The 121,896-nt window shown below is 42.9% G+C and overlaps 1 protein-coding gene across 1 annotated transcript; it reads right to left on the reverse strand.

Moving 5' to 3' along the window:
- Positions 1 to 7,769: 7,769 nt before the first annotated feature.
- On the reverse strand, positions 7,770 to 120,989 carry LOC141105835 (ephrin type-B receptor 5-like). The gene is made up of 16 exons (XM_073595966.1): positions 120,635 to 120,989; positions 93,918 to 93,982; positions 90,834 to 91,542; positions 62,414 to 62,572; positions 60,058 to 60,390; positions 52,341 to 52,465; positions 40,132 to 40,291; positions 38,077 to 38,194; positions 36,292 to 36,347; positions 33,554 to 33,673; positions 23,809 to 24,056; positions 22,138 to 22,314; positions 20,733 to 20,882; positions 19,022 to 19,215; positions 15,673 to 15,828; positions 7,770 to 9,123 (listed from the first exon to the last, which is right to left on the reverse strand). The coding sequence occupies exons 1-16, from the start codon at positions 120,693 to 120,695 to the stop codon at positions 9,015 to 9,017; spliced, it is 2,940 nt and encodes a 979-aa protein (XP_073452067.1). The 5' UTR covers positions 120,696 to 120,989; the 3' UTR covers positions 7,770 to 9,014.
- Positions 120,990 to 121,896: the final 907 nt, after the last annotated feature.

Consider the following 121,896-nt stretch of genomic DNA (forward strand, 5'->3'; position numbering starts at 1 on the left):
CAATTCCTTTAGGTCAGCAAACTCACACAGCACCCCGTTCCTAAATATATGTTTAATGTGTTTAACTCCGAACTTCTTCCATCGAGCCCCACACTGTAATTTGGCCAGTTCTCCGTAAGTATTATTATGCCAGATGGGGCTATACTCTGTATAGCCATCCACATTCTGGAGGTATTTAGACTTATTCCATACTTTTTGCACCAAACTGAAAGTAGGGTATTTTTTTGTGGTTTAGTGAAGGCTAAGGCCTCCAGAGCCATGTGAATCGGACCCCTTCCTACCGTGTGAATCATTAGTTTATGGGACGAGTCTTGTGATGGTACAAATGTACCGATCAAGTGTTGCAATTGGGCAGCCAGGTAATATAACCATTGATTGGGCAGCGCCAGTCCACTGCTGTCTTTGGGCCTCTGTAAGTGTTCTAATTTGATCCGGGCAGGTTTATTCTTCCAAATAAGGGTTCGGAAGATGGCATTAGCTATAAGGAATATCTTTAAGGGAATAACCATAGGAGTATTATGTAGGAAGTAAAGTAACTGTGGCATGAGAATCATTTTTATTAGGTTCACTCTACCCGCTACTGACAGAAAGAGAGAGTTCCAAGTTTTAATTTTGTCCCGGAAAATGTTCAAGTGAATGAAATCCCTAGGCTGGGAAGTAATTTGAATCCCTAAATATTTAAAGGACGTAGCAATCGGTATAGGGCAAGAAGCGTTCACCGTTTGTGAGTCATCTCCGTCCAGCAAGAGAAGGGCAGACTTTGACCAATTTATAAGTAAACCCAAAAACCTCCCAAATTTAAGCACATACATCTCTAACCCAGCTAGTGGCTCCTATACCCCCAGAAACCCAGCTTTATATCCTAAACCTGAGCTAATGACTGCCCTTCACACACACATATACCTGAAATCTAGCTTATGCACCTCAACACCACCATCCCCACTAAACACACAACTGAAACCCTATTGACTCCGATGCATTTTGGTGAAATTGTGATTTTCTCCAAATTGTCTTGATCCTAATTTCTTTAATTTCACTCATCCTTTGTCAGGAAGGATCTCCCAGATCACTGACAAAGGAACACATGGCAGCCAACGTGGGAATCTTCGAAGGATGTCCTGATGCCATCTTTATGCAAATCTGCCCTGTGTGACACCATAATTAGGTTCTACTCAGCCTTTGAGGCTAAGTTTACACTTATGCGGGTTTCCCTGCATCCAATTCGCATGACAGTAGAGTGTGGAGCTCTCAATGGAGCCGGTTCATACAATCCGTTTCAGGTCCGAATTCAGGTAAAAATTCAGACCTAATTCGTACCTGAAATGGTGAACAGGGATGCACCGGACCCCCTGCTGTGCCCCATGCCTCACATAGTGTGAACCCAGCCTCAAGAAAGCACTTGGCCAGCCACTAGCATTGTTGTGCTATAAAGATTCATAGCAGGCACATTTGCCCTTCCATGAAGTTGGCCTTTCTTAAAAATAATAGCAACCGATATAGCCAGTGAGAGAAACATACAACTTACAAAACCGTTTTTAGGTTTTGCATAAGTTGGGAAAAAGGAGTGTTTTACTTTAGGAATATAATCTAGAGGAGTGGTCTCCAAACTGTGGCCAGAGACGGACCTTTGTTTGCTTTTATCTGGCCCTTGGGGCAATATTTTCATTCACTGATTCCAACAATGGGACATAATTCCCGCCACTGACACCAATGAAGGGACACACTTCCTCCCAATGACACCAATGATGGGGCGCAATTGCTCCCACTTACACCAATGATGGGGCGCAATTGCTCCCACTTACACCAAAGATGGGGCATTGTTTATTTCCACTGCCATTGGGACCTTTTCTACTCCCAAAGGCCACAGCCCAGCCCCCCTTAAGTCTGAAAAACAGTAAACCGGCCCTTTGTTTAGAAAGTTTGGTGACCACTGATCTAGAGGATAATTTAACAAAGTCTAAAATTTGGTAATAAAAAGTGATGGAGTAACTTTGCATTTTAAAATGACTCAAAATATAATCTTTAGCTTTAATTTAAATTCTTTGGTGGTTACCTATATGTTCTCCTAAAAGGAGGCCAGAGCCCTGTATGGCAAGTAAAATACCAGCTTGAGTATTCATTCTCTCAGAACATTTTTGCACATTACTATCATAACGCACATGGTGACTAGACCTCCTTACAGGTGTGTGTAACTGGTGGGTCCAGGAGGACACAGAAATCCATCTGCAGTGGCCTATCACACCTTACCCAAATGCCCTGTTGATTGCCATCACATTGGCAATCATTCAGCTAAATCGCTCCTCCTGGAGGTGGGAGACAAACTGTATAAGGTGCAAGAATAGGAGTTAGGGAATTATGAAGGTTGAATGTTTAGGTGTAGTAAGCACTGGGTTGCAGGAGAAGTTAAGGCGTTGGAGATGCCTGGTGGAGTCATTAGCTCATATTTTGCAGCCAGGTTCAGGTAAATCACAACGTCACTGTCCATCCAAAGGAGTGATTGGTAGCCAGGGGCTCATCAAAGAAGTTTGGGGTTATGTGTAGGGCTGAAAGGCAAGAGGAAAAGGAAGTCATGTATCTTGTGCTGAGAGAGTGAGTACTTGTGTGGTCAGCCATAGAAGGCAAGATAAAGTCCCGTTGGGCAAGTTTTCAATGCTCCTGGGACTAATGAATCATGGCAGGGTGCATTAATGGACTCTTCCATTCTCTAGGTATGTAAGTATAGAGGTACCTTCATTACCTCCCTAAAACATGCAGTGATGTTATTAAAATGTAAATTGTGACTTTTTGTCAAAAGCTAGGCCCTCATCCCCATCTCTAACCCATCTCCCTGGTTGCTGGCATGTACAGATGTAATACATGACTGTTGCAGGAAGGGCAGGTGTGTTTTTGATGTGCAGGCTGTGATCAACAGCCTGGATTCACCTTCCCTGAGCAGTCTTAGGCTGGGTTCACATATGCTGCAGCCGCAGTTCACAGCATGGGGTCCGGTGCGTCCCTGTTCACCAGCTCTGGTGCGAATCACGTCAGAATTTTTGCCTGAACTGGCACCTGAATCGGAACCAAATATGCACAGGACCCTTTTCAAATGCAGACCGCGGCCGCCCCAGTGTTGTGTGAACCGGCTCCATTGAGACGCACTCCCCGTCATGCGAATTGGATACGGAGAAACCCACATCCAATTCCCATATGTGTAAACCCAACCTCAGAGGCAAGATGGCAGTGTTCAATGGATGAATAATTTGGGCACTGGAGACAGACTGGATTAGAGATTCTGTTGATACTGTACTGGAAAGTTATTTCTATTAAATCTCTAGCTTGGGGGATGTTGGACCACTGTAGAGAAACTGCTGCTTCCTTCTTTGCAGCCCACTGCGCTGTTGCAGGATGTAAATTATTGGAGGTTCACTCCCCAAAGTGTAAGAAGTAGTCTCATGGCAATCATTTGGTGACATTGCTTAAGCCTTGGGATATCCTGAAAATCAGGGAAAGGTCAGTGCAAACTGGTGAGTGTCCAACTGTGATGCTCTCTTATATCACAAAGGACTTTTAAATTTTTTCCACTTATGAACCGTTTAGCTGTTTACGACCATCTATAAGGGAGTTCCTCTGTGAAGACAGAAATAGTGCAGTTAATATACCAAAGGAGTAGAAGCTATTCTCATAGCAAATTGAATGTTAGTAAATAAAGTGAATCTGTGTCCACCAAATTATGCCCTAGCAAATATCCTGTATTATTTAATGTTCTTTGTACATGATTGGGTATTCAAAGTGAACATCGGTTTACCTTATTTACCAACATTTACTTTGCTAAAAAAACAGCCTCTTCTTTAGTAACTCAACCCCAATGCGTCAACAATGGCTCATTGTAAATAGATACTTTGTCTTTGTGAAGAATGTTTCTGGTCAGTCTGGATGCTGTATCCCCTTTTCAAGTCTGCAAAAAATACCTTTCAGCAAACTCTTAAAGTGGAGTTCCACCAAAAAGTGGACCTTCTGCTTTAGGGCCTCATCCCTGGCTCCTGTTTGTGAAACTGAGCTTTTGGGGAGGTGGGGGGAGCAGGTACCCGAATTTGACAGCTACCTATTCCCACTTCTGTTCCGGTCGCCTTAGGTGATTGGAAGCGGAAGTTCTTCCTTACCAAAGTCTTGTGGGACATATGACAGATCCTAGAAGACTTTGGAGCCAGTCACAGAGAGCAACACCGCTCGCGTATGAGCAGTGGGCACCTGGTTGTGAAGTCACAAGCTGTCACAGCCGGGTTCGTTCCCATAATAGAGATGCCGGCACCAATAAGGGAGGACACAGCTTTGGTGAGTACACCGCTGGATCATGGGACAGGTGAGTGGCTGTTTAATAAAGATCATCAGCTACACTTTTTGTAGCTGCTGACTTTTAATAAACAAACAAATGACTGGAGCGCTGCTTTGAGTGAATGTCTCCAAATCCAATCAAAGACATCTAGCAGGTCTTGTATTAAAAGAGAAGTGTGGGTTTTGAAAAAAAAAAAACAAACATACATACTCACCTATATGGCTGCAACATGGATCCAATGCCGCAGCTGTACCCCACTGTCTCTACACCGAGAACTTAGAGATCAAAACTCATTGATCACAAAGTTATCAGTCTTTAATGAGCAAAGGGCGGCGACTGTCAGACACAGACTCTCTGCTGTGCCCCTCCAGTGCTCACTGGAGCGCTGGGCTGTGTAGGGGGCGGGAGTGGCTGGCTTAAACTTTCAACGGCATGAGGAGAGGCTGAGCCAGCTGCCAGTCAGGCATCTGGTGGATCCTGACATTAAAATGGGGATCCCTTCAGAGTCCGGACTGGCTGAGCGACGTCAGCTGACATCTGGCTTCAGAAACTGGGCTGGCTTAGCCCGCTGTCAGCTGAATACAGGTTTATAGGAGTGCGGAACAAATTGAACTCCTGTGATCTACAGGAGAAGTAGGACCAAAAGAATTTTGGCCCTACCTCTCCCTTAAGCAAGATATAGGGGGAGACAACAGTGAACAGAAGTGTATAATAGGCTAATGGAAACTTATCAGCTGGGAGCATCTTCTACCTTCTGGTTGACAGAATTAGCACCACAGACAATGAACACATCATTGTTTAAAGTGTAAGTTCACCTTCATAGAAAATCTATAAGGTGACCTTACAGTGGACCCCCTCCCCACACCCCACACCCCTGGTCCTGCTGTACCATACTGCTGAGATCCCCTGCTGTCAGACACAGAAAAGCCGCATCACCAGTCTGGGGATTTGAAATCCCGGTGGCTTTCTCTCCTCTCCTTGTAGTGCTGACAGTATGGGCTGAACAGCTTCTGATTGGTCAGAGCCATCCATGTGATGGTGCTCGCCAATTAGAATCCCTGCATCGCGTATTGCCTAAGCGATACAAACACAAGGTTAAGCCACGAGGGTTTCAAATCCTCAGACCGGTGAAGCAGCTTTTTCGTGTCTGACAGGGGGGGTGGCGGCAGTTTGGTATAGCAGATCCGAAGGGGATGGGGGTCCAGTGTAAGGTCACCTTACAGATTTTCTGTAAAGGTGAACTTACACTTTAGGGAAACCAGTACTGAGTAAAATGGCAGGCTGCTGTTTTCTTCTTCCAAAAAGCTATTTAACTAGTGGTCATGATAATTCAGTGGTTTCAATTGTTTCCCATTTACTGACCCAGAACAAGGATGTAGTTTAGGCAGCTGGTATTTTCATATAGAAGACAGCAATATCAGTCTACATATGCTATGTGGCTAAAGAGAATATGGACACCTTTTCAAATGATTGAATTCAGATATATCCACTAAATGGTACTGTAAATACTACCATATAGAAAGACAATTTAGAAAACTGTGAACGTTCAACCTTGTGGCAAGTTTGAAGAAGGCCCTTTTCTGTTCCAGCATGAATGTGCCTGTGTGTACAAAGCCAGCTCCATAAAACATGGTTTGGTATGGAGGAACTTGTGTGTCCTGCATAGAGCTCTGTCCTCAACCCTACTGAACATCTCTGGGATGAGCCGGAACACTGATTGTGAGTCGGATCTTCTCAACCAGCATAACCTCACAAATGTTCTTTTGGCTGAAAGGGCACACATTCCCATAGGCACATTTTAATGCCTGTGGTTTTGGAAAGGCATGTTCAACAAGCTCCTATCAGTGTGGTGGTCAGGTGTCCACAACCTTTTGGCCAAATAGCGTGTTTCTCCCAGTACAGGTTTCCTTTAGGCTCCATGCACACAGAAAGCCAGTAATGATAGGAGGAGAACACTGTTCTGTTAGTAAAGACATAAAAACACTTTGGATATTTCTAAAGATTAACACTATGGCTAGAGATGTGTGCTTTATTTACTAGCTTCCCTATTATCAATGTTTGCAGAGCCGGTATATTCTCCAAGCCTTGCCCCAGCAATGGCATATTGTGATACAATCACAGGGGAGGCTGCAAAAGACATTGCAGTGTATTGGGAGAAGTAAGTCCCATGGTGTAGCAGCCAACAGTGTGTGAGTTAGATCAAGCTGCTTTTGGATCAGATTTACATGTGTAGGCAGGTACAGTCTGTACTCCCCACTGCAGGTGGTGCACGACCAAAGCGGCAAGCAGGAGGGGAAGGAAATTCTGAGGAACTTGGCTCCTCTATGACTTCCTGCAGTCACAAGAAGGCAGCTGTCTGATTGAATGCTGGCGCCCATGTGACTTCAGTGGCCATCTTGGGTCAGGCAAAGTCTATTTAAGACTCCGGCTCCTGGGTTTGGTGCGCTTTGTGCAAGTGGCTAGTGTAGGGACAGGTTCCCTGTCTGGCAGGGACAGTGCTTAGAGGTAGGGAAAGGTTCTGGAGGAGTAGGGACAGTGCAGGAACTATGTCTACCTCACTTCAAAGAACCCTTCCCTTTGGTTGTGAAGCGGCCAGGTCACATTCCGCTCCTCATGACAGATGCCATCGGCAGTCCGCTGTTAAAGTTCATAAGTGGCTCCGGATGGTCCTGCCTACTCGCCTGGCCTAGTTGTATTGTGTTGGACTTTTCTATAATATATTGCTATTGCCTAACTTGGACTCTGGGGTTGATTTACTAAAGGCAAATAGACTGTGCACTTTGGAAAGTGCAGTTGCATTCTGCAAGAGCAGTTGCTCCAGAGCCTAGTAAATGAGCAGAAGCTCTGCTGGCTTCCATCATCCAATCGTGTGCAAGTAAAAATGCTTTTCTTTCCTTGCATGTGATTGGGTATCTTTTGAAAAGTGAAGCGTAACCTCCTTACTAAGCTCTGGAGCAACTGCACTTTGCAAAGTGCACAGTCTGTTTGCCTTGCTCACACATGGGGCTGGTTCATTAAAGTATTACTAAACCCACAGCAGTAAAATCAGTCTGTATATACAGTAAAGCATGCTTGTTATACTCAATGTGGAACCTAAGGGGTTAATCATCTTCATTGTGTAAAAAGGCTGTTTGATCTTGTATGCACAGATTCTCCTCTTCCTCCACTGACTCCAGAACATGTCCAGATAAGACAGAGTCTTTGGAGTCAGACTGCACATGCTCAGTTTGGTGTGTATTGCTACAGAGTTTTTTCTTTCTTGGGAGGGTGCATATGATCAGCACAGGGCCAAGCAGCACTGTCCAGACAGAGGGTCAGGGGCCCTGGATCCTGATAGACCAGCTCAGTGCAGTATGAAAACTCCTCCTACACACTTTACCAGAAACTGATAGAAGTCACAAGGCTGCTATAAACTGCTAATAAGAAAAGGTATTTAGCAGGTTATATTTACTAAAATAATTGCATTTCCATGTACTGTGTACTGTGGGAGACCAGATATAGTGAATGCAGGGTCCTGGGTTTAGTAACACTTTAAGGATTTCGTCTTTTCAAATACAGTATAATGTTAAATCTGCACATTTGTGTTTTTTTTCAGGGCTCTTAATACTCCCTATTCACTTCTAGCATTATAACGATAATAATTTTCAGATAATTCTAAACAATATGTACCATTTGTGTCCGTGAAGATTTATCCAGGTCATGGCATATCTGGTAACAGTCACTTCCAACTAAATTTGTTCTATAATGCTGAAGATGTTTCACCACTTATCCAAGTTGTTTCTCCAGTTGCCCCAGAATTCATATCCACACGTAACTCGATCACCTTAATCCAATCTCAATGGATTGTGTCAAGGTGATATTGATTATCCAAGAACAAGATGTTCTCATTTAAAACCCATTCACTATGGTTCCATATTGTCTAGGGCAGGTATTTATTGTTTAAGTCACATAGCTGAAGATATACATTTTGAAGTCCAGTAACCCCTGTGGCTATAAATGCTGGGGCACGTTCCTGACACTCATTAGATCCAAGGAAGCCATTAGGCTAAGCAGTGAAACATCTTCAACATTACAGAACAAGTCCATTTCAATGTGACTACCTACTACTATGCGCATACCAACCCATCACAGCACCTTAAACATGAAAAAGATGCATAATCAATGATCTTTATCTTGCAAACCTAAGCAAAAAGTGACCCTGTTTTTGTATTGTAGGAATCCAGATCACATGATAGTTCAAGGGTTGAAAAAATAAAGTAAATTTGAGAATACAATGATAACTACGTTGTATTTGTGCTAAATAGATGACTGTCTTTATTAGTTTCCACCACTGTCCATCAGTAACTGGTTTCTAGATGCTCAATTGCCAATTAATAATCTTGTCTTGGCTGTCTTTTTTCCACCAACGTCCATCAGTAATGTTTTTTAAAATGCCAATAAATATTCTTGTCTTGTGCCCAAGAATCTTGGGGCATCTGGTACATTGAATTGTCTTTGTGTCCCTTGGAGTCGTGCTGGCCGGTAGAGACACTGAGATCTTGACGTCAGTCAGTGTTCCTCTTGGTTATTATCTTGTCTCTGTGAATTTGTGAGTCTTGCCTGATATTTCTGCATAAGTCTGTCTCGTATCCTTAAGTCACCCTGCCTCTCGCAGCCGCTAACGTCTCCCGAATCTCAACGAATGCCTGTCTCTGCCAAGGCCTCAGACTTCCACAGGTTCCAGTGGCTGCAGATGAGCTTTCAGGAGCTGAATACTGCTGAGTATCTTCTTCTGGTGGCCAGAAAGTGTCACACCAATTAGCTGGATGTCTCTGGAAGTGAGGAAAAGGGAGAAGATGCTTAAACAGACATTGTGCCACAAAAGCATAAAAATGTGCTTCACATGTAAATTATTTAGAAAAATATGAAAGACACTTTATATTTGCAGTAATACAAGACAATTTGATGGAAATATTCATTTTCACAGCCGGTTTGTGAAAGATTACAATTTTTTTCCAGATGAATGCTAAATGAAGAAGGGTATTTTAAGGATAGCACTACTAAAAACTAAAACTAAAATGAGTCAAAAACTTTCCATGTGCTAATAAGGAATCACTGCCTTTTTCGAAACCCCATTAGGGGCATTAGTGATACTATACTGATATAGTGCTATAGTATGACTGCTCATTTTAAATATGGTGTGGAAGGTGCAGTAGATTTATACAGGTGCATTTCAAAAAATTAGAATATCATCAAAAAGTTCATGTGTTTCAGTAATTCAATTCAAAATTGAAACTCATATATTATATAGATTCATTACACACTCATTATACACAGAGTGATATGTTTCAAGCATTTTTTTAATACACTGAGCAAAATTATAAAACACAACACTTTTGTGTTTGCCCCTATTTATTATGAGCTGATTATTGTTCACAAATCTGTTTAAATCTGTGTTAGTGAGCACTTCTCCTTTGCCGAGATTATACATCCATCTCACAGGTGTGGCATATCAAGATGCTGATTAGACAGCATGATTATTGCACAGGTGTGCCTTAGGCTGGCCACAATAAAAGCCCACAATAAAATGTGCAGTTTTATCACACAGCACAATGCCACAGATGTCGCAAGTTTTGAGGGAGCGTACAATTAGCATGCTGACTGTAGGAATGTCCACCAGAGCGGTTGCTATTGAATTGAATGTTCATTTCTCTACCATAAGCCGTCTCCAAAGCGTTTCAGAGAATTTGGCAGTACATCCAACTGGCCTCACAACCGCAGACCACGTGTAACCACACCAGCCCAGGATCTCCATAACCAGCATCTTCACCTCCAAGATCGTCTGAGACCAGCCACCTGGACAGCTGCTGCAACAACCGGTTTGATTAACCAAATTTCTGCACAAACTGCCAGAAAGCATCTCAGGGAAGCTCATCTGCATGCTCGTCGTCCTCATCGGGGTCTTGATCTGACTGCAGTTCGTCGTCGTAACCAAATTGAGTGGACAAATGCTCAGATTAGATGGCGTCTGGCACTTTGGAGAGGTGTTCTCTTCACGGATGAATCCCGGTTTTCACTGTACAGGGCAGATGGCAGACAGCATGTATGGCGTCGTGTGGGTGAGCGGTTTGCTGATGTCAACGTTGTGGATTGAGTGGCCCATGGTGGCGGTGGGGTTATGGTATGGGCAGGCATATGCTATGGACAACGAACACAGGTGCATTTTATTGATGGCATTTTGAATGCACAGAGATTCTGTGACAAGATACTGAGACTCATTGTTCTGCCATTCATCCATGACCATCACTTCATTTTGCAGAATGATAATGCACGGCCCCATGGTGCAAGGATCTGTACACAATTCCTGGAAGCTGAAAATATCCCAGTTCTTGCATGGCCAGCACACTCACCAGATATGTCACCCATTGAGCATATTTGGGATGCTCTGGATCGGCTTATATGACAGCGTGTTCCAGTTCCTGCCAATATCCAGCAACTTCGCACAGCCATTGAAGAGGAATGGACCAACATTCCACAGGCCACAATCAACAACCTGATCAACTCTATGCGAAAGAGATGTGCTGCACTGCGTGAGGCAAATGGTGGTCACACCAGATACTGACTGGTTTTTGGAGTCCCCCCAAATACAGTAAAACTGCACATTTTAGAGTGGCCTTTTATTGTGTCCAGCCTAAGGCACACCTGTGCAATAATCATGCTGTCTAATCAGCATCTTGATATGCCACACCTGTGAGGTGAATGGATTATCTCAGCAAAGGAGAAGTGCTCACCAACACAAATTTAGTCAGATTTGTGAACAATATTTGAGAGAAATAGGCCTTTTGTGTACATAGAAAAAGTTGTAGATCTTTAGGTTCAGCTCATGATAAATAGGGGCAAACGCAAAAGTGTTGCGTTTATAACTTTGCTCAGTGTAATTTAAGGGGGCATGGTAGGGGGTGTGTCCTATGCCTACATACTTTTGCTATAGGTGTCCCTCGTTCACATCTCAAAAAGTTGGAAGTATGGTGATAAATGACTGCCCACCCCTCCACCATGCCCACTAACCAGCTAAACAAAATGGGGATGGGATATTACATGTAGACTGATGGCATCTTCATCTCCCTGTTATTTTAAGAGACAGGCTGGAGGGGTGTGACACAGCCCGTGACTGGCAGAAATATACCCACACCATGTTATTGCCAAAAATAAAATATATTTTATTTCAAATATATATATATATATTTGTATAAACGGTTTATTGTTATCAATTATTTCTTTTTACTCTGTACCCCAAAGGCTGTTTTTTTTATTGTGAACATGTGACCAGCAGCAAAGGACTAGAAGCTCCCCCTGCTTATGTTTCCCTGCAGACAGGCTGGGAAAGAGCTGGGTCGTGTGACAGCTGTATATCAATTAGGAAAAAGGGACTTAGAAGTTTTTTGTTTTTTTTTTAAATTAAATTGCAGTGCCTTCATCCACATACAAAAATAGAAGGGACATTGTAAATTAAACAGTGTGTGCTTAGTATCACTTCAACAGTACCCCCCAATGGAAACACCTGGAGGGGTGTACACATTTTGCTCATACAGTGTATATTATTTATACTTCATTGTTTCTGGCACCTAAATGATATACTCACACTATACTAACAAATTGTATTCATACACTTCATACATTCATATACAGTATAGTATATATTTATTTTTTAAATATTCAAGCATTTATATACAGCTGATCTATTCTGCAATGCTTTAACGGCATAGTCCAGCTTGGGGGATATATTGCATGTTACACCCATATTTAGCATGTAACATAAAATATACAGTATCTCATAAAAGTGAGTACACCCCTTTTTATTTCTGGAAATATTTTATTATATCTTTTCATGTGGCAACACTGAAGAAATTACACTTTGCTACAATGTAAAGTAGTGAGTGTACAGTTTGTATAACAGTGTAAAGTTGCTGTCCCCTCAAAATAACTCAACATGCAGCCATTAATGTCTAAACTGCTGGCAAGAAAAGTGAGTACACCCCTAAGTGAAAATCTCCAAATTTGGCCCAATTAGGCATTTTCCTTCCCCAGTGTCATGTGACTTGTTAGTGTTACAAGGTCTCAGGTGTGAATGGGGAGCAGGTGTGTTAAATTTGGTGTTATCGTTCTCACTCTCTCATACTGGTCACTGAAAGTTCAATATGGCACCTCATGGCAAAGAACTCTCTGAGGATCTGAAAAAAAGAATTGTTGCTCTACATAAAGATGGCTTAGGCTATAAGAAGATTGCCAAGACCCTGACACTGAGCTGCAGCACAGTGGCCAAGACCATTCAGCGGTTTAACAGGATAGGTTCCACTCAGAACAGGCCTTGCCATTGTCAACCAAAGAACTTGAGTGCACATGCCCAGCGTCATATCCAGAGGTTGTCTTTGGGAAACTATATATATGAGTGCTGTCAGCATTGCTGCAGAGGTTGAAGGGGGGGGGGGGGGTCAGCCTGTCAGTGCTCAGACCATACGCCGCACACTGCATCAAATTGGTCTGCATGGCTGTTATCCCAGAAGGAAGTCTCTTCTAAAGATGATGCACAAGAAAACCCGCAAACAGTTTGCTGAAGACAAGCAGACTAAGGACATGGATGACCAGGTGAGCAGTCTGTCTTGTCTACAGTCAAACATGGTGGGGGGAGTGTCATTGTCTGGGGCTGCATGTGTGCTGCTGGCACTGGGGAGCTACGGTTCATTGAGGGAACCATGAATGCCAACATGTACTGTGACATACTGAAGCAGAGCATGATCCCCTCCCTTTTAAGACTGGGCCTCAGGGCAGTATTCCAACATAACAACCCCAAACACACCTCCAAGATGACCACTGCCTTGCTAAAGAATCTGAGGGTAAAGGTGATGGACTGGCCAAGCATGTCTCCAGACCTAAACCCTATTGAGCATCTGTGGGGCATCCTCAAACAGAAAGTGGAGGAGCACAAGGTCTCTAACATCCACCAGCTCCGTGATGTCATCATGGAGTGGAAGAGGACTCCAGTGGCAACCTGTGAAGCTCTGGTGAACTCCATGCCCAAGAGGGTTAAGGCAGTGCTGGATAATAATGGTGGCCACACAAAATAATGTCACTTTGGGCCCAATTTGGACATTTTTGCTTAGAGGTGTACTCACTTTTGTTGCCAGCAGTTTAGACATTAATAGCTGTGTGTTGAGTTGAGGGGCAGCAAATTTACGCTGTTATACAACTGTACACTCACTACTGAAGTGTCATTTCTTCAGTGTTGTCACATGAAAAGATCTAATAAAATACTTACAAAAACTTGAGGGGTGTACTCACTTTTGTAAGATACTGAAGTTGCTCCCCCCCCCCCCCAACTTACCACCTCTTGACACCGGTCGCACGCATAAATGCGTTCCCCTTACTAGAACTCTTAAAGGGCTGGACAAAGGGGTTAAGTTACGGGGTGCGGTTATCGTTTGAATTTTGCATAGCTGTGTGTGGCTCTGCATTATCCATTCACAGGGTTCCATGTCATTCATTCATATATGTATTCACAGGGGTCTATAGATGGGAAGACTACAAACTCCCATCTGACACCGCCGCAGAGGGGCTCACAGATCAAGCTGGCCACATGTGCAGTGACTTCACCACATTTGTAGTCCAATTTTGTCTTGCTCTAGTCCACTAGCAGAAGGCCCGTACCTCTGTACAGATCTAGGGCTAGGATGTAAACAACACAGAAGCACCCACGGCACACTGATCACATTGCAGTGTTCTGCAGGCTTCAATACAAAAAATGTAAAATATATATAAAGTTTACTTTATTGTATTAATGTGGGTGCGTTTATTAACCTCTCCCAGCACACTGTCATTGACAGCCTTCATTTTCTGTTTATGATCAGGTGTCCTTCAGAAGGGCATCCGATCCTATGACAACCAAAGATTGCTTTTCAAATCTTGCAAGTCTATTTAAAAGCACCTGCTCTTAATAAGTAAATATGGAGATTTAGTCACACCATATGGCCATACTGTGCTTAAAGAGGAAGTAAACCCTGATGGGGTTTACTTCTTCTTTGTTTCCCTGCAAAGGTAAAGCATAATGGGCTACTATGCATCACATAGTAGCCCATTATGTGTCACTTACCTGACACAGGAGCCTGCGATATCACCGCTGTCCCCTCTGGTACATCTTCTTCCGGGTATCGTGGCTCTGGCACTGTGATTGGCCGGAGCCACGATGATGTCACTCCCGTGCATGCGCGCAGGAGCCGCCACTAACGGCCTATCGCCGTTAGCAGCGGCGCGTTCAGTGCGCCGCTGTCTACGGCGCATGCGCCGTAGACAGCGGTGCCTGTCTTTTAGCAAATATCTCCTAAACCGTGTAAGTTTAGGAGACATTTCTTGGACCTACAGGTAAGCCTTAATCTAGGCTTACCTGTAGGTCAAAGTGGTCTGTAAGGGTTTACAACCACTTTAAGCCCACCACTGCATCAAAGTACCCCATTTTCAGTGGATCCTACACTATTCATAGAATAAAAGATAAATCCCACTTCTCAAAACCATGGGGCATACTCACTTCTTACACTGGAGAAATGTGCTAGTTACAGATTCCTCTGCTTAAACTGCACTATACAGGGACATATTCCTACTTACTGGTGGACATTACTAAAGTAGTACTGGTGTGGGAGAGTGGGGTGCTCCGCCCAGAGAGTCTGGTCAGGACTCAATATGTAAAAAACAAACAAAAGATTGGGGGGCACACCCTAAACTTACATTTCTAAGGTTGGTGCTGCTATAAAGACCAATATACAACTTGAACCATATAAATAGCACACACACATACAAAAAAAAGTTTGCTTTTCAAATCTCGCAAGGCTACTTAAAAACACCTGCTCTTAATAAGTAAATATGGGGATGGTTTATATGGTTCAAATTGTATATTGGATGTGTTTTAGAACAGAAATATATATATTTCTTTTCCCCCCAAATTGTCGGTCGTTCTTTGTTTCTAGTGCAAAAAATAAAAAGACGCTGAGGGGATCAAATACCACCAAAAGAAAGCTCTATTTGTGGGAAAAAAAAAGGACATAAATTTTATTTAAGTGTCAGTTAAAGTAAGGCAGTGCCATATCGCAAAAAATGGCCTGGTCAGGAATGGGGGTAAACCTTCCGGAGGTGAAATGGTTAAAGAATACACAGATCAGTTCATACCCCTCCCTTGTTTTTTCATGAGGGTTTTCCTCAAATCATACTCATATTATGTGCAACAATTATTCCAACAAATAACACATGCACATCCGTGGAAAATGGCGCAAACTGATTTTTTTAAACCCGCAAGACATAAGCAGCTGCAAAACAGAATGATCAATTTTTCTTACTCAGCTGTCAGACGAGAAATGACATCTAGGCTTGTGTATCCGGCTTTATCGAAGTTCTCCTTGTATCTTTCCATCTTGATGGCCTCCAGCCACTCATGGGGTGAGGAGAGGGAGGGGAGATCTGGAGGACAGTTGCTCAGAAGCGGCTGAGAGGGTCTGATGGAGATGAGAACGTTAAACATGGCAGCTTTCCGCACTAGTAATAATCAGTCAGCCGTGCTCTAGTTTTCACAGCTCTTAACTTACGTTAAATAGGCTTTTAGGTTAAATAATTTACAGCAGAGTTGGAAGAACCCACTAAATAAAACAAAATCTTACCATTCTGGCTTTTAGCTCGAAACAATCGCGTGTTTGTGTTTACTCAAAGAGATTAATTGACTTCTGAAAATCTATTCTGTTGACAATTTTCCTCATTTGGCCTCCATGTTTCCAATCACATGAATATCTGCAATGCTCTGTACTGCGGGACTTGGGGTTAAATGGCCACAGCAGCCTTTTATTTAACCACAAAACGTTTCACAATAAGAAAAAAATTCACAATAATCAAATGAAAAACAGACCAATAAATAACACAACTGTTGGTTACAAGACATTGGTGTCTGCAAGCCAAGAACGCTTCAGTGAAATCCACCCTTGTCCCCGGCCACAACCTACTAGCTTAAGGTCAGCTCCAGAATTAACTATTTCTGCCTTCCCAATGGACCAACTGGCACCAACAGGGAGCACCTTACCATCAGATGGACCCCTGATTTGTAACCATCTCACCTTTTCAAAGACCCCCAAACCCGCCCCAAAATAAAATCAAGGAAGGCCTGGGTATTACAATTTTCTTTCCTTGACAACCTTTCAAAATGAATTTTAAGCAGATCCTACCCCTGCAGCTCCTCCGTCCTACCTGACCCTCAGCCACCAATCTGGTAAGGCCTTTTGCGTCTACATAAATGTAACTATTTCCTGCAGAATATCCCTCACCCCATCGTGTAGCTCCTCCATTAATCTTTTCCTGTGTGTCGGAAGTAAGCTTTCAGAGCATAGGAGAAAATTGAAGCTATATCTAAACATACTGTAGATCTTTTGATTTATGATGATTTTTTATTTTTTTGGGACAGGGGTGGTATGTTATGCTTCACTGATGCACTTGGCCAACAACAACATCAAAGAACAAGACCTGGGTTTAGGGAAAGAAGACTAAATGAACGATCTAGTACAGCCTTTATCAACTAGGGTTCCTCCAGAGGTTGCTAGGGGTTTCCTTGAGAAATTAGCAATTTCTGCCCCTCAGATTAGTATCCACTGACGCCAATTATATTTTTTATTTGAAGGTCATATTTTTTTTTATTTTGCGGGAGTGGTGTGTTAGCTTCTCTATTGCACTTGGCCAGCAACAACAGTCAAGAACATAACCTGGGTATAGGAATAAAAGGCACAAATTGAACCATGTAGTGAGTCTTTCTCAAACAGGGTTCAGTGGAGCTCTAGGGTTCCTCCAGAGTTTGCTGGGGTTTCCTTCAGTAATGAGTAATTACTGCCTTCTAGATTAGTAATGTGATGGGAGGGGGGTATGTGATGGAGGTGGGGGGGGGGTCTAGGAAGGATGTAAAGGAGAGTATGTGATGTGAAGAAGGGACTGAGGACTCATTTACACTTGTGCAGAGACCTACACTCACCGGCCACTTTATTAGGTACACCTGTTCACTTGCTTGGTAACACAAATTTCTAATCAGCCAATCCTATGGCAGCAACTTAATGCATTTAGGCATCTAGACATGGTGAAAAAGACTTGCTGAAGCTCAAACTGAGTATCAGAACGGGGAAGAAAGAGTATTTACGTGACTTTAAACATGGCATTATTGTTGTTGGTGCCAGACGGGCTGTTCTGAGTATTGTGCTGATCTCCGGGGATTTTCATGCACAACCATCTCTCGGGTTTACAGAGAATGGTCCAAAAAAGAGAAAATATCCAGTGAGCGGCAGTTGTGTGGAGGAAAATGCCTTGTTGATGTCAGAGGTCAGAAGAGAATGGGTTTGAGATGATAGAAAGGCAACAGTAACTCAAATACCCACTTGTTACAACCAAGGTATGCAGAATATCATCTCTGAACACACAACACAACAAACCTTGAAGCAGATGGGCTACAGAAGCAGAAGACCACACCGGGTGCCACTCCTGTCAGCTAAGAACAGGAAACTGAGGCTACAATTCGCACAGGATCAAAACTAGACAATAGAAGATTGGAAAAACATTGCCTGGTCTGATGAGTCTCGATTTCAGCTGCGACATTCAGATGGTAGGGTCAGAATTTGGCGTAAACAACATGAAAGATGGATTGGTTCAGGCTGGTGGTGGTCATGTAATGGTGTGGGGGATATTTTCTTGGCACACTTTGGGCCCCTTATTACCAATTGAGCATCGTTTAAATGCCACGGCCTACCTGAGTATTGTTGATGACCATGTCCATCCCTTTATGACTACAGTGTCCTCATCTTCTGATGGCTCCTTCCAGCAGGATAATGCACCATGTCACAAAGCTCCAATCATCTCACCACTGGTTTCTTGAACATGACTATGAGGTCACTGTACTCCAATGGCCTCCACAGTCACCAGATCTCAATCCAATAGAGCATCTTTGGGATGTGGTGGAATGCGAGATTGGCATCATGGATGTGCAGCCGACAAATCTGCAGCAACTGCGTGATTCTATCATGTCAATATGGACCAAAATCTCAGAGGAATGTGTCTAACAACTTTTTGAATCTATGCCACGAAGAATGAAGGCAGTTCTGAAAATAAAAGGGGGTCCAACCCGGTATTAGCAAGGTGTCCCTAATAAAGTGGCTGGTGAGTATATGTTTTTCTGCACTAGAAGCTTGCAGGTCTCCTCTATGTGCCCTGTTCTTGGCTTCTGAATGGTGTGAAATGCATACTGTGCGCATTTTTCTGGAGCTCACCTGAAGGCTCTGTATAGTCTGTTTCTATACACTGCAACCGAGCTGTGGTGCATAAAACTGAATGATGTGTACGGGAGGTCGTGATGTGAAGAACCTGAGTCATAGCACAAGCATGAAACTCTGACCTCCGCTGGAGGAAAATTTTACTGACTGGACCTCCATGAATTTTAATTCAGTACTCTTGATCTATACAAACATTTGTAGATAAGCTGATCATCCAGGTGAAGTTTGACCTCAAGGAAATGTCTCCATTTGAGCAGGGAAAATGTGTTTTAAAAAATAAAGACTAAATAATTGTAGCCATGCCATGATGTTCTGCCAATAGAACATACCATAGAAGAAAACTTGCATTTGGACTTTACTTGCATCATATGTCATTTCAACATACGTCATAATTCACCTGCTACTTGATACTCCTACGGTTCTTAAACAATTGGGGTTTCTAATCATCCGATCCAAAGAGCTGACAATCTGTTCAAAACGCAGCCTCTGAGAACGGTCCCGCTGCCAGCAGTCTAACATTAGGAGGTGCAGGGCGCTGGGGCAGTCAGGGGGCGGAGGAAGACGGTATTCCTGCTCAATGGCATCCAGCACCTGAGGAGAGTAGAGAGAATTAAATTACATGAAGACCCAACCGCTAAAACATCAGATAAGCTTTAACATTTTAATGGTGAGTGGATCTTGCTCAAAGTATGCAATGTTCTGTAATGTTCCGAAAGGGTGTAATTTTAAATCTTTTGTAATAAGGCTTGCATGTTTACTCATTAAATGCTAAATATTCAGATTCTTGGACAAGATCAGTAACGACTGGTTCACATTCAACAGACTGCTTGTACTGAGCAGTCCACTAAGACCTGGTGTGGCCATCACCTCTAAAGCCTTTACTGTACAAACAAGATCAGTCTTTCTCAATCGGGGTTCCTTCAGAGATTAGAGGTGCTAGGAGTTCCTTGAGTAATGACTTATGCACCTCTCAACTGATGGTGCCTGCTTTCTGTGGTTCCAGGGCTGGTGCCACTCAGCAGACACAGCAACATGGGACCGGCGGAGCCTCTGCTCTCGACACTTAAGCCATCTGTAAGGAGGGGGTGGCATTCCTCTCATTGACTCCAACATACGGAGCATTCCTCCCATACCCAAAGTGTAAAGGGCATTCTCCTCACTGGCCCCCAATGTTGGGGGGAGTTCTTCTCATTGACCACCAATGTAAGGGGCATTCTTCCCGCTGACCCCCCAATGAAGGGGTAGTTCTTCCAACTGACCCCCAATGTAAGTGGCATTCTTCCTACTGACCCCCAATGTAGGGGGCATTCTTCCCACTGACCCCCAATGGAAGGGCATTCTTCCCACTGATCCCCAATGGAGGGGGAATTCTTCCCACTGATCCCCAATGGAGGGGGCATTCTTCCCACTGTTCCCCAATGGAGGGGGCATTCTTCCCACTGACCCCCAAAGGAGGGGGCATTCTTCCCACTGACCCCCAATGGAGGGGGCATTCTTCCCACTGATCTCCAATGTCATGGGCATTCTTCCCACTGACCAGCAATGTAAGGAGCCTTCTTCCCTTTGACCCCAAATTTAAGGAGCATTATTACCACTGGCCCCCAATGTAAGCATCATTCTTCTCACTGACCACATATACAAGCAGCAATCCTTCTATTGATCTTCAATGTAAGGAGCATTATTCCTACTGACCACCAAGGTAAGTGGCATTGTTCTCACTGACTCCCCCAAATATAAGGGGCATTCTTCCCCGACTACACTGTACCCAGGCACATCTCCATCTGACCACCGAAGTAAGTCAAAACAACCTCCTACTGATTGTCAGTCTTCTTGCACTAAACAAAAATTTGTGGATCGCATTTGCCAATGACCACCATAAACGGAGTTGGAGATATAATTTTCAGCAGTGGTTCTCTGAGGCCTGAAAAATATGGAAATAGTTCCTCCAGGGATAAAAGGTTAAAAAAGACTGACATAGAGGATTTGTCCTGTGTATAAAACATCCTCTGCAAACAGTAATTTAGTGGGATATAATTGATTCACTAATGTAAGTGGCATTGAGGTGGGTGATGTAACAGAAAACTCTTAACCAATCAGTGCTCAGTCACCTCCTGGTTGCTCATGTCCCAGTATGGCCTTTCTCCATAGGATGTCACTTCCCACATGACAATCCCGTAGCTCCATACATCACTAGAGCTGGAGAATTTCCTTTGCTGATGAGCTTCAGGCGCCATCCAACGCAATGACTGTCTGCCAACCTGAAACAAAGTAGCAGATGACTTCCATTACCAGGACAGAGAACTCAACCTTCAATCATTTTTCAAAGAAATGGTTAGATTTGATATAACAAAATTATAAGAACACAAAGGAAATGGGATGAATCTCTCCTATGGGGACACAGCAATAGATGATTAGTAGAGTGTGGACAGTTTAGAACCTCTGACAGGTGTTTAACCACTTAGCGACTGTCCATAGATATACTGCGGCAGGGCGGATGCACTGTGCCAGATCACGTACCTGATACGTGAGCTGACTCTTCCGGGTCTGGGGCGCGTGAGTGCGCCACTGGAGACCCACTCCCGCTGTGATTGGACCTACCAGAACTCGTCGATCGTTCAGGAGAAAGACAAAACGGCGGTCTGCCTATGTACACAAGGCAGATCGCCGTTCTGTTAGAGGGGAATGTGCTGTTCCTGCGTTCCTGCTTACATTCCCCCAGTCAAAGCACCTCCCCCACACAGTTAGTAATCACCCCAGAGAACACAGTTAACCCTTTGGTCGTCCCTGATGTTAAACCCTTCCCTGCCAGTGTCATTAGTACAGTGGTAGTGCATATTTTCTTTAGCACTGATTACTGTATTAGTGTCACTGGTCCCCAAAAAGTGTCAGTTAGGTGTCTGATTTGTCCGCCGCAATATTGCAGTCCAGCTATAAGTCACTGATTGCCGCCATTACTAGTAAAAAAATAATAAAAAATAAATAAAAATATACCATAGTTTGTAGACGCTATAACTTTTGCGCAACCAATCAATATACACTTATTGGGATTTTCATTACCAAAAATATGTAGCAGAATACATATTAGTCAAAATTGATGAAGAAATTGGAAATTGTTTTTATTGGTAATGTTTTATAGCAGAAAGTAAATAATATATTGTTTTTTATTTCAAAATTTTCGGTCTTTTTTTGTTTATAGCGCAACAAATAAAAACTGCAGAGGTGATCAAATACCACCAAAAGAAAGCTCTATTTGTGGGAAAAAAAGGACACACATTTTGTTTGGGTACAGCGTTGCACAATTGTTAGTTAAAGTAACGCGGTGCCGTATCGCAAAAAATGGCCTGGTCATGAAGGGGGGGGGGGTAAACCTTCCAAAGCAGAAGTGGTTAATGATGTCTGTGCACCCTCTTGGTAGATTTCCCTTCTCTTCCTGTGTGGTCACAAAAAGGGAAGGACAATCCCACCAGTGAGGACACTGACATCCATTAAAACCTGACAAAGTAAGTAGCTTACCACATCTCCAGGCCCACGTAAGCCGGACACTTTACACACCAGCTGGCCGTTCACCAAGATGCTGCGAGCAGCCAGATTCCTGTGAACGTAACTTCTCTCTGAAAGGTAACGCATACCGGACGCCACTCCGCGCAGCATAGAGACCATCTGCAGGGCCGACAGACCACCTTCACATTGCTAGGAGAGAAGAGAGGATGGAAGTCACATCAGATTTACTATAATGTTCCAAATCTCTCTCTCTGACTATCTCTCTCTCACCATCTGTGTATGTTTATATAATCTATCTATCTATCTATCTATCTATCTATCTATCTATCTATCTATCTATCTATCTATCTATCTATCTATCTATCTATCTATCTATCTATCTATCTATCTATCTATCTATCTTGCTGTCATGCTTTCTTGCTCTCTTGCTCTCTGTCTATCTTTATCTTTCTCTCTCCTCTCTCGATCTTCCCCTCTCTATCTGTTTTTCTGTCTATATTTATCTCTTTCTCTCTTCTAATCCATCCAGGGCCAGTATGGTCTATTTAATGTTCTCTGGGTTGGAAAAAAAACTGTGTTAGACCCCTTTCACACTGAGGCCGTTTTCAGGTGTTTTAGCGCTAGAAAAAGCGCCTGAAAACTGCCTCCCATTCATTACAATGGGTGCTTTCACACCCGGGTGGTGCGCTTGCGGGACGTTCGGAAAAGTCCTGCAAGGAGCATCTTTTGGGCAGTTTGGGAGCGTTGTATACAGTGTTCCCAAAATGTCCCTGCCCATTGCAATGAATAGGCAGCGCTTCCAAAGTGCTTGGGAAGCGATTCGGAAGCGCCCTTTTAGGGAGTTAAAAGTGCCCTGCTAGCGGCTGAAAAGCGGCGCAAAAGTGCCGCCAAAACGAGCGGCGCTTTACTGCTAACACCCGGCGTGTTCCATGTGAAAGCAGCCTTAGGCATATAGACATTTGGTCACATGATCTTTGCTGAATAGGATGATCAGCAATCTGACATAACATCTTCCCTTTCAGCAGAATACATGTGATCAGATCAACAGCAATTGTGGGGTACCAGTACTATTCCACTGCACACATGGATAATCTCTTGAAGCCTTGCGGCCCTCTAGGATTGGAGATGGCCTATGGTCACTGAAAAAACAAACAAATAAAAAGAGAGCGCACAGGTCTAGTGTATTATCCCACAAATTTAATAAAAAAATATGATTAAAAAGAAAACTACTCACAAACATATGAGTTAAAAGCGCTCATCTATCCACACATCCGTGGCTAAGTGTTCCCAGAATGAGCAGTCACAGGAAAGCCTTCGAAACGCGTTAGCCTGCAGGGATCCCAGTGAGGTCCCCCCTATGCTTTGGTCTGGGAACACTTAGCCACGGATGTGTGAATTGATGAGCGCTTTTAACTCATATGTTTGTGAGTAGTTTTCTTTTTAATCATATTTTTTATTAAGTTTGTGGGATAAGGCACATTTTTACATGTGATCAGATGTCTGGACATTTGGTCACCCAACCAGCCACTATGGTGCCCCAAGGCAGATGTTTCTCTAGCCAAGGTAAGTATTTTAGGGTTTATGTTACCCTGTATGTGTTTATAGAGCTGTGTAGGTAGGAGAGGGAAGGTTGTAAGAGGTCCCCTATGCAGGCACAGTAGAAACCTCCTCCAGCACACTTACTCGAAGATATGCATCCAGTGCCCCATTCTCCATGTATTCTGTAAGGATCATTATGGGGCGACTGCGGGTCACAGCCCCTTCAAGGCGCACGACATTGGGGTGGTCAAACTGTCCCATGATGCTTGCTTCACTGAGAAACTCTGCGCGTTCCTTGTCTCCACTCCCTGAGCGCAGTGTGCGGATACACACGGCTATCTCTCGTTTTCCGGGTAGACAAAGGCGGCCACGGCACACATCACCGTACTCTCCTGGAGGAGAAAGTAAAAAAAAATATATAATAAAGTTGACGTTTTCTGCAGCATTTTCCTTTTACACTGTCACATAGCACTTCTCCGCAATCAAACCCAACATCCATGGTTGACATTAAAGCATATGAAAGAACCAATTTCTGGCTCTAGGGATGAATTTCTACTACATACTGTATATTGTGGGGCATTGATTGTTAATGGTGTCACCTAGGTTTCCCACATACATATAGGGATCTATTTAAAAATGATTTGTTGGATGAATGTCACACGTGTGTAGGCTGGGCAAATTTTCCCCGTATTTTCTGTAATAGATGACTTTATTATGATCATCAGCACCATCTAGTGGCCAAATAACTGTATATTTTCTCATTGAGGTATTGCAGAGAACTATATCACCTTTTGGCAACTAAACGCAGCTGACGACCAGAGGAAATATTATATTACAGAAAATACCAGAAAAATGTGGTATATTTTCTCATTGAGGTGTTTCAGAAAACTATACACCATTTTGGCCACTAGATGGAGCTGACAATCAGTGGAATTATTCTATTACAGAGAATAAGGAGGGGGGGAGGGGGGGGATTGTCCAGCAGCCCGCTGGAGAAGATAGTACATTTTGCTAACTAGCGATAACCACAACTGAATCCGGCAGGCTGGTTGTACCCAAGGTGATCCCAAGTTCCTGCCGGCCGAGATTCAAACCGTCTATGGCTGGCCTAACAATGGTCCAACAAACAGACTAGATCACAATCACATAAGTACAGTACCTTGAAAAGTATTCATACCTCTTGAAATTTTCCACATTTTATCATGTTACAACCAAAAATGTAACTGTATTTTATTGGGATTTTTTGTGATAGACCAACACAAAGTGACACATAATTGTGAAGTGGAAGGAAAATGATAAATGGTTTTCAAATGTCTTTACAAATAAATATGTGAAAAGTGTGGCATGCATTTGTATTCAGCCCCCTTTACTCTGATACCCCTAACTAAAATCTAGTGGAACCAATTGCCTTCAGAAGTCACCTAATTAGTAAATAGAGTCCACCTGTGTGTAATTTAATCTCAGTATAAATACAGCTGTTCTGTGAAGCCCTCTGAGGTTTGTTAGAGAACCTTAGTGAACAAACAGCATCCTAAAGGCCAAAGAACACACCAGACAGGTCAGGGATAAAGTTGTGGAGAAGTTTAAAGCAGGGTTAGGTTCTAAAAAAATATCCCAAGCTTTGAACATCGCACGGAGCACTGTTCAATCCATCATCCGAAAATGGAAAGAGTATGGCACAACTGAAAACCTACCAAGACATGGCCGACCACCTAAACTGATAGGTCAGGCAAGGAGAGCATTAATCAGAGAAGCAGCCAAGAGGCCCATGGTAACTCTGGCGGTGCTGCAGAGATCCACAGCTCAGGTGGGAGAATCTGTCCACAGGACAACTATTAGTCAGACACTCCACAAATCTGGCCTTTATGGAAGAGTGGCAAGAAGAAAGCCATTGTTGAAAGAAAGCCATAAGAAGTCCTGTTTGCCGTTTGCTAAAAGCCAAGTGGGGGACACAGCAAACATGTGGAAGAAGGTGCTCTGGTGAGATGAGACCAAAATTGAACTTTTTGGCCTAAAAGCAAAATGCTATGTGTGGCGCAAAACTAACACTGCAGATCACCCTGAACAAACCATCCACACTGTGAAACATGGTGGTGGCAGCAATACTTTTCTTCAGCAGGGACAGGGAAGCTGGTCAGAGTTGATGGAAAGATGGATGGAGCCAAATACAGAGCAATCTTAGAAGAAAACCTGATAGAGTCTGCAAAAGACTTGAGACTGGGGTGGAGGTTCACCTTCTAGCAGGACAACGACCCTAAACATACAGCCAGAGCTACAATAGAATGGTTTAGATCAAAGAATATTCATGTGTTAAATCCAATTGAGAATCTGTGGCAAGACTTGAAAATTGCTGTTCACAGACGCTCTCCATCCAATCTGACAGAGCTTGAGCCATTTTGCAAAGAAGAATGGGCAAAAATGTCACTCTCTAGATGTGCAAAGCTGGTAGAGACATCCCCAAAAAGACTTTTGCAGTGAAAGGAGGTTCTACAAAGTATTGACTCGGGGTACAAATGCACGCCACACTTTTCATATATTTATTTGTAAAAAAATATTGAAAACCAATTATCATTTTCCTTCCACTTCACAATTACTGTATGTGCCACTTTGTGTTGGTCTATGACATAAAATCCCAATAAAATACATTTACGTTTTTGGATGTAACATGACAAAATGTGGAAAATTTCAAGGGCTGTGAATATCTTCTCATCTTCTCACTGTACGGTACTCTCTCATAGGCAGTAGATAGTGATCATCTATCATGGCGTTCCCCCAACAATGGGATCAGATCTAGCCTCAGTCGTGGATGGTGAATCAAGCCAAATATCCAACACCCTATGAAATTTTTTCGGGCACCCCTTGTTATTTCAGAATACAGTATTAATTTGTTCTGTTATGGGCCCTGCAGCCCTAAACCTTTAATGAGCTTTAGGTGGGACAAAGCCTCCATTCCTAGGTCCGCATCTTACCTGGTGGCCAGACCTCAATAATATTCTTAGCTGTCCATAAACCTTAAAATATGTAAGATGGCTGATTCTCAGGGCTCCCTTTCCTGATGTTAGGTGAAAAGGCTAAGTATCCAATAGGGGGCACCAAGTTAGTCCGGTGTCTTGCCGAATAAGTTCCTTCGGTGGATAAGTTCCCCCCTGTACTGCGCAGGCGCAGCGCCAGCGCAGTACCAACTAGTAACAGCCGCCGGAGATAGCCGAAGCTAAAAATCCACAATCAGCTGTACACGGCGCCTGCGCTCTGGGTCCAGGTTCCTTCCCTACCATCCAAGTGGACCTAGAGGGGGAATCTAAAAGAGCCGAGCGCAGCGAGGCCGTGCCCGAAGCGTGGCGAGCAAAGCGAGCCCGCGAGGGGCCCTCTTACAGGCGCCGTCTACAGCTGATTTGGGCCTATTCCCCTTCGGCTATTTCCGACGGATCTTACTGCGCAGGCGCAGCGCCTGCGCAGTAGAGGGGGTGGAACTTATTCGGCAGAACACCGGAACTGACCTGACATTAGTTAGTGGCTTGGACAAGCAGATGTGCTGTTTATTGTATGCTATGGACCTGCTGCCAATTGGGAATTTATGATTCAATATTTAATAGACATGTGCAATTCGTTTAGTTCTGAATTCGTGTTTTAACGAATTTTCACAAATTCGGTAATTCTGAAATTTCCGAATTTTTCAATTTCCGAAATTTCCGAATTACGAATTTCCGAATTTCCGGAAATTCTAAATTTCGGAAATGCGGAATTCCGGAAATTCGAAATTTCAGGAATATCGAAAATGTCAGAAATTGGAACATTTCGGAAATTCGAAAATTCAAATTCGGAAGTTTGGAAATTCGGAAGTTCGGAAATTCGAAATTTCGGAAATTTGGAAATTCAAAAATTCGAAATTAGGAAATTTGATTAGGAAATTTGAATATTCAACATTTCAGAAATTTTACAATTCTAAAATTTGGAAATTTGAAAATCCAAGAATAAAGAATGAAAATCTGAAAATTCAAAAGAATGAAAATCTGAAAATTCAAAAACTCGAAAATCTGAAATATTAACTAACTAATAATAAATATTAAATTATAGGTATTGGAATTTCCTTTCAAATATGGCTGTTAGTGAACATAACAAGTACGAATTTATTTGAAGTTATGAATTATCTGAAATAATGAATGCCGTATCTAAATGAATGGAACTTAATGATCTAATCATAATAAATAACAATAATAAAACCTTTTTTTATTATTATTTATTATTAATTTGTTCCATTCCATTTGTTCAGATGCGGCATTCGTTATTTCGGATAATTCGTAACTTCAGATAAATTTGTATTCGTTACATTCACAAACAGCCAAATTTGAAAGGAAATTCCAATACCAATAATTTAATAGTTAGTTATTATTTCGAGTTTTACTCATTTTCTTTCTATTTTTCAGATTTTTGAATTTTCGGATTTTCGAATTTTTGAATTACGAAAATCTGAAAATTTGGAAATTCGGAATTCGAAAATTCGGAAAATTCAAAATTCGGAAATTTGAAAATGAGGAAATTTGGAAATCCGAAAATTCAAAATTCGGAATTTCGAAAATTCGGAAATTCGAAAATTCGAAATTCGAAAATTTGAAATTCGAAATTCCGAAATCTAAAAATTCGAAATTTGGAAATTTGAAAATCCGAATTTTCGGTTTTCCAAATTTTTGAATATCTGAAAAAAGCAAAAAAGAATGAAACAAAAATGAACAGATTTTTTGTCAGTGCACATGTCTAATTTTTAATACACAATACTTATGATTGCATACAATATATATATATATATATATATATATATATATATATATATATATATATATATATATAGATAGATAGATTTTGAGGGGTTAAAACCAAAGTTTACTTAAAATGGTTCTAAAGGCTGAAGGTTTTTTTACCTTCTGTGTATAGCAGACCCCTAATACTTACCTGAGCTCCCTCTCGGTCCAGCGATGTCCATGAGTGCCTCAGCTCCCTGGGGACTCTCTCTGCTTATTGGTTGAGACAGCAGCGGGAGCCACTGAAGGAGAGAGAGAGGAGGCAGGGCCAAGCCACGGCTCCGTGTCTGAATGGACACGCAGAGCAGCGGCTCAGGAGCATGCCTGCTTGGGTGCCCTCATTGCAAGCTGCCTGCTGTGGGGGCACTTGACATAGGGGAGGGGCCAGGAGCGCCAGAGGGGGACCCAAGAAAAGGAGGATCGGAGCTGCTCTGTGCAAAACCACGGCACAGAGCAGGTAAGTATAAAATGCTTGTTATTTTATTTTCATTTTGCCTTTACTATCACTTTAAATCTATGGGTGGACAGGTGATTGAAAGGTCCTCCCCTTCCATTCATAAATCTTGTCTCATTCATAAAAGCTGTAGCACTGGCTTCTATGAATAGAGGAGCTGGGCAGAAAGGCCGGTATAGTCAGGCACTCTTGAAAACTGCTTGAGATAGCTCCCGTAGTACTATTAACCCCCGCTGCATCGGAGGATTACAGGGGCAGGGGGGAGGGAGAGGAGAAGGATTTCTGCTAAACGAAAACATATCAGCACAAGGGACACGTCTCAGTGATGACAAGTAATATTCCTTATGCCTTTTTTTTTTACATAAACTTAGGCTTTAACTTAGGGATGTAATAAAGAAAAAAGAAAAATCACAGTGCTATTTGTCCTTTGAAACTGAAAATGTTATTCATTTATGCAGAATATAGATATAGAATATAATACCACATTATGGCCACTAGATGGAGCTGATGATCATAGGAAACAAATACTTATTAACTATGTTCCTCAGCTCCATCTAGTGGTCATAATGTGGTATTTTCCTGATTCACTCTATAATGCATGAAATGTATAACATTCGACCCAGAAAAAAAATAGTTTAATAACATTTGATGTTGCCTTTATTTGCACAGAGCGATGTGTACATGCAGTTTCACATTTTTACAAATACACCCTTAAGTTAACTGAATAAAATCCATATATATATATATAATAAACCATATGCAATCATAAGTAATGTATTAAATATTAAAACAAAGATTCACATTCACAATGTCATTTTCTATAAGATTTTTTCAGGGGGAAGGAAGGGTTATTGCATATTATCTGGGTATTTAATGCCTCTGTTCAGGAATAAAACATTTGTGTTTCCTCTTTGTGAGTTAGTCCAATGAAACAGAAAACTCATCGCGTATTTCTCATAAAATGCCTTCAGGTCCTCGGAAATATTCATCTAATCGTATCTTCATCTCATTACAAGGAAGATGTCAGGACAAATTTTTAACACGTTTTAACATAACAGGAAATTATTTCCACATGACGGCCGTCTTCTCTGCCGCAGATGAACTTTAAGGAACGACATTAATTCTAATTACGGAGCGAGGGGATTTTTATGAACAGGGATGAGCGAAGAGAAGAAAATCTGCCAATTTTTCTTTTATAGGATTTTAGTTCACTGAAAACGTGTACAGAGATGTTTTTTTTTTCTTTGGAGATTCAGGGCCAGTTCACACCACATGCAGTCCAATGCGTTTTTGTTCTGCATCAAAAACGCATGGAAAGTTGGTTATATGGTTTCCAATGGTATAGTTCACACCAGTGCAGTCAGTTCCAGAAAAAAAAAAGTAGAACATGCTGCATTTTTCCTGCACTGGACTGTAATGGAACGCAGTGAAACGCATCAAAAACACACTGGACCCTAGTATAGTGGGAAAAAAAACAGGAAAAAGTTAGAAAAAAAGCACCTGGAATGCATCTGGAAATGGATCAAAAACGTGCATGCAGAAACGCATCGGGAACTGATCTAGAGTGCATTTTAGTGGTGTGAAGTTTAACAATCCAGGAATATAGGATTGGGGAAATGCATAGTTTCGCACAGATTGGCCAAATCTACATCCATGTGTTCAGGGGAATCTAGGATTTGCCAAAGATTTCACCAGATCGGCAAATTACAATTCAATTACTATTAGAATTGCACTGATACTGTGTTTTTTTTAACGGTACCGATACTGAGTACTGATAGTTTGCGGTGCGATTTGCGTCAACACAAAAAAAAATTGGCGCAAATTCCAGTGGAAAGAATCGCACACAATTTGTACAGGAATGCGGTGCGACTCCTGTCCGAATCGCATGTGATTTCCCCCACTGTGTGTGTGTAAAAAGGGAAGAGCACCATCTAGTGGGCAGTTTAATAAAAATGTTAGAACTCACAGTACATATCTGGCCAAATGCAAAATCTGCATAGGTGTTCCAGTCCCGCCGATGATAGCAAATCAAGGAGAAGTTCTGGGACCCGATGGGTATAGGGCGGAAGTGATGTCAGCTTGGGGGTGGACCACTGGACATCTCCTCCAGGCCTGTGAGCATCTCCAGCAGCTGTTATTTGCTATCATCGGCAGGACCGGGACACCTATGCAGATTTTGCATTTGGCCAGAGATGCACTTAAAGGGAAAGTTCACCTTTACACTGGACCCCCTCTGGCGTCTGGTGATCACCTGCTCTGACACATCGGACAGGCGCTTTACCAGTCCCCTGATTAGAAATCCCCGCAACTTAATCTCCTAAACGTACCTTGTAAAAGGTACATATACACACTTAACCCCTTGATCGCCCCCTAGTTTTAACCTCTTTTCTGCCAGTGTAATTTTTACATTGATCAGTGCATTTTTATAGCACTGATCAATGTAATAATGTCACTGGTCCCCAAAAAGTGTAATTTGGGGTCAGATTTGTCCGCCGCAATGTCACAGTCCCGCTAAAAATCGCAGATCGCTGCCATTACTAGTAAAAACAATAACATTTTAAAAAGTCCATAAATCTATCACGTCATTTATAGACACAATAACTTTTGAGCAAACCAATCAATATATACCTATTGCGATTTATTTTACCAAAAATATGTAGAAGAATATATGTCGGCCGAAACTGATGAATTCATTTGTTTTTTTAGTTTTTTTTGGGAATATGTATTATAGCAGAAAGTAAAAAAATTGTTATTATTTTCAAAATTGTCGGTCTTTTTTTGTTTATAGCGCAAAAAATAAAAACCGCAAAGGTGATAAAATACCACCAAAAGAAAGCTCTATTTGTGGATAAAAAAGGACATAAATTTTGTTTGGGTATAACATCGCACGACCGTGCAATTGTCAGTTAAAGCGACACAGTGCCAAATCGCAAAAAATGGCCTGGTCAGGAAGGGGGCAAATTCTTCTGGGGCTGAAGTGGTTAATCCATTTTATGTGTGCAGCAGCCCCCGTCTCTATCCAGCGATGTGCACGAGTGCCACGGCTGTCCGGGACTCTCCCTCCTGATTGGCTCCCATTGCTGTCAATCAAAGCCAATTAGCCAATCAGGAGGGAGAGGGAGTGGGGCTGAACCATTTATGAATGGACACACAGAGCTGCGGCTCGGCTCCGGAGCCCCCATAGCAGGCTGCTTGCTGTTGGGGCACTTAACAGGAGGGAGGAGCCAAGAGCACTAAACAGGAACCCAAGAAGAGGAGGATCTGGGCCGCTCTGTGCAAAATCACTGCAACATAGCAACATGGTTGTTATTTTTAAAGGAAAAAAAAAAACGAGACTTTACAATCACTTTAAAGCCTAACTCCAGGATGAGTACCTCCCATCTCCCCGTGGACCCCCATATACTTTTTTTTCTGGGGCCTTCAGACATTTTTGCGGTTCTCGGGATCATTCTCATGTGAGTCCAGGCCAGTGCCAAAAGGAGGTACAAGCAGTACTCCCAGGCCTGGGCAACCCAGGCCCGGCAGAGGCTGGGTGTTGGTAGTCTCAGTGCAGCGTTATTCCAGCAGGATCAGGTCCGCCAATAAGGAGGTACAGGCAATACTCCCACACTGGGGCTCATTGGGTTAACCAGGGGGCACGAGCCTGCCAATGGGTGGCCCCGGTCATTGTGATGTCAGGACAGTGAAGTGTCAGTCTAAATCTGTCCTCTGTTTACTTCCTGCATCTCTCCACCTCCCTCTGTGACTGACTGGCAGTGGAGGAGAGGGTGGGAGGTAGGTACGTGTGGTGAAATGACCTATTGATGCTCATGGTGCCTTGTACAGGCTGCTCTAGAAACTTTTTTTTGGAACTTTCTAGATTCCAGAATTACTTACCAGCACATCCTGGAAAGTTCCAGAAATGTCTAGAATGTTCCAAAAAAAGTTCCAGAAAGTTGTGGAAAGAATATTGCTGAAAGTTCTAGAGTGCTCCTGAAAGATCCAGGTCTATTCTAGAATTTTCTGGAATGTTCTAGAAAGTTAGAATGTTCTGGGAAATTCTAGATGTTTTGAGATGCTCTAGAAAACTTTTTTTTTTTGGAGCTTTCTAGATTCCATAATTACTTTCTGGAACATCCTGGAGTATCCAGAAACTCTAGAATAGTCCTGAATGTTCCAGGAATTTATAGAACGTTCTGCAAAAATATTATGGAAAGTTCTGGAATGCTCCGGAACTTTTTAGAATTTCCTGGGATGTTCTAGAACATTCTAGAATGTTTTAGAGAGTTAGAACATCCTGGAAAATTCTAGAATGTTCTGGAATGCTCTAGAAACTTTGGGAACTTTCTAGATTCACAATTTACTTCCCGAAACATCCTAGAAAGTTCTGCAAAATTCTGTAATAGTCCTGAAAGTTCAAGAATGTTCCAGAAATGTCTAAAAAGTTCCAGAAAGAATATTTTGAAAAGTTCTATAATGCTTCTGAAAGATTCAAAATGTTCCAGAATGTTTTAGGTGCAAGGGTCACATGAAACGACCTGGTGGACTGGATTCAATCCCGTGGGCCTTGAGTTTGACACTGAAGGATGCCATCTAGCACCTAAGGAATGCTAAAACAACGTACAAAAATATTGAGAGGCCACATTAGCTTGCCTCATACCTGTTCCGGTCACCTCTTCAATCTTCACAAAGGTGACATCGATTTCTCGGGCGAACTCTCGCACAGCCTCAGCGGGGTCCTCATATGTGGAAGGATCAATGTAATACTTCACTCCTAAACCTGAAGGCAAAAAGAACAAAAGCCAGTATAGAAATTTTTATATTGTAGAAGTGCCTCCCATCAGCTGAAAATTGAAATCAGGCTTTCTGTGTAAGTACTCATTCATCAGCTAAGGTTACGAGGAAAGAGTACTTTTGGGTATTAGATGGATTTTTTAGTTAGAAGGGTGGTCAGTATGGTGATCCTCACTAGATTTTTGATGTACTGGTTTTTAGGGCTGAAACAACGAATTGACATAATCCATTATCCCTCCATGTCCTCCTCCAGTCCCCCTCCATACCCTCCTCTGTGCTCCTCCAGGCACCCATTGTGTGCTCCTCCGGTACCCCTCCGTGTCCTCCTCCAGTCCTCCTCCGTCTCCTCCTAATGCTCCTCTAGGCCCCCCTCCATGTCCACCTCCAGTCCCCCTCCGTGCTCCTCCAGCCCCCCTCTCTCCTCCAGTCCCCCTTCATGTCCTCCTCCAGTCCCCCTCCGTGTCCTCCTCCGGTTGCCCATTGTGTGCTCCTCCGGCCCCCCTCCATGTCCTCCTCCTGTCCCCCTCCATGTCCTCCTCCGTGCTAATCCAGCCCCCCTCTGTCCTCCTCCTTGTCCTTCTCTGTGCTCCTCCAGCCCCCCTCTGTCCTCCAGTCCCCCTCCGTGTCCTCCTCCAGTCCCCCCTGTGTCCTCCTCCGGTCGCCCATTGTGTGCTCCTCCGGCCCCCCTCCATATCCTCCTCCAGTCCCCCTCCGTGTCCTCCTCCGTGCTCCTCCAGCCCCCCTCTGTGTTCTCCTCCGTGTTCCTCTGGTCCCCCACTTTTGGTGGAATGCTGTGGCAAACCAACTGGAAGTAGGAGCCGGTACCAAAAATACCAAAAGTACAAGAGGAGAGGAGGAGGGGGGCATAAAGCAGAACTTCCCCTTTGGGGAGAAAATCCGCTTTAATGACATTGGCTGTATGCTTGGGGTGGTTGTCCTGTTGCAGAATAAATTTGGGGCCATTTGCACGCCTCCCTGATGGTATGGCAGGTTGGATAAGTATCTATGAGTGGGTGGCCCAGATACAGGTATGTTGCGGTGTAATTCCTGGTTTAGTGGCGCGCATGAGTGCGCCTCCAGCTAACCTATGCTGTGATTGGACACAGCACAAGTTTGGCAGCAGATTTCAGCCAATGATTTGGGCTGAAACCTACTGATTGGCTGTGGCCAATCACAGCACAGAGTTCTGTGTTTACAAACACATAGAACTCTGTGTACAGAGAACAGAGATCTGGCTGTTTCTTCTCCCTAAAAGCATGGGGAAAAAACAGCCAGATCAGCAAGTAAAAGCAGCACACATTACACTCGTTAGGCACACAGTTAACCCCTTCATTGCCCCTTGAGGTTAACTTCTTCCCAGCCAATGTCAGTATTACTGTGTACAATGTAAAATTACCCCTGATCACTGTATTAGTGTCACTAGCAACATCAGTCAGTTAGTGACCCTCTCAGACAGTGTCTATTAGCACTAGATTGACCGCCACACTATCACAGTCACATTATAAGTTGCTGATCACCGCAATTACCAGTATAGAGTATATAGCTGCATAAATTCCTGTATATATGCCATAGTTTGTAGATGCTATAACTCACACAAACCAATTAATATACACTCATTGGGATTTTTCTTTTCACGAAAGGCATCTAACAGAATACATTTTGGCATAAATTTCTGAAGAAAAAAAATGTTTTTTTATTGTATATATTTTATAACAAAGTAGAAAATATAGTTTTTATTTTTCAAAATGTTCGGTCTTTTTTCATTTATATAATAAAAAATGTTTAAAAAAACAGTGTTGATCAAATACCACCAAAGAAAGCTCTATTTGTGTGAAAAAAATCTATAAATTAAATTTGCGTACAATGTTGCATGACCGCGCAATTGCCAGTGAAAGTAGCACAGTGCTGAATAGCAAAAAATGCCTTGGTCGTGAAGGGGGGAAAACCTTCCGGAGGTCAAGTGGTTAACATTATCTTCACCATGTTCATGTCATTTCAAAAATCTTTATCAGTCTTTTAACATCTACGGCTTTTATTAAACTAATCACTGGTGTTCCTGCCATGATGGTCTTTGTTCATCCACTTCCTCTTACAGGGTGACAACACCCTGATTTGTCTCCCAATTGTACTCCTGGGTGGTCACCCTGTCAGATGGGCTTCTGATGGAAAAACACACATTACACAGTCATGGTCCACTGTTGTCACCACAAGGAAATCCGCCGTGAGAAATTCCATGCAGCCATTGTTAGAGTGCATGTAGAAAGGGAGTGGATGGAAAGAGGCTGCAGGAAATTAGCAACATTGAGATGCAACAAAGGAAAAAAAAAATGAAACAATATTTTCTAATAAAAAAAAAAAAGATTGGCAATTATTTACTATACACAGTGCTTTGGCCAATGAACTGTAAACCAATTAGGGATTACATCTACTTAAGCAAAAGAATATTATTGAAGAAAACCCTATCATGAAATAATATATGGATTTATGATGCCGTTGTGCAGAATGCAATACCAGGGACATTATACGGGGCCTAAGCTATAAAAGCAGATCCTACCAGAAACTTGTAGAACACTTCCAAAGAGAGCGATCGAATGTAGGACTCACCTCTTGAACTGATGTAGTGCTGCAGTCTGTCAGTGTATGGAGTTTCTCTTCTTTTACTGAAAATATATGAAAAAAAAACAAAAACATCCTGTTACCGGACAGGGGAGGTATAGAAAAGCAGCAAATGTAACTTAAAGTGCAACTACACAGCATCTGAGCACCACAAACCAAAATCACTATTTCATTCATTTTTAATATTCAAAGTAAACTCCATCCATGTCCCCATGCTTTATTTTATTGGGGAACTACTTACTACTTTGAAAAACACCCCCTAGCATTCTGGCCGTGGCCATCTTGAGTAGGGGCAGATGAATCATGTAGCATTTACTCCCTGGAATCCATCTGCCCTTAGCTCAGGCATGCAGGTAGGAGGGTGTGCTTAGCTCAGAAAACCCCTCCTCCTCTCCTGAAGACTCCTGGGATGTATCACATCATTTTAGCCAAGGCCTTGAAACTAGGAAATAACTGAAGAAATGCAAAAAGAAAAAAATGTTTAAAGAAAGTAAATCTAATATACCTTCCTGTATATTTACTAATGCTGGCAGCATAAGGATTAAAATAGTTCATGCTAATTGAGAGAGTGAAGTTCTGCTTTAATATTGTGCAAAAATTGTCATTTACAGGATGCACCATTACTAAAGAGACTCTAGATGGCGATATAGGCTTTTCTGTGTATAGAATTTTTTTACCTGTAGAGTTCAGCACCATCATAGAAACATAGAAAAGTGACAGCAGAAAAATACTAAGTAGTCCATCGAGTCTGCCCTTTTTTTTTGTTTTCTGTTTTCTTTTTCCTTTATTTTTTGTTAACTTTATTGTCTGAGTATAGATCAATGTTTGTCCCAAGCATACTTCAGACATGCTGAAGTCACAAAGAATCAATTCCATCGGTAATGCGATTGGAGAAAGGTTTTTTTTTTAATACGTCAAGCCTCTGGTTTATTTAAAATTAAGTATATTTTGAAAGGAATAGGAAAATTGATTATACTATAAACTATTTAATTTATTAAGAGAAAAAAAATTAAAAAAATGTTTTGTTTAATATTGCAAGTTGAGTGCAACTTTGTTTTTTTTTTTCTGAGAACAGATTCATTCCTGAGGGCAACCAGTCAGGATAAACTGGTGGAGTAGTACGCTGTGGGGTATACATATTTTTATATTTGAATTCATTAATCAAATATTTTATTTATCAAAATATAACATATTTTACTATTTTTAATGTTTATAATATATAATTACAATATAAAATATTTTCTTATTTTTAAATATGCACTGTATAATATAATTGTAATAAACAATATTTTACTATTTTTAATATTTATACATATTTTTTAATATGATTCATTACTCTTTGCCTTTCTTTCAGTAAACTCCAAGGGGTCTAGGTATAAAATAAAATGTGCTGTATGAACATGACATACATTCGCACAGCTCCAAGGAAACTTGCTGTATTTTGAGTAATATAGTTATCTCCTATGATCGTGAGCACCATCTAGTTGCCATAATGCAGTATTTTTTTCTAAATACCTTAATCAAGGGGAAAAAAATGCATTATTTTTTCTAAATGACAATAATTGCCCTGACATTTGCACCCCAACATGCATTGGCTTCCTCTTGATGATAACAAATAAAATCTCATTCTGGACTTTTATATGTGAAATGGTGCTTCTATGAGCTTCCAGTCTACATCGACACAAAAAATCATGTTTATATACAATCCACTATAATCCAGCACTCCTCACCACTTGATAAATATTGAAATATGCATTTATGTCTTGTACTGACCCCTTGAAGAGAAGGATAAGGATGAGCATGATGGAGATTCCAATGAAGGCCAAAGCACCCAGGCAGGATCCAACAATAAGAGGTAGCTTGTCTTGTGATACTTCCGCCTGTTCACTACCTACAAGGGAAAAAATGGTTTTACATTAAAAAAAGAGCACTGCTGTGTTCTGTGGTGAAGCAGGGGTCATAAAAGGGACCATGGAGGGGTATGCTGGTATTCAACATTTAAGAAAATGTTGGTAGCCACTCTGCCTTAAAGTGTTTGTAAATGCTCACTGAGTTTTAATAAAATAACAAACATGTCATACTTACCTGCTCTGTGCTATGGTTGTGCATAGAGCAGTCCTAATCCTCCTCTTTTAGGGTTCTCTGCGGCGCTGCTGTCTCCCCCAACCCCCCCCACTGAGTGCACCCATAGCAAGCCTGAATCCCGCAGCCGGCTGCAATCGTGACAATATGGTCAGGGTCTGCCCGCAACCCTGGATCGGCACCCGGCTCAGCCTCTCAGCGAGCCACTGAGAGCCAGAGCCAGCCGCTCCCACCCCCTCCACAGCTCAGCGCTCCAGTAAGCGACCAGCTCTCTGTTCACTGAGCCCTGAGAACCAAGCGATCAGTGGTGTTTGATCGCTCGGTTCTCAGTCTTAGTCTTAGGGGGACAGATGTAGTATCAAGCCCATGCTACATCCACCTAGGTAAGTATAATTTTTGAGCAGGAGTGACTTATTAAAGCCTAAGCCTGTTTGTTACACTTTCTGTGATTCTCTGCTAAACTCTAGTTATTGTTTGCTTTTGCCTGATGCTTGTTGGGAGTGTCCCAGCCAATAGTGTGGGAGACCACAATGAATATTTATGTCTCCCTGGCCAACCACTAGTCATTGTCATTGCCATTGTCAAAGGGGCAGGCTGAGAGAGGGTATAAATATTTAGAAGTGCCCTTGGGAAGTCAAACTTACAGCAAGCCTCCTGCCTGGATAGGGATGTAGTGATATGCCTTCAGCCTAGAGAGGATGACCCTGTGTTTGGAAAGATGCCTGGGATTGAGACTTGAGAGTGCTGGGTAGGGAGACTAAAGCATCATAGAGGAACTTTAGCCTAAGTGGGATATTGGAGAAGCTGGGTAGAAGTTGGTCCTTGACTGAAGTATGGTGACCTCTCCCCATGGAATTGGTAGCTGGACCACCCAGTTACTTGAAGCCAAGAGCTGGAATCCCAGGATGCTGGTTTGGCTTCAATGTTCCCCCGCCTTTGGAGGCTGTTAGTACTTTTTGTCCCTCTTCCAGAGTTGGCCGCATCACATGGACGTCCTTTGCCCTAACCCTTTCTCCCTGGAGTTAGAATAGAGCTGATAAATGCTAAAAAGATTTGCTTTGAAGAGTGACTGACCCATCTGTACTCATCACTCCACTAAAGCCAAAGATCTGACCCTAAGTAAAACGCTAGCCCACTGGAGGTTCTTATCTGCTATATGTCGAATTCTGAAGAGTCTGACAGAGGCTGCAACACTGGAATGGAAGGGATGTAGAAGACACAAGCCTCCAGAGAGGTGAAGACCTCTTCTGTTGCAGGAAGCTGACAGTTGGATTTTTTTTTTAGGAAACTAACAGGGTCTCTTTAATGATAAAAACATTTGGGGAGGTATTGCATGAATCTTCTGGAAAAGCAAAGAACATATTGCTAATACTCTATGTGCATCTGTCAACAATATTTCCACAGAATGGCACTTTGGCTTTGAGTGCATAATGTAGGACACTACAGCCTCTGTTTTGATGAATGCTTGCGCTCTTTGCTCAACATCTCTGACTTCTTTGGACATGACACACATTGTGTTTGCGTCACCGTACGAGAAATACAAGTTGACAGGGGTACTGATCTCGCAGCCGGTAAATGTCATAGTTGTGTATACATCCCCTGTCGCTGAACTCAGCCTCTTCCGCTAATTGCTTCCCTTGTCTTTGCGTATCACTGAGCTTTCAGCTATATAGCAGAGGCCTATAATGAGGAGACGTGCATTATTCAGCAGACTATGGATAACACCAGATGCGTGGGGACACTTACCGCCCAGCAGAGTCTGGAAGTACATGTTCCCGCTGTAGGACCCATAGCCACGCTCCGTCCTGGCTCTCACCTGGAAGGCATAAATCGCTCCGGGGTTGAGACCTCCAACTGTAGCTGTATTTGTTTCACTGATAAGGGACAAAGACTCCCCCTCATCAGCCTGGAAAGAAGAACCAACAATCACGAAGAGCATTGTACTATAGAACATAGGTGAGGGCATCTTACAGGGAAACTAGAGTGGTTTAGGTCAATTTTATTGCATTGTTTAAGTTTATGAAGTTATTACGTTTTTTAAACTGTTGTTTTAACTATATGGCCAAAAGAATATAGACACCTGACAATCACACCCGCTATATGTTCAAAGGTTTGTGAATAATTAACCATTAAATATCACTATATGTCGAAAAGGTTCGTGGACACCTGACCATCACAACCACTATATCGTCAAACGCACAAAGACACCTAACCATCACAGCCACTATATGACAAAAGGTTTGTGGACAACCTACCATCACAATTACTATATTGTCAAATGCATGAAGACACCTAACCATCACAGCCACTATATGCAAAAAGTTTTGTGGACACCTGACCATCACAATCACTATATGTCAAAAGATTTGTGGACACCTGACCATCACAACCACTATATGCCAAAAGGTTTGTGGACAACCAACCATCACAATCACCATATCGTCAGCCACATGAAGACGCCTAACCGTCACAGCCACTATATGCCAAGAGGTTTGTGGACAACCTACCATCACAATCACTATATCGTCAACCGCACGAAGACGCCTAACCATCACAACCACTATATGCCAAAAGGTTTGTGGACACCTGACCATCACAATCACTATATGGTCAAAAGCATGAAGACACCTAACCATCACAACCAATATATATCCACAGTTTTGTGGACAACTTACCATCACATTCCATGGACTGCAAATGACTAAGTTTCAGCAGGGGTAGGCAACCTTAAGCCCAGTACACATGATCAGAAAATCGTACAAAAAATACTGCTTTCAAAGCGATCATATGATAATCTGATCGTTAGTACACAGCCTTCGAGATCCGATCAGGACAGGTTGTATAAAATTATTCGATGGGGCAAGGAGGAAAGTGTTTCTCATACAATACCAGATTGTATGATTTTCGTTTAATCACTACAGTTTTCGTCCGAAAATACAATCCAAATACAATACTTCACATTACATCACTTCTGAAGTTGTATTCTGTCATAGGAGAATTTTCATAACTTTAGTAACCACTTCATTTTCAATACGAAACTAGCATGCAAAAAAAAAAAAAAAAGGTCAATCATTCATCCGATAATCTCATTATGTGTACTAGGGATGAGCTTTGAGTTCGAGTCAAACTCATGTTCGACTCGAACATCGGCTGTTCGCAAGTTTGCCGAACAGTGAACAATTTGGGGTGTTCGCGGCAAATTCGAATGCCGCGGAACACCCTTTAAAAGTCTATGGGAGAAATCAAAAGTGCTAATTTTAAAGGCTTATATGCAAGTTATTGTCATAAAAAGTGTTTGGGGACCTGGGTCCTGCCCCAGGAGACATGGATCAATGCAAAAAAAAGTTTTAAGAACGGCCGTTTTTTCAGGAGTAGTGATTTTAATAATGCTTAATGTCAAACAATAAAAGTGTAATATCCCTTTAAATTTCGTAGCTGGGGGGTGTCTATAGTATGCCTGTCAAGGGGCGCATGTTTCCTATGTTTAGAACAGTCTGACAGCAAAAAGACATTGCAAAGGAAAAAAAGTCATTTAAAACTACTCACGGCTATTGCATTGCTGGTCCAACAATACACATAAAAGTTCATTGATAAAAACGGCATGGGAATTCCCCACAGGGGAACCCCGAATCAAAATTTAAAAAAAAAAATGACGTGGGGGTCCCACTAAATTCCATACCAGGCCCTTCAGGTCTGGTATGGATATTAAGGGGAACCCCAGCCAAAATTTTAAAAAAAAAATGACGTGGGGGTCCCCCTAAATTCCATACCAGACCCTTCAGGTCTGGTATGGATTTTAAGGGGAACCCCGCGCCAAAATTGAAAAAAAAAAACGGCGTGGGGTCCCCCTAAAGATCCATACCAGACCCTTATTCGAGCACGCAACCTGGCAGGCCGCAGGAAAAGAGGGGGGGACAAGAGAGCACCCCCCCTCCTGAACCATACCAGGCCACATGCCCTCAACATTGGGAGGGTGCTTTGGGGTAGCCCCCCAAAACACCTTGTCCCCATGTTGATGAGGACAAGGGCCTCATCCCCACAACCCTGGCCGGTGGTTGTGGGGGTCTGCGGGCGGGGGGCTTATTGGAATCTTAACAAGGGGACCCCCAGATCCCGGGCCCCCCCGTGTGAAATGGTAATGGTACCATTTCACTAAAAAACTGTCAAAAATGTTAAAAATGACAAGAGACAGTTTTTGACAATCCCTTTATTTAAATGCTTCTTCTTTCTTCTATCTTCCTTCATCTTCTTCTTCTTCTGGTTCTTCTGGCTCTTCTGGTTCTTCCTCCAGTGTTCTCGTCCAGCATCTCCTCCGTGGCGTCATCTATCTTCTTCTCCTCGGGCCGCTCCGCACCCATGGCATCTTCTTCTCTTCTTCATCTTCTTCTGAAGGGCCTGGTATGGAATTTAGGGGGACCCCCACGTCATTTGTTTTTTTTAATTTTGGTTCGGGGTTCCCCTGTGGGGAATTCCCATGCCGTTTTTATCAATGAACTTTTATGTGTATTGTCGGACCGGCAATGCAATAGCCGCAAGTAGTTTTAAATGACTCTTTTCCTTTGAAATGTCATTTTGCTGTCAGACTGTTCGAAACATGGGAAACATGCGCCCCTTTACAGGCATACTATAGACACCCCCCAGCTACGAAATTTAAAGGGATATTACACTTTTATTGTTTGACTTTAAGCATTATTAAAATCACTGCTCCTGAAAAAACGGCCATTTTTAAAACTTTTTTTTAATTGATCCATGTCCCCTGGGGCAGGACCCAGGTCCCCAAACACTTTTTATGACAATAACTTGCATATAAGCCTTTAAAATTAGCACTTTTGATTATTCATGTTCGTGTCCCATAGACTTTAACGGTGTTTGCGTGTTCGAACAAACTTTTTTCCTGTTCGCATGTTCTGGTGCGAACTGAACAGGGGGGTGTTCGGCTCATTCCTAATGTGTACTAGTCATTAGAGAGGTGGGATTCTACATAAACAACATGGGAGAAGTCAAAGATCACCAGGCACAGTGTCTGTTGCCAGTTCACAGCAGAACACGGTGCGGGAAAGACATGTTCCGTGCGCTTTCCCTACACTGCAAAGCACACTGCTTTTACGGGTGCCAATACATTGTTAACGGCACCCCAAAAGCAGATCACAAATGCGGTATGTTTGCCTGCACCAGATCGCATGGTACTGCCATACCATGTGATTTGGTGCAGTGTGTTTTTGAAAAGTAGTGCATGTACTGTTTGTACTACTTTTTGTGCGGCCTGAGGCAATATGCATCCATTTAAATAAATAGGCTGCAAAAAAAAATAATTGGGGACACTCCGCAAATGCCCCAGCATGCCAGTGCAGGCTTCAAGTGGTTAAAGCAGGTGGTGAGGAGCCAATACAAGGCCTATTTACCATCAGCTTTAACCCCTTGATCACTGTACTGCAGAAGGTTGCAGGGTGCTTGCAGAGCAGCCCCATTCACAAGCACTCACAACCATACCTCCCAACATTTTGAGATGGGAATGAGGGACACCTACTAGCAAACGTATATAGGCATAGGACACGCCCCCGCCACACCCCCTTAAAAGGAGAATTAACCAAAAGAAAAGGTTATTTAAAGTGGAATTCCACCCACTTTTACAACTCTTCAGCATCCCTCACTAAACTGTGCACTGTAAACGAATTGGATATTTTTTTTATTTTTTTTTCTCAGCACCTACTGTATATCTGCTGTATTCATTTTTCACTTCCTCCTCCCTGGCCGCGGCCTATGGCATAATTTCCTGTTTGCAATGCCTTCTGGGAAGGGGTGGCAACTTACTCTGACACTGCCGTTGCTATGGAAACCTGACCTGAAACCTATTACACTGCTTGTGCTGCACTGAGCATGTGCGAGATCTGCAAGGATGAGATCCAGGAAGAAATACAGTCTGGCTTCAGATGCCCACACTTAAGATGGCCACGGCCTGCTGTACGTTTATAAAATAACAAACTACTGCTATAAACTAACAAAACAGACCTTAGTTTACAGACTAACTTTACTAGAATACATTAAGCTTGTGTATTATAGGGGTATTTTTATTTAAAAAGTATAATTTTCGGCCAGAACACCACTTTAAATCCACAAGGGCTTTTTTTACCACTACTATTCCTTTATATTGGCTTTTAAAATTTACAAATGCAGCAATTTAGAATTTGGATGAAAGATTTAGCATTAGGGAAACACTTTTTTAAAGATAAAAAGTGCATTTTATATACAACTATATATAGTAGCTCAGACCAAAATGAGGGACAAATGAGGAAGAAAGAGGGACAGAGGGACATTGCTCCAAATCAGGGACAGTCCCTAGAAATCAGGGACAGTTGGGAGCTACGCACAACCCAGAAAACAGAGGGAAGGGTGACACAGCCATTGGCACAATTGTAAATTCTACAGCATACAGTAGCTGTCAGCTTACCACTCTGGCTGAGCACGGGATTTACTGTGGGGACCTGAGAGAGCAGTGGCCGGTGGGCAGAGTATGCTGGAGAAGTGTGTTGCCTCCTGTGCAGCTCACTTGGTGAGTGTTTCAGGTCCTGGGCTTTCTTCAACAACGAAGCACTTATCGTGGAGTGTGATGTTTCCCCTTTCCCCACATGTGAGCTCTACTCCAAGGGCACCATCCTCTCCTGGTGCTGCCTGCTCCTATGCTGGATACAGAGAGGCAGAGTGCAGTTTGCATCACACCACCAGTGTGCAGCTGCCTGCCCACTCTGATGATGCAGGCCCCGCTCTTCACTGCTCTACAGATGGCAGGTTGGCAAGCTCAGGGCAGGAATTACCAGTCACCTGGCCGCGATCGACTGGCAGATCCTGATTCATGGGTTGCCGACACCCGCTGTACAGCAAAGACATAATGGACATCTGTGTGCTTCCAACCTTGTGTCAACAGTTTAGGAATGCTATTTTCTGTTTAAGTATGACTTGTTGTAAAAAGGGCTTCGTGGTTGCCTGGTTTTGGTACCAAATCATAAGTCCCTATCCCTGCTCCAGCCCTACTAGGACATCATTCCTCCTGCTGAAGCCGAACCCTCGGCCATCTTGTTCCCTGCTTCCTGCCATAGGCATCCACATGACATTCCCGGCCATAGAGCTTTACATCCCCAAGGAAGGAATGTCCACACAAGAAATAGAACAGCACTTTATCATCCATCTCCCTTTCAGACCCTTCTCTACCCAGGGCCATTAGTACTCACAGGACTGTGCTCTCTCTAGTCACCTCTTGCTAGGTAACTCTCCAGGGAATCAGCCTCATATAGGGATCTCCAGCCTGGCCTAAATGGCCTTTTTCAATCTGCCCTAGCTCCCACCTCCATAAGGGGCAGAATTACTACAGCTGGCTTCTCCTATGAATAGTTCCACTCCACCCGGCCCCTGGGGCCTACATGTGCTGACTACATTCTCACAGATGTGGGGTGTTTAGCTCCCATGCCCTGAAAGAGAGTGTATCTCTCCCTACCCGATTTATATATGGGTGCTGACTCACCCCTGACTCCACTGCAGGAGGGCTCAACCTAAAAGGGACCTAGCACCTAAGACAATGTCTGCTGTGACCAGCCACTATCTGGGTACAGAGCCACCTACTGTCAACATAGCTAACTGCACCTGCTTACATAGGCCCCATGTTCAGAAAGCCAGATCCATAAAGACACAATGTGAAAGAACTCATGTAGCCTGCACAGACACCTGACCTCAATCCTACTGAACACCTCAGGGATACACTAATAGACAGATTACAAGCCTGGTGTTCTCACCCAACCTGACGAGGTACACAATGCCAGCTCCATATGTAGGCTTAGCTTCAGCAACTGTATTTCATATCTGGTGTACATGCTCACTAATACCCTTCCACAGGATCCCTGGGGGCCGTCTTATTTCATAATATGTATATGTCTACCTAAAAGTACACAAAATAATTGATGCCCCTGTTTATTAAACGCAGGCAAAAGCCTGATCCCTTTTTTTCGGGTATATTATGTAGTGCTACCCCCTTAGGAGCCGGTGGTATTTTTCCCAGGTATTCCCCACTTTTGCCCCGCAGCTGGGCACAAAGTAGATTCACACAGCCAGGTGCACACACTCTTCCGCTCGTCTTCAATGACCAGTCTTGGAGTTGTTTTATTTTGGAGAACATGGTTAGGGAAGGGGATTTAGTGGGGTACTCCATAAAAATAGTACTATTTACAATTGAGCACATCTAACTGATCTCTCAGTCAAGCTCTGGTGAAGTTCTTGCTGATACAGAATGAAGACTTCTCCTTAGCAGCAGCAACAAAGAAGTTCCAGCATTGAGCAAAGCACCTTATTAGCAGGAATAGCTGGACAAAGCTCCTCAGAACACAAGCCAGTTATGGTAGACTGCTCCTGTTCTTGGCAGTCCAAAAGTAGCAGAAACTGAGAAAAGTCCAATGAAGTAGCAGCAGCTGTACAAGCTCTTCAGAACACTAACCAGTGTTGCCTTGTCTGGACCCTCAGCTGACTATATGGATCCGTTATGTTGTCTGTACTCACAAAATGTCCAGGGAGAGCTGGTAGCCTCCTTCCTGGTACTCTATACCAGTGATACCAGACCAGATCTTCAATACAGTAGATAGCCCTTCAGCCAGTTCTCTGTAGAATCAGGGTCACTTTCTCAGACTTCAGGCCCTCAGGGTGCCCACCCGAGGCTGCATGGCAGCAGGTGCCTGGGAGAGGCAGCATGTCCCCTCCCAGACTGGAACTCTCCTCTCCAGGAAAGACCTTGTGCTCAGTGCATCCAAAGAATAAATAGCCTTTCCCAGCATTCTTTAGGGCTGCCCTCCCTGGGATAGGCTGGAGTGGCATTAATATTCATGCCATGTTCTGCATAGCATCCACCTATTCATCCAGAACCTTCCTAGGTCACTTGGATACAGGGAAGGCCAGAGGCAAACCCAACCAACAACTGACCACACTGAGCTGGCTACACTAATTGATCACAGATCTCCCTCTTAAGCAGAGAACTTAAAGAGGAGTTCCACCCGTAGAAAAAAAAATCTTTACTGTGCAGCAAATAATATAATAAATGACATTTGGAGAAAAATGTTTTTTAAACTTACCTTTTCATGCCTGTTGCTATGTGGTTCCTTCAAATCTTCCCCTTCCTCACCGCGGCTCCTTATGTCACTTCCCTCGGCGACTCCGCTCGCTACTGCTCCTGGGAGATATCTGTCATCATTTCCCAGGAGTCAGTGGGCAGCGCCGAGGGCTTCATTGCCATCACAACGGAGCGGGCATTTCCGACGACTACGCCCGTTGTGATGGCAACCTGAGAAGTTGATGGCGCTGCGATACTTTGAAAATGCGCCTGTGCGAGAACGGGCATTGCATGCTGGTCGCTCAGCTGCACCGTATCCCAGAACATTATGCTTGTGGGCTTCAAATGCCCAAAAGCAATATGGGAATGGCCTGGAAGCAATGATATAAGTTGATTTCTTATATTAAACCGGACGTCGGGGGAGGAATTTTTCTAAAGATGTGGGTGTTAAATGTCTATGTTATGACCGTAGCCTCCCTGGCGGTTTTCCCGAGTGTGGCTCGGGGTTAAAATTCAGTACCATTAGCGGTAACCCCGAGCCACACTCGGGATCGCATTGCAGGATCCTGGGGCGGCGTTACTTACCTTGTCCCCGGGATCCTGCGATGTCCCCCGCAGTGTCCGAGGGCTCCGTCCTCCTCCGAAGCCTCTCTGTGCCAGGCTCCGTTCCCTGCGAGCGGCGCGACGCACGGGGGCGGAGCCTGGCGGCAAATTCAAAAAAATGTCAAAATCATAACACATACAGTACTGTAATCTTACAGATTACAGTACTGTATGAAATGATTTCACATCCCTTTTGTCCCCAGTGCTCTGGCCCATGCCCTGCATGCAGTTTTACATGATATACACTGTTCTTTCTGCCTGGAAACTGGAGATTGTCCATAGCAACCAAAAAGTGTCCCTTTACGTCAAAAGTGGCTTTAGACCAGCTAGAAAACAGCGATAGTAAATTAGAACACTTGCAGAATTGAGCGATAGTGAATTGTGGGGAAATTTATTTTATTACTATTTTTTTAAATTTTTTTTAATTATTTATTTTTATTTATTATATTATAATTTATGTTTTTGTGTTTCAAACTTTATCATACCCGGGATATCTACTAGACTCTTGTTTGGACAGATTTAAGTGTGTTATTGTTAAGATTTACAGACCTACAATATAAAACGCCAAATTTCCATGCAAAATAATTGTACCGCTTTCAGCACCTAAAATCCGAAATAATCATACCGCCAGGGAGGTTAAGAAATGTTTTGAAAAAAAAAAAATATTACAAGTCGTTAGAACTCCGCTTTAATTATTTCCCTAGCAATTCTCCGGTTATGCAGGAGAACAAAAACTATATTACATTAATTCTAGCACCTACCTAGGCGGGTGCTACAATTTGGGCTGGATGGTTACAATTTGTCTCCAAATATCACCCAAAACATCCTCTCCGCTCTTTTCGAGACCTCCTGCTCTCAAGCTCCCTTGTCTCCACCTCCCATGCTCGTCTTCAGGAGTTCTCCAGAGCCTCTCCCATCCTCTGGAACTCTCTACCTCAATCAGTCTGGCTATCTCCTACTTTGTAGTGGTCTAAGTGCTCATGACAGTCCATGCAGTGCTATACATCCGTGATTCCACCACCAGCTAGCCAAACCGCTCACCTCAGCATATGGACCCCTGAGCTAACAGACGGGTCAAAACAGCATTTACCACTCTCGGTGGATAAAGATGGAGACTTGCATGGGCAGATGGTCACACGATATAAAGGCAGCACTCAGTAATTGATGATCATGTTCACATGCAATAAAAATAAGAGTACATAGTGCACACTGTGTGGCTAAGAAGATCACATTTATTAAAAGTCATGTACTCACATACACAGCACTACACCCTAGTGCTGGGATAAAGGTAAAATGGCATCAAAGGATAACGTCAAGTAGTAATGGTGGCTGCAGTGATGTCCAAGGAACTCCCGCACGCGTATCGTCCACATCCGGACTTCATCAGCGGTGATCTTCTTAGCCACACAGTGTGCACTATGTACTCTTATTTTTATTGCATGTGAACATGATCATCAATTACTGAGTGCTGCCTTTATATCGTGTGACCATCTGCCCATGCAAGTCTCCATATTTATCTACTGAGAGTGGTAAATGCTGTTTTGACCCGTCTGTTAGCTCAGGGGTCCATATGCTGAGGTGAGCGTTTTGGCTAGCTGGTGGTGGAATCACGGATGTATAGCACTGCATGGACTGTCATGAGCACTTAGACCACTACAGAGGAGACCTTTTCTCTATCAACTTTTGGATTTAAATTTAAAGGGACTTTTATTAGTAATATTTGAACTTCTGGGTATAGCGCTGCACTGCTTTATTCATCTTATGTACTTTGAGGTTTTTTATGTTTACCTTCAGTGTTCAGCTGCTTGTATTTTTAAATATTGGATTTTTTGAGCTGACTTTATTTTATGTATAATATCTCCTACTTTGGCTGCCTTTAGGTGATCCCTGAAAACTTTTATCACTTCCATCAGCACATCCCCCCAGTTATAACCTTTTGTACCGCTTGCCCCACCCTAATAGATTGTAAACTCTTATGAGCAGGGCCCTCTTAAGCCTCTTGTATTTTATTGCATTGTAACTGTACTGTCTCCTTTTTTATATTGTAAAGTGCTGCATAAACTGTTGGCGCTATATAAATCCTGTATAATAATAATAATAATAATACAGTTTAAAAAAAACTTGGACTCAGGTTAGAAATTATTGGAACCAGTTCTTGACTGTGGAATAGCTTGATTGTATCAGCAGAAACAGTTCCCCAATGGTTCTTACATGGCTCAAGTCATCTCACCATTTAGTCTCGGTTCACACTGATGTGGTACAAATCTGATGCGATTTCAGGTGCGATTCTAATGTGAATTAATGCGATATCTGAGGGGATTTGGCATAGCTGGAGATAACATTCGCATTGAACCCGCACAGGGCCCTTTTTGTGACCAGATCAGAATCGCACCGCATAGATGTGAATGGCTTTCAGAGCAAACAATGTTTTTTCAGATGATATGCCTTTCGGATTGGATCTAATCCGCATAGAATTCAGTGCGAACCGAAACTTATGATGGTTCAACAGATTGGAGTGCCTAGACCTGCGGATATGTAGGCAGCACTGAGGGTAGCCTGGGGCAACATCTGCTCTAGGAAAGCTATTTCAGCCTTTTTATCTGTCCAACCCAGCAGTACTTTGAACATGGCTTTGTGATAACATCGGAGAAAAAGTCCACCTTAAGGGAATGCACATCACATGTGTCTGGGTTATAAAAGAACTATTGCTTAAGGCCGCCCATACATGGTGCAAATTTCTTTCCTGCAACACAGGTTGCAGAAAAGAAATTTGCATGACTCCCCCATCAACACAGACAGCGCTGACAGGGAAATCCCTGCTGCCAAGCAATTGTTTGCTCCCAGTAGGGGCGGGCGGGGGAAGCCGTCCTCGCCAGGAGAAGACAATGATAATTGCTAGCTGCTATAGCAATAATCGCAAGAGAATCCAGCAGGCTGGTTGTACCCAAGTTGATCGATCAATCAACTTGGTACATTCAGCCTGCCCATTAAAGGTTCGAATCTCGGACGATTTCTGCTAAACCGACCAAGATTCGAACCGTATGGCTGGCCCAAATCCCATTGGTGCAAATGCAGACTACAGCTTGTGTTTCATCAATTGTTTACCCCAAATATGATTAACGAAATGCAAAAAAATGCACTCCAGTCCTGGGTCATGTGAAGTTTATTGCCCAACTCCAGGCAAAAAAAAAAGTTTTCTCTTGCAGTAGGGCTGTGCCCACACTGTTAGGGTTAATCGCTGTTTTTTGTCTAGGGGATTGGAGAACGGAAATCTACTTACCTGGTCCTCCAATCCCCCTCCGTGGTCTTGTGAGGTGCACTGTTCCTGACGTCATCAGGCTCATAGCCCTGCTCTGTATGTGGGGATGTCAGGAACAGTCCACTACTGGATCGTAGGGGAGCACTGTTCGCTGGTGGAATGGGGGATCAGGTGAATATAGGCCTTCTACTCTCCCCTGGAAAAAAAATGAGCAGTTAAAGTGTTACTAAACCCAGAACCCTGCATTTACTATATCTGGTTTCCCACAGTACACAGAACGTGGAAATGCAATTATTTTAGTAAATATAAACTGCTAAATACCTTTTCTCATCAGGAGTAAATAGCAGTCTTGTGACATCTATCAGTGTCTGGTTAAAGCTTGTATGAGTTTTCATTCTACTCTGATTGTCCTATGAGGCTCCAGGACCCCTGACCCTCAGTCTGCACAGTGCTGATTGGCCCTGTGCTGATCACATGCACCGAACCCAAGAAAAAAAAAAACTCTAGCAATACACACCAAACTGAGCATGTGCAGTCTGACTCCAAAGGCTCTGTCATTTCTGGACATGTTCTGGAGTCAGTGGAAGAAGAGGAGAATCTGTGCATACAAGATCAAATACCTTTTTTACACAATGCAGATGATTAACCCCTTAGATTTCACAGTGAGTATACCAAGCATGCTTTACTGTATATACAGACTGATTTTACTGCTGTGGGTTTAGTAACACTATAACCCTTGCAGCGTGGGCACATCCCCACTGCAAGGGAAAACTTTTTTTTTTGCCTGGAGTTGAGCTTTAATTATACAACAGACAAAACAGGACTGAAAGAGTAAATGCTAAAATACCATATGATGCCCATTTGAAGAGCGCAGCCTTTAGGCGAATGCCTAGTTGGCCCGAGGGCTACACACAGATTTTGTGTTGTAGAGAGGCAGATGTTACTGGTAGCAGATGTCTGTGTGCTGTGTTAGGGATAATGAGTCCGAGAAGCACTTGTAGCAGGTACCTTTTCACGGTAACGCAGCTGATAGTCAAGGACCTTGCCATTCGGTTGTTCTGGTTCGGGCCAGGATAAGGTGATACTCTGAGTGGACCGACTGACTTGGTGTATTATGGGCACAGCAGATGGCACTGGAAGGAAAAAAAAATAGACCTATAAAAAACCAGGAGGGAGAGAAACAGAAGGACTTAAAAAGGTACAAGAGATAAAAATAATTCAAAGAGGGAGGGAAAAAAAAAAAATTGAGCTGGAACATATTTTTCCGTGTATCACAAAAACAGCGAGAATGCAATAACACAGGCGCTCTGTGCTCCGCGCTGTGACATGTGACCTCGGGGAGGGCGACGCTTGGCCGGAGCTGTCACTTTGAATTTGGGTCACCGCATCACCGCCTCTTGTGAGACCCTCACGTATGATACAGAGAAAGCGTCACAAAGACAAATTCGGTTAGAGTGCAGGGCTTGGGGGAGAGAGAGAAGGGAGGAAGGCACAGCTAAAAGGGAAAAGATCGGAGCAAAATGGAAAAAAAAAGAGAAATAATAAATTAGCTGGAAAAAAATCACTAATACCCCTTATAAGCTTTAACATCTTGTTTCAAAAGTTTTTTATTGATCTGTTAAAAATCACTGCCTCGTGAATGTATCGTTTTTTTTGTTTTTTTTTCTATCTTTTTTTCTTTATAATAACTAGGGCTAAAGAATAAAATAAAAAATAAATGAAAAAAGGAGAAGTAATAAAAAAAACCAAAAAAAAAACACTAGATTCCCCTATAAGCTTCAACATCTTGTTTCAAAAGTTTTCAAAATTGATCAGTTACAAATCAATGCCTCGGAAATATATCATGTTTTTTTCCTTTCTTTCTTTATTATAAACAGGGCCAAAAAAAAATTAAATGAAAAAGGAAATGTAGCTAAAAACAATAAAAAAAGATTAAAAAAACACTGAAATCTTCAATAAGCTAACATTTGTTTCAAACGTTAGATTTAATATTGATTAACATATTCTATGCCATGGAATGCATATTGGGTTTTTTCCCCTTTAAAAAAAAACAAACAAAAAAAACTTTATTTTAATAATATTTAAAGCGGTATTAACCCCAAAAGCAAACATTTTATTGCAGCTTACCAATTCTTAGATATGAGAGCTGCATTAGGTTTCTTTTTTAGTCTTTCTTTATATTATTTTCATCTGGTGATCCAGCCAGTAAGTTCTTTTGTTTTTCAACAGAACAAGCTCTCATGCAGATGTATCAGTTACAGAGATGAGACAAACCATTTACCACTGACAGGGGTGCTTGCCATTATCAAATTTTATTCATTTATGTAAAGCCTTTATCCCGAAAGGAAAAAAAAAATGTTTGCTGTAACAGATTATAACGTATTAGCTGGAGTTTGGCTTTATTTGTTAGTGTATTTAAATGTGCTAGTACATCTAACCCCCCCCCCCCCAGACTGACAATGCTGCTGTCCAAAGGTGCTTCCTGTGGGGAACCCTAATACAGAAGGTGTGTTACTGGCCAGAATGGTGTTGAATGGCAGGTGAAACAGAGGTATAAAAGCCTAATAAGAAAACTAAGGCAGCCACCACATCTAATAAGTGGTGAGTCTCAATATTACAATTACAAGAGTTAGCTGATCGCTTTGCCAAAGAGATGATAAATAAGGTAATATACTTACCTTATTCACCGCTCCCCCAGCAGCTTATCCGATGTCCCAGAATGGGGACGGGCCCTTGACATCCTCCTGTACAATGTGGATGACATCAGAAGCTGTGACCAATCGAGCACAGAAGGGAAGAGACTTTAAGTGACCGGTCACACAAAGAGAAGGAAGCCAGTGGGAGTGAGGAATAAGGTAAGTATATCCCCTTATTCATCATCCCCTAGGCAGGGTAACTTCGCCTTGCATGTGGTAGTACCTGTTTGCGTGAAGCACGCTCATCAATACCTGGGACCAGGCGGGGACTACCGTCAAGTGAGAACCAAACATTATGGTGGTTCCCCGGCTTAGAGATAAGCCTAATACCGTGTGCAGTAAGTAGTTAGTCCCTCTGTAAAAAGTGCTATCCTGTGTCCCTACCCACTTCAGCTTGGTAGATGTACGTTGCATTTAGGAAGAACACCGCTGAGCCGATGCCCTCTCCACCAGTTCAGGGTACCTCTGCCACCTCACTCCCAGTGACAAAATTAGGTTTTGGCATGCACCTAGCGCGGACCTCATGGGTGCATATGTTAACTCCTTCTCTCCTGTACCATGCGGCCAGGTACACAAGGTCTCCATACTGTAGGTTTTGTCCTGGTTGCTTTGGGAAACCGACCGCTAGGGAAGGAGCCAGTTCACCGACCCCCTCACTCCTGGAGGACCTGTTATCTACACCAGAGTCCACACTTCACGACAGGCTGTAATGTACCGTGCACTATTTCTGGTTACCCATAGCAATTGCATTACTCCTCCTGTTTGTCTTGCTAAGTACACCTTCCGTAGTGGCTTACTTTATACCCCACATGTGCTTTACTGACCCTGTTTTTTCATACGCCAGAAACCTTCATGCACCCCTTTAGATGCCTTCAGACTAAGCTTAGAACAGTTGATGAAACGTTACTGAAAATTTTGCAGCACAGTCCAACATCAACATTACAGTGCGATATTTCCTATCTAACTCAACTAGGCTGCCCAGGCATACCTTGACAAGGTAGTAATCCATTAGTACATAGTTTCCTCACAGACTTGGAAGTTGTCCACACTCCAGGTGTCTTCCAACTGACTAGTGCTGGGCACAGCAGTCCTACTTGGCGTTCAATAACAGCTACAATATCTCAAGGAACAAGGATGAGCAAGACTCGGAGAGAGTGAGCACCAAACCCGGCCTTCCTCCTCCTTTATATAACAGGACGGATAGGGAGGGTCCAAAAAGCCTGGGAACAAAGTGCAGAACATTAACCCTTCCCCAGCCTGGGCCAGCCAAATTCCTAGCTAATATGCTGTAGGCAACCTGCCTACAGGGATGAGTGAGACCCAGAGAGAGCGAGTCCTGAACCCGGCCTTGTCCCTCCTTTATATAACAGGGCGGATAGGGAGGGTTCAAAAAGCCTGGGAACAGAGTGCAGAACATTAACACTTCCCCAGCCTGGACCAGCCAACTTCCTAGCTAACATGTTGTAGGCAACCTGCTTACAGACAAACAAGCAGTTAACCCTTGGAGTGGGGAGAAAGACCCACCCATTGTTAACTGCACCCACAGTTTTTAATATGTCCACTTACTTTCTGGGTGGGCACACCCAAACTATGCCCACTCTATATGTTGGCCCCCACTCAGACCCTGGCTAAATATCCACAATTAATGACTTTTTGAGCTACTGCTCCTTATTGGCTCAGAGTGCTGCCCCTCCTTCTCCCAGTCTGAGGTCTGCTGTGTGGACAGGTACAGGAGGCAGATATAACTACAGACACATTAGCCGCTTTAAACAAATACATGCAATGATTTTTTAAATGAACAAATAATTACTGTAAATCTGATCAGAAAATATTTGGCAGCACTTCCGCCTAGCAGCACTATGGTCATTGGTTCAACCAGGACATTACCTGCCTGAAGTTTGCATGTTCTTCCTGTGCCTGCGTGGGTTTCCTCCGGGTACTCCGGTTTCTTCCCACACTCCAAAAGACATGCTGGTGGGTTAATTGGCTCCTGTCTAAATTGGCCCTATTATGTGTATGTAGGAATGTGAGTTAGATGGTAAGCTCCTTAAGGGCAGGGGCTGATGTGAATGCATATGCGTAAATGGATGGAGCTACAGCATATACAGCTGTGCTCATAAGTTTACATACACTGGCAGAATTTTTCTGATTTCTTGGCCATTTTTCAGAGAGTATGAATGATAACACAAAAACTTTTCTTTTACTCATGGTTAGTGTTTGGCTGAAGCCATTTATTATCAATCACCTGTGTTTACTCTTTTTAAATCATAATGGCAACAGAAACTACCCAAATGACCCTGATCAAAAGTTTACACACCCCAGTTCTTAATATCGTGTATTGCCCCCTTTAACATCAATGACAGCTTGAAGACTTTTGTGGTATTTGTGGATGAGGCTCTTTTTTCTTCTCAGATGGTAAAGCTGCCTATTCCTATTGGCAAAAAGCCTCCAGTTCCTGTAAATTCTTGGGCTGTCTTGCATGAACTGCATGTTTGAGATCTCCCCAGAGTGGTTCAATGATATTGAGGTCAGGAGACGGAGATGGCCACTCCAGAACCTTCACTTTATTCTGCTGTAGCCAATGACAGGTCGACTTGGCCTTGTGTTTTGGATCATTGTCATGTTGGAATGTCCAAGTACGTCCCATGCGCAACTTCCTGGCTGATGAATGCAAATGTTCCTCCAGTATTTTTTGATAACATACTGCATTCATCTTGCCATCAATTTTGACCAAATTTTCTTGTTCCTTTGTAGCTCACACATCCCCAAAACATCAGCGATCCACCTCCGTGTTTCACAGTAGGAATGGTGTATCTTTCATCACAGGCCTTGTTGACCCCTCTCCAAATGTAGCTTTTATGGTTGTGGCCAGAAAGCTCAATTTTGATCTCATCACTCCAAATGACTTTGTGCCAGAAGGTTTGAGGCTTGTGTCTGTGCTGTTTGGCATATTGTAACCGGGATACTTTGCGGCATTTGTGTAGTAATGCCTTTCTTCTGACGACTCGACCATGCAGCCCATCTTTCTTCAAGTGCCTCCTTATTGTGTATCTTAAAACAACCACACCACATGTTTTCAGAGGGCCCTGTATTTCACCTGAAGTTATTTGTGGGTTTTTCTTGGCATCCCGAACAATTTTCCTGGCAGCTGTGGCTGAAATTTTAGTTGGTCTACCTGACCGTGGTTTGGTTTCAACAGAACCCCTCATTTTCCACTTCTTGATTAGAGTTTGAACACTGCTGATTGGCATTCTCAATTCCTTGGATATCTTTTTATATCTCTTTCCTGTTTTATACAGTTCAACTAACTTTACCCGCAGATCCTTTGACAATTCTTTTGCTTTTCCTCTGACTCAGAATCCAGAAACGTCAGTGCAGCACTAGATGAAAGATGCAAGGGTCTGTCAGGAGTCCAGAAACGCATTGACCTTTTATACACACAGTAATTACAAGCAAACAGATCACAGGTGAGGACGGTTACCTTTAAAAGAAATTCAAACCCCTTTGTGTCAACTTGTGTGCATGTTATCAGGCCAAAATCACCAGGGTATGTAAACTTTTGATCAGGGTCATTTGGGTAGTTTCTGTTGCCATTATGATTTAAAAAGAGTAAACACAGCTGATTGATAATAAATGGCTTCAGCCAAACACTAACCATGAGTGAAAGAATTGTTTTTGTGTTATCATTCATATTCTCTGAAAAATGGGCAAGAAATCATAAATTCTGCCAGGGTATGTAAACTTATGAGCACAACTGTAAATACTTATAATAAATATTGTCTATATACATTTGTTATGCGTATTATTCTTGAATCTTGGTGTGCTTTGTCTTTCTTCCAGATCTGTGCAATAATCCAGTGTGAGACTTTTCCTGTAATAAAGACGACTCACTGCTGCTCTCTCTCCCTGTGCAGGGTGACTGGTCTTGTCTCCGCCCCCTCCTGTCATTTTCTGTAGTGGGTGGGGCCTGCTGGGTCCCTCCCACAGCTCTACTCTCTGCACAGACTATGTACAGCACAGCGATATGAGTTTGCAAAGGCATTTAGTGCACACAAAAAGGATTTATATCTTTTGTGGCTATTGAGGAATACATTTAAATTATTGTTTTTGTGCTTGGAATTCAGCTTTATTTTTATTTTATTTATTTTTTATTTATTTTTATATCTGACTGGAGTTCATCTTTAAACAACACAATTCCAGTATCGGCTGCACAGCATCACATTAGTGAGAACATAACACCAGCTCTGCCGGGAATCATGAAACTCGCAGCTCCGCTCGGAGAAATTCTCACCCCTTGGCCCAGCCGAGCGAAAATAATGTAGGAATCCTATAATGATGGGAGGATCAGTGACCAATAAACCAGAAAAGCTGGCAAGACAGTAAATAATGTTTATTGTGCCAAGTTCATCTCTGAGAAAATTTCGTTCATCACCTCCCCCCCCCCCCCAAAGAAAAAAGTCAAGAAGAAAGGAAGTTATTAAAGCGGCATTAAACCTGAAACCAAAAATGTAATAAATTGCTGCTTACAAATCATTAGATGTGGTGGCTGCATTCATTTTCATTCTTTAGGCCCCCCCCCCCCCCGTTTTTTGGTGATCTGACCAGTAACACTCCTCCTCTAATAGAGCACCTTAGTCTGGATGAAGGAGCACAGGGGCCACCTTTAAGACAGCAGAATTATCAGTCTGGGGGAGGGGAGTGTTAGATGGACTAGCAGATTCAGCACTCGTTCACATTGGAGTGGCTTGTAATGCAAGTTAACAGGTCAAATTGCATGACAAGTCGCATCCTATTGCTGGCAATCGCACTGTTCAAATTGGTACGACGCTAACTTTGCGGCGCCACATCGATTTGCAAAAATGGTTCCTGTACTACTTTTGGCAATTTTGGGTCCGACTTGCATAGACATCTGTGCATGAAGCCGCACAAATATCTTCCAGGTCGCACTGAAATGCGGATTTGAAATTGTGCGATTTCAAAAGCAGTAGCAAGATTTCAAAGGGCTTAGGGTGAACGAAGGCTTAGATACAATAATTGAAGCCAAACTCCAGCTCACACTTTATAACTTTATAATTAAAGCAACAGTTTTTTTTTCCTTTAGGGATAAATGTTTTACATAAATAAATAAAAGCTGATCATTGTAAGCACCCCTGCCAGTGTTAAGTGGCTTGTCCTATTCCTGTACCTGCAAGAGAGCTTTTCTGTTGAAAAAAACTGACTTACTTGCTGGATCACCAGATGAAAATAGAAGAAAGAAAGGAACATTCGCTATTGTCTTTCTGCTTCTCCTCCCAGCCAATCAGGACAGGAAGCGGGTCCTAAGACTGGATTGGACAGGAGAAGTGACCGGATTGGCCGGGAGGAGAAGCTGGGGAAGCCGCCCGCGACCTGGATGGGGTAAGTGCGGGTGGGCGGGCAGGCAGCAAGCGGGCGGAGTTTGTTTGTCTTCTCTCTGTCATTCTGCTCTACCCTCCTATCAGCATACTGCTTGTTAGCTCCGAAGCAACTAATTGGCATCTTCTGCTGTTTGTTTCTATCTCCCCAAGTCTGAGCCCTGCTGTACAGAGACTGAAAAAGGTTGATACTGATCAAATGCAGATACCTACACTTGCATTAAAAAATAAATTTAATGGTGTATTAATGAATACAGAATTGCAATAATTGTGTATTTTATATTTTTGGGCTGATTGTCAAATCATCTCCCATGGAGCCACGGATCTATGGTATCCAATTGAGGGTTACATCAACTTGTATGCTGAATCCTGATCGTGAAAAGCAAAGGCCTGGGCTGGGTTAAAGCCATCTGCCCTAATTTGCTTGCTATCTGGTAAGTGTGTTTTCTGTGAGGTGGTGGGATATTTATCTGTGATTGCATCAGTGTGCTGTCTTCCTTTTAAGTTTTTCAACCACATACAAACGTTGGAACTGTTATTCCCTGTAATTGGATATATGGACTGTAATTAGCACAATAATTCTCCTTCCTATTTTATATCTGCCTGGAGTTCAGCTTTAATGCAAATAGGACTGACCTGACTGGCTGATGCTGAGGTTCAGAGAGGCGTATTTTGGCTGTTCAGCACTCATTTCAGACACCTTATTGGTTGACTGCACCTCCATGGTGTAGGCCACGCCTGGTAGGAGCCCTGTGAGATGGACACGTGTCTGGGTGAGTTCTACCTGGCCGGGTCTGAACATCACTCCATTCCCACACCGGAGACAGCGTCCGCTCATACACTCTTTACATGCCACTGAATACATGACCTCCTTCCGACCTCCCAAGTCCTTAGGAGTCCTCCAGGTCAGGGACACAGATCCAGGACCTGTCACTTCGTAATTCAAATCCCAAGCTGCTGAAGGAGGTCCTGGAACAGAGTGGAGAGTTTATATAGCAATTTACCAGCAAATGATGGAAATGAACCCAATGTACTTTTCATATGATGTTTTTAATCCCTGGTCCAAAATATAAACTGAAAATGTAACACACCTATCTTTAAAATGTACAGCATGTTTTTTAAATGACTTGTGTCTGCCCTTTTGCTATATCATCTAGCAGTACCTGAGCATAGAGAATTTTCTGAGATCTTTATTGCTCCCTCACTCTGGTCACAATTCACCAGAATACCCCAAGATAGCAGCTGTGAAAACTCAGTGTAATCTCTGTCTGTATTAATTCTACCTGGATAATCCCATGTCATCCCTCCTTTTCTAATTTGCTTTAGGAAATTTTTTTTTTTGTTATGGATGGAGGAAGGATCACAACCTTTGCCACTTTTACTTTTTATATTGCTATTTGAACACTTGATGGGGAGATTTTCCCTTAGTTTCTGTCACAGTGACAAAGGCTAAATTTCCAAAAAAAGGACACAGATAGCAATAACTCTCCCTTACAACTTTTTATTGCTGAATGTTTGCCTTGTGAAGATTTACATTTTCACCTTGACAAGAAGAGAACATCTATCTTTCAAATTCAGACACAGAGAGTGGCAAAAAACAAACATAGGCTCTAAATGTTGGTCTTTCTTTTCCTAAAATATGCTTACAAATGTATACAATGGAGTCCTTTAAATATAATCTAGATCAGCTTCCCAACCAGTGTCCCTTTTGAGCTTGCTACAGGTTTCTTGAGCTGTGGTCAGACTGGTTTCTACCTACGTTGGCCACTGTGAAAGACCGCCTGGCACCCAGTCTGGGTGCCTTCATCAAGATACAGCTTTCTCCATTCTGGAACCAGGAACCAGGAATTATAGCTGAATATTCCACCCAAGAACTAGAGGACACTAGCTTAGGTGAAACCTGGAACTGCCTTTATTGTAAACTTACACAGAATATATACCACACAAAATCAGGTAGGATCTTGTTCACATTATCCTAAACAATGCACACTGTAAACAGTAAGGTCATCAGTACATCTAACAGTACATCTAATGAACAGCCAGCATAAACATCCCACAAAAGTTTGGTAATGAGGTGAAGTGGACACAATACTAGCATACAGACAGAAACAGTAGGTGACTCAATTAACCTTCATGTCAATTGGGACGCAGCAGCTGCACAGACACAGTCTACACACTGTTTGCATTCAGGGATGTGCACCTTTATGGCTGTCAATTCGGGGGCAGTGGATGTGTTCATGCAGCCACTGCGTTCCAATTGACAACAGTGGGAGTGCCTGCACAGGGATACACAGAACATCTGCATCCCCATGCAGGTAAACACGGTCATTACACAGGGAATGGACTCATGTGCTCCATGTGAATAAGGCCCAACAATGTTGGTCAGTGAAGAAGCAACCTTTACATTTGTGATAAGTGCAGACGTGACTCTTACATTGGTGGTCAGTGTAGAAGTGGCCCTTACATTGGTGGTCAGTGTGGAAGTGACCCTTACAGCTCTGGTCAATGTAGGAGTGACCCTTACATATCGGTGGCCAGTGTTGAAGTGACCCTTACAGTGTTGGCCAGTGTATAAGTGATCCTTACATTGGTGGTCACTGGTCAGTGTAGAAGTGATCCTTACATTGGTGGTCAGCGTAGAAGTGGCCCTTGCTTTGGTGGTCAGTGTATAAGTGACCCTTACATTGGTGGTCAGTGTATAAGTGACCCTTACATTGGTGGTCAGTGTATGAGTGACCCTTACATTGGTGGTCAGTGTATAAGTGACCCTTACATTGGTGGTCAGTGTAGATGGGACCCTTGCAGTGTTGGTCAGTGACCCCTTGTATTGGAGGTCAGTGCAGGCAGAAAATCAGTAGATCACTAATCTTTTCACCAGTGTGCCTGCTTGTGGAAGAAGCCTAGGAGGGCACACAGCTCAGGGGGAGTAAGGCTGATGTAGACATTAGGAATGGTGTTAGTTCATGTCATGTCCTCCTGTAGTGTTACTCACCTGTACAAGGAGAATTCGGGGACTCCTCGGGGGTGCGGTAGAATCCCCTGTTACATGTACAGGTAATCGCCCCTGATGTTGTAGAATTGCTATTACTTGGGCAGGGATGGCAGCGATCTGTGGAAGCATCAGTCGGGTTGTATGTCCCGGGCAGGCAAACTGCAAATATATAGAATGACATTTAGCATTTATTGTAGCCTTTTCAGGAATACATTTTTCCAGGATGCATGGGATGGTTCTCGCATGAAGAAATTAGATTCTAGAAGATCATCGGTATTGTTTTTATATCTTCGGAAGCAAAATGAGTGAATATAGTTTAGTATATAGTGCTTACCCATGTAAGTCTGCCCATATACTTGTAGATTTTCGAATAAAGATTGATAGGAAAATTGCAAGGTCCTTCTGGTCACATGATAAGCAATGTTAGTAATCTTGGGGTGCCTGTGCAGTTTTTGGTTGTGTTCTTGAAATGTTTAACCCATGTCAGCCCCTGCTGCAGCCTTTTACCTTGTGACTTGCTACAAAGTTACAATGTGCAGTCTAATCACTGGGGGAGAGGGGACTGAGGAAATGCTTCCTCCTGCCTGCAGCAGACGGATGGCATCATCTTAGCCTAGGCAAAGTCACTAGACTGGAGGTCAAAGATGGCTTTTTACTAGACGTGTGCAGTTCGTTTTGTTCCAAATTAAAATTTGGCCAAATTAAAATTTTTCAGAAATTCGGATGTATTTGAATTTCCAAATTATGCTGGCCATACACGGATGGAAAATTGTTTGATACACTCCATCGTTCGACTTTCGAAACGTTAGAGAGCAAATTTCAATTCTTAAAATGCACATTTTATGCCAAAGAAACGAACCAAACATGTTGTATTATTTGCGCTGAAACAAATGATTTTCGAAACGTTAGTAGTGAAATTTATCGAAAACAGTTCACACAAATCTACAGCGCATGTGCGTGTTAAAGTTGAACCCCAGAGTGTGTAATCGATCGACGAAAAATCGACCGTTTATGTTATCGATCGATAATATGATGATAATTGGGCGGCATCTATTGCTGCAATGATGTTGTTATCTCATGTACGTTCGACAGATTTTAATTCCGAATGTTTTTGACGAACAATTTTCTATCCATGTATGGCCAGCATTACAATAGTACCAAATTTCAACAAACCTGAAATAACGGACAAAAATAATTCAGACGGAATTCAAATTTGAATCAGTTTGAATAGTTTTCAAATCAATTCGAAAGGTTTTCCCATTCAAATAGTTTTCTGATTTCCAAAGGGAATAAAATCACATAGAAAATAAAGGAATAGAATAGATAAAAAAAACAGAATAGAATATAACAGAAAATAAAAGAACAGAATATAATAGAGTAAAATAGAAAAAAATAGAAAATAAAAGAACAGAATAGAAATGAATAGATAAAAAAATAATTGAATACAATAAAAAGAATATAACCATCCTCTAAAATTTGAATTTCAAATTGAATAAATTTGAATACATAAGAAAAGAAAAGAATAAAAAATAGAAAAAAAAAGAATAGAAAAGAAAAGACTAGACTATAATAGAATAGAAAAGAATATAATTAGAAAAACAATAGAATAGAAAGAATATAATAATTTCCCAAAATTCAAAAAGAATCAATTCGAATTTGAATAGAATAGAATAGTATAGAAAAAAAACGACAGAATAGAAAGAATATAACCATCTTGCGAAATTCGATTTTCAAATTGAATTTGATTAGAAAAGAATAGAATAGAAAAGGATAGAATTGGATAGAATAGGGAGGAGCGGCGCCGACGTCACCACACACTACCACGCTGATCCCGGAAGCGATGGGCAGCATTGTGAAGCCGGCCGGCCTTTGTTTTTATGAGCCTGTGTTTTACAGCATAACTGTAAGTGCAATTCTTTTTTATCTTAATAAATTCTGTGAAACATATCACGCTATGGAAGCCTTTTTTGTCTATTTATGGGGGATGAGTGCCCAACCACTGCTTAGAAGACCCATGGTGGAGAGATACATTGGGATCCGTCCTTACCAAGACCCGAGGCTGGGGTAGATAGCCACACGCCTGTATGATCTCCCTAACAAGAGATCAAAGGAGCTGGTAAGGGGCAGCATTTGTATTGGTGGAGGAACCCTTCTGTCACCACGTTCTTCTGGGTGTCATATTCGTATTACTTACATCGCATGGATGCTTGTCTCACCCATCTCTGAAGGAGTGTTCTGCTAGTGAACTTTTTCCCTTCTCTTCACACTTTTGGAATGGACTCAATTCACCTCATTTTTCCATGTTATATTCATTTTGTTTGATGTGGTATAAATACGTTTTTTCACTACTTGTCACTACATTACGGGTGTATAACCCTCACATTGAGAGGTGATTTAACTGTTTCATCCTCATTTTATTATTCAAGTTTTTCAGCACAGCTACTTTTGATTTTTGTTTAGAATAGAATATAAAATAAGACAATAGAAAAGAATAGAATTAAAAAAACAATAAACAATAGTATAGAAAGAATATAACCATTTCCAAAAATTCAAATAGAAACAATTTTTTTTTTAATAGAATATGTTGGAATAGGAAGGTGGTTCTATTCTATTGTTTTTTCTATACTATTCTTTTATTTTCTATTCTAATCTATTCTTTTCTATACTATTTAAATGTAACAGGTTAAACTAATTTAACTAAACAAATTATTTCAAAACAAATGATTTCATTCTTCACATGTCTACTTTTTACTGATAGAAGTTGGAGCTTTTTTTTATAAAAAAAAAAAAATGTAATTGCAGTATATTATGGGATGTCAATAATTTATTCATGCAGACTTGTAAAAATGCTAAAAGATCCACTTTAACCTGTTGCTGCCCATGTAACTCAAAGGATGGGCATTAGCGTTACTTGGTGGCTGATGTTACTGTGCTCACTGCTCACTCCCAGCACAGAGACTGAGCTGTCAAAGATGGGACCGCCTCCAGATCATGCGACCGCTGTGACAGTGGTCACATGATCGCCAATCCTTCCCGCACCCGCCCCCCCCCCCCCGTATCTTAAGAACTTTTTTGCTGGGGTGAGCAGAAAGAAGAAACTACAGTCTTACACTATTTGACAGTAAGTAAAGCTAAACAAAGTTCAGCCTACATAAACCTACATATGGATAATTTTAAGAGTTTTTCAGGCACCCAAAAATCTGCTACAAGGAGGAAGTGACATCACAGTGCATATTATCTGCCATTGTCTGCCTGCACACGACGGGGATTTATGCATGCTTCCTCTTCTTAATGCATCCACTATTGACATGCCCAGCCATGCGCAAGAAAAAGCGGCATGTAAATGTAATGTAAATGTGTGCTAAAACACGGCTCCCTGGGATTCCCATGTTGCTTCAACCTTAATTAAGGCTTTCTCTAGCCGGGTTTCTGCAGGCGGAGACATTTCTCTCTCTCTCTTAGTATTCAGAGACACGGCCATTCTACATGGATGAACAGGAGTGACCGCAGGGGACCGCACAGGCCAACTACTATTCTAAAAAAGCCATTCTCTCATACAGGAAGCCGAAACAAGGTTGCGTGCAAAATGAGACAACGGTTAATTAACACTAATTACATTTAATTTGTAATACGCTTCAAGTATGTGCTCATTTAAAGTAGGACGATGGGCAAAATTGAAAATGACAGTATATGATGCAGTCTGTCACTTGTATTGTGACAGCAGTCCTTCCCTGTAACGGTTTAATTACCTGTTGATCCTGCCAATAGATCCATTGTTTTTTCACTTCCTGTAAATGTGACAACACTGTTCATTCTGCGGTGAAATCGCTCTGCAGCGTTGTCACACTGTGGACAAGATAGTCTTAGATGTACATGGAGTTTTAAATGGATTGGTTCACATTGAACTTTGAAATCGTGCGACTTCTTCTTTCAAATCCGCATTTCAGTGCAACTTCGGGTGCAAATTGAAAGACATCTGTGTGGCTTCATGCACAGATGTCTATTGAAGTCGCACACGAAATTGACAAGAGTAGTGCAGGAACTACTTTTGAAAATCGGTGCGGTGCCACAAAGTCGGCTTCGCACCAATAGGAACGGTGCAGCAATAGGCTGCAACTTGTCATGCAATTTGACCTGTGAAATCGCGTGACAAATCGCTTTAATGTGAACGAGGGCTGTAAGTGATTGTAAAAGGTAAAAAATATACATCCACTGACCACTTTTGTAAGGACACATTTGATTAATTGCTTGGTAACACAAATTGCTAATCAGCCAATCACATGGCAGCAACAACAACTCAATGCATTTATCACATTTAACCTTTTTTCCTTTTTTTTTTTTTTTTTTTTTTTTTTACAAGTAGAAAAGGTTTATTGAGAAGTAAATACTAACAATGCAACATATTATCTCCATAATAAGCAACAGGGGAGACATGAGTATAGACCACCCCAATAGATGAATTTTTAACAAGATTCAGCAAACTCTTGGCAAATTTAATGTGGGCAGGTCCACCCGTGGGGCTTATGTGGCATACCCTGCCGACTACGCCAAGTTGTGGGCGGGGTCATCTGCGCCTGTGTACGTTACAGAGTTCCTCTGAAAAGTGACTTGTCCCATGTCACTACACACTGTAATTTATATGTTGTATTAGAAGGGAGTGGCTGAGCCTGCGCCCTCTCCACCATTCCAGCGTACCTCTATTGCTTCACGCCCAGTAACAGAATGGGATCCCGTCGAGCACAAAGCACAGACCTTATGCGTGTTCTTCTTCCTTCTCATATCTCGTGACCAGGCTATAGATCTATGTAATGTGGGTTCAGATCCGGTTGGATACCGACTGCTAGGGAGAGAGCCTAATTACGACCCCCTCGCTACCAGAAGACCTGACACCTTACCAGGTATCATGCCTAATAACTGGTTGCTTGGTGTGTTGAACTTGTACTTGGTTACTCTTACCAACCACACTCCCCTTCCTTGTCTTTGCCAAATTAACTTTTCACAACTGTGTTACTTCATACCACGTAGAGCTTTACAGACCCGGGTTCTTTTGCTACGCCAAAACCAACATGCACCCCTTTGAATAACTTCTGACCAGGCTCATAATGGTTGATGCAACTTTACTGAAGAAATGCGGAATAACAATTCAATGGGAACAATGTCCTTTTTCTAACCCTGACTATTGTAGCATATTGGCCCAGGCATAACTCGGTGAGGTGGAAGTACATTATGGCATTGTCCATGGCTGGATGTCTTCCAAAAACCCAGTGCCTTCAGCAGCTTCAAACAATCTCACTCACAGACAGCACAGTTGCCGTGGCAAAAAATGGGTGTGGTTTAACTTAATATTGGGTGTGGATTAAATGGGGTGTGGTTAGAGTCTGAGATTAAAGAGGGATGGAGGGAGAAGAAAGAAAGAAAGAAAGAAAGAAAGAAAGAAAGAAAGAAAGAAAGAAAGAAAGAAAGAAAGAAAGAAAGAAAGAAAGAAAGAAAGAAAGAAAGAAGGGAGGCATGGATGGACAGCAGGCCCAGATCCTACACCACAATAGCAATATGTGTATTCCAGAAAGTTTAACAATTATCAGATAAAGATACTCAAAACACCATCCCCCCCAGGCAGATCCCATCAAACAGATACAAGAGATGGTCCGAAAATGCAGACGTGATACAATAGATGGTCAGAGAGTATGCAGACATGATACAATACTCCATATTCCCATCGCACACGTTCCTGGATAAGCTCTCAAGGATTTGAGTGCTGCAGCAACAACCAGCTGGGAACTGGTTCCGAAAGTTACAATGAAGATATTTGTTAGCACACCATGGATCGACAAGGTAGCGTCCAAATGGATATTTATTGCATGATCACATCACAGAGCAGTGCAACGTTTTGGAGTCACGCAGGAACCCTTCATCAGGTATGTGATGACATGGTACAGGAGACAATCAGAGAGGGTGCAGACATGGTACAGGAGATGTTCAGAGAGGGTGTGGACATGGTACAGGAGACGATCAGAGAGGGTGCAGACATGGTACAGGAGACGTTCAGAGAGGGTGTGGACATGGTACAGGAGACGATCAGAGAGCGTGCGGACATGGTACAGGAGACGGTCAGAGAGGGTGCGGACATGGTACAGAAGACAATCATAGAGGTTGCGGACATGGTACAGGACTTGATGTGCACCTCCAACCCCCAACACAGCTCTATAACCTCCCCAACACACAGAACATCCATATCACCCCATGGCCACCCACCTGCAGCTGTGGTGCCTGCAGCATCTCCCCCTGCATCTATGGCTGTCAGTTTACTAAGAATTGAGGGGGTGGGTGGATGGACGCTCTGTGGTGCCCACGGGATCTCCTGGGCAGCTAATCGGCTTCAATGTACAAGTGAATTGCTCTGCTTGTGCACTGAAGAGAGAAGCCGATTAGCTGCCAGGTCAGAGGCCCCTCCCCTCTCCACTGTAAACAGGGGAGAGACCTGCTAGCCGGAGGGAGATTGTGCAGCCATGTTTTCACACCCGGAAGCTGCAGCCGTCCTGGTGATCTGACGGTTCGCCTACAGAACACCGGGACAAAGTCAATTTTCCCGGGGCAAGGAGAGGCCAGGACATGGGTCTGAATACCTTGAATGTCCTGGGAAAATTGGGACTGTTGGCAACTTTGAGACAGTACAGGAACACACAGAACCACTCTTGATCCATTATGCGGCTCATGGACCTAACCCGTCCCCCTTTTAATAGCACAGGTGGGCTGGCTAGAACCAAAAGCCTAGGAACCGAGCTTGCAGCACTTCACCCTTTCCCCCAGCCTGGGCCTGCTGCTATCTTGCTTTAGCAACCAAACACAGTTTAACCTGCCTACACACTCAAACCTTCAGACAGAAAGGCTGTAACGGTAGAAGTCCATGTCATGCCCCACTTTTGTCAGCTAAGAACATAAAACTGAGTTTGCAGTGGGCACAGGATCATCAGATCTGGATGTCTGAAGACTGGAAAAAATGTTGTCTGGTCTAATTAATTTTATTGTCTATGAAATAATGCAGCTATTATGCCAAGTACCAGATGTGAAATCAACAGAACACCTCTGGGATGGGGTAGACCAGGAAACAAATCTGGACAATGCAAACATCAATGTCAACATGGACCAGTACCTTAAGGGAACATTGGTGGCATGTGGAATCCATGCCATGAAGGCCAGAACCTGTTTTAAGAGCAAAGGGGGGCCTCTGCAGTCTTAGTATAGCATTTCTTATGAATTGTACATATTTTGTGGAGTCTCCCTGAAATAGTGATTTTACATCCTTTCCAGGAGTTCTCCTTTAATGTTGATATTACGTTTATTCTTTCTGCACCCATAATGAAAATGCACATATTGGAGCATCTTGTCGGTTTCTGTCTGACGTTCTTTGTGTAGAGTGACATTTCACTCTACAAGAGGCAGAAGTCGGTTTGCGCTTTGGGGCTGGTGACCTAGATTCATTGGGGGGAAGATAAATGTTTCAGATTTTGTTTTCCTCTTGCCACAGGGAACACAGTAATAAAATAAAAAGGTGGACGGAGTCTTTGCTTGATGTTGCAATCATGTAAAGCAACAAAACAATGAATATTTTATGGAGAAGATATTTTTAAATCATTGATGGCCATTCAATACATCAAGGTCCCCAGGTCAAATAAAGACAATTGGAAACTGGTGTAAATAAATGTTTACACTAGAATAATTTAGCAAATTTGAATGATAGGAGAAGTCTCTATGTCAGTGGTCTTCACCCATCGGGCCGTGGCCTCTCTCCTCTCAGGTCTATAGCCACCTGCAGATCCTCTCACTCCCACAGTCTCAACCTCGCACAGTGCCCCCAAAACCCCTGAGAACCCTCAGCCCCCACAGTGTACCTTTACCTCATACAGTATCCCCTGGTCACCTGCAGTGCCCCCTAGTTTCCTACAATCTCCAGCCCCCATAGTGCCCTCACCTCCAAAAGTTTCTCACAGTGCCCCAGTCTCTGCAGTGCACTTTAGACTACTATAGTTCCTCTGGAAAGCCCCCGAGCTCCTGAAGAAACTCTCAGTCCCCTCCAGTAACCCCCTTCACCCACAGTTGCCACCAGCTGTACTCCAGGAAGAGTCAATTCCCTAGCATAGCCGCCTTCCTCCTTACACATCATAGCCATCCCTTCTTTTGAGAATGTCTGATTACTCTCTGTGCTGACCCAGGTCCTCTGAGAGCTCTAAGACAACCCATACATTATTGTTTTTTTTTTTTTCTCAACCAGCGGGTTGAACCAAAAAAAATGACCCGATTCCCCCATCCACACATTCAAGGTGGAGGGGTATTCCTTCCTGCTGAGCTGTTGTGTTTTGATGGCGGGGAGACATCCCTGCCATCAGAATACACTGTTTAGTGCTGCTGGCGCTGATCGTGCAGAAAATTTCAAATAGGCTGGTTACGCAGAAGTCCATCAGTAGAACCTGCCAAGTTTCGATCCTTGTATGGCCGGCTTAAGTTTGCTGGGGCTGCTGACATTACATGCAATTACAGCAGTCTTGGGGTTTTTGAGAATAAATAAATAATTGTAAGATGAAAAGTAATGCAAACAGTAAAAACTGTGGTGTTCCCTAATATTAGTGGTCAGTATAGAAATGACTCCTTACTTGATAGTAAGTGAAAAATGTCAGTACTGTGTTGCTGGGCAGTGTACAGGGGAGATCAATTCACGATTTTTCTCTGATCAAGGAACCCCTAGCAACATCAGGATGAACCTTAGGGTCCCATGTAAATCTGGTAGAGAAAGGTTGTTCTAGGGCAGTGGTCTCCAAACTGCGGCCCAAGCTAGTCTTTATCCGGCCCTTGGGGCACTATTCCTCCCACTGACACCAACAGTGGGGCATATTACCTGCCACTGATACCAATGGTGGGGCACTATTCCTCCCACTAATATCAATTATGGGGCATTACTCCTCCTACTGATCACCAACCCTGGATCAATGTTTATTCTCACTGATGCTGGGCCCGGGACATTTTCTACCCCCACTGGCCACAATCTGGCCTCCCTAAATTCTGAAGGACAGTAAACTGGCCCTTTATTTGAAAGTTTGGAGACCCCTGTTCTAGAAGAACCTTAGGGTATCATGGAACCCTGGTAGAGAAAGGTTGTTCTAGAGCAGGGGTCTGAAACTGGTGGCCCTCCAGCTGTTGCAAAACTACAAGTCCCATCATGCCTCTGCCTGTGGGAGTCATGCTTGTAACTGTCAGCCTTGCAATGCCTCACGGGACTTGTAGTTTCGCAACAGCTGGTGGGCCACCAGTTTGAGTCCCCTGTTCTAGAGGAACCCTATGCTCCCATTGAACTCTGGTTGAGAAAGGCTGCTCTAGAGGAACTCCTTGCTCTGATGGAACTCTGGTAGAAAATCTGTGTTCTAGAGGAACCCTGGGCTCCCACAGAATCTTGGTAGAGAAAGGTTGTTATAGAGCAGAGGTGCCAAGCTCAATTTCATCGTGGGCCACATCAGCATTATGGTTTCCCCCAAAGGGCCAGCTGTATCTGTAAGACTAGATGTCCCAAGCATCCCACCCCTCCTTACATAAAATGTCAAGAGCCCCACCCCACCATCAGAAGTCAAGAATCTCCCACCCTCCCTTACATCACAGTGCACCCCCCCTAACATTGTGTTGGTGCCGGGAAGAAGCTGGTGGTGGAGCTGGGAAGCAGAAAGTGAAGGGTCTGGAGGAGGACCAGAGGAGGGCTGGAGTCAGCTGCCTCAGTCTGACAACAGGGGAGGCAGAGACAAGGGGATGCTGCAACTGCACAGAGAGATGCAGGAAGTGTAGGAGGAGTTGTGTCTTCCTCTCTGCTGTTGACTGCTGAGATGGTGGGGGTGGCAGAGATAAGCCTTTCCACAGCTGCATGGAGAAGCGCAGGATCTGGTGGAGCTTTGTTCTCCTCTCTGCTGCTGACTGCTGAGGGGGCGGAGACAAGGAGGGTGCCGCAGCTGTAGGAGAGGTGCGAGGGCCAAATAAAATGGCCTGTCGGACTTGTGTTTGACACATGTTCTAGAGGAAACCTAGGGTTATATTGAACTCTGGTTGAGAAAGACTGCTCTAGAGGAACCCTAGGCTCTGACAGAACCCTGGTGGAGAATTGTTGTTCTAGAGGAACTCTAGGATCATATTGAACTCTGTTTGAGAAAGGCTGCTTTTGAGAAACCCTAGGCTTTGACAGAAACCTGGTAGAGAATCGTTGTTCTAGAGGAACCCTAGGCTTCAACAGAACCCTGGTAGAGAAAAGTTTTTCTTGAGAAACCCTAAGGGGATATTGAACTTTGGTTGAGAAAGGCTGCTCTAGAGGAAATCTCGGCTCAGATGAAACTCTGGTAGAGAATTGTTTTTTTAGAGGTACCCTAGGCTCCCACAGAACCCTGATAGAGAAAGGTTGTTCTTGAGGAACCCTAGGGTCATACGAAACTCTGGTTGAAAAGAGCTGCTCTAACATCTAGGTTTATTGATCCTTTAAATCCAAAAACAAATTTAGATAAATACTAACAAAAAACATATGAACAGGAACACTAGTAGAGACTGGTAGCAAGACACTGGGAAAGAAATGACTTGGAAACATTACGAATAAGTAGCTGCAGGCGATGTACAGCACTGAGTGTCTTTTCATGCTGCTTATGTGTGCGTCTTTCAGTATGTTGTATATTACAAGCCACCAGAGACCAGATAAAAGGTTAGGACAGCTACAAACAAATGACAATGACCATCCAGCTCTGATAAGCAATGTATGCATCTAAAATGGCCACATAATACAGATTCATTACCATTTCTGACAGCCCTTCTGGTGGAAACGTGCCTGAAAACCTAGAACTGTCAGGCCCACAACAGGGAATTTTAACCTTAGCACCACTGCGTGGCCAGACTTCCACCCCAGGGTTCATCCGCCTCAGACATTTCAAGATCTAAACCAGCCTCTCTCAACCTTTTTACCCCAGAGGAACTCTTGAAATAAATTTCAGAAGACCCCTATTAAGTATTATACCTACATTTGACAGTAAAATGGCATAATCAGTAACCTGTTAAAAGTTTTAAATAAAAGAATAAATAACATGGCATATCCATAATATTTGACACCCAAAGCTGATTTTTTTACAATACCCCCTTGCGCTATATGTCAGTGTTAGCGCTCTCAGCACAGTTGTATTGACAGCAATTAACACAAATATGTGGCCTCTCGGCACCAAGGACCAGGCCCTGAGAGGCCACATATTTGCGTGCAGCTGGCACCCAGGGGTTAAACGTTTTAAATTTATCAACAGTCAACCTCCAAACTCAAACTGCCCCCCCCCCCTTATCTAAATCACGGATGCATTTTTGCTTGCATATGATGGAAGTCAGCAGAGCTTCTGCTCATTTACTAAGCTCTGGAGCAAAGTGCACAGTCTATTTGCCCCATTAGTAAATCAACCCTTTTGTGTTCTGCCAGCCAAGAAGTCTCCTCACGCCCTGTTGCCGGCAGAACACAATAGCGCTGCAGGAAGCATTCCCTCATCAACACTGGCATTTACCCCTTCTTAAATTCAGCATTCTAAAGACCTTCTGCAGCCTGGTTGTTTTTCCTTTTCAGTCTTCCACCCAAATAAGAGATTATGTCTAAAGCGATTTCAGAGATTAGACCGACGTAATCAGCAATGGATCCCTCCTGATAAATGAAAGGGAGTGTATGAAGGCAATGTATGGAAAGATATAGCAGGGAAAAAAAGAGGATTAATGACCAAAATCCTTTGTTACAGAAGATGTCGCTTGAGTATTGGTCAGCATGCAAACAAACAGCGTACTCACAGTCCCTGAACGATCATTGTATATATTGCTTTATTGTATTTATTTTTATTTAATATTTGATTTGATTCATTTGTATTTATTAATTTATTTATAATAATAATAATATTTTTTTTTTTTTTTTAAATCAGGTAAAAGGTTTGAGATGTCACAAAGTCGTACAAACAGGCAAAAAAGATGCATGTTGGCCACTCAAGAAGATATCCCAGCATAACATTACTGAAAATACTGTAAAGTCAAATGAAATGTATTAATAGCTGTTAAAGACCATATCTAGCACCCTTCATGGCCGGGACATTAGGACCACCATAGCAAAACAGGGAAACATACTGGAAACATTTAGAAAGCGAGGGCACACAGTCCTCAACCATAACATTGGCAGCTAGAGTAGACATAACCATATTTGTAATACTATATTTCACAGCAATAATCTGTCCACTACTAAACCAACTGCGGCTAAACCAGGATCAGCTTTTTATTAATATTATTACATTATTTATTTGATTCATTTTTCTGGGTTTTTTTCGTTTTGTTTTTTTTATATAAAGAAACCATGGTTCATTGCACATAGCGTCTCAGATTGTCTACCCATTGGCTCATTCATTAGAGTTGAGGCCGGGTTCACACCACTCCGACACCAAAGTCACACAACTTCCGATCCGACTAGGTCCAACTTCCATGCGACTTTAATGAGCAGGATCCGACTTTGAGATGAGTGTAACTTGAGTCTGGATTTCCACGCCAAATTGACAAAAAAAAAAAAACGGTGTGAGGCCCCCCTCCCCCCCCAAATCCATACCAGACCCTTATCGAGCATGCATCCCGGCAGGTCAGAAAAGGAGGGGGAACCATACCAGGCCACATGCCCTCAACATGAAGGGGGGTGCTTTGGGGCGGGGGCTCTGCCCCACAACCCCTAGCTGTGGTTGTAGGGGTTTGCGGGCAGAGGGCTTATCAGAATCTGGAAGCTCCCTTTAAGAAAGGAGGCCACCAGATCCCCCCTCCATGTGAATGAGCACTCAGTTAAGATGCTGATCCGACTTGGATGCGACTTACATTCAATTCTATGGGCTGAAATTGGACAGAAATCTGACCAAAGTAGTGCAGGAACCTTGTCCATAGTCGGATGGACACAAGTCAGACCAGTTAAGATGGCTCTCACAGGGAATCCTTGATTTTTATATATCATGCGACATGTGCTCCCAAAGTCAGAACCTGTGGGAACCGGTCCTCAAAGAGAAACGCAGGCTTTAAAAATTAAAAAAAAACATTTATACTCACCTAGGTGGATGCAGAATACAGTAGATCCCATGCTGCAGCTGTCCTCTGCCGGCTCTACACTGAGAGCAGAGCGATCAAAGACCGCTGATCGCTCAGTTCTCGGGTCTGCGTTAAGCACCGAGCTGAGCACTGTCAGTCATTGATCTGTGCTCGCAGTGCTTAGGAGGGGGCGTGAGCTGGGGAGGGGGCGTGGCCATATGGCCCAGGCTCTAAGAGGCACGCTAAGAGGCTGAGCCAGCTGCTGGTCAGGCATCTGGGAGGATTCTGACATTGTCGGGACCCCTGCAGAATCTGGACTGACTCTGTGAAGTCAGCCGACAGCGGAATCTAGGTTATGGAACTATAGAACTAAGTGCACTCCTGTGACCCACAGGACACGTATGGCCAAAAGACCTTTGTCCAGAATTCTCCTTTAAATTCCAGAGTCATCCTTATTCAGGCATCATCCAGGGTCACCATCTACTTCTTGGACTGAGATACCGGCTCAAAGATGATACAATCATGTAAATCCTGGCACCTGAGCAGTTCTCTATCTATCTAGCTAACGTTCACTATCAGCCATATTTGAAAGGAAATTCCAGTACCTTTAATTTAATAGTAATAGTGAAGTTATTATTAGTTCCTTATTTCAGATTTTCAAATTTTCTTGTTTTCGGATTTTTGAATTTCTGAATTTTCAAATATTCGAATTTATGAATCTTCGGAAAAATTTGTTAAAACAGGTTTTCGTTAATTAGAATTTTTCCGAATTAACGAATTTGTCAAAATTTGTTAAAAAACTAATTTGGAACAAAACTAATTGCACATGTCTAGTGCAGACTGATCACTGGGAAAGAGGAGACTAAGGAAATGCTTTCTCCTACCTGCAGCAGACGGTTACATCATCTCCGCCTAGACAAAGTCGCTAGACTGGATCTCAAACACAGATTTCGTTTTTAATGAACATTTTTTTTAAAACAAATTACTGTTCCCGTGACACGTCAGGGATTTATTTATGGAGACTTTTCACTTTATTGTAAAGTCCAGTTTAAAGTAAACCTGTCCAAAACTTAGGTAACTTATACAGAGCCTATGAAGGAAAGATATAGAAGTAGAGCCTCACGTTGATTGATCTCCTTGTGGCTTTGAATGGACCTGGAAGTGCCCAGTTCTGAAGCAGTAAAGGCTTTTAATATGTTATTTCCAGTTTTCTGAATCTTCGATTTTTACCGCTGCACAAAAAAGCCACAATGTACGCATTTCGCATTTATATTCAGTTTTATTGATGTTATTTAGTTGGTATTTCGGAGATTATGTTGCGTGCACCAATAATAATTTGAGTGTTGTTGTATTGAAAATATATTTATTAACATTGGCAAAACTATTGTGGGATGCGCAACATCAACAGCACTATTAAAGGTGGCCACACCCGCTTTGATTTTATTAATCAGATGATGTGTGATTCCATGAAACAATTTAGGCCTGGTTCACACCTATGCGTTTTTTGGTGCTTTTTGCAGAAACGCACTACAGTTCATTTAACATGGCTTCCTATGGGACACGCTCACATGCTTTTTTCAGCTGCTGCATTTTTGGAAAGGGTCAGGGACTTTTTTAAAGTGCAAAACAGTGCTTTTTTGGTTCAATGGACTTTAATGGAGAAGCTGCAGAAAAGCATGTAGTGCGTTTTTACCCCAATTTGCATTTTTTAATCTGCCCAACACCAAATTGTCAAAAAAAACAAAAACAAAAACACAGGAAACCGCACATCTTCCGTAGACAAAACGTCAGACTTTGTCTGAAGGGCGTTGGCCAGGAACTTGTCTTGCATACAAACGGCGAGGAATTGTCGGCCAACAAACATGAACGTAGTGACGTATTAGACGTAGTACGCGAGTATAAAGAGGAAGTTCAATTATCAGGTACCACCCTTTGGGCTCCTTCTGCTAATTTTGTGTTAGTAGAAGTTTGGTGAGTGTTGATTCACGCTTTTCATTTCGTGCTTTTCAGTTAGTTTCCGAACGACCATTCATCAACCAGACATGTTTCGGAATCGGAGGATAAAACGTGTTATTTATTGTTGGCCTTGGAGTTATTGCTTTGACCCAAGTTCAGTCCAGGAACAGGAGGAGTAGGATTTCTTGGACCAAAAATTGGTTGCTTTATTAATCATGACCAATTATTTTATATGCCTTTGCTGCGGGAGCTCCAGGAGAATGATCCGGATGATTTTCGGAATTATCTCCGGATGACGGACCCCTGCTTTCACCAACTCTTGGCATTGGTGATCCCCTATATTAAGAAGCAGGACACACGCATGAGGCTTTTATTTTATTTTTTGGTTGAATAATGATTTGATTTGATATATTTTCTATATTTTTGGATGCATAGAATGCACTTTTTGGTTAAGTTCTATTGGCAGATAGCATGTCTAATTTTATTTGTTTTCTTTTTTAATTGCACAATAAAAAGATTGTGGAGAATAATACTTGGCTATGTGTTTTACTTCAAATGACAGTTTGGGAGTAGGCAGTTACATTTTAAAAAATACAATGTAAAGTTGACAAGGGACACCAACATAGTTGTATCTTTGATCTTAAAAACGACGGGATAATGGTGTTGTGGTAACTTGCCCAAATAAAAAAAAAAAAAAAAAAAAAAAAGCATAATAATATTATTCTTGATATCACTAGAAAAAAAAAGCCTTTGAAAATTTGTTTGCAATAACTCCATCAGTATCACCAGCAAAGCAGCTTCATTATTATCCCATTAAAGAAGAAGAGAAATGTGCGCTGCATTTTGAGATTTCATAATTTGCCGCGTCACAAATGTTAATTCTCCATTACAAACGCTAGTTTACAAGACCGACCGCTTCTGACTCATCCTTACTTCCGAGCATGCGTGTTTGTACTTTGGACTTTTGTCCGACGGACTTGTGTACACACGCTCGGAAAATCCGACAACAGACATTTGTCCGCGGAAAATTTATAAGCCTGCCATCCAACGTTTGTCTGCGGAAAATCCAACAACAATTGTCCAATGAAGCATACAAACGGTCGGATTTTTGGCTTTAGACCCCATACACACTATTAGATTTTCTGCAGATTTTTGTCTTCAGATTTACCAAAACCATATTATATGAGGTCAAACCTTAATGCCGCGTACACACGGTCGGACTTTTCGTCTACAAAAGTCCAACGGACGCTGACGGACTAAAGCTGGCTGGTAATCCGATCGTGTGTGGGCTTCTCCGGACTTTCAGCAGACTTTTTCAGCCTCAAATCCGACGGACTTTAGATTTGAAACATGCTTCAAATCTTTACGTCGTAACTACGACGGACCCCGAAATCCGCTCGTCTGTGTGCTAGTCCGACGGACAAAAACCCATGCTAGGGCAGCTATTGGCTACTGGCTATGAATTTCCTTATTTTAGTCCGGTGTACGTCATCACGTACGAATCCGTCGGACTTTTGTGTGGTCGTGTGTAGGCAAGTCCGTTCGTTAGAAAGTCTGCCGCAAGTCCGCCGAAAGTCCGCAGGAAGTCTGTCGGACAGGCTGTCGGACTTTTGTAGACGAAAAGTCCGACCATGTGTACGCGGCATAAGAGTTTCAATTTGCATGCAGTCAGGCAGGCCTTTGCACTACATGATTTTGGTAAATCCGAAGACAAAAATCTGCAGAAAATTTAATAGTGTGTATGGGGTCTTAAAGGGGTTGTAAAGGTGTTTTTTTTTTTTTTTTAAAATAACAAACATGTCATACTTACCTTCACTGTGCAGCTCGTTCTGCACAGAGTGGCCCCGAACCTGGTCTTCTGGGGTCCCTCGGCGGCTGTCTCAGCTCCTCCCCGCAAGCATTTACCACCTTCATGCGAGCTCTCTCGCACGGTGGTGAGTGCTTGCGGGCGCGCTCCCGTGATACAGCCGGCGGCTATAGCCGCTCGCTGTATCACTCGGCCCCGCCCCCCGGCGCGCCGCGTCATCGGATGTGATTGACAGCAGCGCGAGCCAATGGCTGCGCTGCTTTCAATCCATCCACTGCAGCCAATCAGCGGCCAGGGTGAGCGGAGGAACAGATGTCGGGAACGCGAAGCTGACTTTCGAGGCGTCAGGTAAGTAAAACGGGGGGGCTGGGGGCGGCGGTTCTGTCAGAAGTTTTTTCACCTTAATGCATAGAATGCATTAAGGTGAAAAAACTTTTACCTTTACAACCCCTTTAAGCCTCGTACACACGGTTAGATTTTCAGACGACCGGATGTCCGTTTTTCATGGCATGCTAGTCTCATGTTGAAAGTGAAGACGTTACTCACAATACGAAAACTTTCGGACGACAGAATACAGCATCAGAAGTGACGTAATGTGTTGAATAGTTTTATATGTATTCTTTTGTTTCTGAGCATGCGCAGTCTTGCTCTTACGATTTTCTTCCTATGAAAACCGTACTAATGAAACGAAAATCGGACGTTGAGTTCACATCGGACAAAAATAGTCTGCACATCCAGCTTTTGTCTGACGAAAAAGCGAAATCGTCTGTCGAAAGCACCGTACTAACAATCTGAAAATCGTCAGACAACTCGTTGTACGAATTTTTCCATCCGATTTTCGTATTGTGTGTACGGGTCTTTAGACTTAATTTGAATTGGATGCAATTAACTACGTGACCTCCAGAAGATTTACCCCTCTTCAAGACCAGGCCATTTTTTGCTTTTTGGCACAGCGTTACTTTAACTGACAATTGCACGGTCATGCAACAAAATTAATATAATTTTTCCCACAAATAGAGCTTTCTTTTGGTGGTATTTGATCCCCTCTGTGTTTTTTATTTTTTTAAATGAAAAAAGGAAGACTGACAATGTTTTAAAAAGAAACAATATTTTTTACTTTCTGCTATAAGATAATCCAATAACAAAATGTAAACAATCAACTTTCTTCATCAATTTAGGGCAATATGTATTCTGCTACATATTTTCAGTAAAAAAAAATCCCAATAAGCGTATATTGATTGGTTTTCGCAAAAGTTATAGCGTTTCCAATGTATGTATCCCATAGTTTGTAATTTTTTTTTTTATACTAGTAATGGCGGGACTGTGATATTGTAGCGGACATTCTGACACTTTTTTGGGGACCAGTGACACTAATACAGTGATCGGTGCTAAAAAAAAAAAAGCACTGTCACTGTATTAATGGCGTTGGCTGGGAAGGGGTTAAACATCATAGGCGATCAAAGGGTTAATGTGGTTGTAAAGGCAGTAGGTATTTTATCCTAATACATTCTGTGCTGCCATACTCCTATGTGAGGCAGTCGGCAAATGGTTAAACTGAGTCCATTGGCTAGGGTGGAAATGTATTGATTGGCAGCAATGAGCTGCTTTGTTCATGAATACGATCAGATTGCAATCAGATAATGAGATTAAATGGTGGAAACAGATGGGATCAGTAATCACGATTGTAAGTTATGATTGTATCTTAATTAATCAATCAAAATCCACTTCCCCATTTGTGTCATTTCAGTTGAATGAATTGTTCATAGGACCCCTTTCACACTGGGGCATTGTTCAGGCGCTTTTGGGCTAAAAAATAGCGACTGTAAAGCGCCTGAAAAACGCCTCCCCTGCAGTCTCAGTTTTACCAAAAATATGTAGAAGAATACATATTGGTCTAAACTGATGAATACATTTTTTTTTAAATTTTTTTTTTCCGATATTTATTATAGCTAAAGTTTTTAAAAATATATATTTTTTTAATTGTCGCTCTTATTTTGTTTATAGCACAAAAAATAAAATCTGCAGAGGTGATCAGATACCACCAAAAGAAAGCTCTATTTGTGGGGAAAAAAGGACGTCAATTTTGTTTGGGTACAACATCGCACGACCGTGCAATTGTCAGTTAAATTGACGCAGTGCCCTTTTGCAAAAAATGGCCTGGTCGTTAAGGGGGAAATCTTCTGGGGGCTGGTTGTTAAGTCACTTTATACCATCCTGTCTGTTTAATAACCCTCTGTGTCCCTGTGTCTGTGTTTTATAAAAATAAGCCGTTCTTTACCAGTTTTCTGAGCACCGATCGCCGCTCACGTGACCCACCATCTCTCTCCTCTCCCCGCCTGCAGCGGGTGGGGCCAAGGATTCCCCGCTGACGTCAGTTGGGAAAGGAGGGGTGGGGGTGAAGGAGGAGAGAGACAGTGGGTATTAGAGCAGTATTTTGATAAAACACATTCACAGGGGCACATAGCATTATTAAATGGACAGGATGGTATAAAACATTAACTGAAACTATAGCAGCAGGAGGGGAGGGAGGCGGGCACTGACACAGGAGCAGACAGGCAGGGAGGGAGGGGGGACAGAGGACAGAGGAGAGCTGTGGATGACAGAGGCACGTAAACTGACCATTGTCTCAGGGCTCAGCAGCCATGATAAACCGTGGTCAGTTTAAAGAAGGGAGGGTATAGCCTGGCAGAATCAGCCAGGTATTGCAGGTGACACAGGGGGCCAAATGACACAGCACAAGCACTGTGCTGGATAACATGCTTTAAGTGGCAGTTAGTCGGTTCCCCTCAGCGTCAGTAAGGGCACTTTCACACTGGTTCACTTCAAAACTGCCAGTTAAATGCATATGCGTTAATGGAGCGTTTTTGCTGTGTTTGCGGTGCGGTTGACATGTGACATGTGACTCAAAAACTGCACCAAAAATGCTTAGTGGGGGCCTTTTTGAGGCACTTATGGGGCTCCTGCACACACAAAAGCTGCTGTAACAGGCATTTGAGCTTTTATTTCTCTGCTTAAAAGCTTGAAGAAGCTTGTGCTTTTTTGTGTGTTTTTATTGAGCTTATTTGAGCTTTTTTAATCATAAGTGTTTTTTTTTTTCACAAATCCTCCCCTCAGCTCATTTTTCCTTGTTTTTTTTTGTGTTTCATACTTTCTGGAGCTTTTTTGCCTTTTTTCACGTTTTTGTGGGCACTTAATGCCCCGTACACATGATCGGAATTTTCGTTCGGAAAAATCTTGGATGACGGAATTCCGCTCAAGCTTGTCTTGCATACACACGGTCACACAAAAGTTCTCTGAACTTTCGACCGTCAAGAACGCGGTGACTTACAACACTACGCCGGCACTAGAAAGGGGAAGTTCCATACGAAGCGATGATTCTGAGCATGCGTGGTTTTTTGCGTGTAGGAATAGCATACAGACGAACGGAATTTCCGATAGGAACTTTTTCAGACGGAAAAATAGAGAACCTGCTCTCAATCTTTTGCTGGCGGAAATTCCGCCAGCAAAAGTCCGATGGAGCATACACACGGTCGGAATTTCCGACCAAAAGCTCACATCAGACTTTTGCTGGTGGAATTTCCGATCGTGTGTACGGGGCATTAGGCATCTTTTCTGCTCAAAAGCACCTCTCAAAAACGTGAGTTTGGTGGAGTTTTTTTCTGCCTGTAGGAGCATATGCCTGTAAACTCCTGAAAAAGCCATGGTGTGTATGGACACATTGGCTAACATGGAGGGGAGTTTCCAGGCAGAAAAAAAATGAGAGCACAGAAGCCTGTAGGAGCAGCTCCTTTGGGATGCAGTGTACATAAGCCCTTGAGGTCGTGAGACGCTTTTGATGAGGTTCCCGTCTATTTCAATGGGGAGGAGCATTTCTGGTGCAGTTTTTTAAGCCCCATAACCAAATATGCTCCATAGATGCTGCAACCGTAACGAAAGTGCACCACTCCAGTGTGAAAACGTTGATTTTAAAGGGAAGCATTTTTCTTGAGGTTTTCAGGGGCTTTTTTAACACAAAGTGTGAAAGAGCCCTAAGTGTCAGATTGACCGCTGCACTATTGCAGTCCCATTATAAGTCATGGAATACCGCCATTAGTAGTATAAATAAATAAAAATTCCAGTTTATATCTCATAGTTTGTAGCAGTGGCAGCTGGTGATGGGGGGGGGGGCATGGCAGACAACCAAGGCTTGAAACTTTTTGGATACACCAATTAAGATGTTTTACGCCACATGGACTTAATGTGGAGTGGGACATCAACTCATTTATTAATCAATCGTGATAGGTGCCCCCTTTTCCCCCTCTCTTTTTATATTGGTCCTTTCAAGCCTTGTATTATAATATTCCTAGAGTGCCCCATTGGATTGATGACCACTCCAAGTCTCGTTTTGAGAAAATATAGGTTGCGTGGCTTGTATCAGGCTATGTGCAGTTTTTTATTCACTTTGGTTAGAATATTAGGTCCTGGTTATATCTTGTTTCATTTTTTCTTTTTTGTACTTTTTATGTCAGTTTTACATCCTTATTTTTATTTAACCATATTGGTTAATTACAGTTATGTGTGCGTTTTGACATGCCTCATTGCCTAGTTAATACTATACTGGCTAGATACGTCCTATGATTGGATATGAGTTTTGATATTCATTTCTTATCTTATATTCATGTCTAGGAACCTAGATGTACAAGATGTATGTTTTACTATAATCTTTCTCGCTATGCATACTAACTTCCTGATCCGATTTGAAATTTTAATTGTCTCAACACATTAATTTTCTTGGTTTAAAAGTTTCATTACTATGGCATACGGTTTAGTATGCAGTATTTATTTATTTGAATTTTTCTAAACCATTTCCGATCTCGATGATCCACTTGGAACGCAAGCGCGCTCCAATGGCCTTAGTAATTTGTTCCTACTTCCGGATTGACGCAATGAGGTATATCCAATGATACGTCAGACGCTATCACGTGATGCCGGCCACGTGCGCGTCATACGCGATGACGATTTATTATGGGCTGATATACAGCTTACACTTCCGCTCACTGAGAGCGTACCCGGATAGGACATCCATACTGAGGCTTGGGTGGTAGAGGCGGATTTGCCTTCTTATTGGCTAATATATGAAACATATGATCGTGATTGGAACGCACGCTAGATATCCAGGAAGTTAGAGCGCGCGATGCTGTAATCAGCTGTTTATGATCTACTAATTTAATATGTGTATATAAGCGTGGTGGTGGCAGGATGGCATATACCCCAGCAGAAGTCTCTTCAGACGAAACGCGCTGGGTCTCCTTGCTGTACCCAGCCACCCACACCACGCTTGCCTTTTTTAATACTGGAATCGATTCTATTATACCTTTTTATACTTTTATGGACTGTTTATGGTCGTGATTGATCAAATAAATGCCAATTGAATTGTTGGATTTACACCATGTGGAGGCTCCTTTTTTCTTTCTTCATACATGGTTACCACTTCTGACCAAAACGGAGATCGTGCGGACTATTCGGGTAGGATCCTGGCACCACATTTGGAGGAAGAGGTTCACCAGCACATGACCTGTTCCCATACTGTCCTCCATTCTGAGACAGTGCAAGCCTTTCTGACTCACCGCCAACGGCCTGTGAGTCCACCAAAGTTGGTAAGAGTGCCTTATTTTTTGGGTTGATCAGATTTCTATGGAGGAGACATTTATGGATCATTTGCATTGTATGGAATCCGCCTTATTCACATGATATATCACTGGGATTAGAATACTTTCAGACCCATTTGGTGGCTACACCTCCTAATTTTGGACATTTTTCTAATAATATCATCCCCTAAGTTTTTATTTATATTCCTGTGGAATGTGGACACTAAGCTTATCACGTTATTTTTTGTATTTTTTCATTTCATATTTCTCTTATCCTCACTGATATATGAGTGTTCTTTTATATGTTGTTACACTACACATTTGATATTTTTCACAAATTTGTAATCCAGAGACAAGATAAGATTACTCTTCACTTCACTGTGGAATAATTCTTTCCCCTTTTGAACATCAATTGTTACACAGAGGTTTATATTTTAGCGCTACACTATTTTTGTTTTTATGTTTTTATATATGGCAGACAACCCCCTCCCTGCGGCACCTCAAAACTCAAAGGTCCACCGGCACTTACCCCTTACCACTTATCAGCGGCGGGGATCGGCAGGCACATTGGGCGAGGATCAGCGGGTGGATCGGCAAGCACATCAGGCGTGGATTGGCGGGCACAACAGGCAGGGATCGGGGGGCACATCGAGATCAGGCTGCGGCTACCTCTTCTCTTCCGCCGTGCATCTCTTCCCCTCCTCCTATAGGCGTCCAATAGGATCACCTGTCCTATCAGCCAATGGAGTGACGGGTATCAGATTCACGATTGGCCGGGAGGACGATCAGTGTTGCAACAACGAGAGCTCTGCACCCTGAGCCCACCCTATTTTGAAGCCTATTAGAGCCTCTGACTCTAATCATGTGCTTCAAAACACACACATCCCGCCTATCTCCGCCATAGCAATTCATGCGCCCGGCGTCCTGAAAGGTATGTTGCATTTTTGCAAATATAATGTATAATTGGGCCCTTTGTGTAGATGACACAGCAGGTAAACATAAAAATTCACATCACAAGTGACTTTTAGGCCTTGTTCACATGGGTGCTGAGACCCTCTGCTGAATGTGGGCAGCCCATGTAAGTGTATGGGGACGCAGGGACTGCACTAACATAGCCGCTAGTCCCAATATGACAAGCATGCGGGTGCTGGTGAGCAGTGGCGGCTGATGCTCCAAATTTTTGGGGGGGGTGCAAAGAAACTAAAAAATTCTGAAAAAAAACCCCATCAATTGCAGCCTCACTGTGCCATCAAATGCAACCACTGTGTCCATCAAATGCAGCCACTGTGACCCCCCACCCGCCTGCTCCCTGTCTGAACGGCACTTACCCCATCTTGGTGCTGGGTCAGGCAGCGGGTGATGGCGGCGAGCTGTGGGATGGGCAGAGGGTCGTGCAGCGGCGAGCTGTGTCCTCCATGCGTCTCTTCTTTCTTCCTGTCTAGGCGTCCAATAGGAGTGCCTGTCCTTTCAGCCAATCGGGTGACGGGTTAGACCCGCGCTTCCTGATTGGCAGAGAGGCGGTTCGGTGTTATAAAAGCGAATATTCATTTGCTTTTCTAACACACCTGGGCGGGCTCCGAGCGCAATGCTCTGTGCTCCGAGTCCACCCTATTTTGAAGCCTGTTTTGGCTCTAATCAGGTGCTTAAAAAAAACACCCCCACCGCTGTAATTCAGGCACCCGGCATCCTAAAAGGGGCCAGACGCGTGAATAGGGGTGGCCGCGGCGGCCATAGATCTTCTTCTCCGGGCCGCTCCGCATACATGATGGCATGGAGGGAGGCTCCAGCTATGTGACGCTTCTCCTCTTCTGACGGTTCTTAAATAACGGAGGGCGGGGCCACCCGGTGACCCCGCCCCTCTGAGGAACGGGGACTTGACGGGGACTTCCCTGTGTCATTCCCCGTGATGTCAGAGGGGGGAGGGGTCACCGGGTGGCCCCTGCCCTCCGTTATTTAAGAACCGTCAGAAAAGGAGAAGCGTCACACAGCGGGAGCCTCCCTCCATGCCATCATGGATGCGGAGCGGCCCGGAGAAGAAGATGAAGAGAAGAAGACGCCGCGGAGGAGATGCCGGACGAGAACACTGGGGGAAGAACCAGAAGAACCAGAAGAAGAAGATGGAAGAAGAAACCGAAGGAAGATAGACGATAGAAGATAGAAGAAAGAAGATAGAAGAAAGAAGAAGCATTTAAATAAAGGAATTGTCAAAAACTGTCTCTTGTCATTTTTAACATTTTTGACACTTTTTTTGTGAAATGGTAGGGATACTTTTGTACCCCCTTACCATTTCACACAGGAGGGAGGGCCGGGATCTGGGGGTCCCCTTGTTAAAGGGGGCTTCCAGATTCCAATAAGCCCCCCCGCCCGCAGACTCTCACAACCACCGGGCAAGGGTTGTGGGGATGAGGCCCTTGTCTCCATCAACATGGGGACAAGGTGTTTTGGGGGGCTACCCCAAAGCACCCTCACAATGTTGAGGGCATGTGGCCTTGTACGGTTAAGGGGGGGCGCTCTCTCCTCCCCCCTCTTTTCCTGCAGCCTGCCAGGTTGCGTGCTCGGATAAGGGTCTGGTATGGATTTTTGGGGGGACCCCATGCCAATTTTTTTTTCAAATTTTGGCGCGGGGTTCCCCTTAAAATCCATACCAGACCTAAAGGTTCTGGTATAGATTTTGAGGGGGACCCCCACGTCATTTTTTTTTAAAATTTTGGTTCCCATGCCGTTTTTATCAATGAACTTTTATGTGTATTGTCGGACCGGCAATTCATTAATAGCCGCGAGTAGTTTTAAATTACTTTTTTTCCTTTGAAATGTCATTTTGCTGTCAGACTGTTCTAAATACGGGAAACATGCGGCCCTTTACAGGCATACTATAGACACCCCCCAGGTAAGAAATTTAAAGGAATATTACACTTTTATTGTTTCACTTTAAGCATTATTAAAACCACTGCTCCCAAAAAACGGCCGTTTTTAAAACTTTTTTTTGCATTGATCTATGTCCCCTGGGGCAGGACCCGGGTCCCCAAACACTTTTTATGACAATACCATGCATATAAGCCTTTAAAATTAGCACTTTTGATTTCTCCCATAGACTTTTAAAGGGTGTTCTGCGGCTTTCGAATTTGCCGCGAACACCCCAAATTGTTCGCTGTTCGGCGAACTGGCGAACAGCCGATGTTCGACTCGAACTCGAAGCTCATCCCTATTAATTACTAGTGGGTTTTTTATTTTTTGTGCTATAAATAAAAAAAAAACGTAAATTTTGTAAAAAAAATGCCTTTTTCTTTGTTTCTGTCATAAAATTTTGCAAATTAGTATTTTTTCTTTATAAATTTTGGCCAAAATTTATACTGCTACATAGCTTTGGTAAAAATAACCCAAATTAGTGTATATTATTTGGTCTTTGTAAAAGTTATAGAGTCTACAAACTGTGGTGCCAGTCACTGAAAATTGATCACATCTGATCAGGTCTTCAGTACATCAGGTGTATCTCATTTCTTGGTTCACACTGAGGCAGCCTCTGGCGACCTGGACATGACAGGAGCGGCGACTTGCAAAACAACTTCTGTATAGAAGTCAATGCAAATCGCCTCAAGTCGTCCCCAAAGTCGTTCAGGAACCTCTTTCTAAGTCGGAGCGACTTGCATCCATTGTACAGAACGGGACTTGTCAGGCGGCTAAGTCGCCTGACAAGTCGTCCCAATGTGAACCGGCACTAACAAGTCAAAAAAGTACAATTACCCCCCAAATTTTAGAAAGTAGACAATCCAAGGTATTAAGTAAGTAGCATGGTGAGTTTTTTTAAGTTGTATTTTTTTCCCACAATTCTTTGCAAAACGAAGATTTTTTTTTTTTTTTTTTTTACAAAATTGTCATATTATCAGGTTATTTCTCACACACAGCATATGCATACAACAAATTACACCCCAAAATACATGCTGCTACTCTTCCCGAGTATGGCGATACCACATGTATGAGACTTTTACAGTAGCACCTTCAGGCGTTCTATGAGCATAAATTACACATCTCATTTAATTTCTACCTATCACACTTTTGAAGGTCCTTGAGCACCAGGACAGTGGAATCACCCACAAAATGACCCCATTTTGGAAAGCAAACACCCCAATGTATATTCTATGAGGCATGGGCTGCAGATAGGTACTCGGGTACTCTGATGGGCTGCAGATAGGTACTCGGGTAACTTGATGAGCTGCAGACAGGTACTTGGGTACTCTGATGGGCTGGTGACAGGTACTCGGGTACTCTGATGGGCTACAGATAGGTACCTGGGGACTCTGATGGGCTGGAGACTGGTATTCGGGTACTCTGAAGGGAGGTGACAGGTACTCAGGTACTCATATGAACTGTAACAGGTGTTCAGATGAACTGTGACAGGTACTCGGGTACTCAGATGAACTGTGACAGGTACTTGGGTACTCATATGGACTGTGACAGGTACTCAGATGAACTGTGACATTACTCGTGTACTCAGATGAACTGTGACAGGTACTCGGGTACTCAGATGAACTGTGACTAGTACTCAGGTACTCGGGTACTCATATGGACTGTGACAGGTACTTAGATGAACTGTGACAGTACTTGGGTACTTAGATGAACTGTGACAGGTACTCGGGTACTCAGATGAACTGTGACAGGTACTCGGGTACTCAGATGGACTGTGACAGGTAATCAGGTACTCAGATGAACTGTGACAGGTGCTCAGATGAACTATGACAGGTGCTTTGATGGGTGGTGACAGATACTTTGATGGGTGGTGACAGGTATGATGGGTGGTGACAGGTACTTTGATGGGTGGTGACATGTACTTTGATGGGTGGTGACATGTACTTTGATGGGTGGTGACAGGTCCTCTTTATTGGGGGGGCAATCAGTGTGTGTTGGTGTACACTGTAAGCGGTAACGAGATGTTACCGCAATCTCCTTCTCACACATGATTGGTGTGTGAGGAGGAGAACCCAGTAACATCTCGTTACCGCTCTATATTTACATTTAGTGATTGTATGTGAAAGGATCACAGCCGATCACGTGGTAAACAGCCGCCGGCCAATGGCTGTTTACCAGTGTCGGTGACGAGCAGTGTTCTCGCATGCGCCGTGCAAAGTGGGGCGGCACCATCTGTGATCGGCCGTGACAAACGTGGTAAACGGCCATGCCAACTAGCTGTTCACTCTCCTCGGTGGCGAGCGGTGTCTCCGTGACACGCCACCACCGAAGGTACAGGGCTGCGCGCACACGGTCGCTCGCATGCCCTGTTTAAATGGATGGACCTCATATGACGCCAGCCCAGAACAAGAGCTGCGCTGCCTGGCCGTCATATGACAGCCGGCGGGCGGCAAGCGGTTAAAGTGGTTCTAAAGGCTGAAGGTTTTTTACCACAATGCATTCTCAGCCCCCTCTCTTCCCTCCCTTATACTTACCTGAGTCTGATCCTGATCCTGCACTGTGCCCAGGAGCAGTGTCTCTCTCTGCTCTCAGAGACAGCAGCGGGAGCCATTGGCTCCCGCTGCTGTCAATCACAGCAACCCCATGAGTAACCCCATAGCAAGCGGCCTGCTATGGGGGCACTCGGCAGGGGGGAAGAGCCAGGAGCACTGACGAGGGACCCAAGAAGAAAAGGATCGGGGCTGCTCTGTGCAAAACCATTGCACAGAGCAGGTAAGTATAACATGTTGTGTGAGAAGTGACATAATATGATAGAAGCTGCCAGACTTCAGGTCACCTCTGACCCCTGGTTTTCAAGTCAAAGGGTCAGTAGGTATAGATAAAAAAATAGAAGCAATTATAATCCCTTGAGTAAGCCTTCACCACTAAATTAATGTAGGAATGGATATTTGTATTATTCCATAACCCGGGATGTAACTGCGTCTCTTAAAAAACATTTTACTTTCTTTGGATTAACGTTCACAAATACTTTAACTCTTACCCCGACACTCAGTTCCATCTTCACTCACTTCTCTCCCCGGGTTGCAGGCACAACTTCCGCTAGACACCATCCATTCCCCCTCTCCTCCGCAGTGTAGACTGAGTTTTGTAGTCCCCAAAGGGTGAGCGCCAACAACACAACTGCCTAAGGCTTCAGCCAGTGATGCCCCTCCTCCTCCACTAGATGGCGTTTCATGGAAGAATGCCAGGCTGTGCACGGTGGCTGGGCACTTGTGAAAAAAAACTTTGACTCCAGCCATAGAGAGGCAGGCCCCAGAATCCACAAAGGCCAAGTAAAATCCATTTTTACGGACTGGCCCAAAATCTAAATTCCTCTCGTCCATCCGTGGACCCTCGCCTCCCTTACCCGGGTCCCTACTAAAGCTTTTGCCTGCTCCAATGGTATCCACTTTTGTCCAGGCCTCCTCTGTCCACTCCCAGTCCTCTGCTTCCATGGCAGCGTCGGCTTGTCGATACAAAAGCGTGAATGTCTCCCGACAGGCCAGGTGACGTCTTCCTGGCGGTGGTCGTAGACTAGCGCAGTCTCGTATTGAGAAACGGAGTGTGACATGGACGCGCTGGGTGCCGCGGGCAGCGATGTAGCCAGTACGGAGCCAGTTGCTCTGGTTGGAACGTTGAGCGTATGAATTGCAAACTTCGTACGTTCGTAGGAGGCGCCGTTGGCCATCTAGGACGCTAACTTCATCCCACTGAGAAGAACAACCAAAGAAGAGTTAATGTTTTTGTAACAGGCATCCATTTATTGGTATTTAAATTTAACATATCATTCTTAAAGGAGATGGAACCCCTAACTGAATGACTCCCTTGCTCTGTTGGAGCATGTGACCTTCTGCGGGGTAGTAATACTTAAGTACGTGGGCCCAAGCAACTAAGTACTGGCTTGACTCATAGGCATAGTGAAGCAAAAAATTGGCATGAGGGCACAGGGAAGGTGAATAAAAGTGGGTCAGGGGAGAGGGGGTGGTGGTTTTCTAAAGATTCTTTCACTTGAAAACCCCTTGAAAGTGACACTGAATTGGCAACAGCCAGCCAAAAAAACACAAATTACTTCTACTTTTAGCAGAAAGATCCTCACACACTCCACCATGTGTTCTGGACTCATCTGTTCCTCCTGGGGGTCTGGGTCCCCCATGGTAGGTGCCAGGACCGAGAGCAGAAGGAGATGATTGAGCATCTATTTGACAATCTTCTTTGCGTAGTATGTGTAGCTCCCTTCCAGTTACTGTAGGTTGCTAGGTAAATTTAGTTTAGCTCCTCTGTAATCAGTAGAGAAGGGGTTGATTGTTCTAGTCTGCTCAGTCTTTTACAGGCTGCTGGTCTGATTGCTTACCTTTCCATTCTAGAAGATTTTAGAATTAAAGTGGGAGGAAGAATGGGAGAGCAGCTTGAATATTTATGGGGATCCAGTCAATCCCTGGAGAGGTGTGTTAAGAAAGTGGCTTGAGAGCCCATAAATAGTTTGAAGCCTAGGGTAGAGGTTTTTCTTGGATTCTGTGTTTAGCCCTGCCAGAGGAGTCCCCTGGCTGAGGAGCTCTGTGAGCAGTTAGCTGGAGAGGCTGCTTGGATGTCATTAAGGTCCAAGCCCTTGCTGAGGCTGGGGGCTATTCTCTAAAGTCTGGGATCTTACTTTCATGGTCTGGAGAAGCACACTGGAGGATACCAGGTGGAGGATAAAGGAAGAGAGTCCAGTGGTTTGTGGTATCCTAAGTCTGTGTCTCCCTCACTGAGAAGTGCCTGGTGGATATCAGGTGGAAACTGATGATCCTGTGATGTTGTTGGGGTTGAGTACTGACCTAAGTCCTGTGCCCTAGAGGCTGTATGCAGTTCTCAGTTCTACAAAGAAGCATGTCCTAGGCATTCTTCTAGCAAGTAGTGACTTTATGGAAGTTCTCTGCCAGGATAGTGAAAAGATAAGTGTCCTCAGTTATTTAATTCCTTTCAGGGTATCTGATGCCTTCTTCCATACCCATCCCAAATTCTACTCAGCAATAAAGAAACACAAAAAGACACCCCTAGACTATGTATTTGAACCAGTGAGAAAGAAGAAAATACCATATGCCTGGCTGTAAGAGTACTAAGTTGGGGAAATGGAACCATCAAAGCTAGCGGCTCCTTCAGGGGTGTGCTACATATGAACCTGGAAGTGCACTTTGGATGAGCACTTTCGGGTTCAGAGCTGTCAAACTCCGGCTCTTTCTGGCCTGGGAAGAAGCTGCTTGAGCATAGATTATGTTCAATCAGCAGCTTCAACAGAGTGCAGCGGTGACATTAGGGGTCTCCTAAAATCTTTTTAAAGATAACCTATCACAGTGATGGCGAACCTTGGCACCCCAGATGTTTTGGAACTATATTTCCCATGATGCTCAACTACACTGCAGAGTGCATAAGCATCATGGGAAATGTAGTTCCAAAACATCTGGAGTGCCAAGGTTCGCCATAACTGACCTATCATCTGCACTATGCTATAACATAGGAAGATTGTTATCTCTTTTGTAATAGCAATAAAATAAATAAAAAAATGTGTAAATAAAGTGAAAGTTTAATAAAATCAATTACATTTTTTAAAAAAAAAAGCACCCTGCTCCTACGTACATGTACATACACAACACACATGCAAAAAAATGATGATTTTGGTACACATACTAAATAAATAGAGCATAGAATAATAATTCTAGGGTCAACATTCACTGTTCACTCTAAACTGATAATCTGTTAACTGATAATCCTATGGATACTGTCATTGGGAATATTTGTTTATTGCCATTTCAGGGATGCACACAATTTTCAGGCTTGACATATTTGATATCTTATTACTCGCCTCATCTTTTATATTTTACTAAAAGCTGTGTATTATATTATGCATTGAATAAAGGCATGTTTTGGGTTTTTAATTACGTTTTCATGTTAAAAAATGTGTATTTTCGTATATGCGCAAAAGGGTAAAACTAGAGCTCCAGCGTAGTTTTACATAGTAGGGGACAAGTTAGAGTTGTAGATCTGTCTACTCTCTGCCGGGGAAATCTCTGTTTAAAATACATTTTTTAGAAATGTAAATGTCACTTACCACTCCTTCAGGGTAGGTTGCCCAGCCAATCTCGGAGGTCTCGTAGGTTGTATCAAGTAGAATTTCTGAAGAAAAAAAACAGAATCGTTTTTACCACCATCTCCTGTAGTAAACATTGGACTTTAAATAAAGGATTCCTAGGCCCAGGAATACAGCCCTGCTGCCGAATCTTGCATCCAGGCACACATATCTTCCTACTGTAGTTTTAATTTCTGTTATAAAAACATTCTTTGTGTATTGACAGTTACAATCAAAATGCCTCAAAAATCGATTAAATAGTGCACGTTTAGAAAAGTTATTGAATGATGCCTTTATTGAATTAAATTAATTCAAATCAAATAAAGAAATGTAAGCAATTATTTAAAAAAAAAAATAAATAAATAAAAAAAATATATAATAATACTAATATATATATATATATATATATATATATATATATATATATATATATATTAGTATTTTTATATTATTTTAACTTTATATATAGTATGCTGTGTGGTCATTAATTGGTATTTTCCAGGGTGGTTTTTTTTCTTTTTTTTTTTTTTTTTATGGTGACAACAGTGGACCATACCTGCCTAATAAGTATTGACACAGTAGTCTACATCAGGAGCCCATTTGACAGCGTGACAACACAGGAGCACAATTGGGAGACAGGAACAGATTGTTGTAGGATCACCAGAGAAATGTTTAATGAAAGCAAATAGAGAAATTGCACACATGAAGACAAAACCTCTATTTTAAAGATCCACACTGTTTGTTTGCTATATAAATCATATTTATAGAGTATTTCATATAAAAAAGTCTGGAGTCTTTTGAAAAACACATCAAACATTGTTACAATACACAGTATATATGATATATAAATTCTGGAATTGCACATAGCAAGCTAAATTTTAAGGGGTATTACATCATAATCTGTATGCTAAAGGGTGGGCACCTGGAGTTGAAAAAAGGCTGCTAAAAAGTCAGGCACCAGGGCCCCAAACTGAACATTCAGCTTGCTAATGTGCTGTGTATCAAACAATCGTCATTCCATATTCCTAATATAAATATTTTCTTAAAGTGTTACTAAACCCACAACAGTAAAATCAGTGTGTATATGCAGTAAAGCATGCTTGTTATACTCAATGTGGAACCTAAGGGGTTAACCCTCTGCATTGTGTAAAAAGGCTGTTTGATCCTGTCCTCTCTGATCCCCCCCTTCTTCCACTGATCCCATTCTATCTGTTGATAGTACAGGGCCTTGGGGGCACTCTGCACATGCTCAATTTGGTGTGTATTAAGAAAGTTTTTTTTTCTTCTTTTCTTTGGAGAGTGCATGTGATCCACCAGGGAGAAGGGGAACTACTGTGACCTGGTCATCCATCCCGCTCCTGGACACTACTCAGCCCAGAGATTTACTCTACCATACCTTCTCCCATGTGAGTTGATGTTGTTTTTACTATTTAAGTGTTTTACTTATACACACAGAGGCGCCCCTTTCCTTGTTTTCTACAAGCTTTGATCAGACACTGATAGAAATCACAAGACTGATATATATTGCTGATGAGAAAAGGTATTTAGCAGTTTATATTTACTAAAATAATTGCTTTTCCATGTTGTGTGTACTGTGGGAGACCAGATATAGTGAATGCAGGGTCCTGGGTTTAGTAACACTTTAACCACTTGCTTACTGGGCACTTAAACCCCCGTCTTGCTCAGGCCAATTTCCATCTTTCAGCGCTGTCACACTTTGAATGACAATTATGTGGTCATGCGACACTGTACCCATATGACATTTTTATAATTTTTCTCACACAAATAGAGCTTTCTTTTGGTGGTATTAAATCACTGCTGGGTTTTTTATTTTTTGCTAAAAAAAAAAACAAAAAAAGACCAAAAATTTTGAAAACAAAAACAGTCTCATAGTTTGTATAAAATTTAGAAAATAGGTAATTTTTCTCCTTCAATGATGTGCGCTGATGAGGTGGCACTGATGGGCATGGGTGGACTGCACTGATAGGTGGCACTGATGGGTGGCACTGAAGGGCGGCACTGATGGGCACTGATAAGGCAGCACTGATGGACACTGATGAGGCAGCACTGATGGACACTGATAAGGCGGCACTGATGGACACTGATAAGGCGGCACTGATGGACACTGATAAGGCGGCACTAATGGACACTGATGAGGCGGCACTGATGGACACTGATAAGGCGGCACTGATGGACACTGATAAGGCGGCACTAATGGACACTGATGAGGCGGCACTGATGGACACTGATAAGGCGGCACTGATGGACACTGATAAGGTGGCACTGATGGACACTGATGAGGCGGCACTGATGGACACTGATGAGGCAGCTTTGGTGGGCAATGATAGGTGGCACTGATAGGCAGCACTGATGAGGAGACACTGATTGGCAGCACTGATGGGCACTAATAGGTGGAACTGGTGGGCACTGATAGGCAGCACTGGTGGGCACTGGTAGGTGGTACTGATGGGCACTGATAGGCACTGCATAGCAGCAGTGGCTTTCCGTGATTGGTACCCATGTCCCTCTGACAGAAGGCGCTAATCAACTTTTTTTTTCTGTTCACGCTGTCAGTGTGAGAAGAAAAAAAAAGCAGATTACGAGCCTTTGTTTACATCATGTGATCAGCTGTCATTGGCTGACAGCTGATCACATGGTAAGGGGCCGGGATCTATGATCAGCCGAGTCTCATAAACTCGCTGATCACAGAGCGTGTCGGGCGCGCCCCGTAGAGGGTGTGCAGATGGCGCATTCTCGGGAGGACATACATGGACACCCTCCCAGCAATTAAGGCCCGCGCTGTAGTCGTCTTTAGCGGATATAGCGCGGGCGGGAGGAGTTTAGTCCTTTGTTACATCTCAGTGCTACTGATCTCCTGCCACCACTTTGCAGCCACTTGCTGTCTACATGCACTACACTGATAGCTGCATGACATTTCTTAGGGTGGGTTTCCTGATGGTGACAACAGCAGACCATTCTTGCATAAAGTGTGTTGAAACAGCCACTTATAGTTTCTATTGAGAGTCCATGTGACAGGGTGACAACGCAGGGGGACGATTGGGAGACGGGGACATAGTGTTGTCACCGTATAACAGGAAGTGTCTAAACAAGGCAGGATCACCAGGGACTATTTTAATGAAAGCTGCAGATTCAAAAAGATTGAACTTTTATAATATGATATTACCATGTTAAAGCTTCTATGAGAGTGTATTGATCGGGTATACATCGACTTATATTATATAATTGATATTTCCTATGGGAGCCTGCCATCCTTCATTCCATTTTTCTTTTCTTTTTTTTTTACTCCCTTCTGTCTTCTTTTCGATTTCCCTTCCGTGCTAAATTCTGCATTTGTTAATCTGCTGGAGTGGAAAGTAGGTCATAATTCTATAGCAGCTGAGTCCAGCCTGGTCCGGCCTCTATATGGTGTGACTGTCGGCCGCCGCTGTGCGTTGTCTGGGATGTCTGACGTAAATGTGGTGGCGATCCCCAGCGACGGATTCTCGCACGGAAGATCATGTTGGTGAAATGTTTTCGGCATTGCACCTTCTGTAGCTCCTGGGGGAAACCAGGACACAGCCTCCCACGTATCGGCTCATGAGATAGTGTGCTTGTTAATATGAAATTAAGCCGAACAATGCGACAGCGGGAGGGTGACTGAGGAGGGGAGGGGGATCTATGGTGGGTATTGTAAATTACAGATGGTACTACAACTCCCAGCCAGCAAGACATGCAGGAACCAGCAAGCCCGGGTGTCATGTGACCTTTCATGAACTGCCACTTTAGATGTTAATAAAGAATTGAAGGCAAAACTGTTTTCTTTTCTTTTTCCTAGAGGGAGGGCTTGTTCACACCAGGTGCAGCATGGGAACGCACGTGAAATTGCTAATTTTTCCCGCGCTTTTCAGGCGATTTTACGCTAAAAATAGCGCCTGAAAACTGCTTCCCATTCATTTCAATGGAAGCTTTCACACTGGGGCGGTGCGCTGGCGGGGTGGTGCAAAAAGTCCTGCATGCAGCATCTTTGGGGCATTTTTGGAGTGCTTGAAATGAATTGAAAACGCTTCCAAAGCGCAGAAAAACAGCTCTTTTTTCTTTAAAAAAAAGCGCACAGCTAGCGCTGCAAAAACGGCGCTAAAGCGCCGCAAAAACACCCAACGTTTTATGGGCAGTTTTTGAGCACCTCAATGTGAAAGGGGTCTAAATGGCTTTCCCATGACCCCCACAAATGTGCGTTCACGGCTGCTAAAACGCATGGTACCACAGTACCAGACGGTTCGGAACAGTGCGATTTTAAAAAATTTCTACCTGCCCTAATTTTTTTTATGCATTTCACATGCGTTGGGCGGCCTATTGACATTAAAGAAAAAAGTTTGCCTTCGGTTATACTTTACAGCATGAAGAAATGCAAACTGTATTTTTGTTTTGGCTAGAGTGGGAAAGGGCTAGAACCCCTGTCAGGCCTTTATTGCTGTCTGAGTCTGCATCTTCCCCCAGTGAAAGTGCATGTTCATTCGTTCTGTGTGAAAAAAAAACAAAAAAACTCAAACCACAAATAGCCTATATCTTGTGCTGTTCAAATGTAAATCCCTGATATCCACTTGGATTACAAGTTTAAATCAGTATTTTTCGCTAGAATACTTATAACCCCCAAACATTATATATATTTTTTAGTAGAGACCCTGGGAGAATAAAATGTCGATTGTTGCAATTTTTAATGTCACATGATATTTGCGCAGCGATTTTTCTAATGCAATTTTTTGTAAAAAAATACACTTTAATGACTTAATAATAAAAACAAAACACAATATATACCCCAATTTTTGGGGGAAGTTATGAAAGAGGATGTTACGCCAACTAAATAGATACCTAACATGTCACGCTTTAAAATTGCGCACGCTCTTGGAATGGTGACAAACTACGATACTTAAAAATCTCCATAGGCAACGCTTTAAAATATTTTTACAGATTACCAGTTTAGAGTTACACATGAGGTCTAGTGCTAGAATTAACAAGAAAAGTAAATCCCCCTTCGTTGGGACTTTATAGGCAACAACTACACATGGGTAGTTAGTTTAAAAAGACATATCAAAAAATATACAAAATCAAAAAAGAAAAAAAAAGGAAAAGACAAAAAACACGACAGGTTACATGATTTGCATGACATAAACAATTAATTTTACTCTCTGGGAAAGAGTGGTCTCTGGTACCTTACGCGTTTCTGGTTCAAGCACCTTCGTCAGGGGTTTTTGATAAGAGTATATGCAGTCATAGTTTTGTCTTACATGCAAAATGTTCCATTATGCAACTTGAAAAAATGAATGAAGCACTGCCAGTGGGGGTGTCGATAGGTGCCCATCAAGAGCACCAGTATCGCACGATAATGTCAAAGGGAAAAATTTGCCTATTTTATTTTGCCCGGTAATCACAGGGAGTCATATGTAGCAAGTTACCAACAAGGTCTGTAGATTTGAGTAGTGACGCTATCCAAAGCCTCAGTGTGGCTTCTTATCCATATATAGCACACTCAGAATCATTTACCATTAGACCTCCCTATGGGAAAAGGAACCTCCGTCTGAACATCACCCTGCTCTGCAGATATATTTTTTTAAATGAACTCAGGTATAAAGTATTTTGATTCATTTTATAATACTGTACCTACAATATTGTGTAATGGTAAGGATATAAATCCATGTTGTATACTGTACCAAATGCCTTCGCAAACCCAAGTTTTACCTTGGAAACAAAAAGGGGTACTCAGAGAGTAACCATGGAAACAATGGAGAAGTAGAAAAAATATGATACTATTTATTGAAGAAAAATTACATAATATATACACAGTATTCACAAGCATTAAAAATCATCTAAAATGATACAATTTGTACAGTGAGCCCTTGTGCGTCTACGCGTTTCACCTTTAGGCTTCTTCAGGACACGATCAAGGTTCAAAGAGATGACAAAAGGAGAGAACAAGTCTCACTGTCTTGTTAATCTATTAAGCCTCACGTACAAATGTCCCGAAAGTTCACACCAATAATATCCAGTATATGGACTATTTTGCTCCCCTTCCCCTTCCATTTATATCCCAAGTTTTACCTTGTAAAAGTAGCAGTGACATCATCACTGTGCTGCACATAGCCTAAGCAGAGAGCACAGCTGTTGGAGGGACCCAGCAGGCCCCACCCACTACAAAAGTGTGAACAAGATATGGTGAAAAATACTCCTGCGCTTGTGAGATTGTTTGCTGTAAAACAAAGGTAGTATTGTAGTCAGAGGTAGGACTGGGGGAGATGATGGAGCGTGTCCCGCTGCCTTAGCTGACCACCCACTACAGGCTGCCTGCAGAATACTACAGGAGGGGGTGGAGACTAGACCAGTCACCCTGCACAAGGAGAGAGAGCAGCAGTGAGCGGTCTATTTATTACAGGAAATGTCTCACACTGGATTACTGCACAGATCTGGAAGAAATACACAAAGCACACCGAGATTCAAGAAGAATACACATGATGAATGGTTTTAGACACTATTTCCTTATTCTGGAGTTCAGTTGTGACCCATTTGCTGCGGCTGATATAAGAATTAAAGTGGTACTAAACCCGGGACCCTGCATTCACTATATCTGGTCTCCCACAGTACACAGAACATGGAAATGCAGTTATTTTAGTAAATATAAATGAGTAATGACCTTTTCTCATCAGCAGTATAGAGTCTTGTGACGTCTATCAGTGTGTGGTTACAGTTTGTAGGAGGAGTTTTCATTCTCTTCTGATTATCCTATGAGGCTGCAGGACCCCCGACCTTCTGTCTGGACAGTGCTGATTGCCCCTGTTCTGACACATGAACTCTCCCAAGAAAAAAAAAAACCTCTCTAGTAATACACACCAAAACTGAGCATGTGCAGCTTGTCCCCACAGCTCTGTTCTATCAGGAGATGGATTGGAGACAGTGGAAGAAGGGAAGGATCAGAGAAGACAGGATCATACAGCCTTTTTACACAAAGCAGAGAATTAACCCCTTCGGTTTCAAAGAGAATATAACAAGCATGCTACACTGCATATACAGACTGATTTTACTGTTGTGGGTTTAGTAACACCAAGTTAAAAACAGAAAAAAGTTAAAACAAAGTTTAATAAAAAAAATGAAAAACCCCTTAAATTTTTTTTCCTAAAGGCCTTCTCCCTCATGTACCCGCAAATGCAAATTGTATAAAAGAAACAATTCTGCCACACATATAAGGTATCCGCACGCATGCCAAAGTGAGAGCAATAATTATAGGCCCCTTATTCACGCTAATGTCTTGCAAAAGCTTTTAAAGTGCTGCCCATGGACAATTTAGGGTACCAGAGTTTGTTGTCATTTCATGGACGGGTGCACAGTTTTAGGGCTTGACATGTTTGGTATCTATTTACTCGACAGTCAGATTTTTTTATATTGTACCAAAAAAAAAAAAAAATGGGACTATGTTGTGTTTCTGTGCACTAAAACTAATTTAGCGGTATGTGTTTCTTTTACTGAAAATATGGGTTTGATAAACCATTGCGCTAATATTGTGCGACTTAAAGTAGGACTGCAAATACCACCATTTTATTTTCCAGGGTCTTTGCTTTCAGAAAATACCTAGAATGAAATTTACTGGAAAACACTGGACGGGAAAAAACTGGAGCAGCCAGAATGTGGAATGGTTGTGCAGAGTAACCAACCAGCTTCTAGCTTTCCTTTTCAAAGCTTAACCACTTCAGTCCCGGAAGGATTTATCTCCTTCCTGACCAAAGCACTTTTTGCGATTCGGCACTGTGTCGTTTTAACTGACAATTGCGCGGTCGTGCAATGCTGTACCCAAACGAAATTGACGTTCTTTATTCTCCACAAATAGAGCTTTCTTTTGGTAGTATTTGATCACCTCTGCAGTTTTTATTTTTTGAGCTATAAACAAAAAAAAAGCGTCAATTTAGAAAAAAAAAGCAATATTTTTTACTTTTTGCTATAATAAATATCCCCAAAAAATATATAAAAAAACATTTTTTTTCCTCAGTTTAGGCCAATATGTATTCTTCTACATATTTTTGGTTAAAAAAAAAATCACAATAAGCATATATTGATTGGTTAGCGTCTACAAAATAGGGGATAGTTTTATGGCATTTTTATTATTATTTTTTTTTATTAGTAATGGCGGCGATCTGCGATTTTTATCGTGACTATGACATTATGGTGGGCACATCGAACACTATTTTGGGACCATTGTCATTTATACAGCGATTAGTGCTATAAATGCACTGATTACAACTCCCTCCTCATTGGCTTACCTTTAAACAGACTATCCCCCCTATAGTCCATCATGAATGCTGTTGCCAGACTCATCCACCTTACAAACCGCTCAGTGTCTGCTACCCCTCTCTGCCAACCCCTCCACTGGCTACCACTCGCCCAACGAATTAAATTCAAAATACTAACAATAAGTTACAAAGCCATCCACAACTCTGCCCCCAGCTACATCACTAACCTAGTCTCAAAATACCAACCTAATCGCCATCTCCGTTCCTCCCAAGACCTCCTGCTCTCTAGCTCCCTCATCACCTCCTCCCATATCCGCCTCCAGGACTTCTCCCGAGCCTCGCCCATCCTCTGGAATTCCCTACCCCAATCTGTCAGACTGTCTCCAAATTTATCCACTTTTAGGCGATCCCTAAAAACTTTCCTCTTCAGAGAAGCCTATCCTGCCTCCATCTAACAACTGCACTATTTTCTCCATTAGCTCATCCCCCACAGCCATTACCCTTTTGTATAACTTGACCCTCCCTCCTAGATTGTAAGCTCTAACGAACAGGTCCCTCTGATTCCTCCTGTATTGAATTGTATTGTACTTGTACTGTCTGCCCTAATGTTGTAAAGCGCTGCGTAAACTGTCGGCGCTGTATAAATCCTGTATAATAATAATAACTGTATAAATGACATTGGGCAGGGAAGGGGTTAAACACTAGGGGGCGATCAAGGGGTTAAGTGAGTCCTAGGGAGTGATTCTAACTGTGGGGGGGATGGGCTACCACTCACATGACAGCAATAACTGTTTCCGATGACAGGGAGCAGTAGATGCCTGTCATGTCACAAGGCAGAACGGGGAAATGCATTGTTTACATCTCCCCGTTCTGCTGCTCCGTGACATGATATCGGGCACCCGGCGGACCTCGAGTCCGCGGGACCCACGGCGGGCCACAATGTCGTTTCTTAAAGGGGACGTACCTGTACGCCCATTTGCCCAGCCATGCCATTGTGCCAACTTATATCGTCGTGCGCTGGTCGGCATGTGGTTAAAGAGGATCCAGCAGTCACAAATACTGTAGCTGGTGACTTTTATTAAATAGACACTTACCTGTCCGGGGATCCTGCGATGTCCTCACCCGGGCCGATTCTTCGTCGGTCTTTGGGTCCCAGGTGCTGCCATGTTTACTGTGGGAAGCTGGCTGGGACTCCTTGCTGCTTCACAGCCAGCTCCACACTGCGCATTTGTGGGCTGTTCTGTGTTCTGTGAATGGTTCTGTAGCCTTCTGGGGCCTGTGATGTGTCCTAGGAGGCTGAGGGCTAGGAGGCTGCGGGCTGGGAGGGTGAGGGGGGTATCTGCCAAAAATAGATACCAACTCTCTAAAAAAAAAAAAAAAAAATAGTCAAAAAGTAGAAGAGGAGGTGGAGGAGGATCAGCAGAAGTTCCCATTTAGCCCTGGTTCACACTAATGTGGTGCGGGAAACACAGCGTTCCATGTGCGTTTCCCCCACTGCATAGCAATCGCACTGTGTTCATGCAATCTGCTGCGGGTGTCCCAAAGGCGTGTTGCTAAAAGCAATGTGTTTGCTTGAACCAAATCGCATAGGTGTAAACATCCATGCGGTCTGGTTCCAGTGCAAACAAACAAAAAAAAAAGCCGCCAGCATCTTTTTCATGCAGATGTGGTGCTATTTGAGCCATTCAAATGAATAGGCTCAAATCACACCACACAGATTTGCATGCGATTTGCACAGGAATGCGATTCGATTCCTGTGCGAATCACTGCTGTGCAACCAGGGCTTAAAGTGAAGTTCCGCTGCAGATAGAAGCTGATTGGTTACTTTGCATAGCTGCTCCAGATTTGGGCTGCTGCCACCTAACAAATTACCTCCTATAATCTTTTGGAGGTTTTAAGTAATCTTCAGGCCTAAAATGTGCAGGTCAAGAAAAAGGATCAGACAGAAAAAAGGTTAATGACTTTTTCATAAATACAAACTTCATCATTTTTTTTTTCTTTTTAATCTACCCGGTAGACATGTGCACTGCCAGAAAATTTGTTTGTTTTAGTTTCATTAGTTTCATTTTTTTTTAGGTCATTCGTAATAATCGCAATTCGTACATTCGAAAACTCGTACATTCATAAATTCATACATTCGTACATTCGTAAATTCGTACATTCGTAAATTCATACATTCGTACATTCGTACATTCGTACATTCGTAAATTCGAAAATTCGTACATTCGTACATTCGTACATTCGTAAACTCGAAAATTCGTAAATTCGTACATTCGTACATTCGAAAATTCGTACATTCGTAAATTCGAAAATTCGTAAATTTGTATATTCGTAAATTCGAAAATTCAGAAATTTGAAATTCAAAAACCCGAAAATTTGAAAATCTAAAATAATAAATAACTAATAACAACTTAACTATTACTAACTATTAAATTATAGGTATTGGAATTTCCTTTCAAATTTGGCTGTTAGTGAACAAAACGAATACAAATTTATCTGAAGTTACGGATTATCTGAAATAACGAATGCCACATCGAAACAAATGGAACAGAACGAATTAATAACAAATAATAATAATAAAAAGTTTTTATTATTATCTTATTTATTATTATTAATTCATTCTGTTCCATTCGTTTAGATGCGGCATTCGTTATTTCAGATAATCCGTAACTTCAGATAAATTTGTATTCGTTTTGTTCACTAACAGCCAAATTTGAAAGGAAATTCGAAAGTAATTCCAATACCTATACTTTAATAGTTAGTAATATTTAAGTTACTATTAGTTGTGCGAATGTACGAATTTACAAATGTACAAATTTATGAATGTGCAAATTTACGAATATTCAAATGTAATATTCGGAAAAATTTGTCAAACAGGTTTTCGTTAATTTGGATATTTCCAAATCAGCGAATTTGTTGAAATTCGTTAAACAAATTTGTAACTAAACAAATTGCACGTCTACTACCCGGGGTTTTGCTTCAAGGCATAAAAAAGATGCATCCAACCTAGACAGCAGAATAAAGTAAAACACTGATTTCTGGATCCATGAGTCTTCTATGTGATATACAGCAGGAGAGATGTCAGAATAATGTCACCTTGTTATAATAACCAGGCGAGGATCATCAGCCCCATAATATACAGACTCCTTAAATATTTACATTACGGCTCATTACTATTTATAGAATTGCACGATTGTTGTGTCTGGGAATGTCGGTGTGTACGTTCTGAGTGTAAACTCTCACCATCAGGGGGTAGGATAATAATGTATAGATTATGCTCCATAATCTTCCCCTCGCTGCATCCATCTAGGGACAAAGAACTCTCACCCCACACCTTGTACAATTCAATCTTACATCAATCAATAAATTACATAAGATACGAATTCTTATGGATTTTTACATTTCAGCTATTATTTTTATAGTATTGTTTTTTTTTCCTCTTTCTACTTTTAACCCTTTCGCTGGCAGAACCGTTTTTGCAGGTTTTTTTTGTTTAAACCCTTCATGCCTACGCCTTTTTCTGACATTTGTTGCTTACAAGTTAAAATCAGTATTTTTTGCTAGAAAATTACTTAGAACCCCCAAATATTTATTATATTATTTGGCGATCGTTGCAATATCTTATGTCACACAGTATTTGAGCAGCAGTCTTTCAAATGCAATTTTTTTTGGAAGAAATGCACTTTCATGAATTTCAAAAAAACACAGTAAAGTTCCGCCAATCTTTTAAAGTGGAGTTCCACCCAAAAATGGAACTTCCACTTTTTGGATCCCCCCCCCCTCCGGTGTCACATTTAGATACTGAACATGTCATGTTTTAAAATTACACACTCGTAGAATGGTGTCAAACTATGGTACTTAAAAATCTCCATAGGCGACACATTAAAAAAATTCTGCAGGTTACATGTTTAGAGTTACAGAGGAGGTTTAGGGCTAGAATTATTGCGTTTACTCTAACGATCGTGGCAATACCTCACATGGGTGGTTTGAACGCTGTTTACATTTGCAGCCGTGATGACTTACGTATGCGTTCACTATCCGTACGTCAATTCGTGCACAAGACATTGCGCACGCCCGCTGCACTGCGGGGGGAGGCGATGCGCGGGTCCGGGGGGCACGATTTTCCGACAACCACCTTAAAGAAGCAGAATGGGGATCTGCCTATCTAAACAAAGCAGATCCACGTTCTGACAGAAGAGTACAGTGAGATCGTCTGTTCCTAGTGATCAGGAACAGCGATCTCTCTGTACTCTGTCAGTCCACTCCCCCAACAGTTAGAAACACCTCCCTAGGACACACTTAAAGCGGAGTTCCACCCAAAAGTTCCGCTTTAAGCACTCCTCGCCCCCTTACATGCCACATTTGGCATGAATTTTTTTTGAGGGGGAGAGGGGGGGAGTGGATACCTTGTTTTCAGAGGGACTCCCTTCTTGGTCGCCTAGACGATTCCTCCTCTCGCCCTAGGTGGCCCCTCCCTGCCAGTGATTTTCTGGGACAAGTCGCAGGTCCCAGAAGATTGGCTGGCCAATAGCAGAGCGCAGCACGACTTGCGCATGCGCAGTGCATGCCCGGCCGTAAAGCCGTGAGCTGTCACGGTTGGGTGCCCACAGTTGCCACAACGGCGCCAAGGAGAGGAGGGTGAGGGGAGCGAGGCTCCGGGCGGACACATCGCTGGACCGTGGGACAGGTGACTGTCTGTTTATTAAAAGTCAGCAGCTATGGTTTTGTAGCTGCTGACTTTTAATAAACTAAAAAACTCCGCTTTAACCACTTGATCGCCCCCTAGTACTAACCCCTGCCAGCAGGGGCGTTGCTAGGTCTACAAAAGATCTGGGGCTAGAGCCCATAGCAGCATAGTAAAGAAAGTCATAAGGTTGGGCGGGCATACACATGTATATACAGTAATATACGTGTGTGTGTATATATATCCCCAGAGAGCCCCCCACTTACATCAGGGTCCCCAGAGAGCCCTCCCTTACATCAGGGTCCCCAGAGAGCCCCCCTTACATCAGGGTCCCTAGAGAGCATCCTCCTTACATCAGAGTCCTCAGAGAGTATCCCCCTTTCATCAGGGTACCCAGAGGGCCCCCCATTTACATCAGGGTCCCCAGAGAGCCTCTCCCTTGCATCAGGGTCCCCAGAGAGCCCCCCACTTACATAAGGGTCCCCAGAGAGCCTCCCCTCCTCTTTGGGGACCCCTGCAGAGACTCGGGGCTATTGGCCCTAGATTCGGGGCTATAGCCCTAAAAGCCACCCCCTAGCAACGCCCCTGCCTGCCAGTGTCATTTATACAGTGATCAGTGCATATTTTTAGCTCTGATCACTATATAAATGTTACTGGTCCCAAAAAAGTGTCCAATCTGTCCTCCGCAATGTCGCAGTCCTGCTAGAAAAAAAAAAAAAAAAATCGCTGATCGCCGCCATTACTAGTAAAAAAAAAAAATAAATAAATATGACATAACTCTATCCCCTATTTTGTAGCTTATTGCGATTTTTTTTTAATCAAAAATATATAGAAGAATACATATTGGCCCAAACTGATGGATAAATTCGTTTTAAAAAAAAAAAATTTATTGGATATGTATTATAGTAAAAAATAATAGTTTTTTTCAAAATTGTCCTTTTTTGTTTTTTGATTATAGCGCAGAAAATAAAAACTGCAGAGGTGATCAAATATCACCAAAAGAAAGCTCTTAACGACTTCCGGACCGCTGCACGCCGATGTATGTCCCTACTTTGGGTACGGATATCGTTGTTATGGCAGCAGCTAGCTGCCATAACCCTGGTATCCCCGTGTTCGACCGGCGGTGCAGTACAAGATAAAAGTGGTCTCTGCGGCAGATTCACCGTGAGATTACTTTTATCTATGGCAGAAGAGGGCCACTCCTGCTCCCGCCGCGATCTGGTGCCCTCCGACGCTTACCGGAGCCGCCGGCAGCGTCAGAGGCAAACGCGTCTGTCCCCTGGGCTGACATGGAGACAAGAGAGGGGAAGATGGACCCCACTAGTCTCCATGACACTGCAGGGCGGAAGCGACGTCATAACGTCACTTCCGCCCATAGCTCTTAAAGGGGCATTTTATTATTTTTATTTTTTTAAATGACAATTTATTTATTTTTTATTGCAGTTTAGTGTAAATATGAGATCTGAGGTCTTTTTGACTCCAGATCTCATATTTAAGAGGTCCTGTCATGCTTTTTTTCTATTACAAGGGATGTTTACATTCCTTGTAATAGGAATAAAAGTGCCAGATTTTTTTTTTTTTAACAGTGTAAAAATAAAAAAGTAAAAAGTAAAATAAATAAGAAAAAAAAACATTTTAACCGCGCCTCGTCCCGCCTCGTGCGCAGAAGCGAACGCATACGTGAGTAGCGCCCGCATATGAAAACGGTATTCAAACCACACATGTGAGGTATCACAACGATCGGTAGAGTGAGAGCAATAATTCTAGCCCTAGACCTCCTCTGTAACGCAAAACATGCAAGCGGTAGAATTTTTTAAATGTCGCCTATGGGAGATTTTTAAGGGTAAAAGTTTGTCGCCATTCCATGAGCGGGCGCAATTTTGAAGCGAGACATGTTGGGTATCAATTTACTCGGCGTAACATTATCTTTCACAATATAAAAAAAATTGGGCTAACTTTACTGTTGTCTTATTTTTTAATTCAAAATTGCATTTTTTCAAAAAAAAGTGCGCTTCTAAGACCGCTGAGCAAATACGCTGTGACAGAAAGTATTGCAACGACCGCCATTTTATTCTCTAGGATGTTAGAAAAAAAAATGTATAATGTTTGGGGGGTTCTAAGTAATTTTCTAGCAAAAAAAAAAAATGTTTTTAACTTGTAAACACCGCATCTAAAAAAAAAGAGGCCCGGTCTTAAAGTGGTTAATATGAACCTAATGTGGTATAGTCCTTCTCTGGTACCGTTAAAGTCCGTAAGCTCTGGCTGTTTGTTTTTTACAAAAGAAAGCTCTATTTGTGGGGAAAAAAAAAAAAAGAACATCCGTTTCATTTGGGTACAGCCTCGCACGACCGTGCAATTGCCAGTTAAAGTAACGCAGTGCCGTACCGCAAAAAATGGCCTGGCCATTAAGGGGGGGGAAATCCTTCTGGGGTTGAAGTGGTTAAAGATGACTAATCACTAAATAAATAGCCAAAAGTTAAAAGTCACCGCATCTTATCCTCCAAGCATCACCAAGGGACAGCCAGGCCCAAGCATCCAACCTGTGATCCCCTGGGGTCGGCTGAGTCACAACAAAAAAGAAGAGTAGTGGGTTTGACACTATTGAAGTAAAATAAGATATATAATGAGTGGTGAGTTTAAATGGAGATTTGAGTATACTGTAAATGAAAACATAAGGAACTGTAAACTAGCCATTTTTTTTATATATATCATGTAATGTGTTTTTTATATTTTGTGATATTAATAAAAGACTCTTGTATAATTTAAGAATTTACCTCAAGCTACACTTTATTGTGCAATTTTGCATGTTGCCACTTAAAGTCCCATATATGAGGGTTTTCTATCTACAGTGACTTATAGTGGGACTGTGATTCTGCGGTGGACAATCTGACACTAACTGACACTGGGGGGGGGGGGGGGCGACGACTAACTAACTGACCCTACATGTACATGATCCAGTGCAGCGGGGCCGCTCTGCTACAGTAATAAAGCGGTGGGCAGTCCACAAGTGTACAAATAACAGACCAAAAGGTTGTAAATAAAAAAAAAAAAGTTATTGTTAGGACCTGGGAATTGCACAGGAATGCATCGGATGTTGCTGTGCGATTCACATGCAGTTCTGTGAGGTGCGATTTCAGCCCATTCATTTTGAATGAGCTAAAATTGCACCGCACCAAAAGTATTGCATGCGCTGCTTTTTGGAACTCACTGCAGCCGCATCTCATGGTACTTCTGTACTATGCAAACACACTGCTTTTGCGACTTGTGTTTGGGGTGTCATTAACGTAATATTGACACCTGCTGCAGATAGCACCTGCAGTGTCAGGGGAAATGAACAAAGAACGTAACTTTCCTGCACTGCATTCTGATGTGAACCAGCCCTTAGACCCCTGGGTTGTTTTGCAGGCGCTATTGCGCTAAAAATAGCGCCTGCAAACTGACTTGAAACAGCCGCTGCTGTGTCGGGGCTTTCACACTGGAGCAGTGCACTTCCAGGACGGAAAAAAAACTCCTACAAGCAGCATCTTTGTATTCACCGCTCCTAAACTGCTCCTGCCCATTGAAATCAATGGGGCAGCGTGGCTATACCGCCGGCTAAGCGCCGCTGCAGCAGCGTGCCGTAACCAGTGGCGCAGGAGTGATGCCTCTGGGACTCATGTCACCGGTCATAGCTTCGATCTAAGGTAAGTATCTCATAATGAGCTAGTATGTGATGCATACTAGCTGATTATGCCTTTGTCTTACAGGGATTTTCTTTTTTAAGTTTTTTTTTTTTTCGGGTTTACAACCACTTTAATGTCTAAACCACTGGCAACAAAAGTGAGTACACCTCTAAGTGAAAATGTCCAAATTGGGCCCAATTAGCCATTTTCCCTCCCCAGTGTCATGTGACTCATTAGGGTTACAAAGTCTCAGGTGTGAATGGGGAGCAGAAGATGGCCTAAGCTATAAGAAGATTGCCAAGACCCTGAAACTGAGCTGCAGCATGGTGGCCAAGACCATACAGCAGTTTAACAGAACAAGTTCCACTCAAAATAGGCCTTACCATGGTCGACAAAAGAAGTTGAGTGCGTGTGCTCAGCATAATATCCAGAGGTTGTGTTTGGGAAATAGTTATATGAGTGCTGCCAGCATTGCTGAAGAGGTTGAAGGGGTGTCAGTCAGCCTGTCAGTGCTCAGACCATATGCTGCACACTGCATCAAATTGGTCTGCATGGCTGTCGTCCCAGAAGGAAGCTTCTTCTAAAGATGATGCACAAGAAAGCCCTGAAAACAGTTTGCTGAAGACAAGCAGACCATGGACAGGGATTACTGGAACCATGTCCTGTGGTCTGATGAGACCAAGATAAACTTAATTGGTTCAGATGGTATCAAGCGTGTGTGGCGGCAACCAGGTGAGGAGTACAAAGACAAGTGTGTCTTGCCTACAGTCAAACATGGTGGTGGGAGTGTCATGGAATGGGGCTGCATGAGTGCTGCCGGCACTGGGGAGCTACAGTTCAATGAGGGAACCATGAATGCCAACATGTACTGTGATGAGCATGATCCCCTCCCTTTGGAGACTGGGCCGCAGGGCATTATTCCAACATAACAGCCTCACGCACACCTGCAAGACGACCACTGCCTTGCTAAAGAAGCTGAGGGTAAAGGATGGACTGGCCAAGCATGTCCCCAGACCTAAACCCTATTGAGCATCTGTAGGGCATCCTCAAACCGAAGGTGGAGGAACGCAAGGTCTCTAAACTACACCAGCTCCGTCATGGAGGAGTGGAAGAGGACTCCAGTGGCAACCTGTGAAGCTCTGGTGAACTCCATGCCCAAGAGGGTTAAGGCAGTGCTGGAAAATTATGATGGCCACACAAAATATTGACACTTTGGGACAAATTTGGACATTTTCACTTAGGCCCCTTTCACACAGGGCTGCCCGTTTTGATGGACTCCGCTTGCTCAGCAGGCACTGATCTGTTGAACCCCGCTGAGCAGGCGAATAACAGGTCTGTCTCCGCTCACTGTGCAGGGACGGACCTGTCAGAGCCCCGCTCTCCTCTTTTCGTTTTCTGGATGAAAACGGAGCGCATGTCCGTTTCCATTTGATCTGATCCGCCAGACAGATGGAAAATCCGTCTGCATTTAGTGGATCGGATGTCAGCAGACCAGTCACCACTGACATCTGTTGCTCCATAGGAGGTACATGGAGCGTCTGTTCAGGTCCGTCTGAAAAACCGAAAGGCGGACCCGAACAGTCCCCATGTGTGAAAGAGCCCTTAGGGGTGTACTCACTTTTGTTGCCAGTGGTTTAGACATTAATGGCTGTGTGTTGAGTTATTTTGAGGGGACAGCAAATTTACAAGTTATACAAGCTGTACACTCACTACTTTACATTGTAGCAAAGTGTAATTTCTTCAGTGTTGTCACATGAAAAGATAGAAGAAAATATTTACAAAAATGTGAGATACTGTGTATATATATATATATATACACACACACACACACACACACACACACAAACTATAATACCGCAAGACATATAGAATAACTAGAGGGCGTGACAACATGAGGGACTTCTATATTCTTGTACACAATCAATGGTGACAGGAGGTTTTAACCACTTGCCGACCGCCTCACGCATATATACGTGAGCAGAGCGGCACGGGCAGGCAAAATCACGTACCTGGTACGTGATTGCCTTCCCGCGGGCGGGGGGTCCGATCGGACCCCCCCCCGGTGCCATCGGCGGTCGGCGTTTGGTTGGAAGCGATCAGAGATGAGGGGGAGACCATCCGATCGTGGCCCCCCCCTCGCGATCGCTCCCAGCCAATGAGAAACATCCCCTGCCTCTGTATAGTACACAGAGGCAGAGGATGTGATGTCATCTCTCCTCGGCTGGCCAGTTTCCGTTCCAGCGCCGAGGAGAGAAGACATGTAAGTGCACAACACTACACACAACACAGTAGAACATGCCAGGCACACTAAACACCCCCGATCCCCCCCGATCGCCCCCCGATCCCCCCCCCAATCACCCCCCCCCGTCACAAACTGACACCAAGCAGTTTTTTTGTTTTGTTTTGTTTTTTCCCTGATTACTGCATAGTGTCAGTTTGTGACAGTTAGCAGTGGTAGGGCAGTTAGTATTAGCCCCCTGTAGGTCTAGGGTACCCCCCTAACCCCCCCTAATAAAGTTTTAACCCCTTGATCACCCCCTGTCACCAGTGTCGCTAAGCGATCATTTTTCTGATCACTGTATTAGTGTCGCTGGTGACGCTAGTTAGGGACGTAAATATTTAGGTTCGCTGTCAGCGTTTTATAGCGACAGGGACCCCCATATACTATCTAATAAATGTTTTAACCCCTTGATTGCCCCCTAGTTAACCCTTTCACCAGTGATCACCGTATAACTGTTACGGGTGACGCTGGTTAGTTTGTTTATTTTATATAGTGTCAGGGCACCCACCGTTTATTACCGAATAAAGGTTTAGCCCCCTGATCGCCCGGCGGTGATATGCGTCACCCCAGGCAGCGTCAGATTAGCGCCAGTACCGCGAACACCCACGCACGCACCGTACACGCACCGTACACCTCCCTTAGTGGTATAGTATCTGAACGCATCAATATCTGATCCGATCAGATCTATACTAGCGTCCCCAGCAGTTTAGGGTTCCCAAAAACGCAGTGTTAGCGGGATCAGCCCAGATACCTGCTAGCACCTGCGTTTTGCCCCTCCGCCCGGCCCAGCCCAGCCCACCCAAGTGCAGTATCGATCGATCACTGACACTTGCAAAACACTAAACGCATAACTGCAGCGTTCACAGAGTCAGGCCTGATCCCTGCGATCGCTAACAGTTTTTTTGGTAGCATTTTGGTGAACTGGCAAGCGCCAGCCCCAGGCAGCGTCAGGTTAGCGCCAGTACCGCTAACACCCACGCACGCATCGTACACCTCCCTTAGTGGTATAGTATCTAATCGGATCAATATCTGATCCGATCAGATCTATACTAGCGTCCCCAGCAGTTTCGGGTTCCCAAAAACGCAGTGTTAGTGGGATCAGCCCAGATACCTGCTAGCACCTGCGTTTTGCCCCTCCGCCCGGCCCAGCCCAGCCCACCCAAGTGCAGTATCGATCGATCACTGTCACTTTTTTTTGTAGCGTTTTGGTGAACTGGCAAGCGCCAGCGGCCTAGTACACCCCGGTCGTAGTCAAACCAGCACTGCAGTAACACTTGGTGACGTGGCGAGTCCCATAAGTGCAGTTCAAGCTGGTTCAAGCACAAGTAGTGTCCCGCTGCCACCAAAAAGACAAACATAGGCCTGTCGTGCCCATAGTGCCCTTCCTGCTGCATTCGCCAATCCTAATTTGTGAACCCACCGCTTCTGCAGCGCCCGTACTTCCCCCATTCACATCCCCAACCAAATGCAGTCGGCTGCATGAGAGGCATTTATATGTCCTCCCGAGTACCCCTACCCAACGAACCCCCCCAAAAAAGATGTCGTGTCTGCAGCAAGCGCGGATATAGACGTGACACCCGCTATTATTGTCCCTCCTGTCCTGACAATCCTGGTCTTTGCATTGGTGAATGTTTTGAACGCTACCATTCACTAGTTGAGTATTAGCGTAGGGTACAGCATTGCACAGACTAGGCACACTGTCACAGGGTCTCCCAAGATGCCATCGCATTTTGAGAGACCCGAACCTAGAACCGGTTACAGTTATAAAAGTTACAGTTACAAAAAAAAAGTGTAAAAAAAAAAAAAAAAACACAAACAAAAATTAAAAAAAATAGTTGTCGTTTTATTGTTCTCTCTCTCTCTATTCTCTCTCTATTGTTCTGCTCTTTTTTACTGTATTCTATTCTGCAATGTTTTATTGTTATTATGTTTTATCATGTTTGCTTTTCAGGTATGCAATTTTTTATACTTTACAGTTTACTGTGCTTTATTGTTAACCATTTTTTTGTCTTCAGGTACGCCATTCACGACTTTGAGTGGTTATACCAGAATGATGCCTGCAGGTTTAGGTATCATCTTGGTATCATTCTTTTTAGCCAGCGGTCGGCTTTCATGTAAAAGCAATCCTAGCGGCTAATTAGCCTCTAGACTGCTTTTACAAGCAGTGGGAGGGAATGCCCCCCCCCCCACCGTCTTCCGTGTTTTTCTCTGGCTCTCCTGTCTCAACAGGGAACCTGAGAATGCAGCCGGTGATTCAGCCAGCTGACCATAGAGCTGATCAGAGACCAGAGTGGCTCCAAACATCTCTATGGCCTAAGAAACCGGAAGCTACAAGCATTTTATGACTTAGATTTCGCCGGATGTAAATAGCGCCATTGGGAAATTGGGGGAGCATTTTATCACACCGATCTTGGTGTGGTCAGATGCTTTGAGGGCAGAGGAGAGATCTAGGGTCTAATAGACCCCAATTTTTTCAAAAAAGAGTACCTGTCACTACCTATTGCTATCATAGGGGATATTTACATTCCCTGAGATAACAATAAAAATGATTTTAAAAAAAAAATGAAAGGAACAGTTTAAAAATAAGATAAAAAAGCAAAAAAATAATAAAGAAAAAAAAAAAAAAAAAAAGCACCCCTGTCCCCCCTGCTCTCGCGCTAAGGCGAACGCAAGCGTCGGTCTGGCGTCAAATGTAAACAGCAATTGCACTATGCATGTGAGGTATCACCGCGAAGGTCAGATTGAGGGCAGTAATTTTAGCAGTAGACCTCCTCTGTAAATCTAAAGTGGTAACCTGTAAAGGCTTTTAAAGGCTTTTAAAAATGTATTAATTTTGTTGCCACTGCACGTTTGTGCGCAATTTTAAAGCATGTCATGTTTGGTATCCATGTACTCGGCCTAAGATCATCTTTTTTATTTCATCAAACATTTGGGCAATATAGTGTGTTTTAGTGCATTAAAATTTAAAAAAGTGTGTTTTTTCCACAAAAAATGCGTTTGAAAAATCGCTGCGCAATTACTGTGTGAAAAAAAAAAATGAAACACCCACCATTTTAATCTGTAGGGCATTTGCTTTAAAATAATATATAATGTTTGGGGGTTCAAAGTAATTTTCTTGCAAAAAAAAATAATTTTTTCATGTAATCAAAAAGTGTCAGAAAGGGCTTTGTCTTCAAGTGGTTAGAAGAGTGGGTGATGTGTGACATAAGCTTCTAAATGTTGTGCATAAAATGCCAGGACAGTTCAAAACCCCCCCAAATGACCCCATTTTGGAAAGTAGACGCCCCAAGCTATTTGCTGAGAGTCATGTCGAGTCCATGGAATATTTTATATTGTGACACAAGTTGCGGGAAAGAGACAAATTTTTTTTTTTTTTTTTGCACAAAGTTGTCACTAAATGTTATATTGCTCAAACATGCCATGGGGATATGTGAAATTACACCCCAAAATAAATTCTGTTGCTTCTCCTGAGTACAGGGATACCACATGTGTGGGACTTTTTGGGAGCCTAGCCGCGCACAGGACCCCGAAAACCAAGCACCGCCTTCAGGCTTTCTAAGGCCGTAAATTTTTGATTTCACTCTTCACTGCCTATCACAGTTTCGGAGGCCATGGAATGCCCAGGTGGCACAAACCCCCCCCAAATGACCCAATTTTGGAAAGTAGACACCCCAAGCTATTTGCTGAGAGGTATAGTGAGTATTTTGCAGACCTCACTTTTTGTCACAAGGTTTTGAAAATTGAAAAAAGAAAAAAAAAATTTTTTTTCTGGTCTTTCTTCATTTTCAAAAACAAATGAGAGCTGCAAAATACTCAGCATGCCTCTCAGCAAATAGCTTAGGGTGTCTACTTTCCAAAATGGGGTCATTTGGGGGGGGGGGGGGTTGTGCCATCTTGGCATTTTATGGCCTTCAAAACTGTGATAGGTAGTGAGGAGTGAAATCAAAAATGTGTGCCCTTAGAAATCCTGAAGGTGGTGCTGGGTTTTCGGGGCCCCGTACGCGGCTAGGCTCCCAAAAAGTGCCACACATGTGGTATCCCCGTACTCAGGAGAAGCAGCTGAATGTATTTTGGGGTGCAATTCCACATACGCCCATGGCCTATGTGAGCAATATATCATTTAGTGACAACTTTTTGTAAATTTTTTTTTTTTTTTTTGTCATTATTCAATCACTTGGGACAAAAAAAATAAATATTCAATGGGCTCAACATGCCTCTCAGCAATTTCCTTGGGGTGTCTACTTTCCAAAATGGGGTCATTTGGGGGGGGTTTGTACTGCCCTGCCATTTTAGCACCTCAAGAAATGACATAGGCAGTCATAAACTAAAAGCTGTGTAAATTCCAGAAAATGTACCCTAGTTTGTAGACGCTATAACTTTTGCGCAAACCAATAAATATACGTTTATTGACATTTTTTTTACCAAAGACATGTGGCCGAATACATTTTGGCCTAAATGTATGACTAAAATTTAGTTTATTCGATTTTTTTTATAACAAAAAGTAGAAAATATCATTTTTTTTCAAAATTTTCAGTCTTTTTCCGTTTATAGCGCAAAAAATAAAAACGGCAGAGGTGATCAAATACCATCAAAAGAAAGCTCTATTTGTGGGAAGAAAAGGACGCAAATTTTGTTTGGGTAGAGCATTGCATGACCGCGCAATTAGCAGTTAAAGCGACGCAGTGCCAAATTGTAAAAAGTGCTCTGGTCAGGAAGGGGGTAAATCCTTCCGGGGCTGAAGTGGTTAACTTATATTTGGTATTTGGAACATGTTGTTTTTATTCTTTTGTATTCAATAAATCTTGCTGCTGAGATTTTATTACATGTGTATTGTGATTATTATGCACCTTTAAAGTCCATTCTGAAATCTATATATTTATCAGACTAAGAGGGTTGAGCAAATAAGAGACATTTATTGTTAGGATGTACATACACTTTAATTTGTAGGGTTTTAAATTTTTTAGTTTATATATTTTTGGTAATAACTAACTGGCTGTCACACCTGAGTAATTTGAAGCGTATTTCTTTCTAGGATCGAGCATCCGCTAGGACAAGCGCCCCCCCAGTGATTCTTTAGTGTCCACACATGCTCAGTACGCTTTCCTCTCAGAGCGGTTGAGCTCATCAGCTGCAACAGGAGACGGAGTGCACTACGCATATGCAAGGCTCGGGAGAACGACCAACCTCACTACCTTACCTCTAGGGGGCGCTCATACTAACAGCTGTTCCCTCCTAGAAAGAAGACAGGATGGAGCTTGGAAGACTCTTAAGAGATTTTAGGGCAGGCATTATTCATTGTCAAAAATCCCTACAGGTATGGAAATAGCTTGAGGCTCGGTTCACACTGGAACCGGCTGCAGATCGCACAGGAACGCTGTGCGTTCCCATTCTCCAGCTCAGGGACAAATCAGGGCCGAATCTTTGCCTAAATACTGCCCTGAAACGGAGCTAAAGACGCAAAGCGTTTCTGTGCAGTGCGCTCCGCAGCCACCCCAACCTAAAGCATATTTTTAAAGCTGTTTGGCTTTAGGTTATTTAATGATATTTAGGAACTGCACAAGGTATTTTTTTATAAAGGGACTATCCTCAGGTAATATACAGAGATGAAACAATCCTCCTACATAAGCTGTACCTGTTTATCTGTAGTCCTTTTTTCTCTACATCCATAAAAAGTCCAGCATTTATAAACTTGTCCGAGAGAAAAAGGGGGCGGAGACCTGAGGTTACACTCTGCAGAGCTCAGTGAAGAGAGCTCTGAAAGCTGATTGGAGGGAAGAGACACACCTTTCTCCACACATCACACAGGAACAGAGACAAGGCTGTCAATCTTCTGGAGCTCCCTCCCATAACCATTTTTCTGATGTGAAATAACACTTAGTGCTTTTAATGGAGTACACACTATAGAAGGATATGCTTTGTTCATATTTCATGTCTGAGGTTTACAACCACTTTAAGCACCATATATTATATATTATAATCTAAAAATTAAATCCAACATAAAAAACTTCTTGTTACAAAGTAGCCAAAGTCACAGTGTTTTGCCCAAGCGAATATATTAATAAAGTTTAGACATGCCTCTTCTACATAATTATAACCTTTTTTTTTTAATTTTAGCCCAGTAGATTTTTTAAGTGTTTGCATAACGGAGCAAAACATCATAAATGTTATTTGCAAAATTGATTTTTTTTGCCCTATCTCAAAGATGTTAGGAAGGTGGACTTTCCTTTAAGCCTCTTTTAGCCTGTAATGGCAACTTACATGGAGCAACCAGCTGCACAGCAAAGCTTGATACAGTGCCAAGAACATTTCTAGTTCTTATGCTATATTTGTTTCTTGTTTGTGGTAAATCTGAATCTTTTTTTCTGTAGTGCAATACATAAGTATTAACTCAAATAATACACCTTCCCTGTTGTCTGCACTCAAAATTGAATTATTTAACTAATTTGCTGATATCTGAGTTGAATAGCTACTAGGGCAGGGTTGTTGGTCAAACTGGTCTCATGAAGACCATGTCTGCCCAGCTATGCCATCCTTATAAGTGCCTCTAGTCTGTAATTCTACCTTAGCTATAAATGTCGGCCACAATTGCACACCCTTACGTTTGTACAAACCTATCAACGGTCTCCTGGAGTAAGAACCTAGCAGAGCTAACTCTTTAGGTTCCAATATACAGGCTATTTTCAGACAGTTTTAAGGCCTAATTTGCTGGTATCTGAGATGAATAGCCACTCGGACACAGTATGTTGGTCAAACTGGTTGTATGCGGACGATGTATACAAGTCTGCACAGTGCTTGTATGAGTGCCTGTAGTCGGTAAGTCAATCTCATATAAAAGACGGTCACATTTGCTTATCCTTGTGTTTGTCCAAACCTAATAAAGGTCACTTGGAGCAAGACCCAGTCACCTAGAAGAACACTGCCACAAAACCACCTCTGTTGTGAAGCCAACATGTCTCCATCAAGACCCAGTCACTTATAAAGGCAATGCTACAACAAAACCACCTCTGTTCTAAAGCCAACACATCTCCAACAAGACACAGTCACCTAGGAGGACACTGCTACAAAAACCACCTCTTGTCCAAAGCCAACAGATCTCCAACAAGACCCAGTAACCTAGGAGGACACTGCTACAAAGCCATCCCTGTTCTGAAGTGAACACATCTCCAACAAGACCCAGTCACCTATAAGGACACTGCCACAAAACCACCTCTGTTCTGAAGCCAACATGTCTTCATCAAAACCCAGTTAACTATAAGAACACTGCCACAAAACCACCTTTGTTCTGAGGCCAACATATCTCCAACAAGACCCAACCACCTAAGAGGACACTGCAACAAAACCACCCCTTGTATGAAGCCAATAGATCTCCAACAAGATCCAATCACCTAAGAATACACTGCCACAAAGCCACTTCTGTTTTAAAGCCAATGTGTTTCCCAGCTTGAAGACGCAGGCACCTGTAAGGACACTGCAACAAAACCATCTCTGTTCTGAAGCCAATATGACTCCAAGACCCAGTCACCTAGGAAGGCACTACAACAAAAGCATCTCTGTTCTGAATTCAAAACATCTTCAACAAGACCTGGTCACCTAGGAGGACACTGCTACCAAACCACCCCTACTCTGAAGCCAACACATCTTCAACAAGACCTGTGCCTCGAATTGTAATTTAATTTGGAATTTTCTTGTCCAAATAGGTTAAAGCTGCATTTCAAAGTTGCCGATGAAGCTTTCTCATTCGTTTTTGTTAAGGTAACAAAATGTGGAAAAAGAGAGACCATGGAAATTTGGAAGCTCACCTTCTAAAGGAGATACGAGGGGTAGCAGGTAAAGGATCCAGAGAAGTATTCTGGAAAGCATGATGTTTGCTGCGCTTGCACCAAGCAGGTGCTGACTCCCTATTAGAAGCCCAGAAGTTGTAATCGCAAGGATGCGCTTGTCCCCTCATGACCTGATGACGATGCCCAAAGGCTGCCTAGATGGAGAAGAACAAGACAGCGGAGTCCCAATTGGCCACATCATGGGGGTACACTTCCATCCTATCGACGCCTGTGTGTTGGTGTCCTCATGACGGTCTATGCTCCAGACTTTTACCGTCTCCCTGAGTTGTGTCTGTCTCCCTGCTCTTCCAGTCGCAGGGGTAGTGTGAGTCTGTGATTCTCCCTCTGAGCCACCCCCATCCCCCTCCACAGCTGTCTCACTAATCTGTGTACGCTCAGTGCTCCTCACTCTCCCCCACCAGTCCGAGAACCATGTCCACACTCTCACATGCACCAACTTTCTCATCAGGGAAGAGTCTATATGCACTGAGATGAGGACACCTGTTCATTAAATAAAATTAACATTTACCGCGTGATTTCAAATGCCAAATATATGCACGGCAAATCCGTCTTCTCTACAGCAAATCTCCTTATTCCTAATTAGATTGAAATAATGCAGAAATGTAATTATATATCATATACACACACAGATTAACCATAACAATATGACCACTGATAAGTAAAGTGAATAACATTGATTATCTCATTACAATGGAACCTGAAAGTGGGTGGGATATATTAGGCAGGTAAACATGTTGTCCCTAAAGTTCATGTGTTGAAAGCAGAAAAAATGGGCAAGTGTAAGAATTTTATCGACTTTGACAAGGGCCAAATTGTAATGGTTAGATGACTGGGTCAGGAGAACTCCAAAAATGCAGTTGTTGTGGGATGTCTCCAGTGGTCAGGACCGACCAAAAGTGGTCCAAGGAGGGTAAAAGGGTGAACCAGCGACAGGGTCATGTGTGTCCAAGGGCGTGAAGGCTCATGGAACATGGGGAGTGAAGGCTCGCCTGTGTGGTCTGATCCAATAGAAGAGCTATTGGAGCTCAAATTGCTGCAAAAGTTAATGCTGGTTCTGATAGAAAGGTGTCAGAATACACAGAGCATCACAGTTTGCTGTGTATGGGGCTGTGTAGCCGCAGACCGATCAGGGTGCCACACTGACCCGTGTCCAGAGCCAAAGGGGCCTACAATAGGCACGTGAGCATCAGAACTGGACCATGGAGCAATGGAAGAAAGTG

Source organism: Aquarana catesbeiana, linkage group LG08 (assembly GCF_042186555.1).
Source record: "Aquarana catesbeiana isolate 2022-GZ linkage group LG08, ASM4218655v1, whole genome shotgun sequence".
Lineage (NCBI taxonomy): Eukaryota > Metazoa > Chordata > Amphibia > Anura > Ranidae > Aquarana > Aquarana catesbeiana.

Excerpts from the sequence above, each read along its gene's own strand:
- LOC141105835 (XM_073595966.1), bottom strand. The coding sequence starts at position 120,695 with ATGCTTTCCAGAATACTTCTCTGGATCCTTTACCTGCTACCCCTCGTA. Across the intron at positions 52,466-60,057 it reads CCTCAGCATCAGCCAGTCAG|TGCCATCTGCTGTGCCCATA; the intron begins GTCAGTCCTATT and ends TTTTCCTTCCAG. Across the intron at positions 9,124-15,672 it reads ATTTCTCGTCTGACAGCTGA|AGACATCCAGCTAATTGGTG; the intron begins GTAAGAAAAATT and ends CCTCACTTCCAG.